This window comes from Mixophyes fleayi, chromosome 4 (genome assembly GCF_038048845.1).
Source record: "Mixophyes fleayi isolate aMixFle1 chromosome 4, aMixFle1.hap1, whole genome shotgun sequence".
In the NCBI taxonomy this organism is placed as follows: Eukaryota; Metazoa; Chordata; class Amphibia; order Anura; family Limnodynastidae; genus Mixophyes; species Mixophyes fleayi.
The window spans coordinates 94723441-94851975 of NC_134405.1; the positions used below are offsets into that span (position 1 = coordinate 94723441).

General features: G+C 39.1%; 1 protein-coding gene across 1 annotated transcript; it reads left to right on the top strand.

Annotated features, from left to right (window-relative positions):
• The first annotated feature begins 35709 nt into the window (after nt 1-35709).
• Nucleotides 35710-120130, top strand: ACAN (aggrecan). The gene is made up of 19 exons (XM_075207762.1): nt 35710-36052; nt 70078-70154; nt 71316-71699; nt 77082-77256; nt 78212-78339; nt 79114-79407; nt 79870-80232; nt 81098-81272; nt 82716-82843; nt 85480-85773; nt 86692-86898; nt 88576-90924; nt 92517-92630; nt 98514-98627; nt 103177-103335; nt 106606-106688; nt 111439-111583; nt 115993-116175; nt 118228-120130. The coding sequence occupies exons 2-19, from the start codon at nt 70085-70087 to the stop codon at nt 118311-118313; spliced, it is 5451 nt and encodes a 1816-aa protein (XP_075063863.1). The 5' UTR covers nt 35710-36052; nt 70078-70084; the 3' UTR covers nt 118314-120130.
• Nucleotides 120131-128535: the final 8405 nt, after the last annotated feature.

Genomic DNA, 128535 nt, shown 5'->3' on the forward strand with positions numbered 1-128535 from the left:
CTGCAATCATTTGGGTTGTATGATATGCTGATTATTCTGGATGTAATATACTGGTCATGTGACCTGCAATCATTTGGGTTGTATGATATGCTGATTATTCTGGATGTAATATACTGGTCATGTGACCTGCAATCATTTGGGTTGTACGATATGCTGATTATTCTGGATGTAATATACTGGTCATGTGACCTGCAATCATTTGGGTTGTACGATGTGCTGATTATTCTGGATGTAATATACTGGTCATGTGACCTGCAATCATTTGGGTTGTATGATATGCTGATTATTCTGGATGTAATATACTGGTCATGTGACCTGCAATCATTTGGGTTGTATGATATGCTGATTATTCTGGATGTAATATACTGGTCATGTGACCTGCAATCATTTGGGTTGTACGATGTGCTGATTATTCTGGATGTAATATACTGGTCATGTGACCTGCAATCATTTGGGTTGTACGATGTGCTGATTATTCTGGATGTAATATACTGGTCATGTGACCTGCAATCATTTGGGTTGTACGATGTGCTGATTATTCTGGATGTAATATACTGGTCATGTGACCTGCAATCATTTGGGTTGTATGATATGCTGATTATTCTGGATGTAATATACTGGTCATGTTGGTCATTTATACAGGAAAGACTATTTTGACCAATGTAATTAAAATGTTCAAACACACAAAATCATTCATGAAATGTAGATATTCCCTGTGGCCTTTTTCGCATGATGAGATTAAGATATAATAGAAATTAAGTTGAACCAAGCTGTATTTTAGGAGGATAATGGTAAAGGTAAAAGGTGAAATGAATGAACGTGGTGGTATGATAGACTTGGAAGTGACTATGAATAAGGCCGAAAAAAATTAGGTGCATTTGTGCAAATAGATATGTATTGTACCCCCGCATATTTTGCAGTTTTTAAATAAACTTCATTAATTTTGATAGTATTTTTTTTAGTTAGTGTCTTTTAATACATTATTTTTATTGCAAACTCTCATACTCAAACAAAACATTTTTAAAGACAAAATTATTTGTCAGCAGATATTTTTAAAGGCAATTACTGAAATAATACTTGTAGTAATAAGTGTTCATATGCCACATTTTAGAATTTATTACAGCCACCTGACTTGGATGTGCATCAGTATTTTTTGCTTAAGATACACATTTCTGTACTGGGCACCAAAAATAACAATAGATGTGTGTACTTAATTTAATTTGTATTTTGTATGTTATTGTATTTCATTTCATATTAAAAATTCAACTTTTGCGTTACTATTCTCTCTTGTTTAGGTGACACTTCATTACATTATTATATTGTGTTAAAATAAGGTAAAGCAACTTTAGCATTTACTATTAACACTAATAATGCGTTACTATTATCGCATTATCCAGTAAGTATACACACTTGTTATAGCTGACGTAAGCCTGGCGGAAATACTATTGTTTAAGAGCTGGACGCATTTTGAGATGAGTAGACTCAACATATACACGCAGTGGCGGATCCGGGGGGGAAGGGGCGATCGGGACAACCCCCATCCCCCTCCAACAGCAAAAGAATACCTTTAAATCACCAAGACTCCAATCAAAGGGGGCAGGCCAATCAGGACCAGTGGGCGGGACCAACCAGGACCAGATTAAAGGAGGAGTGTGGCTATGCTAAATCACCACCCTAAAGATAAAGTCATGGGGCATGAGTCATTAAGTAGAGCAAAGCATAAAAACGGAGTAACTTTGCACCTGGGCAAAACCATGTTGCATTGGAGGGGGAGGTAAATTTAAAATGTGGGGACATATTTATAGTTGGGGAAGGGCATGTGCTAGATCAACTTTAAATTTCAGTGTAAAAATAAAGCTATCAAGTATTTGTGAGCTAGATGAAAAAACAGCCAGATTTTTCCTTATGTGTAAATCAATAAACTAATTTGCACCACTTGCATTATAACATGGTTTGTCCTGTAGAACATTTACTCCTTTTTTTGCCTTGCTTTATTTAATAACTCAGGCCCTAGGTCTGTCCCTGTAGACACAGAAATACTCTTTTTGATGTGTGCTTTTTCCTACATACAAGGGGGTCTTGAATGTACTGTTTTCATCATTGTAGCCAGCTACCAGCTTCACAGTGTCTACTACATGCGGAGTAAGGGCGTTACAGGTGGGCTGTGTGTGGTGGTCTCACTGTCCTTTGAGTGTACAGTCATAGCCAAAAGTATTGAGAATGACACAAATATTTTTTTACACAAAGTCTGCTGCCTCAGTTTTTATGATGGCAATTTGCATACACTCCAGAATGTCATGAAGAGTGATCAGATGAATTGCAATTAATTTCAAAGTGCCTCTTTGCCATGACAATGAACTTTATCCCACAAACAACATTTCAACTGCATTTCAGCCCTACCACGAAAGGACCAGCTGACATCAGGTCAGTGATTCCCTCGTTAACACAGGTGAGAGTGTTGACTAGGAAAAGGCTGGAGATCACTCTTTCATGCTGATTGAGTTAGAATAACAGACTGGAAGCTTTAAAATGAGGGTGGTGACTGAAATCATTGTTCTTCCTCTGTTAACCATGGTTAGCTGCAAGGAAACACGTGCAGTCATCATTGCTTTGTACAAAAAGGACTTCACAGGCAGGGATATTGCTGCTAGTAAGATTGTACCTAAATCAACCATTTATTTGATCATCAAGAACTTCAAGGAGAGAGGTTCAAAAGTTGTGAAAAAGGCTTCAGGGCACCCAAGAACGTCCAGCACCAGGACTGTTTCTTAAAGTTGTTTCAGCTGCGGGATTGGTGCACAACCCAGGCAGAGCTTGCTCAGGAATGGCAGCAGGAAAAGACTTTTGGAGGATGGCCTGGTGTCAAGAAGGCCAGTAAAGAAGCCACTTCTCTCCAGGAAAAACATCAGGGACAGACTGATATTCTGCAAAAGCTACTGGGATTGTACTGCTGAGGACTGGGGTAAAGTCATTTTCTCTGATTGTTTCAGATTTCTGATTTTCTTTCAAATTGTTTGGGGCATCTGGAAAAACGCTAGTCCAGAGAAGGAAAGGTGAGCACTACCATCAGTCCTGTGTCATGCCAACAATAAAGCATCCAGAGACCATTCATGTGTGGGGTTGCGTCTCAGCCAAGGGAGTGGGCTCATTCACAATATTGCCTAAGAACACAGCCATGAATAAAGAATGATATCAAAACATCCTCCAAGAGCAACTTATCCCAACCATCCAAGAACAGTTTGGTGACAAACAATGCCTTTTCCAACATGATGGAGCACCTTGCCATAAGGCAAAAGTGATAACTAAGTGGGTCAGGGATCAAAACATCGAAATTTTGGGTCCATGGCCAGGAAACTCCCCAGACCTTAATCCCATTGAGAACTTGTGGTCCATCCTCAAGAGGCAGGTGGACAAACAAGAAACCACAAATTCTGACAAACTCCAAGCATTGATTAGACAAGAATGGGTTGGCCATCAGTCAGTATGTGGCCTAGAAGTTTATTGATAACATGTCAGGGTGAATTGCAGAGGTCTTCAAAAAGAAGTGTCAACACTGCAAATATTGACTATTTCCATAAACTTAATGTAATTGTCAATAAAAGCCTTTGACACTTATAGAATGCTTGTCATTTTACTTCAGTATACCATAGCAACATCTGACAAAAAGGTCTAAAAACACTGTGAAAACCAATACTTGTGTCATTCTTAAAATTTTTGGTCATGACTGTATAAGTAATCTAGAGCTGGTTACCTGGGTCTGTCTGGATAGTGTAGAGCAGAGTTGCAAATAAGATTAGTTGCAAGAAAGGAGATACCTTGGGGGCCTCTGAAAGAGTGACAGTGTTAAGTACAGTGCTGATAGGCTTAATGGATAGTTTGAGTAACGTGTAGGTAAGAGCAATGGGAGGGGAGAGTGAAGGTAGAAATACAGTAGAGAGTTTTGCATAAGATATAGAGCTCATGAGAGGAAGGGTAAATTGAAGGTTTAGGGGGATTAGAAAGTTTTGGGAGATATAATAGTGGAATAGATGAGTTGGAAATATGAGATAGAGTGAATATTAGAGGCATGCAAGTGGAAATATGAGACTGAGAAAGGTATGTGAACAATTTGTAGTGTAAATGTATGTGGAATAAACAAAGGTGGGTCATGAATGATGAGATATAGTGGACATTAAAAATAACTAATGGTGGTGTGCAGGTAGGAGCTAAAGATAAGGGTTAAGAGTTGGTGGGTAGGTCGTGGTGGATAGCTATGTTAAGGTGCAGTTACTAGATGGAGATAGTGAAGGATAGTGAGTGAATGAATGATGGGGTGATAAGTGTTAGAGTAGATATAATGTAATAGAGATTGGAAATGAAAGATATTGGGTAATAGTAGTGGAAAGTGTCAGAGTTCTAATATGGAATGAAAGATAAAAATATGGAATAGAATAAATAGAATCAAATGTATTATGATGTGGAATATTGAAGAATAAAATCAGTAATCAAAAAGTCAGACAGTGGTGGAAGAAGAAATGATAATATATAATGTTAAGTGAATAAAACTATCAATGTTAAAATGACAGCTTGTAATGTAAAAAAATAATAAGCCCATTAATAAAGAAAGAAATACATAAGTATCTTTTTTCCATTTGTTAGAAAATCACCATTATAGCACCTGGCTGCTATTCTCCCACTAGCAAAAGTAGGGAGTGGGATGTTAAGGACAATGTACTCGCTCTAACAAACGGAAGAAAGTTAATTTAGAATAACCCAGGACTATGGATCCAGGAGTCTTCAAAGTGGTATAGTATGATCGTATGACACTTTTGCCTGTATTATATGGCATTAACTTTATTGCCTATAAGAATGGAATATATCTAAGTCTGTAAGCTTGCTTAATAGAATGTCTGGTTGAGGTGGATTCTTATACACTCTCACTTTGAAAGTTTTTTCTTAACCCTCGTTTGCGGTATTACCAATGCGGAGACTTAAGTATCTGGATCAAATTAGCTCTTGAGACAAGCTTTATACAGTATTATTATCCGAATGCACTTTTGTGGCTAAAGAATCTCCTCATTTATATATGTATTTGGAGGAAAAGATCCCACACTACCTACTCTAAGGGCCTGATTCATTAAGAAAATTTAAGTAAAAGTAAGCGAGTAAGGCAAAACCATGTTGCATTGGAGAAGGATGTAGCTATAAAATGTGATGACAGATTTATAGTAGGGGTAGGGCATGTCCTAGATTAAATTTCAGTGTACAAATAAGCTATCAAGTATTTGTGTGCTACATAAAAACAGCCAGTATTTATCTTATGTGAAAAGTAATAAACTAATTTGCACTCCTTGCATTGTAACATGATTTTGTCCAGAAAACTTGAGTAAGAAAATTTACTCAATTTTTTGCTTAACTTTCCTTAATGAATCATGCCCTAAATGCATCTCATACTGGATAAATGGATATATACTTATTTGCAATTTCCATCAATAAAGGAAATAATATTCTTATTTATAATATTATATTTATATTATGTTTTTAAAATTGATATGTCACTTGTAAAAATAGATTTAAAAAGCACAGTGACACTTTGCTTTTTAGTTACAATATGTTGTATTGATGCAATCCAGTTCTCAGAAGTGCCATTAGAGCTTGCGCTTTATATTTATTTTTAGTATTTATTATCATTTTTATGATTTTTGCTTCAGGGCCCAATAATTTTAGGTAGCTCTGACTGTAAATAGATGTATAAGTATAATTTGTTGTCCAATGAAATATGACTTCCAAAGGTTATCAACATCATACTTGCCACCTTTTATATCCTCCCTCTTGGAGATCCCAGAGAAAAGGTCAAGGGACAACTGGCCACGATTCATGGCATTGCACAGAGGGTGCAAATCCATGATACAGGGAATCATGTCATCAAGTCCCACCTCCCCTGTTATTCCAGGAGTTTGGGACTCCCTAAAGTTTAGGAGTCTACTAAACTTTCCAGTAGAGTGGAGAAGTATGAACAATTCTAATAGATATATTTACAATATGGGAGGAAACAGACAAATGTAGGACAAAACACACTTTGCTAAAACATTTCCCATTATTATTGTTTTATTATTATTTATTGCAACTCCAGAAATTTCTGAATGTGAACGTAGAAATACCAAATATTCTCCTTCCCCCCTGCATCTGTGCAGGGGGGAGAATGAGCGCTCTTAGCTGCTCCCAGTCCCCGGACAGTGTGTGACATCACACTATACGACAGCATGCAGAGCAAGCCGAGGAGCTCTAAATTTTGAACCCCAGGCTGGTTAGTAAGGGACTCGATCCCCTAGGGAGATGGGGTCCGCTTTTTAACAGTTTGGGCATGCTAGTGCTCATAGTACTGCAAAAGAATTCATTCAAGCCTGTCAAATTTTTGCTCAAAATAAAAAGCCTTAGGGGCCTCCCATTGGACCTCTCATGTCGCTTCCCATTCCAATAAACTATGGTCATCCATTTCTATGGACTTTATAGTAGAGTTAATTCCCTCCAAAGGGTTACCACAATATGGATGGTCGTGGACCACTTCAGCAAGAAGGGCCATTTTATATCGCTACCTGGTCTACCCTTAGCTAATTAGTTGGCCTCCTTATTTATCCAGCACATCTTCAGATTACATGGGATTCCCAGCATTCTATCTGACCAGGGCTGACAGTACATAGCAATGTTCTGCTCATCATCTGTCACATAGCATACATCACTGGTTCTCAAACTTTCTCAGTTCGAGACACCTTTAGAGTCTCCATAATTTTTTCAAGGCACCCCTAAAAAAAAATTGCAGAGCAGTCCCCTTTTATAAATTGTAGGTTCAAAATAATGTAATAAGTATTTGTGTCAGGACAGACACAATTATTAATTTGTTTGGGAAAATAATACATATAAATCCAAGGAAAAAGAAAAGTTTTATATATATTTTTTTCAATTATATTTCTGTCAAAGAACAATTAAGATCAAGCAAAATAAAACAACAATATGTACAAAAATCATCACACTGCTCCCCTCCATCATACTAGCTCCCCTCCTTCATCACACTGTGTCCTGCTTCATCAAACTGTGTCTTGCTTCATCATCACACTGTGCCCCTTTCATCATCATACTGTGCCCCTTTCATCATCACACTGTGCCCCTTCACAATCACACTGTGCTCCTTCATTATCACTTTTGTCCCTTCTTCGTCAGACTGTGCACCTTCACAACAACACTGTGCCCCTTCATTGACACATATATAACATATATATATATATATATATATATATATATATATATACACACGCACACACATACATATACATACATATGTGCATATACATATATATATATATATATATATATATATATAAAATAGGGCCCTGCCAAATGTCCAAACACAAACCAGAGACGGACACAAAAAATAAATGAAGCACTGACCACGGAAAACAATAAAACTTCTTACAATTATTTATAAAAAATTGCCTAATAATAAAAAATTGTAAAAGTATAAATAAAATGGAGACCAAATGAATGAATATATCACTCACAATTGTTTCTGATTATCCACTAGAGTAAAAAAGACTGGAAGCAGAATGGTTCTCTTAAAAACTGCTCAGAAATTTATTATATCACTATATATTTTTTTATTGTTTTTTCAGTGAGCAAGTGAAATACATATGTATGTTACCTGGTGGCTGCTGATATTCACTCAACACTGCTTCATCCCTAAACACTATCCGCACCCTTCTGGCAAATGCCAGAAGTGCCAGATGGCCAGTCCGGCCCTGCTGGCCACATCCCTTCTGGTGGTGGGCCACAACACTTTTGAGGTGGTGTGCACACACTATTTCTGGGACCTTCCATTGTATTCCCGCAGTGGGCCCTTCATGCCCCAATCTGACACTGTGAGTCTCCACTGTTTTAAAAGAATCTACACATATCCACGTCGCTGTGATGATGTAATCGTGGGGAGAATGGCTGCATAATATGTAGACAGCTAGAGAATCCAAAATAGGATTGCACCAACCCAATAACATTGGACATATCAGCTCACGCAAAATTATGTAATTATGTAATTGTGCACACACCATTGTGCAGTGCTTGTCCAATGATATAACTGCATACATGTGAACACACAGTGCTGGGATTACATTTAAAAGTTCAAGCCAGGCTCTCTCTCATCAACATTTATTTATATAGCACCAGCAAATTCCATAGCGCTTTCTCATTATATTGCAATAAGTGACTCCCTTGGCTCTCTCTCTCCCACTAGACTAGCCCTCTGAGCTGTCTGCATTCACTACACACAAAAATACCATACAAAAACATGCAAAGAGGGGACATACAAAGAGAAGCACAGAGAGATATCTAGGAAAAAACAGTAATTAAAATAGGAAAATAATCCAGGAAAAGCAAACTAGGAAAAGCTGACTATATTCAAAGAGGAAAAGTAAATCTTATGTTGCTTTTCAAAAGCAAGTACCATAATTGGATTGAAACATAGAAAAAGATCAGCCCACACATACATATATAAAACACAAACAAGTCCAGTGTCGGAACGGGCATGAAGGGTCCACCAGGGAAACCAAAGTTAGGGGCCCAAATAATAGCAAGTGCCACCGTTTAAAGGGTTCAACCATCCCATAGTATGTAACGTTTAACAACTGCACTTAGGGAATGGTGTTCAACATACATTACAGACAGCTATAGATAAAGGGCCTGATTCATTATGGAAAAGAAAGCAAAAAAGGAGTAACTTTGCACCTTGGCAAAACCATGTTGTATTGGAGGGGGATGTCAATTTAAAATGTGGGGACAGATTTATAGCTGGGGTAGGGCATGTCCTAGATCAACTTTTAATTTCAGCGTAAAAATAAAGCTATCAAGTATTTGAGTGCTAGATGAAAGAGCAGCCAGTGTTTAACTTATGTGCACAATAATAAACTAATTTGCACCCCTTGTATTGTAACATGGTTTGTCCAGGAGTAAATTTACTCCTGTTTCTTTACTTTGCTCTCCTTAATGACTCAGGCCCAAAGTGTTTTAATAATATAATTTTAATTTTTTTAATTTTCTCACTGATTTATATAAACTGGACATAGAATTGCTGTAAAAAAATGGATGAACGTTTCCACCACAGTAATCCTGTATCCAGTATATGTAAATAAGTAAAAAAAAATTCCAGTTATGGTAGCCAAAGCTCAAATGTCCAAGTCGGTCAGTCCGAGACGGAACAGGTAACAAAAGGGAACAGTGGTAAACTAAGAGGTATCTTCAGTGTTGGACTGTATTATATTATATGTGTAGTGTGTGTAAGATTTTATATGTACTGTCTATATGTTCTTGTGATCAAAACATTGTCTTGTATATCTGCAATGTTGGATTATTTATAATAAGTATAGGTATACAGTAGATTACAGTACTAATATAGTGAATTTGAGTGTGGTTACCTGCAAGGATTTTGTCTATTATGTGGTATAAAGGACTGAAGTGGGTGTGTAAATAGCAGATGGAATAGTGTGGTAAGGATGTAAGTAATTAATAAGACAATTTAGAAAGAGAATAACAAATAATGAGGTATTTAATGCCTCTTTTATATTACGATTTTATATTCTTTACCCTGCTATATCGATGCTATGTGATATGACCTTAGCGTGTAGCTATATTAACCAGCAGGCAGAGAGTATGAGGGGCCCAAAGGTAATTTCCTTTGCTATACTTGAACTCTGCATTAATCTGTGTGTGTTATACTAGATCAGTGTTTGAACCAAGTATTAAGGAGCAGTTTGTATATATAATTTAGATAACATCTGACACTGTTTAGTAACGCCGTGTGGTCAAACTGTCTAGTTAACGTCTAGGGAAAATTAGAGAAATGCCTTTTTGAGGAAGTAGTTCAAGGTTAAATTCAGCAGAAAATCCTGACAAGTTTGAATTTAAAAATAACCTTATCTGCGGCTAACTGTATTACTGGATGAGATAAACTATTTTCTTACATGTTACAGTTATTTCGCAGCTGACAAACGGCTTATACATTAATTTACATACACTATCCATGGCCTAAATCAATTAGGAGCTGGCTATGATATTAGCCCCTTGCTCCAGAACCCCACTATTTTTTGGTACTACTATAGCATTGCACCAAATCTCCAGCAAAGGTCCTCAGTCCAGAACAGCCATTTTGTACTGAGGAATAAATATACAATTTCATTGATTAACTATAGAATACATAGACAAATGACACATTTAATTTGCAAAAATATGCCGTGGCATATAATAAGGTGCTTGGCCACTATGGAAACCATTTATGAGATAATGGCTCACGATGGTATTGTGCGTGCCAAATGTCACTTCAAAGTCCTGCCTAACAGATCTTTAGTTTCAACCAGTAATTAATTTGAACTTTTCTACTTTCCATGTAAAATAATGCCCATTCATGTTTTGCATACTCACAAGAGTAACGACTGTGTTTTAGGTATAATATTTGTACATTTCAATGTGCTTGTTACATTGATGTTTGTACACATACAAAGATGCCTGTGTCCAAATCAAGTATTTGTGTAAAGGAAAATAATCTCTGCAGACACATGCTAACCCCTAAACACATCCATAAATGTGCACTGTTTTCCCCCCACCCAACGCTAATTTAAATATTGTTTTCTTCAATGCAAAATTTATTTTTTAAATGTGAAAGTGAGACAAGGTGCATGATTGCACCTACCCCTCATAGAGTAATTAACAATCCAATCTATCCCGCTCCTTTCATCAAACGAAGCAAAATTTGAACCTCCTATTCACCACAATCTTGGCCTGTTATGTCATGTGCGGACCCATTCAATGGCCACTTTCACCCAAAAATAGGAACATGACAGAAAATGCCATTGCCCTAGAGAGTCACATTTTTGCAATTCAGACTTACAGAATAAGTTCCTGCTATTCCAAACTGTCGGTGTTGGTTATACTTTTGCTGACCTGAGAACTAATAATGTTGTTAAATGTTTGGCTGCTATAATTTAGTTAGTGCTGTAAGATATATATTTTTTTCTTGGACTAAAATATGTAATGTTGCATGAAGTACTTATTTATCCATTTGAAGTGAGGAATATTTCTAGATTTAATGTGTTTAGTGGAATAGGTGTGTTTTCTAGTTTATATATAACATTATTTTGCAAATATATACTTTAACGGCAAGTATGTCGAACACAAGGCTTCTGAACATACAGTATTTGTCTGTTTTGGCATATTTTTTACTTTATCTGACAATGCACTATTGTGCATGTATGAATCTATTACTTAATTTTATTATGTAGATGCCAACAGACTCAGTATTACTATGGTATCGACACTCACCTGAGAAATAGAGATCAGAAAGTAAGAAGACATCATGTCATCACTATGTGCATCAATCAGAGAACTGAGTCATATATGCAAAATCAAGGGCAGGATGAGACAGAGCTGCTGCCTGAATTTTCAGGTATCGATGGGCTGGCTAGACTATATGCAGTCTGGCACTTTCTAAACCATATGACTCGCCAAAGCACAGAAAGATAGGGCCATAACTAGGGGTGTGCGATAGGGATGACCGGCCAAGGTGAAACGCTAAAGGGGGGCACAGTTTATTTTAGGTTCATTTGGATAAAATTGAGGACTAGGAGGCCTGCATTCTTCTTTCGCGCCCCAGGTGCTAACATTTTAAGTTACAGACGTGCATAAAGATGAAAAACAAGCTTTAAAAATGTATAATTATTGATCTACTGATGCCCCATAACTAGAGATGAGCGCACTCGGATTTCTGAAATCCGTGCCCACCCGAACGTTGCCGATCCGAGTCGGATCCGAGACAGATCCGGGTATTGGCGCCAAATTCAAATCTGAAACTGAGGCTCTGACTCATAATCCCGTTGTCGGATCTCGCGATACTCGGATCCTATAAATTCCCCGCTAGTCGCCGCCATCTTCACTCGGGCATTGATCAGGGTAGAGGGAGGGTGTGTTAGGTGGTCCTCTGTCCTGGTAGATCTCGTGCTGTGCTGTTTAGTTCTGTGCTGTGCTGTTTAGTTCTGTGCTGTGCTGTGCTGTGCTGTGTTCTGCAGTATCAGTCCAGTGGTGCTGTGTGCTGTGCTCTGTCCTTCTGAGGTCAGTGGTGCTGCTGGGTCCTGTGCTGTGTCCTGTTCAGTCCAGTGGTGCTGTGTCCTGTGCTCTGTGCTTCTAAGGGCATAGTTATTTCCCCAATATTCCCAAGTGTTTAAAAAAATAAAAAAAAGTTATTTTAAAAAATACAAAAAACTAATTTAATTTTTTTTTAATTACAACAAAATTTGCACAACCAATCCTGCAGTATAAGACCATTGGTACTGCAATATTACCAAGTTCACACATTCAGCAGTAAAAGTCCAGTGGTACTGCAATATTACAAAGTTCACACATTCTGCAGTATCAGTCCAGTGGTGCTGTGTCCTGTGCTCTGTCCTGCTGAGTTCAGTAGTGCTGCTGGGTCCTGTGCTGTGTCCTGTTCAGTCCAGTGGTGCTGTGTCCTGTGCTCTGTGCTTCTAAGGGCATAGTTATTTCCCCAATATTCCCAAGTGTTTAAAAAAATAAAAAAAAGTTATTTTAAAAAATACAAAAAACTAATTTAATTTTTTTTTAATTACAACAAAATTTGCACAACCAATCCTGCAGTATAAGACCATTGGTACTGCAATATTACCAAGTTCACACATTCAGCAGTAAAAGTCCAGTGGTACTGCAATATTACAAAGTTCACACATTCTGCAGTATCAGTCCAGTGGTGCTGTGTCCTGTGCTCTGTCCTGCTGAGTTCCGTAGTGCTGCTGGGTCCTGTGCTGTGTCCTGTTCAGTCCAGTGGTGCTGTGTCCTGTGCACTGTGCTTCTAAGGGCATAGTTATTTCCCCATTATTCCCAAGTTTTTAAAAATTAAAAAAAAAATTATAAAAAATATTAAAATAAAAAATTTTTAAAAAAATAATTATAACCAAATTTGCAAAACCAATCCAGCAGTATAAGTCCATTGGTACTGCAATATTACCAAGTTCACACATTCTGCAGTATCTTGTGCTACATATAATGGAGACCAAAAATTTGGAGGATAAAGTAGGGAAAGATCAAGACCCACTTCCTCCTAATGCTGAAGCTGCTGCCACTAGACATAGACGATGAAATGCCATCAACGTCGTCTTCCAAGCCCGATGCCCAATCTCGTAGTACCGGGCATGTAAAATCCAAAAAGCCCAAGTTAAGAAAAATTAGCAAAAAGAGAAACTTAAAATCATCTGAGGAGAAACGTAAAGTTGCCAATATGCCATTTACGACACGGAGTGGCAAGGAACGGCTTAGGCCCTGGCCCGTGTTCATGACTAGTGGTTCAGCTTCACCCACGGATCTTATCCCTCCTCCTCCCCCCCCCCTCCAAAAAAATGAAGAGAGTTATGCTGTCAGCAACAAAACAGCAAACAACTCTGCCTTCTAAAGAGAAATTATCACAAATCCTCAAGGCGAGTCCAAGGGTGTTGGTGGTTGTCAAGCCTGACCTTCCCATCACTGTACGGGTAGAGGTGGCTCGGGAGGAGCCTATTGATGATGTAGCTGGCGCTGTGGAGGAACTTGATGATGAGGATGGTGATGTGGTTATTGTAAATGAGGCACCAGGAGGGGAAACAGCTGATGTCCGTGGGATGAAAAAGCCCATCGTCATGCCTGGTCAGAAGACCAAAAAATGCACCTCTTCGGTCTGGAGTTATTTTTATCCAAATCCAGACAACCAATGTATGGCCATATGTAGCTTATGTAAAGCTCAAATAAGCAGGGGTAAGGATCTTGCCCACCTAGGAACATCCTCCCTTATACGTCACCTGAATAACCTTCATAGTTCAGTGGTTAGTTCAGGAACTGGGGCTAGGACCCTCATCGGTACAGGGACACCTAAATCCCGTGGTCCAGTTGGATACACACCAGCAACACCCTCCTCGTCAACTTCCTCCACAATCTCCATCAGATTCAGTCCTGCAGCCCAAGTCAGCAGCCAGACTGAGTCCTACTCAATACGGGATTCATCCGAGGAATCCTGCAGCGGTACGCCTACTACTGCCACTGCTGCTGTTGCTGCTGTTAGTCGGTCATCTTCCCAGAGGGGAAGTCGTAAGACCGCTAAGTCTTTCACAAAACAATTGACCGTCCAACAGTCGTTTGCCATGACCACCAAATACGATAGTAGCCACCCTATTGCAAAGCGTATAACTGCGGCTGTAACTGCAATGTTGGTGTTAGACGTGCGCCCGGTGTCCGCCATCAGTGGAGTGGGATTTAGAGGGTTGATGGAGGTAATGTGTCCCCGGTACCAAATCCCGTCGAGATTCCACTTCACTAGGCAGACAATACCAAAAATGTACAGAGAAGTACGATCAAGTCTCCTCAGTGCTCTAAAAAATGCGGTTGTACCCACTGTGCACTTAACCACGGACATGTGGACAAGTGGTTCTGGGCAAACGAAGGACTATATGACTGTGACAGCCCACTGGGTAGATGCATCCCCTTCCGCAGCAACAGCAACAGCTGCATCAGTAGCAGCATCTACAAAATGGCTGCTCGTGCAAAGGCAGAAAACATTGTGCATTACAGGCTTTAATAAGAGGCACAACGCTGACAACATATTAGAGAAACTGAGGGAAATTATCTCCCAGTGACTTACCCCACTTAGACTCTCATGGGGATTTGTGGTGTCAGACAATGCCAGTAACATTGTGCGGGCATTAAATATGGGCAATTTCCAGCACGTCCCATGTTTTGCCCACACCATTAATTTGGTGGTGCAGCATTACCTCAAGAGTGATAGGGGTGTGCAGGAGATGCTTGTGGTGGCGCGCAAAATTGCTGGACACTTTCGGCATTCAGCCAGTGCCTACCGCAGACTAGAGGCACATCAAAAAAGCATGAACCTGCCCTGCCATCACCTCAAACAAGAGGTTGTGACACGCTGGAACTCCACCCTCTATATGCTGCAGAGGATGGAGGAGCAGCAAAAGGCCATTCAGGCCTACACGGCCACCTACGACATAGGCAAAGGAGTGGGGATGCGCCTCAGTCAAGCGCAGTAGAGACTGATTTCCGTGTTGTGCAAGGTTCTGCAGCCATTTGAACTTGCCACACGAGAAGTCAGTTCCGACACTGCCAGCTTGAGTCAGGTCATTCCCCTGATCAGGCTGTTGCAGAAGCAGCTGGAGAAAGTGAGGGAGGAGCTGGTAAGTCATTGCGATTACACCAAGCATGTAGCTCTTGTGGATGTAGCCCTTCGTACGCTTTGCCAGGATCAGAGGTTGGTCACTCTTTTAAAGTCAGAGGAATACATTCTGGCCACCGTGCTCGATCCTCGGTTTAAAGCGTATGTTGTGTCTCTGTTTCCGGCGGACACAAGTCTACAGCGGTGCAAAGACCTGCTGGTCAGGAGATTGTCCTCTGAAGAGGACCGTGACATGCCAACAGCTCCACCCTCATTTTCTTCCACATCTATGGCTGCGAGGAAAAAGCTCAGTTTTCCCAAAAGAGGCGCTGGCGGGGATGCTGATAACATCTGGTCCGGACTGAAGGACCTGCCAACCATTGCAGACATGTCTACTGTCGCTGCATTGGATGCTGTCACAATTTAAAAAATGGTGGAGGATTATTTTGCTGACACCATCCAAATAGACATGTCAGACAGTCCATATTGTTACTGGCAGGAAAAAAAGGCAGTTTGGAAGCCCCTGTACAAACTGGCTCTATTTTACCTGAGTTGTCCCCCCTCCAGTGTGTACTCGGAAAGAGTTTTTAGTGCAGCGGGGAACCTGGTCAGTGAGCGGCGAAGGAGGTTGCTTCCTCATAACGTTGAAAAAATGATGTTTATAAAAATGAATAATCAATTCCTCAATGAAGTACAGCACTGCCCTCCAGATAGTACAGAGGGACCTGTGGTTGTGGAGTCCAGCGGGGACGAATTGATAATGTGTGATGAGGAGGAAGTACACACTGTAGGGGGAGAGGAATCAGAGGTTGAGGATGAGGACGACATCTTGCCTCAGTAGAGCCTGTTTAGTCTGTACAGGGAGAGATGAATAGCTTTTTTGGTGTGGGGGCCCAAACAAACCAATCATTTCAGCCAAAGTTGTTTGGTAGGCCCTGTCGCTGAAATGATTGGTTTGTTAAAGTGTGCATGTCCTATTTCAACAACATAAGGGTGGGTGTGAGGGCCCAAGGACAATTCCATCTTGGAACTTTTTTTTTTGCATTATATGACCAATCAACAGTCGTTTGCCATGTTCAAAAAGTAAAACCAAATTTAAACAAATTCAAGAAATTAAACCAAAAGTAAAAGGCCCTGTCATAATTTAAAACAAGAGGTATTGACGTGCTCTAAAACTACTGTATTGTTGTTTATATTTTATAAACACTACACTTGAAAGCTTGAGTCTTTCAATGAAAAAGTAACTGTCCATTACACGAATATTTGCAACAGGGACAATTTTAGGGTTAAGAAAGTCAACTAATAACACTTCGACGCTGTCTGTCTTTATAAACACTACACTTGGAAGTTGGAGGAGGTATTGTGGCCCCGGCACCAAATTTACTACCGGGGCCACTCCACTGTGCAGTCCATATTTAGGTGTATCAGATATTAAACAACAGTGACAGTTGATGCCCAATTTTTTAATTATATTGTTGGCGCTGTAAAAAATTGTGTTCCGGGCACACTACGCAGTCCATACCCTTTTTTGGTGAAATTCTGACCCGTGGAGGGTTTTTTAATTATATTGTGGCCTCGGTACCAAATTGTGTACCGGGGCCACCACACTACGCAGTCAAGATAGATAGATGCGTATCATAGATAAAGTACATTCAGTGGTGTGGGGCAAATTGAAAAATATTCAAAATGCACTGACATTATCAAAAACAAGAGGTTTTCACACGCTGAAACTCCAACATGTATATGATGGAGAGGATGGAGGAGCAGCCGTATGTGCAGTATAATGCAGACCTGTTGAAGGTTTTTTTATATATTTTATTGTGGTGCCCAGTGCCCACTACTCTACGCAGTCCAGATACTATTTTTGGGTGTAATTCTGACCTGTTGAAGGTTTTCTATATATTCTATTGTGGTGGCCAGTGGCCAGTCCTCTACGCAGTCGAGATACTATTTTTGGGTGTAATTCAGACATGTTGAAGGTTTTCTTATTATATATATTGTGGTGACCCACTCCTCTACGCAGTCCAGGTACATTATTGGTGCGAGTCATACAAGTTGATGGTTTTCTTATTATATATATTGTGGTGACCCACTCCTCTACGCAGTCCAGGTACATTATTGGTGCGAATCATACAAGTTCAGGGTTTTTAATTTATATTGTGGTGACCCACTCCTCTACGCAGTCCAGGTACATTATTGGTGCGAATCATACAAGTTCAGGGTTTTTAATTTATATTGTGGTGACCCACTCCTCTACGCAGTCCAGGTACATTATTGGTGCGAATCATACAAGTTCAGGGTTTTTAATTTATATTGTGGTGACCCACTCCTCTACGCAGTCCAGGTACATTATTGGTGCGAATCATACAAGTTGATGGTTTTCTTATTATATATATTGTGGTGACCCACTCCTCTACGCAGTCCAGGTACATTATTGGTGCGAATCATACAAGTTGATGGTTTTCTTATTATATATATTGTGGTGACCCACTCCTCTACGCAGTCCAGGTACATTATTGGTGCGAATCATACAAGTTCAGGGTTTTTAATTTATATTGTGGTGACCCACTCCTCTACGCAGTCCAGGTACATGTTTTGGTGCGATTAAGACCAGTTGATGGTTTTCTTATTATATTGTGGGGACCACTCCACTACGCAGTCCAGAAAGATAGCTCGTTGCAACGTTTTGGACTAAGAACTATATTGTGAGGTGTTCAGAATACACGGTAAATTAGTGGAAATGCTTGTTATTGAATGTTATTGAGGTCAATAATAGCGTAGGAGTGAAAATAAGCCCAAAAAATTGTTTTTTTAGCTTTTTATGCTTTTTTCAAAAAAAATCCGAATCCAAAACCTTAAATCCGAACCAAAACCTTTCGGCAGGTGTTTTGCGAAACAAATCCAAACCCAAAACATCGAGAAAATCCGGATCCAAAACACAAAACACGAGACCTCAAAAGTCGCCCGTGCACATCCCTACCCATAACACCCTCTTCCTTTGAACTCGACTCCCATCTTCTGGGGACTTTTTATTCCCAATTATATAAACTTTGAGAAAATGTATAAATAAATATATTATATTAGAAATCACTTAGGAGAGAGGAATTCCCTGAGAATGTAAAGGTACAAAGCTGTCAAATCTAAGGTCACTTTCCATATCTTTATAATTAACAGTAGATGCTTAATAGTCATAAAATAGCTAAGTATTAAATAGTGAAGCAATACCATGAATCCCTGTATGTGAATATAATTTGAACTGTGAAAAATATGGGTGCACAGTACATCTTTAACAGACACAAATGTGCCTGTTAAAGTCTACTTAGAACAGCGATGCAATCTGGCACATGTCGAAGTGAGGAGGATGCTGTAATGTACCTATTGGAGCCATGTAGCAGCTGGTAGTGTTATTTACATATTTCAGACACACTGAAGTCGCTGAAGTTGATATAGGAATCCAGGAGTGAGGACAAGTAACCCATAGAGATAAGACTAACTGAGGTTCAATAGGGAACAGGCAGAAGAGCAGTCAAGATCCGATACCAAGAAATCCATACAATCAGTAATAGGTTCGGGTATGGCAGTAGGGATCAGGCAAGTAAATCAAAGAAGAACATGCCAGGGAGTCAGATAACTGAGATCACCAAGGACAGATATTGCTCATGAATGGAGTGCAGCCCAATGATGAGTGTAAACGTGAGCCAACACATTAGACTTGCTCAAAATTATACGATATATGATGCAACTCCATGGTGATGTACAATTTTCTTATAATTTACAATACAGGGAACATTTTTCATATACAGTTGTCAAAGTGGGCGGGGCGGCTATATGGTGGTATTATTATTATTATTATTAATTTTTATTTATAGGGCGCCACTAGGTATCCGTAGCGCCGTACAGGGACAGACAGAAACACGATACAGGGTGAGACAGCACAGTACAGTTAACAGAAATCACAGTAACTCAGAAGCTCAATGAACAGCTAGATTAGAGGTGAGAGCCCCCAGCGGCGTAGAGACAGGGGCCGGAGGACCTCACGGAGGAGACAAGGAGCTGGAGAGCAGAGTTAAGGTGGTGGAGAACAGAAGGAGAGGAGGCCCTGCTCGGAGGAGCGTACAATCTAAGGGGAGGGTAGGACGGACAGAGACACAATGGTAGGAGGAGGGAATGGGGAGAACGGAGGCAGAGACGGAAAGGGGGGGAGAGAAGAATGAAAAGGAGGGAAGTAGGAGGGGGACAGGAGAGGGAGGGGGGTAGGGGGAGACTGGGAGGAGGTCAATGGGTGGGGGACTGAAGGGCTTTAAGGAAGAGGTGGGTTTTAAAGGCCCGTTTGAAGCTGGACAAGTTGGGGGAAGTTCTGATGGAGCGGGGGAGCTGGTTCCAGTGGAGGGGGGCAGCGCGGGAGAAATCTTGGATGCGAGCATGGGAGGAGGTAACCAGGGGGGAAGAGAGGCGGCGGTCGTTAGCCGAACGAAGAGGGCGGGATGGAGCGTGAATGGAGATAAGGTTGGAGATGTAGGGAGCAGTGGAGTTGGAGAGGGCCTTGAAAGTAAGAGTGAGGAGCTTGAACACGATTCTGTAGGGGATGGGGAGCCAGTGGAGAGATTGGTAGAGGGGGGAGACAGAAGAGGAGCGGCGAGAAAGGAAAATGAGCCAAGCGGCTGCGTTGAGTACGGAGCAAAGGGGAGCGAGATGAGAGCGGGGGAGGCCAGTAAGGAGGAAGTTACAGTAGTCCAAGCGGGAGATAATAAGAGAGTGGACAAGGGCTTTAGTGGCATCTTGGGAGAGGAAGGGCCGAATGCGTGCGATGTTGCGCAGCTGGAAGCAGCAGGATTTGGCGAGAGAGAGGATGTGAGGGACAAAGGAGAGAGAGGAGTCCAGGGTGACGCCGAGGCAGCGAAGTTGAGAAACAGGGGAAATAGAGGAGTTGAGAGCGGTGATAGAAAGGTCGGAAGGGCAGGGGGAGTGAGTGGGGGGAAAGACAATAAGTTTGGTTTTTGTGAGATTGAGTTTGAGGAATCTAGAGGACATCCAGGAGGAGATGGCGGAGAGGCAGGCGGACACCCTGGTGGTATGCCATTGTTTTTCCTCCTTTTAAATCTTCAACCCACCTTGATCCCTCCATCATGGGACCAATGGGCGGGGAATTCAAATTCTACTTCAGCGCAGCTCTGACACACTATCTGTGTCAGAGCAACATGTATCCTGCTTCTGGCTTCCTCTCCTGTGTTCCTGTCTCCTGTGTATTCCCCTGCGTTCTCTAGACTCCTGTGTACCGACCCGGCTGTGTTCCTGACTACTCTCTGGTCTCATCCCTGGCACTGCGTATTGGACTGATTCCTGTGTACCGACCCAGCTGTGTTCCTGGCTACTCTCCTCCAACTTCACTGTACTAGCAATGCTTGGAGCTATTGGAGTCTTGGTTTTGCTTGTTTTATTTCTGTACTGTTTTACCCTGTATGACACTGTTTGTAGTCTGTACGGTGCTGCAGAAATCTTGTGGCACCATATAAATAAAGGATTATTTCTCCTACTGCTTTGATTGTAAAACTATAAAATCCCATTCACTTACACTTTCCATACCGCCACTTCTAAATTTCCACTTCGACCATTGCCATATACCATACAGTATATAGCACAATGCAGTATATTAAAAGTAGAAGAGCTGTATAGGTCTATGTCTATAGACATGTTAAACCCATTACGATGCAATTGTGCACTGAGGAATTTACCCCAAATACACACATCATCGACCTCTTCATACCTTAACTACCAAAAGGGAAAGAAGTTGGGTTAATAAATTAAGTTAGAATGTTTGAAAGGTAAGATGGCTATTTAAAGCTCATCAAATATAGGGAGCTTCTTTCTACTTTAAGTAACATTTCCATTTCACCATAGTGGAAGAAACTTTCAATTTGTGTCATGGAAATATTTCTTGCTACAAAGAGCTATTTTTTTCAGTTATGAAGAAACCACTTTATTTTCATGAACAAGTACAGTAAAAAGTTAATGCATTTGTTTTGCTAACAAGTTAGTTTTAGAGTTCCCGTAACAACTCTGTTTAATATTACAAGTGATACATAAGAGCACTAAACGAATATTCCATCTCCTTCAGTAAATGGTGTCAGAAAGGTAAATACAGAAAAGCCAATGTAGTATCATGGCTGTGTCCAAGGCTAACAGTGAGCTGTTTGTTTTGTAACTGGCTCAAAAAATGGGATTCTGGGAGAAATGAAAATATGAGTACACCGTACACTTTCATTTCCTAACCTTACCCAAAAAGTTCTATGTATTTGTGAAAGATTGTTGTGAGTTGTGCAAAGTATTTGTACTATTGTAACATATTTTCAGAAGTCTGGAGCAGCACTTGTGATGTGCTTTTATTACAAGTGTTTAAAAACAGGTTTACGTACATTCTTGTACAGTGTTCTTAACATAGGTATTTATTTTGCTTTACTTATATTTTGAAAATACAGTATATATGTACATGAATTTCTGTTGGAAAAAAAATGCATTATTTACAATGTGTCAATTATTTATATTCCCCTTGGAAGTCTGAACTTGAATGCACGCACACAAAATTTTGCTAACATTGTGTGTTGCAGCCAGTGCTGTAGTTTACACCTAATAATTTAGATCTTGTTTGGTTTTGGTAAACGGTACCTTAAATACACCTTTCTAAGTAACCCTTGGTTACTATGACTAGACCTGTTTGATGAATCTTGCAATATGCCAAGTACATCCAGGAAACACATTAATTATATATTTTTGACAGAACAAGATTTATTTTAATATTTAATGTTATTATTTTTTTTGCTGTGCGGAGAATTGTTTAGACACAGTTTCCCTACTCATTTGACAATTACAATCTATGTTTTGATGCCTGTAACAAAGGGATGCACAGGGATTTGTTTGAGGTTATAAAAAGCCTACACAGGAATTGGAACCAGGATCTGAAACAAGTGTCTCAAGTTGCTGTTATATAGGCGGCTCCCCTAACCTCTGAGCTACTACTCAAACTTTTATAGGCATACTGTGACTACACATAGTTATTTTGATGCAATCTTAGATAATTCATCATTATTGTTGATAATTAGAATGAAGACAAACCTGATGACTATAGAACAGGCAACACTGTTATTTGGAAGTTGGGATGATCATCTCAGTACATAAGAAAATCTCATTCCATGGACTAGTGATTTATAAAACAGCCTGGACACTTTCACAAAAAATAATTAACATAATAATGGTGCTCTATGGTACCTTATAAATAAACGATGATGATGATAAAACTTAGGTTTCAGACCACACATCTGCTATGATGCTTAATTTTATTTGATATTATATTTATGTGTAGTCATGTATTTGTTTTGTTATATTCATGTATCTGTGAACCAACTCTGTGGTGCCTTATAAATAAATAATGCTGATGATGATGATAATCACCTTCTACATCGCTTATTCTTGTGCAGTGTTGGATAACCTGTGCCACTCCAGGTGTTGTGAAACTACAAGTCCCAGCATGCTTTGCCAATATATAGCAGCTTATTGCTGGAAGGGTATGTTGGGATTTGTAGTTTCACAACACCTGGAGTGTCACAGGTTAGCCAAAACTGGTCTAGTGTAACAAGAGTTTATAAAAGTATTTTCATTTGTACTCAACCCATAACCATTAAAAATAATGGACACATCAGATGGTTTCACTATGATTTGTTCTCTCACAGGGCCTGATTCATTAAGGAAAGTTTAGCAAAAGTAAGCAAGTAAGGCAAAACCATGTTGCACTAGAGGGGGAGGTAAATGTAAAATGTGATGACACATTTATAGTTGGGGTAGGACATGTCCTAGATCAACTTAAATTTCAGTGTACAAATAAGCTATTAAGTATTTGTATGCTGAAAAAAACAGCCAGTATTTATCTTGTGTGCAAAATAATAAACTCATTTGCACCCCTTGCATTGCAATATGGTTTTGTCCAGAAAACTTGAGTAAGAAAACTTACTCAATTTTTTGCTTAACTTTCCTTATTTAATCAGGCCCACAGTCAGGATATAGCTACAATACAGCAGAGCAAGGGGCAATGTCAGTCACTGAGAACACTATAATGCCAAAACAATATACAAATGCACAGCCTCTTTCCACTGGCTGAACAAGTCTTTTGTATCTTCAATATTTTGTAGATTATTTCCTGGCCAACATATGGTTGTAAATGTTCCCCTGACACCATGGCGCAACAGTCCCAGTTAGTAAAATTAACTTGATCACCATTAGTGACAAGGAGTTAACCGCCTATAAATAGAAAATATTTCTTTCCCATCAAATAAAGAATTAAGCCCTCTGGTTTTATTTGAATTGCTGATCCATACGTGGTCTGCTGGTGATAAATTTTAGCCATTCTCCTACTCCAAAGATGGCCCACTTTGAAAAAAAAAGGTAGATTGACATCAGTATGACATAAGGCATGGTATTAGACTAAATTTACATTGAGCATTAGTTGGTATCAGTTGTGAGTCACATTTTGGATTAATCATGCTATCCTTCAAAGAAACGTTTTATGACTTGACAAAGGTCATTGGTTAGTCCAAGAAAGTGTTGACTGAATTCCCTAAAGGCCTTTTGTGAAAGTTAAATAATCTAAAAATTCTCAAACCTTAGTTTAGACATTGAGAATTTGATGGGCATGTTGATAAAACCTTCAAAGAGTCTGAGAATATCAAGGTAAATTATCATTTAGGGAGTTGGTTATATCTAAACCAACAGCTTAAGCTAGGTGCCGATTCATGCGTACACACTGTACACGTTTTATACGATTTCCATCCGATCTGTGATATTCGTCTGTCATAACCATCAGTTCAAATGATTGTGGCTCCGTGTATGCCATCCCTGCAGCAAATTAATTTAAATAAAGAGCTGAACCTCAGTGCACACAACACCCACAAACATACATCCAGAAACAGGAAATACCATCATTGCCATTCATTCCATTGTTCAGTTTTGTGTATATTGTATGTTCGGCAACTCTGTTCCCAACTGTACACTTGTTACGAGTTATTTAAACATATTATTCACCCCTTCAAATAATGAAAAGCTTGTGCTTTGTTGCTTCTCACCTCGGCAAAAACGCTGCAAATACTGAACCGGAGGATAAGACAGAATCAGACTTGTTGGACCAAGGAGTGGTTCCAGAGGAGAGACTTCTTTTCCCATATACCACTGCTACAGGAGATATGGGACAACAATCCTAATGACTTCAGGAATTACCTGTGAATGAATTGTCGCACATTCCAGGTACTGCTCTAGCTTGTCACCACACTCATCCAGAAGGAAGACACCCTTTTAAGGAGACACATATCTGCAAAGCAGAGATTGGTTGCTACCCTACAATTTTTGGCCCCAAGAAGGACACTGGCTGATCTCACCACAAGATCTGGGTTTGATCATACCTGAGACCTGTGAGGCTATCATACAAGTTCTGCAGGCACCATATATGAAGGTTACTGAAAGAAAGAGAAGAAGACTTTAAGCAACAAGGGGGTCCTCCTGGCCAAGAAGAAATTAAAACTGCAAGCAACAAGGGGGGCTTTTTGCCCAAGAAGAAGCAGGGACTTTTGGATACAAATAATTTTTGGACTTTCCAAGCCGGACTTTGGGAATTCCAAATTGATTTGGGACTTGTTCAAGCCGGACTATTGGATACAAATTTTTTGGGGACTTGGTTGATAGCCATTTTAGGATTAAAAGCTGCTGACAACAAATGAAAACATCAGTGGTGAGCATATGGGCATTTATTATTTTTAATAAAAATATGTGGTATAAATGAGGGTGTTTACTGTCTTTATTATGGGTTTATTATTTTAATTAAATGTTGTGGTTTTAATGAGGGTGTGGTGGTTTATTTAACATATTCTTTTGGGGAACTACAGGTCCCAGCCAGCCGTGGGTGTTAGGGCATGTTGGCACTTGTGGTTCTCAAGTGCCAACATGCCCTGGCTGCCATGGGTATGCTGAAGCTAGTAGTTATACAAGTATCAGCATGCCCACACTGTTTATGGCACCCTGGCTGGCTGCGACTTGCAGTTCCACAAAACCCGTTTATTTTTTTTACACTTTTAACGCCATTTATTACCCTACACCCACCGCCCAGGGGTGTAGGAAGAGCCCTAGTGCTTTTAGGACTAGGTTGGTGTCCCTAGAGGGGGGGCCCGCTTGTTTTTTTTTGGTGGACCCCACTCCCTAGGGAATCCAGCCCAGCGCTGAACAGTCTGGGGTTGGTTTGTCATTATGGCAGAGTGACCCCTGCTGTGTGTCCCCCTGCTATAGTGCCACCAACCCCAGCTGGTTTGCCTAGTGCTGGTTCAGTGAAAATCAGGGGGACCCTACGCAAATTTTTTGCCTGACTTTCACAGAACCAGCAGTAGTCTGGCAGCACTAGGGTTAATAGTGAATAGTGGGGGTACCCCACGCTTTTTTTAAAAAATGTTGATCTATTTTTAACTGTTTTGACAGCTGCCGGGACCTCAGGCAGCATGACAGAACAGTGTAACAGTGATGTGTTTACAGAACACGCTGCTAGGATGCAGCGTGTTTTATCTAGCGTCTTTGAAAGCAAACTCTCCTGAGTTTGCTTAATCACAGCTTCATACATTTGAGACTTGTATAGCTGGAATGGCAAACAGTCGGGAGTTTGATCTCTATCAATTTTGGAAATAGCACTTTTGACAGAAACACATCTCTGGCGATTTTACATGAAATCTCAGGTGCATACATCTGCGAGTTTCAACTCTCCCGAGAAAATCGCTGATTTTGCAAAGTCTCACCTTGATACATTTACCCCCAAGTGTTCTATCTATAACAAACCCTTTTAATCTCTCTCAAAAGAAGTGAAAATCTTTCATACATGCATCCTGGAGGTGCACCACACTCAACATCTGCCCAATACCAAATGAAAGCCAGAATCCTGGACACTCATTCTCGATCATTAAGGTGCAGACTTATTGCATGTCAGGCTGAACGAGAAACAGTAAAGTATGGGAAATATCACATCCTTTCTTTAATGGACAATTCAGCATAAGCAATGCAACACATTTCATATTTATGCAACCAAACCCAAGGATGTGCCTTGTAGTGAAAAGAGATGACTTCTAACTGTAACTTGGTACCACTTTAGACATTTTACAGTGACAGTACAGGGGTACAAAGGGGAATAAGGATAAGCCAGTTTTAGTATGCTGAAAATGGTTTGGTAAGGAAATGGTTTAATTGGAATAATTATAGCCTTTACATCCTCTCAAAAGTTGACAATTACTCTAATGCAATATCTATAACAATGGCAATATATTTAGAGATGCTCACTGACCCCCGTGTTTTGGTTTTGGTTTTGGTTTTGGATCTGGATTGCCGTTGTGTTTTGGTTTTGGTTTTGGTTTTGCCAAACCGCCCTTGCGTGTTTTGGTTTTGGTTTTGTTTGGTTTTGTTTTGCAATTTTGTTTAAAAATCAATGTTTTTGGGCATAAAATAACCTAATTTAGTGCTCCATCTGTTTCTTGGATAAGTAAGGTAATTCTAAAGCTAATAAATTAGGAAGAAAACAGTTTAATCCCTGGTAGGCCGTCCTTAATTCTGCACACAAACCTGATTGTCTTCCTCTTCATCTTAGCCTATTGGCAATGCAGCCATCGTCTTTGGGTGTATATTACACCTTACACTTATAGTTAAATATATAAAGAAATGGACAAAGGCCCCCCTCCACTTGTAAAAAATACTAAAAAATTCAGCCGTTATAGACTGTACAATATAAATTGAAATGGACAATGGAAGTTTGGAGTTTCAGTCTCTATAGCCCCCCCCCCCTCCATTTGTAGTTGAATAGAAAAAAAGCAGCCTGCATAGACTGTAAAATTAGAATATAAAAAGAAATGGACCAAGGTAATTTGTTGGCTGTCTATAACCCCCCTCCTGCCCTCCACTTGTAGTTGAATAGAAAAAAAGCAGCCTGCATAGACTGTAGAATTCGATTATAAGAATAAATGGACAAAGGCAGTTTGGTATCTGTCTGCATCAGACCCCCTCTCCACTAGGAGTAAAATAGAAAACTATTCAGCTGTTATAGAGTCTAGAATATAAATAGAAATTGAGAAAGGCAATTTGGTATCTCTCTGCATCATAATCATCAACATCATCATTAATGCCCTCGTCACCTACACAAATCTCCCCCTCATCCTCTTCTTCTTCCAAAGTGGCATCCTCAATTGGTGCATCACCGGCTACACTCGGGCTGTTAAGGCACACATCAGCAGAACTCACGATTAGACATACCACTGGTGGATGGACTCTCCACAGGGATTGGTTTTATTTCTGATTCAGAGCATACATTATCCTCTAATGCCTAACTGTTTTCTTGCAGCTCGGCTTTCACGCGTAACAGTAGTTGTGCACCACTTTTACACTCCAAATTACTTGGTCTTGCTTGGTCACGCGTGACCGTACAAGAAGAAGGCTCATTAACATTTTTTGATCTGCCACTAATAGAGAAAGGTGAAGGCCTCATTCTTTCATTGCCACTGCGTGTGTAGAATGGCATGTTGGCAATTTTTTTTTTATCAACACTTAACTTTTCCTCAGTCACACTTCTTTTTCGCTTCAACACGGTTAAGTTTTTTTGGGTGTGTGTTTTTTTCCCTGATTTAAAAAGACTATGCACTTTTACATCGCCTTTCCCAGATGATGTACTGGAAACACTACCATCAGGACTGGTGACAGAACCTAGTTGCTGATTCTGCTCATATGTGGACTGCTTTGAATCCATTTTAATGAGCCCAAAGCACTTGTAGAGCAAAATATTGTCTTATATAGATACTGCTGACAAATATGACTTTTTTTGACAGTCAGAAAAATTTGTGTAAAACACTTGGGAATGTGGGACACCCCAAAAGCACTTGTAGTGCTAAATATTGTTTTAGATACTGCTGACAAATATGACTTTTGACAGCCAGAAAAATTACTGAAAAACACTGGGGAATATGGGAGACCCCAAAAGCACTTGTAGTGCAAAATATTTTTTTAGATACTGCTGACAAATATGACTTTTGACAGCCAGAAAAATTACTGTAAAACACTGGGGAATATGGGAGACCCCAAAAGCACTTGTAGTGCAAAATATTGTTTTAGATACTGCTGACAAATATGACTTTTGACAGCCAGAAAAATTACTGAAAAACAATGGGGAATAAGGGACACCCCAAAAGCACTTGGAGTGCCAGAAATTGAAAAAAAAAAACCCTCCTCTATGCTCCTCTTACTGCTGTAACAATTGGTATTAAGATTAGAATTGTATAGAATAGAAACAATAATGTGTCCAATTATTGCTCTGTCCCTGTGCTGATATAGCCTGTGACCTAACCCTGCTCTCTCCCTCTGTCAATTGGCGATGGATTGCTGTGGAGGCTGGTATTTATGCTTTTCAAATCTCGCGAGAACCGAGCTCAGAAATACGAATACGTCATGATGACATTTTGCCTCGATTTCGATTCTGAATGGGTGGGAGAGTACCGAGCTTGCTCGGCTCGGTACTCGGATAGGCGACATTCTGATGGATTCGAATCTCGGGGAACTGAGCCCGCCCATCTCTAAATATATTGCACATGGATTATCTATTTATCAGCTGAATTTATGTATATAAAGTTATGTATGTATGTATGTAACTTATGTAAATTATCACAAACCTGGAGCCCTAAGTCAAGTTATTTGCTTTAATACACAAACTGTCATGACTGGGCATGGTTTGCAGGATCCTCCTTTATCTGTCTTGATTAATTCATTCACTGTCCATGGTGCTGACATAATTACACATGTATAGTATATACCACCACAATTAAAAAATGAATACAAACATATGTTCTAATCTCTTTTTACCCATATCCCTACCTATTTAGATCTTCTTCTGAACTATTTAAATGTTTATGTTTTACTTTCCTGTGTTGAATTATGTTTTTTATTTGTTGTACCCTGAAAAAAATATATATATAAAAAATTGAGGTTAAAAAGCCATCTGTTTGTGCCAGACTTGCAGCAGATTCCAGGTGAATCAGCTACCACCGTACCCTAGCCACACTAGCAAAGTTTATAGTAATGTCAGATTAAAACATAGTCCACAGGTCCCTAATTGCTATGTCTTTCAGAATAAAAACATATATTGTACTATGTCATACTGCGGAAACACAGAGCTCCTTGTTCAAAGGTAAACATTATTTCAAAGGCATAACCCCCTTGTAAGATCTTACAGTTTTTGCCATGTGCAAAGCAGCGATTGCTACTTAGCAGAATTAAACAAGTTAATTATGAGGTCTGGTGGGACTATGAGAAAATTACACATTTTGAAAGAATTTATGGGGGTGGAAATATTGCATAGAGAGTTGAATTAATCCTTATGGCCAACTGCAAGCAGGAGAGGCTCACTGTCAAAGAGAATGTCATATCTGGTGTATATGTTACTCAAGCAAAAATAGAAAATAGCGTATGGCTGTAAGACAAGATGGAGAGGTATGCTGTAGTTGGACAGATAGATAAGGAGAGGGTTATAATATATATATATATATATATATATATATATATATATATATTTTGATTTATCATTTCATCATCATCATTATCATCATTTATTTATATAGCACCACTAATTCGGCAGCGCTGTACAGAGAACTCATTCACATCAGTCCCTGCCCCGTTGGAGCTTACAGTCTAAATTCCCTAATATAGGATATATATATATATATATATATATATATATATATATATATATATATATATAATTTATATCTATATTAAGTAAAATATACAAATCATATAATAGCCAAGAGGCAAGGGCCAATGAAAGGAATGGACGTGGTCACATTGATGACAGCACATATCCAATTACTCCAAAAGAGATGGACAACCGGGTTCACCCATTATGCTAAAGGCAAGATTTTTTTACTTGAAACACTGCACTACATGTAGCATTCCTAAAAGTAGAATAGAGATGTGTTTTGCAAGAATTAATTAATTTCTCACTAATCCTTTTCAAGAGAGGAGATGATTTATACCTCTATGACCAGACTCATTTTAATAATTGTTAAATATACTCAGTTCAGTACCATGAAATATATTTTATTTTTATTTTACAGGCATTAGATAGTTTTTTTTACCCGAGTCCAAGAAAATGATTTATTAAACCAGGGGAGATATTGAGTCATTAGAGATTTAAATATATCTTCCCCCAATTATAATTACTAACACATCCAACGCAAACTGGGTATGATAGTGATTGTAATGTTAGTATTAGATTCATGTTAGATTGGCTCTCATAGTAATGCCTTACCTGAGATAACTAACCCAGCTATCCCAAGCAATCGCAAGGCTTGTTGGCCAGGAAAATACCTATTTGTGCCAGATATGACCTTTTTAAATGTGTCATAATGTATGAAGGGGTTAACGGTTCTTACAAGAGCAAGTTCAGTTATCGTTAATGTTATCCAATAATCATTATTATAATCAGTGTTGAGTTAAAGGGCAAATTCAACTCTACGCAGCTTGTCGTCAGTCATTGTCGTAATGTCCGTCTGCGTGTAGTTCCAGTGCAATACAGTAATGAAATCTTCTCTTATGTTTGCTCGCACCTCATTGAGGTGCGGGCAAAAATATACAAAGATTTAAAAATTTCAAGGTTGCCTCGGAGTGTCTCCACGGACTGGCATGGAGGCACATCGCGCAGAATTGAATCTGCCCCTTATATAGTCATATGTTATGTTCTCTAGTATATAAAATACATTTATAATTTTGCATAACATTAACATTTTAGCATAGCTGTAAAGACCCATACAGAAAATTACTCTTAGTATCCATCAACTAGTGAGTCATTTGTTGCTTAAGCATGTTTTAGACAGTAGCTTTTAAAATGCATAGATGTGAGTATGAAAGCAAATGCATTCCCAATGGTCTAAAAACAGCATATGGGACATTGTTTAACCATTACTTTGTGTCTTGTATAGGATTTCAAAATCAAAATATGTCTACAATGGCTCTTTGAGTAAAGTTTATAGTTAAGAACAAGTTAAAGGTCTTATTGAAAAGAACAATCCATCTTGATCCTAAGTTATAGAACTGACCACAAACTTTCCAGGCTCTGCATATCACATAGTCCCTAAAAATGACAACACATTAAATAACATCAAGCATTTTGAGGGACCCCAAATATCCCGATTTTCTCACAACAGTCCCAGCATTTCTGACTTGAAATCCTTAAAACTTAGTGCTTGTAATCCAAGAACACAGATTCCTACAACCATATTAAAATAATAATTTATAAAAAGCTCCTATGAATGTATCCCAGTATTCGTCACCCGGAAGGAAGGCATGTCTGGTCATGTGACTGTCACAGGTACTCCAGCAAATAGTAATACCAGCTTATAGTGGGGACTTAGTTAAGTACACAAACCGCAGCAGTGATGTCCAGTGCTAAAACAGATCTATTTGTAACTTCACATATCTTGTAAATACAATTAAATTAGAAGACCACCCCAACTTATTATTTCTCCTATGTGTCAATATTAAATTATGTCCTGCATCTTTTTTCCCTTGCAGTTGTATCCCTCTAATATACTGAGGGTGTCTGGGGTGCACACGATGGCTGACAGTTTCCACCATATGAACTGACAACTCTTCATTGCCTTCAGACATAACGGAGCTGTTTTATTTGACTGTCCCCTTACTTGATGGATACTTGCGTCAAGATTCCAGCTGAGTAGAGAAACTCCAGGAGGCTCTGGAACAAAGCACTATGGGACAAGTAGTCCTCTGAGCAAGAGCAGCCTACAAATCCCACTGATGGAAGCAATTTGAAATACATGTTTCCTAGCCTCAGATTAAATAAATATATCGACAACCTTGTCATATTGGGGATACAGGCACCAAAGAAAGTTAGTTTAAACTCCCTAATGTATGAAATGAATACAGTACACAGACATGTAACAGGCATTCTTACTGGAGTAGTCAGAAAGTTAATTAGTATCATAACTGTAATGCCAGAAGCGTTGTTTCAGTTACCCCCAAGAGGATGAATTTGGCAAATACACTGACTTTACTTGTACTGAGTCTGGAAAGATTGTTCACAGAGACAAATTTTGATTTACATGGATTGTTTTGAAAATGTTCCATTTTGCATGCTATTATTTTACATATACCACAAATTTTTTTTGCAATGGATTTTACAGTACATCCACAAACCCACATGTCTTCTGCACATCAAAACTTAGTGAAATTTACACTAAGTACATGCACATTTATATTTAGTTTCAGACCATAGCCTGCTTCCAGCATAGAACATATATATATATATATACACTATCCCATAGACTGCAAGCTTGCGAGCAGGGCCCTCTTACCTCTCTGTCTGTCTTACCCAGTTTGTTTATTGCTGTGCTTGTTCCCATTTGTAAAGCTGTACAGAATATGTTGGCGCTATATAAATTAATGTTGACGATGATGATGATATATTTCTATAAAGATTCACTTAGTTCCGTTATACCATATATCATATACTTGTTTACTGAAACGTCTTCACAATAACTTTACTCTACTCTGCTTTCATGATATACTTTACTGTGATTTTCATGTATTTGTCAGAATGTAATAGCATATCTTCAAATATTTAGGTACTTGTTACTCATACAGACACCAATTCCACTTAAACCGCAATAGCAACTGCAGTTGTCTTCTCGTCCTGTGCTGCCTTCTGTCTGGTACCTCCCGACTCTACTAACCCTCGTCTCCTCTTGAGCCCAGCCTCCACCCCCGAGAGCGCCATCTATTTAATACACTGCAAACAAGGTGGGCAGCATCGGGACGAAGGTCTAGAATGAAATAAATAGGCAGATTCCTGGTAGAGAAAACGGACCCCAGACTGCAGCACCAGGGAGGAATAAATCATCATCATCATCATCATTTATTTATATAGCGCCACTAATTCCGCAGCGCTGTACAGAGAACTCACTCACATCAGTCCCTGCCCCATTGGGGCTTACAGTTTAAGTTCCATAATACGCAAACACACACAGACACACAGACTAGGGTCTATTTTTTGTTAGTAGCCAATTAACCTACCAGTATGTTTTTGGAGTGTGGGAGGAAACCGGAGAACCCGGAGGAAACCCACACAAACACGGGGACATACAAATTCCACACAGATAAGGGCATGGTCGGGAATTGAACTCATGACCCCAGTGCGGTAAGGCAGAAGTGCTAACCACTTAGCCACCGTGCTGCCCTGGAAACACAACAGAAGCTGCTACGGGCTGAGGTGCACAACTTGTCCAGCCCATCTGTGCACTGCTCATTCTCTTTGTAAAGTGGCGCCCATATAATTAACAAGTAGCAATGCATTGGCTTCACTTGTTAATGTTTAACATGAAGTCAAGGGATTTCTGAAAAGCCATTATATCACTATGTTCTCATGGGATATTTGCAATGATATTATCCCATGAAATGATTGTTAACATGTCATTTTTATTGATTTGGATTTCTTGGTTAATACATTGTAGCTTAATACAAATATTATATTACATTATACATTATATTTATCATTTGATGCATAATCCTTGTTATATTTTGTACATCATTTTAAAGGACCCTAAATTAACAATGCAGATAGCATAACGATTTGGTGTCATGAGTTCAATTCCCGACCATGACCTTATCTGTGAGGAGTTTGTATGTTCTCCCTGTGTTTGCGTGGGTTTCCTCCAGGTGCTCCGGTTTCCTCCCAAACTCCAAAAACATACTGGTAGGTTAATTGGCTGCTAACAAGTTGACCCTATTCTGTCTGTCTCAGTCTGTCTGTGTGTATGTTAGGGAATTTAGACTGTAAGCCCCAATGGGGCAGGGACTGATGTGAGTGAGTTCTCTGTACAGCGCTGCGGAATTAGTGGTGCTATATAAATAAATGGTAATAATATTAATAATGGTTGCTAATAATGTATGAATAAATTGTGTTTTATTGGGTGATACTTCTAACTCACCTAATTAATGTTCTTTCTTATGATTGTATTGTACTTCTCCAGTGTGGAAGATCAATTTGTAGTTTTGTATTCAAATGTACTTTTTTATTGTATAGCAATTAGTTTCCAGCACCTGGATAATTAAGTGTTGGGGTTTTGTAACAGGGCAGACTTCTTTCAGTTGTCACTTACAGCTACACAGGGGCATAGCAAATAATTAATGCCAGTATTCCCTGTTTATTGTTTTTGTGAAAAATAGACAAAATCTCAAGAGTCAATTGAGATTTGTCAAGTAGGGCTGTAATACAAATTGCAATCGGAAACAAAGAATGTATTTAATGTAGGATGTGAACATCAAGAAACATAACACCATATTATGTTAACAAAGCATATGAAAGAAACAATTGCAACACTTAAAGATCTAAAGTATCAACATATACATTATAAATGCTATTTAGCAATATAATGATTTATTTCACTTTTCCCCTGCCCCACAGCATTCTTGCAGAGAAATGTATAAAGTAGCTGCTAAAAAAAAGATCTGAGATGAAAATCTCTCTGAGATATCACGTAATTAATTTAACTATATATTACAAGATTACTATATAACAATGTGAAGAGTGCTATATAAAACGTTTAAATATGGCATAGAAGCATACACGCTAATGCTTCATATAGAGACTGAACAGATCACCTTTACTTCAAAGGGATTAAAATGAGGCAAATTGAATTTAGAATCAGCTTTCCAGCTGCTGTTCGATCTACAAGTAGCTGTGGCTGGCACTTGTAGTTCCACAGAAGCGGGAGAGATATGCGTTGCTTAAACTTGATTTATCCTATGAGTAGGGAGAGAAAACTAGGCCTTAAGGCTTCTTTTTCTAATTGCAGTGTAAGCAGGGCCATCTTTTCCATTGGGCACGATGGGCAGCTGCCCGGGGGCCCCATGAGCAAGGGGGCCCCATAGGCACGGCTCTTAATGAGAAAAAATAATCCTGCAAAAGAAAAAAACCTGCAAAAAAAACCTACAAGGGTCACTGAGCAAGTACATCTATCTATCTCTATCTCTATATATCTATATCTACATCTGTATCTGTATACATCTATATATCTATATCTATATCTATATCTAGGGACCCCGGTGCACTGCTTTGCCCGGGGGCCCATAATGTTCTTAAGATGGCCCTGAGTGTAAGATTATGGTTTATTATAGCTTCCTCAATTCCAGTTGCAGTATGTGTCCACTTATGGCTGCAAACCTTTTATATGTAACCTTCCTCATGATGGGACACCCCAGGAGGCAGGAGTTCGCCCCCACTGTCTTAAAACCCTCCTACTTCTTTTTCACCCCACGGTTTCAGTCTTTTACCCCTGGACTTTTGCCTACCCTTGCAGGAGGGTCCAGCACACTTAGTAATCAGCAGGCATTTCCAGGAGTTATCAAAAAGGGGGGGGTGAAAGTTGACAGGAGGAGTCTGGAAGTCAGTGCCTGCTAAACTTAGTCTGATTGTGAAAAAAAATTCTTTCCTTCACACTCACTTACAATACACTACAGCCTTGCTGCTTCTCCTGCTGCTGCCGCAACTGCCTGCAAGGGACCTGACACAGTATTCCATAAAGGAGGATTTTTGCATTCTAAAGGTGGAAGGCTGGGGAACATTTGGAGCTGCTGAAGAAGACATCATAAAACAGACTGTCAACAATTTCTCCTTCTGTCAAACAACAAGAGACCAACAATATCTGACAAAAGTTTTCTACCAGGTGTATGGGACATAGATATTTCAAATACTGCACTGAACTTTTAAAGGTAACATCAACTCTTTATCACCCCATAGGCTTTTGAATTGAAATGTATGTGAGTACTATAGATAATGTGTGTGTGTGTGTGTGTGTGTGTATATATATATATATATATATATATATATATATATATATATATATATATTTGCACACACAATTTTTCTGTTGCAAAAATGCTACTGATGGCAAGTGTGTGGCAAAGTAGTGTTGCAGTGAATGTTCCTATAATAAATTATTACGACTATATTATAGTTCAGTAAAAATTGATGTCTGAGAAAATGTGTAATACTCTTTGTGATAGATATTTCAATGTATTAGATGCAGAGATTGATTATTTCTGATGCATGAATATAATTTGCTGACAGTTGCAAAGTTATGTCATACTAATGCTGATCACATACATAGTGACACAAAGGTACTTACTGCATGTGTCAGTTAGGGTGGAAGCTCCACTGAACCATCTGATTTAAGATGTGCTGTATTCACCACCAAAATCCACAAGTGGAGCTGTTGGACTACATCCCTCTACCACCTCCTGTCACTGACAACTTATATCATGGCTCACTATAGATTAGGATCGCATAATATTAAAATGTGAGTTATTGTTATGACCTAAATAAATGGTAGCATCCAGGAATTAACGGGAGCGATACATAAAGGGATACATCAAAATGTATCGTTATCTCGTTCTAATGACAACTTCCTGAAGAGATGCTTCATTTTTGTTAATACAAACCTATAACATCTGCCTATCTTATTATAACATCGAGTGAGACTATTACTTATAATGATTCAAAACTAACCAAATGACAATATTGAAAACAGTACTGATGTATATATCATTATACAAATAAAAAAATGAGACCTACACTGTACTGTATAGTGTATAGTCTGGTACTAGTATAAAGCTCAGACCGTTAACCCAAAAACTGTGCTGAATGTCTAGGTAACAGCACAGTTGGCAAGTTCCAGGATGTTAGGCAATGAATTTGAAAAATTTTCAGGGGGGGGATAATTATATATATATATATATATATATATATATATATATATATATATATTTATTATATCAGATGTAGATATATATTTTCGAGCAGTTGCTTTATATTTTGTCATAAGTGATTAATATAAAAAGGTGTAAGGGTGTGGCAAGGAAAAGTGAAGACTTAACTGTTGGCTGTATTGAAATAAATCTGTATTCAAGGTGGAAAGAGGAGAGGGAATGTACAGGAAAACTGGTAACATACTTAGGACGGGGCTGTCTGTCAAAATTTCCATTTCTGCCCTTAAACCACTCTATTAAGGTTTCCTGTAATACAAAGCATTCCAGCTAAGGCTGAATCAGTAAAGCAGTGACTGCCCAAAGTGGGCATTTAATATGGAAAATCATGATGTTGGGTTATTTTAAGGTTATATGAAAATAGAGCAGGTCAACCTGAAAATAAATATTGAGGAATTACCTTACTGTGTAACTTGTCTAGACAAATAAATATTTGTCATGACGTTACTGAGGAGACACAGGTAAGGATTGTGTAAAAATAAACACATCGTTCTTAGTGTACAATTAGCATAGTTTTCACCATCCAACCTGAATTAGGACAAACTGAAATCACATAGATGTGCACACAGACACACAATGTTTATACAACCATGATAGATCACAACAAATCTGAGTTCTCATTGTAATGTTTTAATCAATCCAACTTTTTTAATTGTTTTTAATTTCTCTTGTAATCTTCCAATATTACAATGTTGTGCTCATTAGCGCCACCTGTAGGTTATTGAAAGTCACAATATAAAAATATGTGCCCAATGCTACAATGCCACTATAAGTATATATATATATATATATATATATATATATATATATGTATATATATATATATATATTTACCATCGCACAGACACAGGGGCGCATAGTATACAGTAGTTATCTATTAGTCAAATCAGGCACATGCCTAAGGCACCGCTGTTCAGGGGAGGCATAGAATTACATAAAAAGTTATTTTTCCAATGCTTGGTCTTTATCAGTAACATATTTTTCTCAATAGATTAATGAAGATGAGGTTGTTTGATAGAGGAAGCATAAGAAGTGATGTGAAACATTTTTAAAAGTGTTCAGCAAAATATTTGCTTCATTTCCCATTTGGCCGTGAAATTTTGCACATTTCACTGGTGGAATTTGGTCTTGGGTATGCCAAATTAAGGCTACCAAACAGTCTTTAAAACTGTTTAATGCAAATCTACAAACACAGTGTGGAATGTTATTCCGCCAAATAATGAAACAAAAGTGAAACTTAAAGATTGTGCACCTCTGCAAATGGCCTGTTTTGTCACATAACTTGAATTGCGTGAAAACATTTAAAATTTCATCACTGTGCATAGGTTTGCCGGTACACAATTACTAATGTGGATTGTACTCCATCACAATTTCTAGGGCAGTGCTCACTCTAAATGATCTATCTATCTATCTATCTATCTATCTATCTATCTATCTATCTATCTATCTATCTATCTACCAATTTATCTATCCATAGTTGCCTATATTAATATACATTTACAGACAAGTAAAAGTTCACAGACAACCAAGGAGCTTCTATGGGGGGAATAGGTACATTCCATACCAAAGTAAAACGACAAAAAATGACTGTAACCTATACACACTCAACATAGATGTAAGCCTCTGTCATGGATTAACAGACATAGACACTCAGGAATAGCAACTCCTTCGATAAGGTAGATGCTCATACACCCTGATAGCAACAATACCATGGATACACAGAGATACACTTACATGGATATATCATTATACATAGACGCACTTTATTGTATTCACAGTCTTAAATAGGGTTGTCATATACTTTTGCATTTTAGGTATTGTTCATTATATTTGAGGTTTTCACCTGGACTGCTATTCAAGTTAAATGAATACAAAAACACTGGAGAATGGAAAACAAATTCAACAACAACAAAAAATATATACTGCAATGTGCCTGTACTTTAATGTCAGGGTGGGATCAGTGCCACAGGGATCGCCGTGTTTTATTTTTCACTCGTCATTCAATCAATTTTCAAAAAACAGTCGCTGTAAAAATACCCAGACTTACATTAGAGAAAAGAGGACCTTGTTGGTCAGAACTAGCATTTATGGCACTGTGTCACTTACTACTACTATTAGTTAATAATGTTATACGTAAATATCATAGCTGGAAATATCTGCATTATAATAACATCTACTTTTTAGAATATCAGATGACATTCTCTACATCTGGAGCACAATCATTGAAAAGTAACATGTTAAAAGAAAGGTATTATAAAAACCTTCACATGTTTTTATTTAAATTCAGTTCTTCACCTTTTTTGCTTCTATTACGTTTTGCTATGTTAAGAGAGGGTTTTTTTGGTGTGTTTTTTCTTTTTGGTTACCACAAGATGACGCCAGGCTCACTCCCTAGTTCTCCTCCCCCATCCTCCTCCCTACTAAACAAACCAGTCTCTGTGTCTCCGATCTGTCCAACTTCTCACCAGCAACAAAAGCAGTGTTCATCTAGCCTCTCAGACCACATAGAGTGTGCCAGCGCCTTGCTACCGAGGGTCCGCTGAAGCCAAGAAAAGTAAAGCTTGTTTAAATGTGAGAAAGAGAGAGAGAGAGAGGGAGACAGGGACAGAGAAAATCACAAGCAGAAATGTGACCGTTATAAGGGGGGGAGAAAATGGGTACATTGGAGCAATGGAAACCTTACAAGTTTACTTTTGAGTAATCACTGACTACTTGTGCAAGGCAGAACAGCCAGTCTGTGTATGAATCGGACACTGAGTGTATGAGTCCCTCTCTTTGCTCAGTCACTTTCAATGGGCCTACAGTAATACCTGAGTAAGAAGGTTTTTTTTCTCCAACTTATGAATACATGTATTTCATGACAAATCGTGTAGATACACATCAATTTAAATGATACAGAACATTTTTTCTTTTCACTTCATTTTCAGGCATATACATTCTAATTAAAAAAAATTCAATCCCTGTATATTAACAATGTTAAAAAAAATACTATTTTAAACAGCCTACAATTTTAGTTAAATTTGTTAATTTTCCTTGCACATAATCTATATTAATATAGTCAATTTTATTCAGTTTTACGGGAAAATTGAGATGACAATGTTTGCAGTAGTTTGATGATAGGAACAGAGCTTTATGTACCTAATAGGCAAACTGGGCACTAGTATTATGTTAATTTTATTTAATGTGTTTCTTTTCTTTTCTTTTAATATTTTTTATGCTTTTCTTTACCAGTCTCCATTCTTCCCAGTAAGAATAATGGAGGATGTAGTTTTGGAACGAGTGGTGTTAATATGTGGGGTACACAATTTCTAATTAAGAAATATTCCCTCACTATTCCTAGAGACAATTCTAGCTACAGCCCTGGATACAATCCAGCAATATCATGGCCGGGAGGGATTGTAATCACCAATCTGGAAGCCCTAGTGAGGTGTAAAATTGCAACAAGAAAGGTTAAAAGTGGAGCTATAAAGTTAAAGTTGTGTAACTTTTGAAATAAGATTTAAAAATAAACATAGTACATTCTTTTACAGCACTTTAGATAATACTAGCTCTATATACAGTACAAGAAAAATAATCATTTCATAATGAAAATGTATGACAGTAACATTTTCCAAAACTTATGTCAAGTCTAGCAAAATCAAATTACATAGGGTGTTATGGATTTTTTTTATCTATTAATAGTAGTAGTAGTAGTAGTAGTAGTAACAGTTCCCCTATAATAAAACATATATTCTTGAAACCATTCTACTAAACCAAACTCCTATGAGCTGAGTGATTAATACTCACAGCATTCTGGAACAAAATATTAGTCAGCCTCACAATTCCAAAGTGTTCTGGAAATGGCAAGAAAACTGCCTGGGTGGAAAATTCTGCTTATTACATATGTTTAATAAAGATCAAATATGTTTTTCCTTTATTATTCATAGAAAACTGAATTTCACTACAAATAAAGCGTATGTAGCAATTATACTATAGTACCCCACAACTTGTGTCAACAAAGATGACATTTGATATACAGTGCTCTACCTATATATTTGCATAGAATTTTAAACCACTAACATGTTTGGTAACGCTGTATATCATGAAGTCAAAAAAGGTTTTAATCAATTATATGAGAGTTCTATGTTCAACCACATACTCACTGTTTGTGCTTGTTACAGTATGAAACCTGAGTAATGTAGATGTTAGCAGTCCCATTACACACAGCAGAAACAAATATACATAATTCTATTCTATCCCTAAATTCAGTTATTAGTAATCATATGAGTTCTGATTTCTGCAATATTGTTCTTCAAAGTGAATATACTGCATTGAGAACAGTACCGTAAGAAGCGAAAGGAGTTGAATAGTGCGAGAAAGGAGAATGTGACCTATATCTTTCAGCAATAGTTACTGCCCTGACTAAAGTTTAGGAGCAAGTGGATATATGGGTATCATTTCGAAATTCATGGAGAGGTCGAACAGGCCTCAGCCTAGAACAACAGATTTGCAGTGAAGGCAGAAAGTCTGGTGTCTACCACATATTACCACATGTTTTGTCTTGTGTATTCCTACCAGTACAAACATGTTATTAATTACAGGTTGAATATATTTATATTTTTCATATATATGTGATTCATGAGGTTTTGCCTCATAGTGTGCTGCAATACTGAAGGGAGGTAGTTAAAATGGGTCCAGGGGGAGTAAAAAAAAGGTACATCAGGGTCTGATGGACCTCCTACCTAAGGGGAGAATATCCAGGACACCTAAGGAGAAGATATCCGGGACACCTAAGGGGAGGATATCCGGGACACCTAAGGGGAGGATATACAGGACACCTAAGGGGAGGATATCCGGGACACCTAAGGGGAGGATATCCGGGACATCTAAGGGGAGGATATCCAGGACACCTAAGGGGAGGATATCCAGGACACCTAAGGGGAGGATATCCAGGACACCTAAGGGGAGGATATCCAGGACACCTAAGGGGAGGATATACAGGACACTTAAGGGGAGGATATACAGTACACCTAAGGGGAGGATATCCAGGACACCTAAGGGGAGGATATCCAGGACACCTAAGGGGAGGATATACAGTACACCTAAGGGGAGGATATCCAGGACACCTAAGGGGAGGATATACAGTACACCTAAGGGGAGGATATCCAGGACACCTAAGGGGAGGATATCCGGGACACCTAAGGGGAGGATATCCGGGACACCTAAGGGGAGGATATCCAGAACACCTAAGGGGAGGAAATCCAGGACACCTAAGGGGAGGAAATCCGGGACAGTGTTGTCTGACTTCTGTCTATTACAATTGCATTGTGCGCTTTCCCCTGGCTATCTGCCTGGCCAATTATTTCAACTTAGGTACCCGGGATGGTCGGCCACAGGATAACCTACTGTCTAATCTTGCTGCTAATATCTTAGGCTGCAATGGTCCACCATCTTCAAGAGAAGAGTTATGAGCTGTGACACCTCCTGGCTGAAATATGGAACTGTAGTTTATGTTTAATAAAGCAGATCTGGATCGATCAATTACAAAAGTTGAAATCTCAGTTTATTTTCGTCATGCTGCTGGCACATATTTCATACCTACCCCTATCAATGTCATCTATCTCTAGTAGTATTTTATCTGGGGACCTAATTAATTTTCACTAATTTTGAACCCCACCCATGGCCGCTCCGTTCGCTTCACATAACCTACGAAACAGAAATTGAAACAACAATATTTACAAACAAAGGGTTATTTAGACACTGCAGAATGGGTGGATGTGCAATGTATTAAGAATCCCAGGTACACCGCAGATTTAGTTTCGTTCTAGTGTACATATCTGGACTGCCCAGACATTTCAGCTGCCTACTTTCTGTTCTTAAGATATGCCTCAACAAACTCTGGTCCTGATTTATGTTCAGACGCAACCTGTGCACAACTTGCATTTTAAAAAATAGCGCGAACCTTGAGTGTAGTTCTGACCGAGTTTAAATACAACTGTATTTCAATATACGTTTTCATTTGAACCTGGATGTTAGCACGCTCTCCCTACACAGTAATTGCCTAATGTAGACAGAAAGAAGAAACTGCAGTATACACACAAGCATCTGGTCACATCAGAAAAAAAACTAATTACAAAATAATTACTCCCGGAAGAGTAGGAAAACCTCCCGGATTCGCCGAAATTCACGGCATTGAATGGAGGGATGGGGCTTGATTGCATCATTAAGCCCCGCCCCCGCTAGTCAATGCTGTGAATTTTGGCATTTTATAGTGGGGGCCCCCTCCTACCCCCTGTCACATGACTTCTCCCCCGGAATCTCCTGGGTTTTGAAAGTTGTCATGTATGCATATTTCGCTAGCTATATGGCACAAGCCCAGTCTACCCAGCCTAACCAGCCCCCAGTGGGAATGGCCCTGTTGCTGTGACCAGTAGTGTTGGTCTTAAAGTGGACTTGCCTATGGAGTTGCCCATTGTGTGAGATAAATCAATATTCATGAGACTGTTTGTCATACATCAATTCACTGGGAACTGGTGATATCACTGAGGAGCTTAATGAGGTACAGCCATTTTCTGGGCCGAACCAATATTCCAATGTGGCCTAACAGTTCACTAGCTGCCAGTGAGATCACTTTGCTTTCTAATATATTAGTAGACTCCATCAATATTTTCACTCCTCAGTAATATTGGTTCAGTTCATAAAGTGGCAGCCTGCCAGGCAATACGAATATTTGAACTGATTGGATGCGCTAGAAATATTAAGTTAATTCCTTCCTATTGCAGACCAAATACATAGGATACAAAGGACAGGAATGATTGCACTACAGAATATTCCAATTTTAAATAGTGAATGTTCTGTATGTTTTATTTTGGCAGCAGGTCTGAACTAAAATGCTTTCATTTATAGTGAAGGCTCTGTATTTACGCTTAGTCTCAAATTAATGCAGGAGGGGAAGTGTTGGAATGCCCGTATTGCAATGGAAAGACCAATGTCTGAATGAATAAAGAAACTCTGTGGAAAAGGGATAAATGACCAGATATACTGAGAGGAAAGTTTTTAGGTTTAACCCTCCCCACGCCACTTCCATCACCAATATTTTAAAGAGAAGAAAATGTGTGTGCATATTTCTTAGCAAAAAAAAGACAAACTTTTAAATCTTTTGTACTATACTTCACAATAGCATACACATAATGTTGGATACAAATTGAGTGTGACAATATTGGCTTTATAATTATAACAGCAACCTTGGCAATGCCCCAGGACAGTTCTTTCTCTTTATCTGTTATTCATAGTAGGAAAGTTTAAAAATGTGACTTATGTGGTCAGCTTTGCAACACATACAGAATGATGACATGATTTAGCTTGCGTGGTAGTATGAATTATGTGTGTCTGAGAAATGCTTAGTACATTGATTGGTTGATTTGAGGGAACAATTTAGGCATATAGAGATACATCTACTACATTCACTGTGTTAAGCCGCTACTCCAGCGAAATTCCATGTAATCCTGGCGCAAATGCTAGTTTTGTATAGCTGGATGCATCCGACTGATAATATGGACCAGAGGGAGAACTAGCGAGCAGTGGCCCCCAGTGCAGGGAGGCGGGTAGGAGGGAACCGGGGCCCCCGACCCTCTGCATCTGCCATGCAATGGGCCCAATTATCTCCAAGGGCCCCGGTGCACTGCACCTGCCGCACCAATGGTAGTTCCGCCAATGATATGGACATAAATGCACCCTTTCTTGTATACTTTCAGGGAGCAAATACGTCCACCATTACATGAGACCCTATATGTTTATTCATCATGGAGTTCCTTAGTTGTCTTTGCTGGCCCCTCCCCCTGCTGTAATATAACAGAATTAGTATGGTGTAGCAGAGAGACTGTCATAGAGATGTAATACACGTGGCCACACCCCCAGGATACGGCATGGAGATCTCCCCTCCCGGACGGGAGATCTCCAAAGTAGACAAGTATGATTTTGCAGTCCCCATAGAATTCTATGGGTATTGCAGCCGATAACCCACGAAAAGTAGGTTAACACAGGAGAATTCTCTGATTTCTCTTGCGTTAACCCCATCATAATTTGTGCGATGGCAATTGTCTGCAGAAAACAGCTGTTTTCTCCGGTATTATGGCTGGTCATAAATAATCATTCTGAAAACAGTCACGTCCTTAGCGTGTTATTTTCTAATAAGCAAACTGACCCTGAGATGTTTACAGTATGAATTATTTAATGACAATATCACATCTATCTTAAATGATATATGTTTTCCTCAATCTGTGATCCTAATAGCAGAATTTATAGTATGTTTCAACTAAATTTATTGAACATGTCTCAAAGGTAAATTAAACAGCATTCTCTCACTGGGTGGCATTTCTCATAGGTTAAGTTTTTTCATTTTAGTGGAGGTGAGCATATAAACAATAAATATAATGTTTATAGATTTCTGCATTTTAATGTTCAGAATCTAAGCATTATCTTTGTATCATACTTGCCGACTTTCTTAAGTCAGCATCCGGGATCTGCCTGGGGGAGGCGGGTGTTTCGGAGGCGGGGCTATGCAAAGCACTCCCCTTTGGTCCCACCCCTGTGACGTAATGACGCAAACATGTAATTTAACAGCGGGGGCGGGGCCAAATGCCACGATTCCCAGAGAATTGCGGCATTTTCGATCTAATTCTGCCCACTTCACTAGGAATTGGGCAGATGCCATACTATTCCGGGAGTCCGGGAGACCTACCCGGAATCCGACATTCCTGAAGAGTTGGCAAGTATGCTTTGTATGTTACTCATCTTATAAAATGAATAAGTCACACAGAGAATTTGAATGGAATGAACTAACCCTAGTCATATACTACAGAAAGAACTTGACATGATGTCACTGTTCTGTTATTCTGTTTAATGTAAACCACATTTACATTTCACTGAAATGAGATACGTTCACTTAATTTTAAGTGATGAATGCCGTGGTGCTGGGGAAGTAGTTAGAGGTAATCTGCCACACACTGTGGGTAATGTAAATTTCCATTAACATTCTGGATTTCCTAGTACATTTCCCCATGTCATCATCACTTCTTTAGTGTCCTAATATTAATTAAACACACATTACAGGGAAAGCAATGAAAGAAAACATCACATTACTTAATGTTACACAAAATGTGCAAAAGTAGTGTGTGTGTGTATGTATATATATTTAGATATATTTACCAACCCCATTACTGGGGCTTTATCTACATGAGCCCCCTTTTTTTGAAGTCACAAAGGGGGTCATGTAGAGTTCAAATCAACTAAACCTTAAAATGTAGTTGTAGATTTCCTCCTGTACTTTACTCTGTATTCCAAGACACAGTATTGTAACAGACATGTGACTTGGAATAGTATGCAAAATGCATGCAATCATGATTAGTAGGAATCTTACACTGGGGGAAAGCAGTCACAATAGATACATCTCATTGAGGCATACCTGAGACTACTTCCCCCCCAGCATAGTGAGTAAGGAGCGTTAACACACCCTTACTGCACTCTGCCTACACCTGCCCTCCCACTACCTCCCCCGGTCTGCCTCTCTAAGTGACATGAGACACATGGGGAAGATATGTCTGAAAGCTGACTGAGGCATAGGTTTTGTGAAGAGCGTTTTTTGACTTAGGAGAGATATTTTTATCCGATTCTACATGACTGCCAAAGTGACAGGCACTGTAGACTGGAGTGATCAGTCATACCACATCCATGAAGATTGATTGATGGTTAAAGTAGACTGGGGAGATAAGTAATATCACAGCTATGAAGTTAGAGTGAGTAGTACTGTAGACTGGGATGATCAGTCATATCACAGATGTGAAGATAGAAAAGGGTACTGCAGACTAGGAAGATCAGTCATATCACAGCTATGAAGTTAGAGTGATGGTCACTGTAGACTGGGAAGATCAGTTATATCACAGATATGAAGTTAGAGAGATGATTACTGTAGACTGGGGTGAACAGCCATACCACATCCATCAAGATATAGGGCTTGATTCATCTTCGGACATAAATTGTCAGCACACTTTTTCCATATAAATAAATGTGTTGTAGCTTTGACAGTCTGAGATATCTGTGCACTGCAGAGTATGTATTAAAGTGCCAACTAGGAAAGGCTTTAACGCATGTAATGCAGAACAATACCTATATTTTACTAGAATGACAACCCAACCAAAAATCTCTTGGGAAATATTCACTTCTCTTTATGGATGCACTGAGCTTGTTTTCTGATTGATGTAAAAGTTTGGCCAGTCAGCTGTATACTAAAACAAAATAATCAATATTGGATGGTGCTGTGATGTTATAGTGAGTAAGAAGTAAGGCTCCCTGGTAAGATCTTAGTAACTCAAAGGCAGAACAACTATATCAGAAACAGATGTTGATAGCAAGATGGGAGAGCAAAGAGATCATTTAGGCTGTACACAATGTTATAGACACTGCATGTGTGAAGACTTTGTAAAATAATAGTCTGTTGAATGATGGAGAAAGGCCTAGTGGTATCTGGAGTGGTTGAAGGATGAAGAAAGGCCTAGTGGTATCTGGAGTGGTTGAAGGATGGAGAAAGGCCTAGTGGTATCTGGAGTGGTTGAAGGATGGAGAAAGGCCTAGTGGTATCTGGACTAGTTGAAGGATGGAGAAGGGCCTAGTGGTATCTGGAGTAGTTGAAGGATGGACAAAAGCCTAGTGGTATCTGGAGTAGTTGAAGGATGGAGAAAGGCCTAGTGGTATCTGGAGTAGTTGGAGGATGGAGAAAGGCCTAGTGGTATCTGGAGTAGTTGATGGATGGATAAAGGCCTAGTGATATCTGGAGTAGTTGACGGATGGAGAAAGGTCTAGTGGTATCTGGAGTAGTTGAAGGAGGGAGAAAGACCTAGTGGTATCTGGAGTAGTTGAAGGATGGAGAAAGGCCTAGTGGTATCTGGAGTAGTTGAAGGAGGGAGAAATGCCTAGTGGTATCCGGAGTAGTTGAAGGATGGAGAAAGGCCTAGTGGTATCTGGAGTAGTTGATGGATGGATAAAGGCCTAGTGGTATCTGGAGTAGTTGGAGGATGGAGAAAGGCCTAGTGGTATCTGGAGTAGTTGATGGATGGAGAAAGGCCTTGTGGTATCTGGAGTAGTTGAAGGATGGAGAAAGGCCTAGTGGTATCTGGAGTAGTTGATGGATGGATAAAGGCCTAGTGGTATCTGGAGTAGTTGACGGATGGAGAAAGGTCTAGTGGTATCTGGAGTAGTTGAAGGAGGGAGAAAGGCCTAGTGGTATCTGGAGTAGTTGAAGGATGGAGAAAGGCCTAGTGGTATCTGGAGTAGTTGAAGGAGGGAGAAATGCCTAGTGGTATCCGGAGTAGTTGAAGGATGGAGAAAGGCCTAGTGGTATCTGGAGTGGTTGAAGGATGGAGAAAGGCCTAGTGGTATCTGGAGTGGTTGAAGGATGGAGAAAGGCCTAGTGGTATCTGGACTAGTTGAAGGATGGAGAAGGGCCTAGTGGTATCTGGAGTAGTTGAAGGAGGGAGAAATGCCTAGTGGTATCCGGAGTAGTTGAAGGATGGAGAAAGGCCTAGTGGTATCTGGAGTAGTTGATGGATGGATAAAGGCCTAGTGGTATCTGGAGTAGTTGACGGATGGAGAAAGGTCTAGTGGTATCTGGAGTAGTTGAAGGAGGGAGAAAGGCCTAGTGGTATCTGGAGTAGTTGAAGGATGGAGAAAGGCCTAGTGGTATCTGGAGTAGTTGAAGGAGGGAGAAATGCCTAGTGGTATCCGGAGTAGTTGAAGGATGGAGAAAGGCCTAGTGGTATCTGGAGTGGTTGAAGGATGGAGAAAGGCCTAGTGGTATCTGGAGTGGTTGAAGGATGGAGAAAGGCCTAGTGGTATCTGGACTAGTTGAAGGATGGAGAAGGGCCTAGTGGTATCTGGAGTAGTTGAAGGAGGGAGAAATGCCTAGTGGTATTCAGAGTAGTTGAAGGATGGAGAAAGGCCTAGTGGTATCTGGAGTAGTTGGAGGATGGAGAAAGGCCTAGTGGTATCTGGAGTAGTTGATGGATGGATAAAGGCCTAGTGGTATCTGGAGTAGTTGACGGATGGAGAAAGGTCTAGTGGTATCTGGAGTAGTTGAAGGAGGGAGAAAGGCCTAGTGGTATCTGGAGTAGTTGAAGGATGGAGAAAGGCCTAGTGGTATCTGGAGTAGTTGAAGGAGGGAGAAATGCCTAGTGGTATCCGGAGTAGTTGAAGGATGGAGAAAGGCCTAGTGGTATCTGGAGTAGTTGATGGATGGATAAAGGTCTAGTGGTATCTGGAGTAGTTGGAGGATGGAGAAAGGCCTAGTGGTATCTGGAGTAGTTGATGGATGGATAACGGCCTAGTGGTATCTGGAGTAGTTGGAGGATGGAGAAAGGCCTTGTGGTATCTGGAGTAGTTGAAGGATGGAGAAAGGCCTAGTGGTATCTGGAGTAGTTAAAGGATGGAGAAAGGCCTAGTGGTATCTGGAGTAGTTGAAGGATGGAGAAAGGTCTAGTGGTGTCTGGAGTAGTTGAAGGATGGAGAAAGACCTAGTGGTATCTGCAGTAGTTGAAGGAGGGAGAAAGGCCTAGTGGTATCTGGAGTAGTTAAAGGAGGGAGAAAGGCCTAGTGGTATCTGGAGTAGTTGAAGGATGGAGAAAGGCCTAGTGTTATCTGGAGTAGTTGAAGGATGGAGAAAGGCCTAGTGGTATCTGGAGTAGTTGAAGGATGGAGAAAGGCCTAGTGGTATCTGGAGTAGTTGAAGGAGGGAGAAAGGCCTAGTGGTATCTGGAGTAGTTGATGGATGGATAAAGGCCTAGTGGTATCTGGAGTAGTTGACGGATGGAGAAAGGTCTAGTGGTATCTGGAGTAGTTGAAGGAGGGAGAAAGGCCTAGTGGTATCTGGAGTAGTTGAAGGATGGAGAAAGGCCTAGTGGTATCTGGAGTAGTTGAAGGAGGGAGAAATGCCTAGTGGTATCCGGAGTAGTTGAAGGATGGAGAAAGGCCTAGTGGTATCTGGAGTGGTTGAAGGATGGAGAAAGGCCTAGTGGTATCTGGAGTGGTTGAAGGATGGAGAAAGGCCTAGTGGTATCTGGACTAGTTGAAGGATGGAGAAGGGCCTAGTGGTATCTGGAGTAGTTGAAGGAGGGAGAAATGCCTAGTGGTATTCAGAGTAGTTGAAGGATGGAGAAAGGCCTAGTGGTATCTGGAGTAGTTGGAGGATGGAGAAAGGCCTAGTGGTATCTGGAGTAGTTGATGGATGGATAAAGGCCTAGTGGTATCTGGAGTAGTTGACGGATGGAGAAAGGTCTAGTGGTATCTGGAGTAGTTGAAGGAGGGAGAAAGGCCTAGTGGTATCTGGAGTAGTTGAAGGATGGAGAAAGGCCTAGTGGTATCTGGAGTAGTTGAAGGAGGGAGAAATGCCTAGTGGTATCCGGAGTAGTTGAAGGATGGAGAAAGGCCTAGTGGTATCTGGAGTAGTTGATGGATGGATAAAGGTCTAGTGGTATCTGGAGTAGTTGGAGGATGGAGAAAGGCCTAGTGGTATCTGGAGTAGTTGATGGATGGATAACGGCCTAGTGGTATCTGGAGTAGTTGGAGGATGGAGAAAGGCCTTGTGGTATCTGGAGTAGTTGAAGGATGGAGAAAGGCCTAGTGGTATCTGGAGTAGTTGAAGGATGGAGAAAGGCCTAGTGGTATCTGGAGTAGTTGAAGGATGGAGAAAGGTCTAGTGGTGTCTGGAGTAGTTGAAGGATGGAGAAAGACCTAGTGGTATCTGCAGTAGTTGAAGGAGGGAGAAAGGCCTAGTGGTATCTGGAGTAGTTAAAGGAGGGAGAAAGGCCTAGTGGTATCTGGAGTAGTTGAAGGATGGAGAAAGGCCTAGTGTTATCTGGAGTAGTTGAAGGATGGAGAAAGGCCTAGTGGTATCTGGAGTAGTTGAAGGATGGAGAAAGGCCTAGTGGTATCTGGAGTAGTTGAAGGAGGGAGAAAGGCCTAGTGGTATCTGGAGTAGTTGAAGGAGGGAGAAAGGCTTAGTGGTATCTGGAGTAGTGGCCATTAGCAGCAGGCAGGTGATTTCTTGCACTGCTTTAGATGAAAAATACATTTTATGTATCAGTGTAAGATTTCTTAGAGAACACCAGTCAAATTATAATTTTGTTTTAAGAACCAACCATCTAATAAACTGATGGGGTTCTATGCCTGGCCACAGTCATTTAGACACACATTCAGCCCAGTGCGTGACCATATATTTTGGCTGACATGGCCCATCTATGACTTATACACTGGGGGTACTTTACTCATGTCTGGCTTCATTGGATAGACCCTTCTGACTGGAACATGCCCAAAATACCAGAGGTCACCGAGCTAGCCATTTGATGTTTGAATGTCCATTAATGCAGATCTTTTGAAGGAATGTTGTACAGTCAGTCTTTGAACTTTCAAACCCAGGCCCGTTTTGTCATGTTAAAAGTGTTTCTGCTGCAATTTCTTATTTTTCACTCTAGAAGCTAGATTGCTCTAAAAAATCATTCTGTAAAATAATGTTTTAAGTTTTAATATGTTATTTTAGCTAGGAACATTCCCTTCAAGGTGATTTACAGTTGTTTTCAAAACTTTGGGCAGCCCAGGTCAGATCAAGCAAGAGTAAAAAAGACTCTTAGCTGCCTACAAGCTTTGATTTCTGCCAATGTAGCTGATAGTAATTACTGACTGACAGGGTGCCCCAACTTTTGCACAGTTACTGTTCTATTTTATTTTTTTTTCAAATATGTTAAATTCATCAAATACATTATGAGTGCATTAAAATGTACCCTGAAAAGGTTGTGTTAACTTCTTTCCTCTTAGAGTTGCAGTGAAACTTACAGTTTTGCCATAGGTGCTGAGAATTTTGCATACCACTATATTAATCACATATACCTAGACATATTCATTAACCGTGTCACTTCAGTGTATCTTACATAACACCGCTGTTGTATTATTGATTACTTGTTTCCCTTCACCTTACATTGCTGGACTGTTACTCTGCGTACTCTACAGTATATCACTCTTTTTACCATACTAGGGGCTATGGTTAGTAGATATACGTCATGGCCCTGTTTATGTTTGTTATTCCATTTTTTCTTTTTGTCTTCATTTGTGTGTGTATGTGTGTTTTAAATCTGTGCCATGGTCTACATTTTATAGTACATTCCCAGGACACTTTAAAATGTTACATTTGCTGCTAAAATATTACTGCCCCTTTTACTAATTGAACACCATCTTCAACTTACTTTTGGTGAGGACGTTTTTGGGGAATTGGCTCAGTTTTAACAATTTGTTCATGCTGTATATATGAACGTGTCTTTGCACTGTATTATTTATTAATAAAGGGTAGTAATAAATCATAAAAATAATAACACAATTATGTGGTTTTGGTCCAAAAAAATCGATGTGTGCACACAGGGCCTGATGCTGAGCTGGATGCATGTTGGGGCGTAATTTACACTACGAAAATAGGTGTAGGTCATACCTTCCAACTCTCCCGGAATGTACGGGAGACTCCCGAAATTCGGGTCGGTCTCACAGACTCCCGGGAGAGCAGGCAAGTCTCCCGCATCCCGCAACTGCCTAGCCTAAATGACGCAATTCGCTGTGAATCGCGTCATTTTGGCCCCGCCCCCACGACAAAACAAAATTTGTGTTGCAGAGGGCAGGGTCAAAATGTCGCGTTTGGTCACACCCCGCCTCCTCCTGCCCTCCCGGACTACATTTGCCGAAAGTAGGCAAGTATGGTGTAGGTCCAACTCAGCATCAGGCCCATAATGTGTAAAAATGAGCACATTGGCTTTGCTCCATGTACCCAGTAATTAGATTTGGCATTGTTACATTTCTAGCCAATGTTATCAGCAAGGTTTCCCCTTTGATTGTGAATATATTTTTTTTAATGGACTCTCAGCATGTGTTTTACTAGCACGCACTATAGAACGTAGTATATTTGGTATACACAGGCAATGCAATCAGGTCTCCAAATGCTCAGCTTTACTTCTAAACTTCCATTGTATATTTATGAGGTTCGGAGATAATTGGAGAAGTCTGGGGCCTATTGGAATGATTAATTGCAGCTATTAATGTAAGTTCGACATCACACAGGGTCTAGCACTGAAATTAAGTTTTATAAAATGCAGGTTTTCTGTACAGAAGTTATAAGTCAATTATTGTATGTTATGAGATCCTCTAATCTCAAGGTTCACTGAGATGCCATAATTTGCTGCATGAAGTATTCTCCTTAATAAACTCAGGAATCAGGAATCATGTCTTCTTATATTACCTACACAGTCTTGCAATGTATGAAAAGTTCAAACATTGATTTTCTTATAGGAGCTAAGCTCATAAACTTATCCAATGCAAAGCTCTATAGTGTCTAAATTGTTTCCATTAATTTTTATACAAGTAATTTGAAGATTATTACTGACCTCTGTAAAGAGGATAACTGTATTTCAACTACCCTTTCACAGATCTATTTTAATATAATTTGCATCTTGTCTCATATTTAGAAATCACATACATTACGTTTTATCATGATGATTATTTTTTAATTTAAGCATTACAGTGTAGATATGTATGTGCTCACATGAAACTCCCAGACATGTACCCAATGCATTTGGTTTTGCACTTGTGTGCCTGGATGGTCTGGCTTGTCTATTTCAATGTGCACGTCTAACTTTCATTCTCAGGAGATGTCTCCACAAACTAGATCTGCGAAGGGGTGGAAAAGTGCAAACCCCGACCACTTTAGTACAACCTTTTTAAATATAATAAACATTTATGTTTTGGTTAACCTAAGTTATGGCTTACATTAATCATGAGAGTTAGGGGTCATTGGTGCTGTGTTTATGACTTGTGTCACTTTTGTGTGTGTCCAGCGTTTTATTGCATTGCTTGGAGCCCACCTAGAAATACTCTTCTTCACCAAAGTGAAACATTGAGAAAAAAAGCAGCAGGGGCGCACGCAGGGGGGTTTCTGGTTCTCCAGAAACCCCTCCCCTCCGCGAAGAACGGGGGCTAAACAGTGCCCCTACATAGCGGCACTTTACTGTACAGCACTGCCGCGGACGCTTCATTGACAGAGCCGCGGCGGCTGTACAATAGAGAGCTGCTGAAATGGAGCTGCTGCGCATGCACGACCGCATGCGCAGCAGCTCTCTATATTTTTTTTCCCCCCCTTAAAAATCCTGCGTGTGCCCCTAAGCAGGTCCTATTCAAAGTATAGGACAAGACGCAAAAGCTGGCTACTTTCAATTGGTCCAAAATTCAAGTCCTTTCATAGACTGGGAATGGATGTTTGTTCCTCTGTACAGCAAGGAACACCCCTAATATAAGCCCTCTCCACTCCTTTATCTAATTTCAATCCTTTTGTTCCACAAGAGGAAATCTGGTTTTTACACTGCCCTGCAAATTGAGGACTACCTCTGAAATCTATGACTCCACCCTGTTTCACCCCTCTGTCTACATAAACCTCTGCTCCTCCACAAACTTATGTTGTTCCCGGAAAACCAGTTGAACGTTCACAAATCAAGGTCCACAGACAAGCGTTCTCTGAAAACCCTCCTCTTCAGACAAGCTTATAATATTCCTCAACCACCCTCTTAACCTCAGTACATTACCCTATTACCACCTGTTATACAACTACCCCTTGATCACCATTGTTGTGTGACAGAATCATTTAGCTTATGAGTCACTTTTACCAAATGTAGTCTTAACCTCATGTGTCAAACTCCCATTGTCCAATAGATTGTAAGCTTGAGAGCAGGGCCTTCTCACCTCTTTATCTGTTTTACCCAATTTGTTTATTAGTTTACTATGTTTGTCCCCAATTGTAAAGCGCTACGGAATATGTTGGCGCTATATAAATAAATGATGATGATGATGATGATGATATTATTATTATTATTATTATTTTTATTTATTTGTTAGGCGCCACAAGGTATCCAAAGCGCCCCACACAGTACTAACAGTAGACTATACAGGGTGAAACCATACAGAACAATGAACAAAAAGTACCTATACTTCAGAAACTCCGGCCATTCATATGCAGTAAAGACGGAGCGGAACAACAGGTATGGAGACAGGAGGGGAGGGGGCCCTGCTCATTCGAGCTTACATCCTAAGGGAGGGTAAACAGACCAGGCACAAGAGGAGCCAGTTGAGGCAAGAGGAGAGAAGGGAGGATGAGCAAAGGGAGGAGATGGGGGTTAAGTAGATGGTTGGTAGGCTTTGAGGAAGAGGTGAGTTTTGAGTGCACGCTTGAAGGAGCACAGAGTAGGAGAGAGACGGATGGAACGAGGGAGGTCATTTGAGAGAAGGGGGGCTGCACGGGAACAGTCTTAGATTCTGGAGTGGGAAGAGGTGATAAGGGTGGAGGAGAGGCAGCGGTCATTGGCCGAGCACAGGGAGCGGGCAGCAGTGTGAATGGAGAGGAGGTTAGAGGTATAAGGGGCAGTAGAGTTGGAGAAAGCCTTGTAAGTGGTGGTGAGGAGTTTGAAAAGGATTCTGTAGGGGAAGGGGAGCCAGTGTAAGGCAAGGCAGAGAGGGGAGGCAGAGGAGGAGCGGCGTGAGAGGAAGATGAGTCTTGCGGCCGCATTGAGTATAGAGCGGAGGGGGGAAAGATGGGAGTGGGGGAGGCCAGTGAGGAGGAGTTTACAATAATCAAGGCGGGAGATGATGAGTGCGTGGATGATAGTTTTGGTGGCATCCTGAGAGAGAAAAGGACGGATGCGGGCAATGTTGCGTAGTTGAAAGCGACAGGCTTGGGCAAGGGAATGAATGTGGGGGGCAAAAGAGAGAGAGGAGTCGAGGGTGACAACCAGGCAGCGAAGTTGGGTGACAGAGGAATGGTGGTGTTGTTGACGACAATAGAGAGGTCATCGTGGGATGGGAGTATGGGCGGAGGAAAGACAATGAGTTCAGTTTTAGAGATATTGATTTTGAGAAAGCGCTCGGACATCCAGGAGGAGATGGCGGAGAGGCAGTCGGATACCCAAGCGAGGAGGGTGGAGGAAAGATCAGGAGAGGAGATATAGAGTTGAATGTCGTCAGCATAAAGGTGATACTGAAGACCGAAGGAGGAGATGAGAGCACCAAGGGTGGAAGTGTAGAGCAAAAAGAGTAGAGGGCCAAGAACAGAGCCCTGCGGGACTCCTACGATGAGAGTGTAGGGGGAGGAGGAAGAACCAGACGTGGATACAGAGAAGGAGCGATTAGCGAGGTATGAGGCAAACCAGGCATGGACAGAACCAGAGAGGCCGAGAGAGAGAAGAGTTTGCAGCAGGAGGGGGTGGTCAACGGTTTCAAAGGCTGCAGAGAGGTCAAGGAGGATGAGTACGGAGAAGTGACCCTTGGATTTGGCTGATAGGAGATCATTAGCAACCTTGGCCAGGGCAGTTTCAGTAGAATGGAGGGGGCGATAGCCAGATTGGAGAGGGTCATGGAGGGAATTGTCTGCGAGGTGCCTGGTTAGGCGGCTACAGACAATCCGCTCAAGTAATTTGGAGGCATAGGGAAGAAGAGAGATGGGGTGATAATTAGCAAGAGAGGTGGGGTCAAGATTGGGTTTTTTGAGGATAGGAGAGATAAGAGCGTGTTTAAAAGAGAAGGGTACAACACCAGAGGAGAGTGATAGGTTGAAAAGGTGTGCTAGGTAAGAGCAGGCCATTGGAGAGAGAGAGCAAAGGAGGTGGGAGGGGATGGGATCGAGAGGGCAGGTAGAGGGTGGAGAGGAAAGAATAAGGGAGCGAACTTCTTCACCGGTTGTAGGGCTGAAGGAGCACCAGAGTTGGTTGATGGGGGGAGGTGAAGCGATGAGGGTAGCGGGAGAAGGGAAGGAGGAGATGTTCAGTCTGATGGCCTCAATTTTGGAAGAGGAGAAAGTGGCAAAGTCAGAAGCGGAGAGGGAAGGCTGGACAGAGTGGGAGGGGGGGGAGAGGAGGGAGCTGAAGGTGGCAAAGAGGCGGCCGGGATTGGAGGACTGAGAAGAAATGAGGGACTTAAAGAAGGATTGTTTAGAGAGGGAGAGGGCAGAGGAGAAAGAAGAGAGTATGAATTTAAAGTGGGGGAAGTCAGCCAGGGAGTGAGATTTCCTCCAGAGGCGTTCAGCAGTGCGAGAGCATCTTTGGAGGAAGCGGGTGAATTTTGAGTGCCAGGGTTGGGAAATAATGCGGCTTTGGCGGATAGAAGAGGCCGGGGCAACAGCGTCCAGGGCAGTGGTGAAGGAGTGATTGTAGAGAGAGGAGGCCTGGTCGGGACAGGCCAGGGAGGGAAGGGGTGAAAGGAGAGTTTCGAGAGAGGAGGAGAAGGAGGTGAGGTCAATAGCATCCAGGTTACGTCTAGTGAGAGTGGCTTTGGGCGAGGCAGGAGCAAGGGAGGAGGACAGAGTGAAGGAGAGAAGGTGGTGGTCAGATAGTGGGAAGGAAGAGTTGGAGAAGTCAGAGAGATCACAGAGATGAGAGAAGACAAGGTCAAGGGAGTGACCAAGACAGTGGGTGGGGGAAGAGGTCCACTGAGTAAAGCCTAGGGAGGAGAAAAGGGCGAGAAGTTTAATGGTGGCGGGGTCAGAACAGTTGTCAATAGGGATATTAAAGTTGCCAAGTATGATGGAGGGAAGGTCAGAGGAAAGGTAGTGGGGGAGCCAGGCAGCGAAGTTGTCAAGGAAAAGGGAGGAGGGACCTGGGAGACGGTAGATGACGGAGACACGGAGGTGGATGGGGGAGAAGAGACGGAAGGAGTGTACTTCAAAGGAGGAGAAGGAGAGGGAAGGTAAAGTAGGAATGAAACGAAAAGTGCAGTTAGGGGATAGGAGGAGGCCCACTCCGCCTCCTGGACGCTCGTCTGGTCTGGTGGAGTGGGTAAAAGAGAGGCCCCGGTAGGAGAGAGCGGCGGGTGAAACAGTATCAGAAGACGTAAGCCAGGTTTCAGTGATGGCAAGAAGATTAAGAGAGTTGGAGATGAAGAGGTCATGGATGGAGGAAAGTTTGTTGCAGATGGACCTGGAGTTCCAGAGAGCACAAGAGAAAGGGAGGGAGGGAAGAGGGGAGATGCGGATGAGATTATCAGGGTTGATGGAGCGAGGGGGAGGGGGAGGGTGAGGGGTGAGGCAGTGAGAGTTGGATGAGAAAAAGGGGCTAGGGGAGAGGATGGGTATAGGAAATGAGCGGGGCGGCATGGTGAGAGACAGGGGGGACTGGGAATGAGAGAAGGGGCAAGAAGAGGGTAAGGGCAATTAGCGCCGAGGTAAAGGCAGCAACGGGGGCCAGAAGTGGGCCAGAGTGCAAAACTGTTTATGACTTTGCAGCAGGCCTACAATGTTTTTTATTTGGGGTTGAACTATTACCTAGATATAAAACTCAAGTCATGTTTCAGAATATCAAACTAGTATTTGGTTACCTATGTAGGAAGGCAACCACAAGCCTGGCCTTGTCCAAGAGGGTTACTATACTTGGCTTAAGCTAGCCAACTACTTCTATTCTATTGGCACAATAGGATAGGATAGCTTAGCCTTGCCTTTTGAATATAAGGATTATCATGATAGCATAACAAGGCTTTGAATTTTGAGTGGACAGGGCAATTTACATTATGCTTGTGTATAGCACAATCTGAAAATTGTTGCAACTTCTAATTGGAACCGGACTTTCTTCTGGAGCTCACCACCCATGTCCCCAACAAGTTGGGTCCTTCCACACTGTTAGAGCATTCTGAGTGCCATGTATGACAAGAAGCCCAGGGCTCCATCATTCCTTTGTGCAATACATAAAAGTATTAGACATAATCCTTCTAGCAGGCGCGTGAGGATTATTTTGCACCCCTTTAATAAACATATCTGATGACATGACATTCTCTACTTTCAGTTGAGTAATGCCCTAATATTATATATATATATATATATATAAATGCAGACCTGATTACCTGAGTTGCAGAAACATAGTACATAACAGAGAGTAGCCACACAGAAAATTTCTTTTAAAGTGTACACATAGGTAGTGGCAATTTCTGAAAACCGTGTTACTCATCTCTCCTCCTATTGAATTGTATCTGCTCATGAAGCAGATATGTGTGTGTTCACCTACACTGTGTACCTGTAATATCCATGGTTGAATTCCCAAGTGCAATGGCTTTTGACCTATTGTGTGAAATATTGTAGCAGTTGACTACTGTCCTCTCTGTGGTACTTCCTCATCTATCCTTTCTGCCTTCCTGACATACACTGACATGATGACCTCTCAGTTGCATTTCCTCTTTTATAATATCCTGTTTCTCTCAATTCTTTCCTTATATATTGAACTCAGCCACATGTTGTATATTAATATGCAAGGTTTATTCACTATGGTCTTTCAAGATGCATGGTCTATTTATTTGTATATTAATGCTGATCCCACACTTTGTGATCCAGTCATTGGACCCATTAAGCTTAAGGTGGAATTCAGCTATGAAAATTAAACAACTTTTTCAAAAACTTTACATGTGAAGTCTACACATACCTATGAAGGTATTAAATGGACATGTTAAACTAACTTTAAGCTGTTTAATGAACTCTCTGAAAGTGTAATGGGCGATGCCCCTTAGATTTTGAGAGCACATAAATTGTATATTACGCTAATCGAGAAATAACAAAGCTGACAAGTATGTGGAACAGGCTATATATGAAAATGCGAGCACTTGGCAATATGCAGCGAGTAACTTCTGTTTGGCAACAGCTATTCTAACATGTACAGAAATATAATACAATACAGTTTGCCCTCCTTCACAACACAGAATGCCTGTCAGTGAACTTTATGGCAACATGTATAATGTGCTCAGCGAAGTGCCGAACCACCAAAACTAATATCCTGCAGTGTAGTTAGTAAAGATGACGCATTTATCTTTGAGATCAATGGACTCTATGGTGACAGCCGATCTAGCAGCATTTACTGTGCAGGTGGATACAGATAACTTTTTTCCTTTTCTCTATTTTAATGATGGCCAAGACAGCCGCAATTCCACGATCATATTGTTACTTTACCCCTATTGTTCATACTTTATACAACTTAATAATGCAAATATGTATAATTACAGATTATTGGGCACTGGTTGCCTGTTTTCTACAGAATCCAATATAAAATACTTTTACTAACCTACAAGGCCATCAACAAAGCTGCACCAACTTACATCTCCTCTCTTGTCTCAAAATATCTCCCAACTCGGCAACTCCATTCTGCACAAGATCTGCGTCTCTCATCCACTCTCATGATATCCTCCCATTCCCGGTTACAGGACTTTTTTCGGGCTGCACCCACTCTATGGAATTCTCTCCCTCACACAATAAGACTCTCCTCTGGTCTACAAACTTTCAAACGTTCTCTGAAAACCCACCTCTTCAGACAAGCTTATAATATTCCTCAACTACCCTCTTAACCTCATTACATTATCCTATTACCATCCGTTACACAATTTCACACAAGACAACTACCCCATGACCAACATTGTTGTGTGACAGGATCATTTAGCTCCCATTGTCCCATAGATTGTAAACTTGCGATCAGGGCCTTCTCACCTCTTTGACTGTTTTATCCAGTTTGGTTATTAGTTTACTGTGTTTGTACCCAATTGTAAAGCGCTACGGAATATGTTGGCGCTATATAAATAAATGATGATGATGAAGTCCATAGACTGTGAAAAATGGTGTAGACCCAGAGGAGAAGTGGTACTGATTATTGTGGGGGAATTTTGCCCAGAGTAAAAGTTATTTTCAGTTGTCTTGTGAAGATGAGACAAACGAGCGAAGAAAAGTCCTGATTCACCCTTTCAGTTTGACTGTTTGTTGGGGATGATAGCCAGACAAAAACGTAAGCTTCACTTGGAGAGCCTAACACAAAGATCACCAGAACTTGGTCAAGAACTGGACCCCATGATTAGAGATTATCTCTGAAGGCAAGCCATTAAGTCTGAAAATCTTCCGAATAAACAATTGAGCGGAGGGTAGTCCAGTGAGTGGAATAAAATGGGCCATCTAAAAGGATATTTTTCATATAACAACTATAACCAAGAAACAAACTGTATTGTAGACAGTTTCATAAAAATGCATTTTTAAAATTGGTTTCTTCAAATCTGCATCCCCCCAATCTGCTATCCTAGACAATAGCCTTGGTTTCCCACTCTATAGCAGACTTTTGAAACCTCTCCTCTGGGAGATCCAAGAGGAGAGGTCATGTGACAGGGGGTATGAAGGGTGTGGCTTAATTATTCAAAATTGCATCATTAAGCCCTGCCTCCATCAACTCCAGGAGAATGCCTACTCTTCAGGGAGTCCGGGAGGACTCCCTAAATTTCGTGAGCCTCACGGAAATTCCTGGAGAGTAGGCAAGTATGGGAGATCCCCTAGATCAGTGATGGGAAAACCTAATACATTTTGGGGGCCCCCTAACCTACAAAGGGGCTGTAAATTACCCTTTATTTCTATAATAAATTAAAAGAATACATTTAGGGGCCTTTTAATGAAGCTCTAAACCATCCGACACTGTACCAATTTTTCCGCATGACTTAGGTATTTTTAAGTAAAATGTTCATTAAGAAAAGCCTAATGCATGACAGATGATAATTTATGAGGCAAAAACCCCGATCATTATTAAATAGACCCCTTAATGAAATAAAGAGATGCATATCTGTAATAACGTGTAAAGCTGGGTACATGTTATACATGCTATAACAAACTAATCTAACAATAAAGCAGGAAGGATCTGGGAGAAGGTACAGAGTTCCACATGGCCTAGGGTTGGCTGTTGCCCATTACTGCCATTATTAGGTATATGAGATCTGCTTCTGTTATTAAGAGAGCTCTACATTGAGCAGAGGCGAAGGGTTAAGGGCTCAAGTCTAAATTTGAAGAATTCATCAATACTGAAATGTATTAAATGCTGATATTATTCAAATAATTTGATTATATGTATTTTTATCCTATAAATTACAGTCTGTGCAGGTAAGAATCATTGTCCCACCAGTATACATGTACATGTCTCCATGGAAACACGTAATTTCCAGTATCCATGGAAATACGACAGTCACAGTACATTTGTGTTCTTACAAGCAATTTCTCTGTTAGTCCAAAGAATCTTTTATGTCAGGGTCCTTGCAACATAACGGAAATTCATGGACACACATTGTAATACAAAAATACAAATATGTTTTTATTATTTCGAAATGCTCTCCTAAAAGTCAACAGAAAAGTGGAATTGAAAGAGCCTAGTGGTAATCATTGATTTAGGCAATGTTGCCACGTCTCATCCTGAGCGAAATTCAAAAGGCTGCATTGTACGAGGACTCCAGCTAAACTCATTCTGGCGTTCAGGACGCCAAGATCAAATGTACACAGTGCTTCTCTTTCAATGATTTGGTTTGGAATACACAGAGCACAATTTTCTTTGCTTTACAGCTGAAAAAATATCAAATACATATTCTGTCCCCATATTTCCATATAAAAGTTTCTGCTTGATGTCTGATTGAATAAATCAGTTTTACCGACTTTTTAGGTTTTGATTCTAAGGGTCAGATTGTAGATGGTACTTTTAATACTGCCACTTACAAGCAGTCCCAAAGTACTCATGGGGCAAACAAGAAAAGTTATGAGACCTTGCTGCAGTTTTCTAGACTACAAGTTGCACTACTGGCGAAAATGATCTCTCTGCCATACACCGCTACACTGTGTTGCTTCATTTAGTGAGGTTAATTCGTGGACAACTTTAGAGGCACAATTGCACATATAGGGCCCGATTCATCAAGGCACGTATCTGACGATTTTAAACGTATTGTACGCAAAATCACTCTGCTGTAACTGGGAGATATGTCTGTGTATGCAGACCTGCCTGTGGCGTCTTTAAACACAAAGCACACTTACCACAGCCTACGATTTCAGGGAAGTGAGATGGGCGGGGAAGGGACATTTTGTTATAGTGAATTTACAGGAGGGGTGTGCCAAACTCAAGTGCACACAGCCACGTCCGAATCCAGCCCTGAAAGTTACTTTTTTTCTGCCGTATCTTTTGCTCCAGCTACAGGGCTAGTCTAAGTCCTGATCACTAGTGATGACAGCGTTGTATGCATACTATAATATGTGTCTGCAATCAGGACCAGCTGTAATGTATTTTATGTTCAGTTGACATTAAGATCATCCTAATAAATGTATTTCATGGAGAGAAAAAAAACAAAAAAAAAACTTTTTTTTAATGTTTTATCATTAATGCCTTTATTATTTACAGGTGACATTAATTCAAGATATATTTTATTTTCCTGTGCGTTTTTATTTTGCGAATTTATAATCCAGGAATTAGGTTTACCATGCTGCATCCTGTATAGTATAGACCTGCCCCCGATTTCAAAAGCATACGTATCTGAGAACCGTACCTTGCTGAATGCGGGAGTACGCAAAGCCTAAATACGCATGTATAATACGAAACGCGGGTAGCAGAATACGTACCTTGCTGAATCAGACCCGTACTGTATACTATGTATGTGCATACATAGGTGTAACCTTCTTCCTTAATAAATTACAATTTTACAGAACTAGGCATTCACAGGGTCACACCTTCCATAGCCAAATTCATGGTCTATGTGTAAATACACATTGTGCAGTATTACTACAAATTGGACTGACACAGTCATTATTAAAGTATTTTACAATTGCCCATCGGTGCTCTTTGAACTTTCGCAGTGTATTATATGCAGCTGAGAAGCACCCACCCAGAATGCACCAGCCAGGTTTGACTTATTGGAAAGTTTTGGATAGATGACAATTCTGTTTGTCTAATTCAGTAGCCCCATTTTTTATTTAACTTCAGCCACTGAGCCAGATACAATTCAATAATTATTTAAATGGATTTTTTTGCATAATTAAGAACTGAAACTTAGAACTAAACCTTATCTAAAGTACAAGGTGTCCCAATATAAAAACACTCATTTAAAAACAGACAAAGCAAACACTATGTTTACCATGAACCTACTCATCATTTTAAGAACACCATTAATCATATACGTCGGATTAGTTTTGTACGTTTTATTTCGAACTAATGTTATGTTAATTTGAGTTATGTTTAACATACTGAAGTACCTCTTGAGTCTCTCTGAGGTACCCCTTGGGGTAAACGTATCAGAGCTTAAGCTATAGATAGTAATATAATTAGCTTAACCTAACAAACATAACGGTAGGCAGAACTAATTAAATGATAACAGCAATAAAAAAATAGCTAGATCTGAAAATTTGGTGGCAATAGAGCCCTGGTCCATAGTAGCAATAGGGAAAATTTTCTATCTCCACTTATTTCAGCAATAGCCTCCTATTGCCAACACTCATTCAGTAGTAAAGTATTAGTACTTAGTTGATACTCAGCTGCCCAACGATACTGTCCGGAAACAGTAAGTCTCCCTTGGGCCAGTTTCCAGGGATATATGTATGTGTAACCTGGCTAGACTTTTGGCTTTCAGTTTCATTTGTTAAAAATGTTTAAAAAAAAATATTAAACATATATAAAAATATATTATTTTGATAATATTCACAGTTAAAAAAAAAAATCTTTATTTGAATATTATAGCATTATTTTATTGAATATTTCCAGAGTTAGCAATGGCAGAAAAAGGACTGTGATGGTACAGGTCCTGCTGTGGTCCTTGTTAAATAGACATGGGGGATGGTTATCATTGGAGAAAGCTGGCAGTGCTATCACCTCTTGACAGATAGGGAGCTGCACTAGCTCCAGCCACTATGGGTGTTTCATTTCCCCTGGTGCTAGTGCTAACTCTAGGGTGTCCTCCCCTTGGTGGCTGGGGACCATTGGTTGCCTGAGAAGAGGGTGCCTAGAATTCTGGCCCAGGGTACCATTATGTGATGACCTTGTTGGCCAGATGACAAAGTGGATGATGTCATATTTTTATACGCTCATTGTTTACCCCAGACCTCTTGTTCTGTCTTACCACTCAGTAACTACTCCACCTGGTGACCTTTAAGAATAAATCTGTCTAACATATAACCAATAGTATAAATAGACATGGAATATAATAACGTATGTTAACAAATGCACAAATTACAATAAACTGTAATGCAGCAAGATGAGGACAGTTCAGTATGCAGAAAGAGGCGATAGAACGCAAGTGTCCTCGTGTTTCATTCACAGGAGTCTAAACTCGCACAACGTGGTTTTTACATCCTCCCTTTGAAATTTGGTGCTAGTTTGAGGCTTGAACCAAAATAGAACTAAATTAAAATACTTGCCCCTGACTGGTAGCAAGCACCATGGGAGAAAAATATAGCTACATATCATACATTAGTGAAATGTAACATTTTGATTAATGGGTAGAATTTTTCTCGCTGCTTCTAAAAAAAATAAAGTATTTATGACAATAAAGATATTTGTAATGCTTATCCTTTGAGATTTTAAGATTAGAAGTAATTTAGGTATGAAATGTCTATAAAATTAGTTTGTTACACATGTGCTATCACTTTAAAGTAAGATACATTATGGTGGTCACTACAAAAATAATTCAGCAAGTTGAAATTTCCAAATTTAACTTAAACATTATCTAATTTTTGTACATTTAATAAAAAGTAAAATGCCTTAAATTTGATTTTGTTGTCCTATACTTTTACCCTCCAATTTAACTATATATAAATATATATATATATATATATATATATATATATATATATATATATATATATATATATATAAAGGAATAAAGGAAACACGGCACCACATAGTGTATTACCACAATAAAATAATGTAATAAGAGAGAGTAAAGTGGATGAGTCAGATATATACTCAAAGATTATAACTTCTCTCCGATAGGGCTAATGAAACCGAAAGGGTGATTAGATATATACAAAAGTGACAGCACACTGTGTTCAATGCCACCAATGTAATCGCCAATAAACATATATCTGCGTACCAGATGATAGAACCAGAAGATGTATGAATCAGTTCAATGGAAAACTCCAAATCTGAGCAGCTGTTACCAGTAACGTCACTCATCCAAGTGTATAATTCTGTTAGGACTGGAACCTCAGCATCATAGGAGCAATACAAAAAACTCATATAGTGTAATATTGTAAAACTCAGATTTTACTAATAAAATGGTAAGTATCACACTAGTTCAGACTTCATCAGGAGTAAAAATAGTACTATTTTTTCCTCCTGATGAAGTCTGAACATCTAACCAGACGAAACGCGTTGAGGAGTATCTAAGGACCTTTCCATCATCTGTTTGGATATCGTGGTACTAGTGTGGTGGGAGCGCTGCAGAGATCTACATATGAGCTGATTGATATCTATGCATACATCTCTGAATACATCCCAGATGAGTACCTAAAGATACCAATATATGTGTGTTACCTTGTGTTTTTATGTAAGTGTGATACTTACCATTTTATTAGTAAAATCTGAGTTTTACAATATTACACTATATGAGTTTTTTATATTGCTCCTATGATGCTGAGGTTCCAGTCCTAACGGAATTATACACTTGGATGAGTGACGTTACTGGTAACAGCTGCTCAGATTTGGAGTTTTCCATTGAACTGATTCATACATCTTCTGGTTCTATCATCTGGTACGCAGATATATGTTTATTGGTGATTACATTGGTGGCATTGAACACAGTGTGCTGTCACTTTTGTATATATCTAATCACCCTTTCAGTTTCATTAGCCTTATCGGAGAGAAGTTATAATCTTTGAGTATATATCTGACTCATCCACTTTACTCTCTCTTATTACATTATTTTATTGTGGTAATACACTATGTGGCGCCGTGTTTCCTTTACTCCTTTATAGATTTTCCAGACTCACCAACTGTATTGGAACTGGCTGCCTCCTGTACATTGGACTTTGGGTGTAATTATCCCGCCTAGTGACTGTACACTGAATAGGGTTACGCGCCCCCTTTTATGTGGTATCTGTTATCTGCACTAACATATATATATATATATATATATATATATATATATATATATATATATATATATATATGGAGGTCAGGATCAGACTGCAAGGACCTTTTTGCCATTTTTTGCATGTATATTGGGACTGTTTGTGTTTACAATATTTCTTGAGATCCACAATATAAAACGCAGTAAAAATCTCAGTTAGCACTTGGAACAAGTTCCGTAGAGTCGTACCCTAAGTAGAAATCAACACCTGAAAATGCCTGTGTCGTGGGATATACAAAACCCTAAACTAGTCTAGAGAAACAATGCATTTTTTGATGACATGCACACAACACAATTCATTTGCACACTTTTATATTACTGTAAATATGTTAAATAATAGTCCTAGCTACATTTATAATTACTTTATGTGTACTTATTCCTGTTTTTTGGCCAAGTTAATTGTCTATTGGGATATTTGGGTTACAAGATGCACAGTTTGCATATGAACAATGAGCAGGTGAAAAATAGTGTTTTTGGAATTTGCAAGAGATATGTGGTTACCCGAAATGTCTTGCATTACTTGAGATGCTCAGGGTATTATTTAGACAAGTACCAACAGTAAACAGTAAAAACATGTAAACAGCTATTTTGAATTTGGCACAAGACAAGGGGGAGTTTCTCTATCTAGCATCACTCTAGAGTGGATGGGAAGGAGGAACAGTGCACTAAAGCATGAAGGTCTGAAGGACTGGTTTGAAGTATCTTTGGTGATGGAAATTAAAACATGGAGGTGGCCCAGTGATTTTACAGCTCTTTGTGCTTTTTGACCCATATAAGTAGTCTGTTAGTTACTGGCTGCAACCTGTGGGGTGTGTAATTTGCTATTTATGAGGTGAAGGGCAGTACTCACCACATGTTACCTTCTAGTGAAGCTGAAGTTGAGAGTGTTCACTGTGGGGTCTATTAACAAGAGAAAACCCCTGTCTTGCTCCAGTGATATTTTCTTGTTAAATCATGGAGATAGGAAGTATATCTATTGATTCAATAGGTGGATATAGAACACCTACCCCAATGCCACATATTAGAGAATAGACCTGTGTATGGTACTTCTATTCTCCATATGTGGAAAAATAAGTTGTGATTTAGAGCTTTTGACACCAGTGAGTGTAGAATTGACAGATATTGCTTTGAAAATTGGTTTTATATGCAGATGCTCTGTACATGTGCAGTGCTATAGCATTTACCACTCTCACTAGCAAAAAGTATATGCAAATACAAAGTTTTCTATTCTACTTTTTTTCTTCAGAAAAAACTTGTCACTCTGTGTTTTATATAATAATACATTGAAACATTGTGTTATAGCATCTGCAGCTGCAGACGTTAGTTTTCACACCAGTAGGTTCATTAAGAACTTCTTACTCTCACTAGCTCTCTCTCTCTGCTTGGGGCTGTCTCTTCTTTTCTTCTTTGTCAGTGATCTTGTTAGATATCAGTGATATGAGCATTTCGTAGTCCATGAATATTCCTGCATACAGTACTCACATCATCATCTTCCAAGGCACTATGGTGCAGGAATGAGCGTGGTAGAAAATACCAGGGAACTGGGTAAGGGATCCTAACATTGAAACAAAATTATCTAGACTTATTTTACAGATCACAATTATGTATGCTATCTATAACTAAATCTAAGTTTGACAGGGTGGAGCTTCCTTAGTTTGTTTCATTGTGAACAGAGAGAGGTGTGGGCAATTTGATTGGTTGCAGCTTCCAAGGTCACATAAATGCTGTGTACAGGTGGCATTGTCAGTGATGTCATATCAAGACTAACAGGCATGCTATTTTTGAGCTTTTTGTCCAACAGGAGCATCATTTTTAAATCCCCGAAAAATGGACGCACACAACATTTCATTTAGGTTTTCAATGACACAAAAGAGTATTTGTGTGTCCACAGTTTGCACTTTCGTAAAATACCTTTATGAAGGTTTTAGGGGTATATCATCAACACTTTTTAACATAGCTGCATTGGACAGTCAGGCCAAGACTGAGACATAGAACTGTGTGTGCTTTAATGTCAGGGTACTGAATAACTAGTAAATGGCAGCAAATGTAAATACATGGAAATGTACATATAAGTGCAGGACTGACGGAGGTGACTTCATAGCCCAGCGCCACTCTCCCAGACCATTGAAGAGCTGAAGCCGACACTGTCAATCATTCAATGTTTTAGTCGCCCCATAACCATTGGCATCCTTGGTGACCACCTTGGTGTGCCTAATGGTAGTGCTGGCCCAATGTATGTAAAAAGGGCAATGAAAATAAATGTGGCTAATGTATAATAGCAGGTTCTATTCTGTTCAGAATATTGCTTATATTACATTTATGGCATAGACTCATATACATACTTCTACATTATTTTTATTTAGTACATACAATTCCAGGGAGTATTGAAAGAAAATAAAATGCTTTATTTATTTAAATAAAGCATTTTTTTATTTTCAATCATAAATTTTATTTTTTAAATATATTTTTTACATATTTGTTTTCTTTTTCTTTTCATTTTTTGCTTAACTAGTAGAACTGGAAGCCCAAGCCAGGGCTTCCAATTCCACTGCACAGGAGAGAACCGGCAAACTAAGACACACAGGCGCAGGTGACTAATCAGACATTGTAGTAAAGTTGATTGCTGATTGGTTGCTACGATTTACTTCTTATCTGCATTTTTGCCCTATGTTGCTCAATGCTATGTAACCCTTTGAAAAAGGCAACTTACCTCAACTATTCATCCAATTTTCAGAAAACGTTGACACTTTAAATATGTTAAAATAATATTTGAAAAAAGGTCTATTTTATTTTCCCATCTCCCTATCCTTATCTATAACTGCGTTATGATGACACATTAATTCACTTGAGATGTCTAGTAGATGGTAGCACCAGCTACACCTATGGCAGATACCCCATTGATTCTGAATGTATCAGCCCTACCCCCTGACTTATTTCTGTCCTATGCTTATTTACTCCAAGGGAATATTTATTATCTGATGATGCTTGTTTTTCTTTGACAGGTAAACTATGACCACTTTATTATTAGTGTTCGTGTGTTTGCGAGTCATCGCTGCAGCAAAATCAGTGGAAGTCTCAGGTGAGCTGTTCTATCTACCTATCACATTTCTCCTTTATTACATTACTTTATGTATTTGGTGACCTCTAAATGAAACTGCTATAAATGATGTTCTATACAAATCTTACAGCCATTTTTAGAAAATTAGTGGATTAAGAGTTAAATTATTACAAATACTAGATAAAAGTAGCATGGGCATTGATTTGTGTGAATATATATCTGAAAGGGTATATAGTTGTGATTATTTATGTGTGTTTTAAGTCAGGAGGATGTGTATCTGTGTTAGTGCAGTGTGTGTGTTTTAGTGCATATTATAGAAGAGTGTGGCTTGTTCTGAGAAAGGGTATCAGAATCTGCATGGGGACTCTGTGTGAGCAATAACTCAACCCATATCCCTAGTAACTCCACTGGAAGACATATAGTAGCTTTTATATATTAAGCAAACAATGAACATCCCCTTTAGACCTTCACATGTATGGGAATCCTACTACAAGCACTTGGGTATCATGGTACAATAGAGGTGTGCATTATCATAGCAACCTTCTCTCTCCCAGATATATTCTTTCCTTACGCTGTCTCATTTTGGGGTCTAAAAAGTCAGCTTGAATGGACAAATGTCTCCAATGTCATTCTAAATTGTATACCTAACCTCTAAACTCAATACAATAGTGTTTACCCTACATACTTATGAGAGTTTTAATACTGTGTTTTGTTTCTAACTGTATATAATAAGGGGTTTTTTTATGCTAATTTATAGCTATACGTCTGCTAAGGTGCACACACCTGCTGATCTTAAAGGTTGCACATTGGCCATTTCAAATGTTGATTTTGTGTGCTTTGTGCTATATGAAGATAACCACAAGTTATTATATAGGGAGGCGAAACGGTAACTGACACAAACAGAACTAAGTTTGTACAAGATATACAGAATGTATAATTCGAAAATGTAATCTTATATAGTAATAATAGTAGAACATTTATCCTGGAGTCTTTGTCAATGCAGAAGGATATATTGATTGTCTTTTTATAATAGACCAGTGATACGTTCTTTCTTTACTAATTGAAATTATTTTGTAATCTGTGAAAAATACCAAAATATGATCAATAGATAAAAGTTATAGACAAAATTGTCAGCTATGTGTGCCCTGTATAATTGTGCTCTCACTTTAATTGAATTTGCAGACACGGCTAACACACTGAGTGTTAGTATACCAAAGGAGGCTCCACTGAACGTCCAGATTGGACAAACAATTATCATCCCGTGTTACTTCTTGAATGCTTTGGAACATGTGACTGTGGTTCCCTCAACAGCACCCTTAACACCCAGAATCAAGTGGAGCAGACACAACAAGGGACGTGAGACCGTCCTGCTAGTAGCTACTGATGGCAAAATCCGCCTGAACGATGCCTACAAACAGCGCATTTCTTTACCAAACTATCCTTTCATCCCTACTGATGTCAGTTTGGAAATTGTCAACCTATTATCCAGTGATTCGGGGATCTATCGCTGTGAAGTCATGCATGGAATTGAGGACAGCCAAGACACAGTACAGGTCAATGTGAAAGGTAGAGGAAATTGACTCTTTCCTCTTTATCTATTTAAAGTGAACCCATCACCTGCACACAGAGGAGGCAGATAGTTTTGTGATGCTCCAGCATTCACGAGAATGAAGCAGTTCAGTAAGGACCAGGGACATAGTGCAGGTTGAAAATGCCTCATGCCTCAGTGATATAACAATTTCCTGGTGAATTGGTTGAGAATTGGCCACAAAATGACCACCTGTAATGTGTGATGAGTCCACTTTAAAAAACAAGAGAAATGATAAATCATAAACCCATTATCTAGGAGGTGTTGCATTCTGGCCTTTGTGTCTTTACTGCATCAAATTGATGTGTCATTCAGAACTTGCTTGTTCAAATTTGCCTTTTTAGTGGTGCAACTACTTGAAGGTCATTAAAGGTTGTATAAATGTAATTTTCTATTCTATACATGTTATAATGACTACCAGATACCAGATTGATGTGAAGGATTCTAAACTGTAGATTCCAAATACAAGTTATGTATGTCTTGAGCATAAGATGTGTTATTCCTAAACTTGGAGAAAAAGTGCAGACAATCTTCTTATCATGAAGTATGTTTAACACTTTGAACTCTCTTGTTGATTATTATTTGCCATAGTGCTGACATGGTTCTGTGTGCTGCGCACAGCAAGGATGACATACACAGGTTCTGCTCTACAATCTTTTGTTACAAAGCTTGCAATTCCTAACCACCTTTAAAATAATAAGCTTTCTTCTCTGGTCTCATACTAAAGCCTTGTACACACTGACGTTGAAAAACAACACCTGATAAAGTGTAGACCCAACCTTGGATTTCACTTTTGGGGCAAGATTTACTAAATTGCAGGTTTGAAAAAGTGTAGATGTTGCCTATAGCAACCAACCAGATTGTAGTTATCATTTGTTTAGTACATTCTACAAAAATGACAGCTAGAATCTGAGGCAACATCTCTACTTTTTCAAACCCGCAGTTTAGTAAATATACCCCTTGGTCTTTTGTCCATATTTAAACAGAGCATTCAAATCGTGTTTGCTTGCAGTATTCTTTGAGTCCCGTCGTCAGTGAGACCTTACTAGGTTTTGTTGGTGTGTGTGTGCCATAGAAGCAGTGAGCGCTAAATATTGTAGATATAAAACCACAGATTGTGTAATTGTGTCTGCATTAATACATATTCTTTTTTGTTTAGTTCACCCTTTAGTATTGTAAAAAAAATGGGTGGCCATAATTTAATGTATTGAGAAATCTATTGAAAACCTACCACCTAAGCAAGATATAGTATTCAGCGGCTACATGATGAACAGATATAAAATATATTCATATATGACTAGTTAACTGATACTTCTCTTAGCAAATAGATACATAAAATGTAATATATATATATATATATATATATATATATATATATATATATATCATTTTAACTTTTTTTTCTTTACAGTTTATTGTTGAATTTTCTTTGCTCTCAGCATATATAGAAGTAGAAGGCTGACACTAGGGGGTGGCAAACGCAAGTAATTTTCCAAAGGAGATATGGGTGTTTTCCAAACCCTATGGGCTAGGTTTGACTAATGTGGGAGTGGTTTTACTCAGCCAATTAGTTATTTATTTTTGTTTATTATTTAATGTCATTTATATAGTCTCTACATATTATGCAGCACTTACAGAGAACATTTAATCATGCACATCAGTCACTGCCCCAGTGGAGCTTACAATCTATATTAACTAACAATACACACTAGGGTTCATTTTGTCAGCAGCCAATTAACCTCTCAGTATGTCTTTGGAGTGTGGGAGGAAACTGGAGCACTTGGATGAAACACACCCAAACACGGGGAGATCATACAAACTCCACACAGATAGTGCTCTGGTTGGTATCAAACCCTCAACACTGTGAAGCAGCAATGCTAACCATTGTGCCCCCCTGTAGCCCCAAGAAATCTATGTAAAATTGTTATTTATAAGATCCATAATCAGTCATAATACACCCCCAGTATTCGATGCAGAGCCTATTGACCCCAAAACAATGCAGATAATTTAGTGACTTCTATATAATAGAGATAACATTCTAGTGCAAACAAAGAAAATATAGTCCGTCGCTCTGAAAGAACAATATATAAATCACTATGTGTCAGCATATACATAAGTAGGAGAATTCTGTGCACAACAAAGCTATATTGGGTTAAGCTCACCTGCCAACATCAGGGCATCTCCTGTAGGTGAGTCCTAGCCAGTGGAGCAACATGTGTACCTAGAGTGTCACATTCAAAACCTTCCTGAGTCTCCATTTGCAAAGTATGCAGCAACCTATGAGGGTTAGGGTGTGATTCCCAAAAATGAATGAGACTCTGTGAAACCAAGCTGCGCACCTCAATTAAATGTAATGTGTAAAAGAGAATAAAATCATTTGAGAGAGTGCAGCCAGGACAATGAAGAACACTTTGTATGTGCAAACAAAATAAAATATAGTCCGGTGCTCTGAAACAAACAGAGCTGTAAATAGGCTATAGTAAGTGTCCTTTGCATAGGAAGACGGAGAGGACAGGGCTGTGTTTACTGGAGTATGGTCTGCTACTGGGCAAGCACAGAGTGATTTTGCATACAATACGCTCAAAATTGGCAGATACGTGCCTTGATGATCAGGGGCGCACGCAGGATTTTTAAGGGGGGTTTCCCCCCCAAAAAAATATAGAGAGAGCTCCATTTCGGCGGCACTGCACTGAACAGCAGCAGCGGCGCTGTCAAAGAAGCTGCAATACAGCACCGCCGTGGACGCTTCTTTGACAGCTCTGCGGCTGCTGTATAGTACAGTGCCGCTATGTAGGGACACTGTTCTTCGCGGAGGGGAGGGGTTTCTGGAGAACCAGAAACCCCCCCCTGTGTGCGCCCCTGATGATACAGGCCCAATGTGCCAGCATATACATAAGTAGGAGAATTTTGTGCACAATGTAGTGATTGTTTTTTTCAGAGCGCCAGACTATATTTTCTTTAATGTGCATATACCCAATGGTCATAATTGTCCTGGCTGCATTCTCTCAAACAACATTCTAGTGACCTATTTACAATACAGTAGTATGCTATTCACCTTGAGGGATTCCTAATGTCAAATTTACAGAATACAGAAAACATTGTGGAGATTGCTATACAATACAAAAAGACATGTAGTGATTTACACAATGCAGAAAGCATTTTGTGCCCACTATACAATATAGAGAGCATATTATTGATTGATATACAATGCAGAGAGCATTATGGTAACAGATAAAGCAACCTAGTGACTAATATGCACTACAGACAGCATTCTAGTGAGTGAAGTACAATACAGAGAACAAGATAGTGACAGATAACACATACAGAATTTTAGTAATCGCTTTTCACTATGAGAGAATTCTAGCGATAGATGTACAATACAGAAATCATCCTAGTGACCAATATCTGTGCTGGGCACATTGCAGACCCCAGATCTCATGTGGTGACACAATGCAGGCTCAAAAAGATTATTTACTCGATCTGGTGTCTGCCATGTCTCTCTGTGCACTTTAGAGCAATCTTAACTGTATTTGGAAGTCATCATACCCTGTAGACAGCTCACAGCACTCTGGTTGGTGGATAATGCCAGCCATTCACAAATAAGTGTGCTGGCACCTCCCGACACTTCTGAGACTTATATTGGTGAATATCTATCAATCAGAGTGTTGGCACATGAGAGCATACTTGCCAACTCTCCCGGAATGTCCGGGAAACTCCCGAAAACCAGCTTGATCTCCCGGACTCACGGGAGAGCAGGCAATCCTCCCAATTCCCGCCTGCCTCTGCAAATTAAGCGGAGAGGGTGGGGCTTAGTGGTGCCGTGTATGTGTCCATGTGCCCCCCCCTATTTTTCTGGCCAAAAAAGTAATGACACATTTGGGGGCGGGGCTAACAACGCGGTTCTTCGAGCTCCACACCCACCCATACACCCACCTGCCTCCCGGACCTCCCGGGACACAAGTTGCCAATGTTGGCAACTATGCATGAGAGGGGTTACTGCTGGTGATAATAGCCCACCGTGCTGCTGCAGATCAAACCCTGTTAATCAAATATACCTGTTTTCTTAACTCTGTCTCAGGATTGCTACAATCAATTATTTTTTTGCAGGCAATAAGATTTTAATATTATTGGACTATTGCCCAGCCTTCAGAACATATAATATAAAGTTCTATTATATCTACCACTCCGCCGTAAAGTTATATTATATCTACCTCAATTTCTACATAACCTCCAACTATTATGTATATAATATACTTGCCTTGTTTTTTATATAGAAAACATTTGTTTATTTTTTTAAAAACTTATTTTTTTTTGTTTAAATACTGAAACTGGAAGCTCTACCTCCTACCATGTTAGAGCTCACCCTTTCCTTTGTAAAAAAAAAATGTAGCTTTTCTCATAAAATACTGCTCAACTTCGACTAAGTTATGGCTTTTATTAATTATGAAAGTGAAGAAGATATTGTTACCCTTTTTTAGTGTTTGTGAAGCTTCTTTTTGAAATGGTTAAAGTGCACCTAGAAATGTGCTTCTCCGCTGAAGTGCAACTGAAGTGAATTCCCCCCCCCCCCCCTGTGCGCCCTTCACAAAGCGAGGAGCCCCTTCCCCCAAATGCATCCTCCACAACCCTTTATCTCATTGCAAAATGAAATCTAATTCATTTTGTACAGTTCTGTAAAGCCAGGCGTATGAATCCACCCAGCTCCTCGCATCAGCTGCAGCGAACTTCTGATTCTCCGTACAACCCGTGTGCTTAAACAGAAACCTGGCGCAATTGTGCCTATCAAGGTGCACAGCGCCACCAAAGAGGATCTTCTGCTGCTCATTGGCCATTTTGCACTTAGTTAATGCGGCCCAGTGATAAGATGTATGATCAGTCACAACATGAAGAGGCTCGTGGCCTCAAAGACAACATCACCCACCACTGAGCAATGCGTTAAACCATGTCCAGCTTCCCTGTTACTATGGAGAACATTTGTAAGATCTCCACTTCATACGGTATTCCTGCAGACAAAATAAAGAATGATGTCTAGAGAATACTATATCTTGCATCAATGGTGCTAACTTGAGAAACAAAATATTCTTACGGTATTTGCATTATATGATTTATGTCTAATTATAATATTGCAAGATCAATGAAACCTTTTGATAATTTTACCTCTACTAAGCTACACGGCAATACTTTCCCTTTACAAAGCAGTTTTTAAATAGCCTGGTCATTGTACATATTTTACTGAATGAACAAGCCATACAAACCAATGATACTCTCACAGAAACAAAACTGCAGAAAGTGAAACCTGTATAACCATGAGCAACTCATCAGATAAACATCTTCTTTACTTCTACAATGATTTATTTTAGGGATCGTTTTCCACTACAGAGCAATCTCCACCAGATACACCTTGGATTTTGAGAATGCCAAAAAAGCTTGCATCCAGAACAGTGCCACCATTGCTTCCCCGGAACAGCTTCAGTCTGCCTATGATGATGGGTATCACCAATGTGATGCCGGTTGGCTTTCCGATCAGACTGTACGGTAAGATGTTATCATTGTAATCTAAGGAAACTCCTCAGTAATGTCATTTTCCTTGACTTTTAGACATTTGTCCATGGAACACTTTCACTCAGTTCTGTATCACTGGTAGCACTGGTACCCCGTGGGCTTGTAGAACAATGCCCCAGTCCAACCTTTGGGTTTCAAAGTCAGGCCCAGATTTTATTTTTTGAACCTATATTATACGTGCCACTCTATTCCCCCAGCGGACCACTATTATAATAGTCCCCAATAGTTATAACTTTACATCCTATCTAGGTAGAATAATTAAATCTAAATACGTTAGTTCTATTTCAGTTTATATTTAAATATGACATGTGAACAGTGAATTAGTAATAGAATTGTTTTAAATCACATGGCAGTATTCCACCCCTGCTGTCCTAGGCCAGTCCACAAATCCAGAACTGTTCAAAATAGTAACTTGATTCCACTTTTCATGTAAACATTGTTAAAGTAAACAGTGGGAAGGAGGATACCTACATGTAGATCAATGCTCTCTGGTAAGGGGCATGGGTAATTATAGTAAAATGTACATGGAAAATTTTCCAGAGTAGAACAGGGACAGATAAAGTACAGAGTGCCCAGTCCCAGGTCTATCCTACGCTTTGGTGAATAGTCCATGTGCACTGAAATTGTGTCTCTCTATAGACTAATCTCTGTAAAAGTTACTTAGGAAGATGGATGAGTGACCTTCTTGTTGTTCCTTCAGCAACATAATTCTCTCTGCAGACTGACCAGAGCAGATGCAGTAATCACAGCAACCATAACTGGCATGCTATGCTGTGCAGTATAAGCTTATTGTCTTACTGTATATCATAAGCCTCACCACTCAATTACTTATAAGCCATACAAAGTTGTCTGTTAAACATTGTATAAAATGATTATATTATTATACCATATCAAGTATATTTATATTTTTCCCCATATCTCACTACAGTTATCCAATCCATAACCCCCGTGAACCATGCTATGGTGACAAGGACATATTCCCTGGAGTTAGGACATATGGTATCCGAGACACTGATGAAACTTATGATGTATATTGTTATGCTGAAGATATGGAAGGTATCTATCTATCTATCTATCTATCTATATCATACCTATCTATTTATTTATCTACATCATATCTTTCTATCTATTTATCTATCTATCTATCTATCTATCTATCTATCTATCTATCTATCTATCATCTACCTATCTCATATCTTTCTATCTATCTATCTATCTATCTATCTATATCATACCTATCTATTTATTTATCTACATCAGTGATGGGCAAACTACGGCCCGCGGGCCAGATCCGGCCCACTTAGAGGTTCTATCCGGCCCGCCAATATTTTAAAAAATTTCATTAAAATATGCATAAAATTATTAAAATATAATTATTTGTTTTTATATTTAAATAAAGAAATAGATATGAGGAACTTATAGAAATGCAGTCACAGCTTCATTCATCACATTAGTTTTATAAAAATTTGTATTATATATTTCGATATTTGAGTTTTTTAATAAATTATATTGGTCCACCTAAAGTTTTTCTTTTTTATTTGGCCCGCTCCTGAAAAAGTTTGCCCATCACTGATCTACATCATATCTTTCTATCTATCTATCTATCTATCTATCTATCTATCTATCTATCTATCTATCTATTTATCTATCTATCTATATCACACCTATCTATTTATTTATTTATCTACAGCACATCTTTCTATCTATCTATCTATCTATCTATCTATCTATCTATCTATCTATCTATCTATATATCTTCCATCTATCTCATATATATCTATCTTCTATCTAAATTAGTAAACTAATCAAGATAATTATGTGGTTTCCTAGGTGAAGTGTTTTATGCAATAACTCCTGAAAAATTCACTTTCCAAGAGGCAGAAAAGCAATGTCAAAACCTTGGAGCCAGATTGGCCACCACAGGACAGCTCTATTTGGCTTGGCAGACTGGCATGGATGTGTGCAGTGCTGGTTGGCTGGCAGATCGCAGTGTTAGGTACCCAATATCCTTTGCACGCCCAAACTGTGGTGGAAACTTAGTTGGAGTCAGAACAGTTTATCTTCACGCCAACCAGACTGGTTATCCCGATCCACTATCTCGTTATGACGCAATCTGCTATAGAGGTTAGTCTTTATGTTTCATAGTGATGGGCAAAACAATATGGAATATGGATTTAGTACAGATCTGCACTATTGAGCAACGTTAATCAATAACCCTCACTGTTCTAAGTCTTCAAAAAATTGAAATTCCAAAGCAGAGCTTGTTTCTTAGCTTGTGTGACATCGTAATCTATAACCCTGTGTATGAATCCACTAATTTTTTTAGCCTATTCAGAGCATTTCTGTTGTCTTTTAGACTTCCAAGTCAATCTCATAAGTTCTAGCTTCACCCTGCTGTAAGATAGAGAAGCACCCCCTCCTAAGCAATAGCTGCTTTCTGTAAATGATAGATTAGATGGGCATGGAAAGTGTTTAGCTAATTGTTTTAGATTTATTATTTAGCTCACTTGTACACAGAAATTTAAATATATTAATGTTAAAAAAGATGCTTTATTTTATCTTTCAACTATGTTGCTCCTGGAACAGATGATGCTGAAAACATTACTATTCAAACTGTGAGAGATCCTGGTGTGAAGATCATCTTTCAGCAGAATGCTACTGAAGAGGAAGTCCGTGGCAGTATTGCTACTCTAGAAGGGATAGACTTCACCCTCACACCTTCCGAAGATGGCTTTACTGCAACTCCAGAATTCCTAGTAACATCTATAAGCCCAGAGCTGCTGCCAACGGAATTATTAGAAAACATAACAGATGATGGTTTTCAGCTATGGCTGGAAAATATCACAGTTGTTCCCTCCATTGAAGCCACTGGCACAGCAGAAGAGGAAATATTACCAGTTACAGTTGCTATTGATGCCGTTCAGCCAGAAAAAGCCATATCTGAGACAGGTGAGCACTAAGATGGTCATTTGTTTTCATTAACTTATAAATAAACTTCAGTTAAACACAGGGGCGGATCTAGGAAATTGTTATACCGGGGGCGATTTAGGGGGGGGGCATTTAGGCCCCACCCCCTTTCTAACTTCTGCGGCTGCACAGTATGTGCAGGTCCGTTCGGCAGTGACAGGCAGGGACAGTGTGCTGCCCGCCCGCTCTGATTGTGTTTTAAACACAATCAGAGCGGGCGGGCAGCACATTGTCCCTGCCTGTCACTGCTGAGCGGACCTGCACACACTGTGCAGCCGCCGGCAGCAAGCCCCTGCCAAGGGGGGGGCGATTGCCCCGATCGCCCCCCCCCCCCCTGGATTCGCCACTGGTTAAACATAGAATTCCAAGGACAATCATTATTGTGTCTGCTAGAAATTGTTTGCTCATTTGCTTATTACTCCTAAATTCAGATTCTCAATGCCCAAACATTAGTAGGATAACTGGGCGTCTTAGGCATAGTTTTGGTTGGCAAACAGAAGGAAGGGGGCGGCCTTAATGACAGGAGTATACATCTAGGTCACATGGAAGTGTTCAATTGCTCATTTGAAAATAATGGAAGTCTTACACAAAGATATATCTAGCAATCAAAGGGCTAAGGTTCACTAGTACACATATCTATTCGGAGGCCTTTTCAATATATATTGCAAATTATCATAAATAATCCTTCTCTTATTGTTTAAGAAATGATCAAAGAATATTGCTGTATAAAGCAGAGCAATGTTTAATTTATCATGGGGGTTAAGTAGATTGGAAAAAAATAAATCTTTAGAATGTGTATGTGTGATTGAAGTTCCAGCTGTTAATCAATTCCATATTGTCCTGCCAGGTGTTGTTTTCCATTACCGAGCTGGATCCAGTCGATACTCCCTCAATTTCACCCAGGCAAAGCAAGCATGTCTGGACAACCATGCCATCATTGTCACCCCTGCTCAGCTCCAGACCGCCTATGAAGCTGGATTCGATCAGTGTGATGCTGGATGGGTATCAGATCAAACTGTCAGGTATAATCACAACTCTTAAGTAAATAGAGGATTCTAACTACTATAGTATAATTCTGTCTGCCGAGGGTTTATTATATCAAATCAATAGGTTGTGTAAATACTTATTTGAAGAGAAGTATAAATCCATTTTTATGGGTCAGAAAACAACAACACAATTACAGGCATGCGACAAACCATCATTGACCTATTCCCTAACAACAATATTTTTACTTTATAAGAAAATTTCCTGTGCTAAGCTGTGAACCACGATCAAGAGAGGAGTACTCTCCATAAGGAAAGAAATTCAGAAAAGAGAAAAGTTACTGAAATTTTAATAGATGCTTGGTAGATGTTCACAGTGGCGCAAAAAATATTGTCAGAATTTAAACACAACACACCTGTATTGTGAGAAATAAACAGTAATAGGCAAAATAGGTAGACTCATTTTGCCACTTGATCTTTATTAGCAATACTCACTCTGGGCCTGATTCATTAAGGAGCGTAATTGGCGATTCCTTGCCTATATTGCGCATAATTACTCTGCGCATTCCCAGAACCAGTCATACACCACAGAACGCAACAACTTCCAATTCATCTTCGAGCGCACAGGACACTAACTACAGCTTACGATTTTAGAGGGGGAACGGGATTGGGAAGGGGCTTATGCCCATAGTCAATGTACAGTAAGGGTGTTCAAAGCTCGAACACACACAGCAGTGTCTGATTCAAATCTGGGCATCTGAAAGGTATGTGTTTGCCACAGCCGTATCTCTTGCTCCAGCTACAGGTCTAGTCTAAGTGCTGATTACTAGTGATGGAAGCTGAGTATGAATGCTATAACATGTGTTTGCAATCAGGAGCAACTGTAAAAAAAATGTATGTACAGTAGACATTAATTATAATCTAATCCTAATAAATGTTTTATCCTGAGGAAAAAACAAATGACATTAATTGAATACAGTTTTTTTTCTGTGCATTCGTATGTGAGTTTATATTCCTCATATGTATTGGACATATCCTGCAGTGTTCTGTCTAGCAGAGCAGAGGAGACGTACCCCAATATTCATCACCAAACTTATCTTCACATCCGCTCCTTGTTGAATGCGGACGTGCATATGCCTGAATTACATGCGTTTTAAAAGAAAAAAACACAAATTAGATTTCTTTTGCATGATTTAATGTGTCAGCCACTCCATGGGTTTAGTATTTAGAGATAATGTTTGCGTAGGCATTTTAAATATATCCTAAATGCTATCTCATGAGCAATACCAGTCCCAGGAAGTGTGTGTTTGTTATGAGTCATGAGAAGGGACCACAGATGTGCTTCTAGAGATCATTCATAATCACAGTGGGACAGAAAGAACATGATAAAAACTCACTTCATGTGAATGCCAATTCCCTATCCTTCTATGGTCGCTCTAGTACTAGAGAGTTACACATTCAGACTTTATTTGTTTTGTGCAGATACCCAATTGTCACCCCACGAGAGAACTGCAATGGGGACAAGAATGGCTTCCCAGGGGTTAGAAATTATGGAGTGGTGAACCCAGAGGAAGAGTATGATGTATACTGTTATATAGATAAGCTCCGAGGTACGTGACCCAACTCCTGGAAATCACAGTGAAACAGTAGGCACTGCTCTTCCTATAACTACGTTTTTCCTTAATGCCAATATACAGGTTGCTATGTGTTGTATTATAATGTGCATTGATGTAAACTATACCACCATATTATCTATACATGCAGCACAAATGTGTATAATTGCTGTTACTCTTTTAATAAATAAATCCCTGACAGAAGCTGGTGTGTATTATATATATATATATATATATATATATATATATATATATATTTGAATCTTTGTTTCTGGCTGCACTTTTGATGCCCTCCTTCTCTGCCCTACCAATAACTTTGTGGCCCCAATGTCCACAATTTTTCATATATATAAAAGTAGTAAATGCTCACTACCAGTAATTTAAAATGATCAGTGATTATTTACACTGGCCGGCATTTATAAAAAAAAAGGTAGTAAAATGATGAGACGTGGAGCAAGGAGCCCCTGCAGTTTTGCCGCTCTAGGTACAAGCCTAGATTGTAGTTACATAACTGTGGGCCTAGTCCCTAGAGTTGAACGCTTTATGATTTCTTTGGTGTACAACATTATTACTTTTTTTTTCTACTAACTAAATAATGGCAAAATGCATGTGTCAGGAAAACCACTCTAACATTGTAATAAAATATGAATATTTTTTCATTCTCAACTCTTAAAGCAAGACAGATGCCATCTCCTGAGGTTGACAGTGGCACTTAGTAACACAGCAGCCAGCATGCAATAAGAAAGACCAACAGTCTGGTACAACTAGTTCTCAGCTTTCTCCTCCATCCACTCCAGGGATCCTTAAACTAGCTCTTACTTGATCCAAACCATTTGGATAGCTGTCTTTAAAGAAACCTGTGACACACATTTACTATTTTACCAGTACTTCTCTCACACTAGGAACAATAATTTTAGAATTATGCTCACAAACTATAATGCATAAAATCTGAGTTACAGTTAGCCTCATATTTTGCCCTTGTTCCTGTAATTGAAATAATTTAATAAAGACTAGGGGCCTGAGTCATTAAGGTGAACAAAGTAAAAAAAAAAGGAGTAAGTTTGCACCTTGGTAAAACCAGGTTGCATTGGAGGTAAATTTAAAATGTGGGGACAGCTTTATATTTGGGGTAGGGCAAAGTATAAAAATAAAGTTATCAAGTATTTGTGTGCTACATGAAAAAACAGGAAGTATATTCCTTACATGCAGAATAAAAAGCTAATTTGCACCCCTTGCATTGTAACGTGGTTTGTCCAGAATCAAACTTACTCCTTTTTTTGCTTTGCTCTCCTTAATGACTCAGGCCCAAGGAGTTTTAAACATGTTTATGTGTTTTATTCACAGTTCTTTCTTTAAATGATTATTATGCTATAATTTTAACATATAACATAATGTTGCTGTGTTATGCATCTCAGGACATAAACACAGGACATGAATCTGCACATTCATACTCCCTGCACCACTGTTACAAAAGTAAATATATTTCACGCAAGGTTTTAGCGTTCATGAAACAGGTACCTAGGAAGAAAAGACTTCCTTTGTGTATAACCCCATTTGGAAATGGTTTTAGAGTCATTATCAGGAACACTGCAGTCTTTGTTCTTTGATTTATGGGTGGCAATTAAATATGTTTAGCAATTTAGATTTCTGCCTTTGCTGAATATAGACATCAAATTACTTATTTTGTTTTGTTAACAAAACACTGATTTGACTTCATTTCACTTTAGAAGCCTGTTTAAATAAAAAAAAAATAGTTTTTATATAAGCAAATTAAGTGGATATGTGAATATTATAAGCAAAATCGGGGACTGTTTATTCAATATGCTGACTATGCTGCAGCCCTGGGCCAGGGCTTTGGGCTAGCAAGACTTTTGGGGGTTCAAAATTGACGGGAAGCGGTATTGACTGAAATTTATTTTAAAATATAAGAGAATAGTTGTTCTCTAAAGTAAAAGGACAGCATTTTAAATTATAGAGGAGTCTTTACCTTTAGACTGTCATAGAAGGTGAGGGGGCGTTATGAGGGTATTATCCTAGGGCCGTCTGAACCCTTAAGCAGGTCTTGAGTAAAATATCACTTTATACATATTAATTGTCTTCATTTTGTGATGAAATATAGCACCAAAATTATAACTAAAATTGTTGACTATTGATAATTCAAATGCACTTGTATAACTGCAAATAAAGAGTCAGGGCAGATTTATCAAAGAGCTATTGGCGACGAAATGGGTATTTTTACTACTCCGCTGATAACATTGTTGCTATAATTGAACACGTGCCCAGAATATGCCTGTACCAAACAGAACATTTACCCACCACTGCAGTTGTGTGGAGGTCAATAGAAGTATAGGGAAGTGAGAGACAGATTTACAGGAGTGCAGGTAAGAGAGTGTTGTATCTAGTAGGTATTAGGAAGATCATAATGGCAGATATGTACATGCGCTATTTGAGCCTCACCATCATGATTCATTCTGCGTAAGTTAACGTTGACCTGATAGTTAACTTTGATCAATGATAGTTTTGCCTTCAAATTATTTTATCCATTATTCATTACATTAACAAATCCTATGAAATGAAGATCCTAATGGCTGCACCGACTCATTGCTCTGTATTCTTTATTTATGTATGTATAGGGGAGGTGTTTTTTGCAACTCAGCCAGATCAGTTCACTTTCCAAGAGGCAGTGGAGTTTTGTGAGAGCAAGAACGCCACATTATCTTCCACTGGACAACTTTATGCTGCCTGGAAGCTGGGACTAGATAAGTGCCGAGCAGGCTGGTTATCAGACGGTAGTATCCGTTATCCTATTGTGACAACACGTCGAGTTTGTGGGGGAGACAAACCTGGAGTGAGGACAGTCTATGTCCATCCCAACCAAACTGGATTCCCTGATCCCTTGTCAAAACACCACGCCTTTTGTTTCAGAGGTAATTGCTTTATATTGGCATTCAGGATATGTGAAACGATATGTGAAAAACATGCTATACTTACTAAAGATTTGCCATCCTTAAATATATTAAATGTGCTTATTTTTTCTATTGGAATGCAACCTAAACATGCATTGTTGTACTTACTATCAGTAGCAGATCTGCAGCCTTTGTATATATTTGTTTGCTATGTGTTTTGAAAACATTAGTTTCATAAAATAATACCTAAAATAGTCTGCAAAAATACAAAGATGGTTTCCAACCAGAGCTTGGTTAAGCATAACGCTCAGTACACCTGTGCTTGAGGGAGGCTCTTACCCTGCATAGAGCGAATGCCAATCTTTTATTTATTTTTTTATCATAGAACAATTCACTGACCTGCTCTGTAGTTGGATACCAAGGCTATGAGAACGTCCTATGTAAAAGGGGTATGGTTATGGGATGGGGGAGAGCCTGCAACAGTAAAGGTTGTATACCTATTATTGTTATTGTCTTTGCACCTCTTTCAGTTGCCCCAACGCTAATGGGCACAGGTTTCAGCCTATGCTGAATATACACCTTGAACCCCAGTAGCTTTGTTGAGAGTTGCAGTGTTATTTGTTTACTGTGTTGTGCTGTTATACCATGCCTTGTTGTTTTCCCTCTGTACGGTGCTGCAAACCTCATGTGACGACCTATAAATAAAGTATAATGATGATAATAATAATAATAATAATAATAATAAATACCTGAAAGCTTCAGTGATGTAAATTCATCTGTATTTTTAGCTTATCCTTGTAATATTGCAAGATCACAACTAAGTACAGGAACTCATGCTGTTCCCTTTAAATTTAGATAATAAAGTCTAAAGAAATATTATAGTTATTACATATGTTTTAATGTAGGCAAAAAAATGTATTAACCATTTTTAAATTGTAGCTGCCCCATTCGTAGAGGAGGAAGTCCAAGGCACTCCATCAATTGAAGAAGAAATTATTGTAACTCAGGTACTTCCTCATTTAGAGGGGTTACCTTCTGGGGAAGAGACTACTGTGGAAATGGTGATAGCCACTGAATTTGACAACGAGACAGACTTCTGGCTGACAAATGTCACTGTCCCTCCAACTGTTGAATTATTAGAGACAGGTACGAAACAGGTATCTAAAGTCATCATGGAATGCTTCTTTGTGCTCCAATAATTTCTGAACCATTAATTTTAATTAAAACTCATAGATAAAAACATTTTATTCTTTTTTTTTCTAGTTATATGCTCATAAAACACACATTTTTTCCTAATTATAATGAATATTACATTTGCAGTCTCATGACGCCTATAAAGCACATACCATACATATGTATAAGTTTTATTACTGTATTTGTTCATATAATCTTAATAATCATGAATGGAAATGGATGTTACACTGACATATCAGAAATATCTGTTCAATTTACATTATTGAATTTAAATCACTGTGTCAGTGGTGGATTAAGATGATCTGGGCCATGTGCTGTACATGCAATATGAGTCTACTACATGTCAACCATACATTATGTTGGGAGTCATGCATGGCATGTAGTCGAGACTTATGTGGTCCTGCCGAGACACACCTCTGTACTGATCCTGCAGGGGCGCACCCAGGGGGGGTTTCCTAGTCCCCAGAAACCCCTGTCCTACCTGGGGTGCCGTATGCTTATAGTGGCTGGCCCATCTCCTGGGACCAGCCACTACTGCTTGTAATCCTCTCCCAGTCAGTCCCCTGCAGTGTGAGCACAGCTCTCTGCCGGCAGATTGACCCCGCCCCTTCCTCCCACACAGCCAGCATGGGTGTTATGCAGGAGGCAGCAGAAGGGGTGTAGGGGTGTGTGTGTGTGTGTGTATATGTACATGTCTGTGTGTTAGATCCAGTGTGTTTATGTGTGTATGTGACAGCTTACATATCTGTGTGTTTGATCCTGTGTGTTTATGTATGTGTGTGTTTATGTATGTGTGTGTATGTGACAGCTTACATGTTTGATTGTGTGTGTCTGTGCTTGTCTGTGTATGGGACAGTTTACGTATCTGTGTGTTTGTAGCCACGCCCCTACACATACTGGACACGCCCACTTGCATCGTGGCGTGGAAACCCCCCTCCTTGAATCCTGCGTTTGCCCCTGTCTTGAGTCACTTTATGCACCCCTTCTTCATCTTGCTACACATTATGCCCCCCTACCCTCCCTCTCCTTCCTATTGTCACACATGCCCACCTCCCTTCTTCCCATTGTCACATATGACCCCTAGCTGTCCATCCCAGATTTATGTAACAATGGGGTAAGCGTTAGCATTTATGGGACCTATGATTTCCAGTATCTGTCTTTGTCAAGTATGTTTCCCCACCATTCTCCCATCATTCTCCCCAACACTCCCTCGTCAACCACCACAAGAAGGACTCTGCTTTTCTTCTCACACAGCTGAAGTTCCATGTGGGAAATAACTCTATACAGAGACCTGAAGACTCCCACTGATAATTTGACTGCACTTATTATAAACCGGTCACATTATTGAGCTCCAGCATCAATCAATATATAGTTCACATGTCTAAATGAATGAATAAATTGTTAGATGTGTCCTAACACACTTGTCAAGATTTACTGATTTAAATAATAGTGAAATGGAATGCTGGTAAATCAGAAATCAATGACATAAATATTGCATTGTATTGCAAATCTCAATGTACTTGTACTTTTTCATTATTGCTCAGCTGTGTTAAGTTTTAATTACACATCACAATTTCAAATATATATTCCGTATATCTTTAATAATATTTATTTTTTCTTTATCTAAAGTGAGGCCTTCAGCGATTCCTCCTTTGAGTTCACTTCCAGAAGACATAAGTGGAGATGTATCTGTAGGAGTCAGCAGCGCTAGTGGCATTCCATCTGGAGAAGTATCTGGAGAACTCAGTGGAGATATCTCTGGAATTTGTGAAACAAGCGGCGAACCATCTGGTGCAGAAACAAGTGGGTTGCCATCAGGAGTTGAAATTAGTGGAGAACCATCAGGAAGTGGATTGCCATCTGGTTTAGATATATCTGGAGAAACAAGTGTGAGTGGACTTCCATCTGGAGAGGGTTCAGCAGAATTACCATCAGGTGAAGTTGAAATTAGTGGTTTGCCTTCTGGGTTACCTTCTGGAGATGAAATTATATCTGGATCAGCTTCTGGAGTCCAGGATTTTAGTGGATTGTCATCTGTAACATACTTTAGTGGGGAGACATCTGGAGTTGAGTTTGTAAGTGGTCTGCCCTCTGGTATTGAAGATTTCAGTGAACTAGTTTCTGGCAGTGGAGATGTCATTGAACTGCCATCCGGTATTGAATATGTCAGTGGACTTCCTTCAGGTAGTGGAGATGTCAGTGGACTGCCTTCTGGTAGTGGAGATGTCAGTGGTCTGCCTTTTGGTAGTGGAGATGTCAGTGGACTGCCTTCTGGTAGTGGAGATGTCAGTGGACTGCCTTCTGGTTTTCCAACAATCATACATGTGGAAACAACTTGGATTGAAAGTGTAACAAAAACTCCGGAAACTGAAGCTGAAGGGAAAGGATTAACTGAGTTTAGTGCATCAGGGGATCTATCTGGTTTATCATCCAGTGATTTCAGTGGCATAACTTTAGAACTAGAACAAAGTGGATTAGATATTAGTGGCCAACCCTCTGGATTTTTTGATGTAAGTGGAGATATCTCAGGTGTTGATGTTAGTGGCTTTCCATCTGGAATTCTGGAGCATAGTGGAGAACTGTCAGGGTTTCCAGATCTAAGTGGGGATATTTCTGGTATTAGTGGAGAACAATCTGGAATAATTGATATTAGTGGTGAAGAATCTGGAGTAACTGATGTCAGTGGAGATTTTTCTGGAGTAAGGGAATTTAGTGGTGAAATATCTGGATTATTAGACATTAGTGGTGATTTGTCTGGCATAAGTGGTGAATCTTCAGGTGTAGTGGATATAAGTGGTGCATATTCTGGAACAATTGACATTAGTGGAGAGTCATCTGGTATAATAGACCTAAGTGGAGAACCTTCTGGAGTTTTTGATATAAGTGGACAACCATCTGGAACAATTGATATCAGTGGTGTGAGTTCTGGTATTTTTGATGAAAGTGGTGAAGCATCTGGTGTTACTCTCATATATGACAGCTCAAAAGAACTTATCAGACCTTCTGAAAAGGAAGAGGAAGGAAAAGGGTCTGTAGAAACAAGCGGTATTTTTTCAGGAGATTTCTCTGGTGAAGTATCTGGTATTTCCGGTGTTAGTGGTGAACCTTCAGGTTTTATAGATATCAGTGGCTTTGTCTCTGGAGACATTTCTAGTGGAGAAGTAGACATCAGTGGACTGTCAAGTGGTGTTATTGACCTAAGTGGAGAAACATCTGCAATTGAATTTGTGAGTGGTTTGCCTTCTGGCATTGATGATATAAGTGGACTCACCTCTGGCATCCCTACAATATCTCATTTAGATATCCCTCTAATAGAGGTCCCAACAACAGGACCTGTTACAGAAGAGGCAGGTCAGGGGCCATCAGGCATATTTGAGATTAGTGGAATTCCTTCAGGTGAAGCTTCTGCAGAATCATCTGGAATTATTGACTTAAGTGGTGTGCCATCTGCCACAGAAGAAAGTGGAGATATTTCAGGCATCTTTACTTCAGGGATCCCTGACATTAAACTTATTACTGATGATTTAATTGAAGCTGTGACCAAACCAACAGTTTCACAAGAGTTAGGTGGTGTAACCTATCCATATATTATTGAAACCTCTGCATCTGGGGATATTAGTGGCGAGGCACCTCTCACTGTTCCGGAAATAAGTGGAGATCCATCAGGAGTACCGTTAACTAGTGGTGATCCTGACAGATCTGTTGATGGAAGTACAGAATCTAGTGTTGACATATCTGGGCATCAAACTGTTTCTACCCAAGATTTTTCAGGTGAAACATCTGTACCTGACATCATTATTAGCACATCAAAACCAGACTCTGAATTAACACTTGTCTCAAAGGAACCTGAGGAGGCAAAACAAGATACAGAGCTATCTACTTCTGCATCAGGAGACATTACAGATGATGCCATCCCAACATCACCACCATTAGTAGAAGTTACACCTCAAGTTCTTCCTGATGTAACGGATATTGAAGGTATTATTGCACGCTCTTCCTCTATTATACGTATACTGTTATTTTTTTTAAATGTTATTATACTCATGGTGTTATAGTCATGGAAGTAAAAATTCATCACACTATTGCAATGCCATCAAACATTCTTTACAGTTATCACCAAATGTGATTCCATCTAAAGGAGTGGTTTGCAACCTTGGCCTTAAATGACATACTAGTTGGTTTTTGTTATAACTGCTCATATTACAGGACTGACTTACAAAATTTGCATAATATCATTTACTCAAAATGTGATTGTAAGTTTATGCATATACTAATGTCTGGTAGTGATGTTAATCATTATTTTTGTCCTTTTTATCTGATTCTGTAGTGGTAAATGATGCGTTTTGTAACCATTTAAAACAAAAAGGCTGCAGGTCTAGTGTGACTCTATCAGAGATGAATCTAACGTGGTTGCAGGGAGTGCAGGTGCTACAGGTCTTGTCTCCCCTCTCATGCAGCAGCAGTGAGGCTGCATTCAATTTCTCACCTTGGCTGGCTTACTGGAGCTCCTTACGGAAGCTCCTGCTCAGCTCATGGCTGCTTTCGTAGTAACTAAATGAAAGCCTGTGTAGGCTGTTTCCTATTAGTTATTATAACAGCAGCCACAGATTGGTCAGTAGAGGAAGCTTCAGTAAGTCTGGGAAGATGAGAAATTGTCTGGTCCTTTTAATTTTTGGTTGTGTGCAAAACTCCCAAAATTATATCCAGGCAAAATTGAGATAAAATATGACCAGCCACCGATCTGTGCAAACCGCACTCCCAATTCAACCAGACAAGCCCCACCATTCCCATAGGTCACACCCTTTTTGGACATTGGGACAGTTGGAAGGTATGGCTATGATGCCCATAATTGTTTCGTTTTGGTGCTGACTCCGAAACATGATATACAGTATTGAATATGTTATTGTTATTATGATAATGATCCCCTCAATATATGGGGTAGAATGCTAGTGCGTAATATAGCAGCATTTTATAAATAAAGGATAATAATATTAATGATAATATAATCAATTTCATGCATTCATCATGTGTTTGGAACACTTATGACATGTAGGAAAAATAGAACAGGTGTCACACATTGCATTCAGTTTACGCTGCTTTACTGTGGGTTGTGAAAAGCTTGCCTATTTTTATGCATTTTACTAGTGCATTTTAATAACCATACATAAAATGCAATGTTATCCAGATCCACTAAGATGTGTACAATTGTAACACCTGTGTATACACGTACCCCAGCAGTATTCCTATTACTGAACCCAAGATGATATCACTAACAGTGGCGGAACTACCATTGGTGGGGGTCACCGGGGCCCATGGAGATAATGGGTGCCCGCTACTTGGGATACTAGTGAGCTGTGGGCCCCAGTTCCCTCCTCTCCACCCCCTGCATCGGGGCCCACAGTTCGCTTGTTCCACCTCTGACTGTACCTCTACTGTATACTGTAGAATACTGTTTCAATTTTCGTCAACATTGCTTGGTCAACAGTATGCAATTTCCTACTGATTTTACATGTCATTTTATCTATAAAAGTTGGGTGATAAACTGACAGGTTTTTTTTTGATGACTGCAGGAATTTTTGGCTCATGTGCTGATATCCAATGTGGGTCTGGAACATGTTTAGAAAAAGAAGGGAGAGTTCACTGTTTGTGCCCACCAGGATATGGAGGAGACCACTGTGAATTAGGTAAATTATATCATTTTATTATTTTATGGACACATGTAATGCTAGATCCAGTGAATATATATAGTTTGGGTGTGATATTTTTCACCAGCCCGAGTCTAAGGATCACCAAGATAGGTCATACTCCATAGCTTGTCCGGGGCTCCATTGTTTTCTGATCTGAACCGTAAATTCCAAATATGTCCCTAGCAATTTCAACTAGCTAGGGGAATTATTTGTTGATGAGGATCTATATAATACATTCCAAAGGAAAGACATCTATTTGTAATAGAATTGAAGCATTAAGAGAGAGTACCACTAGTTATTAAAACAGGCCAACGATCAAATTAGGCCCATAATAATTTTGCAAGACCTAGCCAAGCACTAGCCCCTCTTAGAGGCATTTAGATCATCCCAATTTTAGCCAAAGCCCTTCACTTTGTCGAATACTCCAATCATTTCTTTCCTTTTAATACTGCGAGTTATATTAAGGACAATAAGAAGTAACATTATTGCTATGGTCAGAGGGTTATCAATAAAATACAATTGGCACATAGATCAAAATGGGCACCCTAAAATACATATTATTTGAAAGGTGTATAAATATATAAGTAGTAATGAAAAAAAATAGAACAAGTCACCAGTGCAATTAAAACTAAATGGGAAAAAAAAATCCCTTTATATATAATGCCAGTGTGTGGATACAGCTGAAGTCAAAGGCAAATATACATAAATAAAACAAAGATTACAGTGCAGTATTTCTTGTACAAGATAATACAGGGTATTAATATAAAAGTTCCACTCACAAAAATAAGATCATCTACAGGGGGAGAGCTTGGTAGAGTTACAGTCACAGTTTTTACTGGCATGACTCAGTCTCTCTGATCCCACAATCTCATCATAGACATTTGCACGACACAGTTCATTAGCCAGAGATGTGAAGCAAAGTGCTAAGAAAACTGTCTCTTCCATTATTAATATTATTATTATTATTATTATTATTATTATCACATTAGTTCCTGTCCCATTGGAGCATACAATCAAAATAAACCCTGACACTGATCCACCCAAACCACCACCCGATCTGCCCAGAAACGCCCACTTTTGGGTGAAACTCTGCCCATTTTCATGCAATCATTGCCCCTTTTGAGATCTGCAAATTTGCAAATTGGGACTTTTCTGCCAAAATCGTGACACTCCAAAGGTATCGTACTATATACGGTAAAAGCAAAACAGTCCAACAATAATGGAAATACAAAGCTCTGATTGTAGTATCTTTTACAAGGGTAAATTATTTTCTCAGTTCAAATAAGTGATCAGTAGCATGGGATGGCTGTTTTGACAAGCAAAGGAATGCAACAAGGGAAATGTCATTCTGCATTATATGTAAACTTTGTAGGGTTAGTTCCATTTTAACCACTTTAGATAAAATGGGTAAGTATTAGCTGTTTGGAAACAGTTGGGAAGGTGGATTGGTTTAGGCAGTGCTTTTTTTGTAACTCACCTCTTTCTGCCCCCTCATTTTTGTGTAGCCCCCTCTTTCTGCACCCCTTGTTTTTCTGTAGGACCCTTTCTGCCCCCCCCTGTTTTTCTGTAGTCCTCTCTTTCGCGCCCTCCTTTTTTGTAGCCCTCTCTTTCTGCCCCCTCATTTTTCTGTAGCCCTCTCTTTCTGCCCTCTCATTTTTTGTAGCCCTCTCATTTTTCTGTAGCCCTCTCTTTCTGCCCCCTCATTTTTCTGTAGCCCTCTCTTTCTGCCCCCTCATTTTTCTGTAGCCCTCTCTTTCTGCCCCCTCGTTGTTCTGTAGCCCTCTCTTTCTGCCCCCTCATTTTTCTGTAGCCCTCTCTTTCTGCGCCCCCCTCCCCCGCTTTCTGTAGTCTGTACTTACCTTCTATGCTTCTTCTCTCCTTTCTCTGCTTGATCGCGGCTCCTCTCACTGGCAGCTTTGCTGCTGGAGCCGGAAGCAGGACACACGCTAAGATGTGGTGCTGCACTGTAGCAGCACCGCAGAGAAAAAAATCAAATAAAATGTTAAAAAGTTAATTAAACTTTGAAAACCCATGGAAAAAAGGTGCCGGAACGCCGTTCTGAGCGTTCTATGACAAAAAAAAGCCCTGGGTTTAGGTTGTATATTTTTTAGGGAGTGACAGGTATAATAATAAATCAAATAAAATAAATTTAAAGACTTTCATCCCATTAAAATTCCATTGAGAAAGTAGAACAAATATAAAATGGAAAAACACATTTACTAATTGTTGCCTATGTATATATAATGGACGCAATGTGTTTTTAGGATTGAGACATTGACCCCTATAAAAGCAAATACGTAAAGTTACTATTAAGCTATTATAGCGGTAATAAATTTGCATTATATTATTTTGAGGAAAAAACGCCCCCTCTTTAGTATTTTGGAACAGGATACAGATATGCATTTATACATGCGTTACACTTTTCTTTTTGTGATGCTCTGTAAGATGAAAATGTTGCAGATTGTATTCACTGAAACACAAGGAGATACACCGCCCTACAAACCTGCATCTAAACAGCTGTCAGTATAATCTGATAGGGTCCATAGTGATGACCCTATCACATTATAGGGTCTATTTATGATGCTTGTTTTGTGTATCCATACCTCTCAAGTTTTCACAAAGCAAAACTGGGACACACAAACCCTGCGCTCAAAACACATCTATATCTGCCAAGCCATGTCCAGTTCCACCTAAATCACACCCACATTGTTTTGATGCGACACCCCTTCCTGGGTCTGCAAATCGGAACTCTCTCACCAAAAGTGACTGTTGTGTGTATCTCTAACACAGACGTGGAACAAACACCTGGTAGACAGTCCAGGGGTAACGTTAGAATGACGTGTCCTAAGCACTGCAGGTTGGCATCACTCAAGACAGCTCCAAACTGCAGGAAGAACATTTCCATGTGGGTGTGGCCTACATCATTAATAAGTGCGATGGACAGACTGGGACAGATGGTATTATTTGCCTTTAGCATCTTGTCCTTACAGTCCATGCCTGTGGCCAGGAGCTCTCCAGTGATAGCCACATATTAAAGAAGAGTCAGAATGAACCAGTTAATATAAGAAAACTATATTTTTACTAATTAAATATATTACAATATTCAATTAAATGTAATTTTACACTTAAAAATGTATGTTGATGGTAGTTCTGCTTTAATTTTTTCAACATATTATTTAGTTGTGTAATAGTGTTGTTGTTATTTGTTAAGTAAAGTATACACAACTGTATGAAGTAATGGGTCATTTATCATAATCAGTGTAATATGGGCACAATAGCTCTTATTCCAGCCATGTCATGTTAACTTGCAACAAATTAGAATTTAGTTGCATTTCCATGGCAACTGTGCTGTAATGAAGAAATGTGTACAGTGCCCAGCATTAACATCCATTGAACCTAAGGGATTGAGCTAACATTTGGGGTGTTTATTGACACTGTGATGTGTTGTTCTCCTCATTTTGTTTTTCTCCAGGAATTATGTGAGAGAGATCGCAACTGGCCTGCTATGTGCAAAAGAGGAAGCTTAAAAAGTCCTAATCTCCTGCCTATTAAACTGCCACCGCCCACTGCTGCCCGCCTTGCTTTAGCTAAATGCCTAATACTTAAAACTTAATTGTTGCTAATTAAAAAATAAAAAAGGAGAACAAGTTGCTTGGTCAGCTGGTGTGCATTCAGAACTGGTTCACATTGCTGCTGCTTGCTGACATCCAGCATGCTGGGCTCTAAGACATTAACCCTTTGCCATGGAGCCACAGAAAGTCTACAGTTCATTCACACCGAGTCAAAGGTTACATACATTTTACTTGTTTCAAATGCAGGGTAGACTTGTCACCTACACGAAAGGCATCCCTTTCTTAATATGGGTATTTTCACTTAGTAAACAAATGGTAAATGGGTCCATTTATCAATAACCATTCAGTATTGTTGAAAAGAATGCTACTTACACTCCCATGATACATTTTGTTCTGAAAGACATACATATCCAATGTCAGGGAAGTATGTCCATCATCACTTACACTATATGCTTAAACCAACACAATTTGAAACCATCTCAGATTGTGTTTGTGCAGTCTGCATTGCACTCTGGTTAATGATAAATGACCCTAGACCCCGTTTTTTAAAAAAAAATAAAAAAAAAAATCAAACAGTACAATCAGTAAATCATTAGCTTGATGGGACATTTTTCCAATTACAACAGTATAAATTCTATAAGTAGATGATGGCATAGTCACATTAACTTCATCAGATTTTTTTAAGTGATTGATGTCTTTTCAACTTACATGTTTGACTTTTAACAAGCACAGTCTTATTAAATAACATTACTATTGTTATTATTGTTAATGACATTGATACCATACATTAAACTGTTCAGTCACCAGAAAACACGAGGCACATTAAAAAACGATCATAGGTTTCATGCATACTACTTATTGTTATAGTTGCATATAAAACATATATAAGCTTTCAAATGGCCATTTATATAAAACTATAGAAGGCCAGGCTATACATTTTTCATAGCTATTATTCTATGTTGAATGTAACACCCTTTTTTAGAGACCAGTGAAATCCACAAATGTAGCGTTCATTAAACTTCAATTCCATTTTGTATAAGCATTTATAATCAAATGTACAGTATTTTTTTAATACATAAATACACTTTACGTTGTATGAGATACCCTGGCCAAACTATAAACTTCCAGCTAGTTTTATAATTGCCAGAAATGGCGTTACGGAATGTACAATTATTTGTAGTATTGCATACTAAAGGTTCAGCGTATAAAAGTGCCTGTAACAGTGACAATTACTTATGGTTATTATAGGTTACATTATGGCCATTGTAGTTGGGATAAGTGGTTGGAACACATAACATTTAGGTCACAAGTGTATATTAGTAACATTGGATGTGCACTGCTAGTCTTATACTGTGTAGACACAGCCTCATTTATGACATGCAAAACGCCTGAAATGTTGAGTATAATCTTTCTTTGTGGCGCGGTGCGGCTCGATTCGCACACCTGCACCTTGATGGGTTTGTGGAACAAGAGGCAGGCAGAAGAGCGGAACATTACAGCGGCCAATAGGTGGAGCGAGAATGTCTCTCGAAAAGGACAGTTTTAGCAGACCAGTGTTCCCAGTTGTGTGGAGCAGTGCAAAAATTAGATTTTATTTTGCAGAGTGAGAGTATTATAATTAGATAAACGGCTGGAGATGCACAGATTTAGGGCTAGTCCCTGCTTTGTGGGAGCCATTTTTATGCCAACAGAATTTTGTACCAGCTCGGAGCGAGCTAGTGGAGATCAGGTTTTGTCCTATGCTTTAAATTGGATGCAAATTGCACCTTCCAGCTACACCTTGGAGAAGTTCACCTCTGAGTTTGCCTTCAAACAACCAAGAGTGCCACATGTAAAATAGACAGTCCTGGTGTCTTCTCACTCTTGATTCATTTAAGACAGAAATTTGGCTAAACCAGGCAGTATTTTAGGAGAAAATAGAAAAGTTTAATGGAAGGAAAGCAGTGGATCTGATATAGTAGGACATTGGACTTTGATATGATGTTTACACATTTGAACCATGCATCTCTTCAGATTGTTTACCACTCTGCACACTGAGGCACGTATCTGGGTTGTAGAGGCATTTTCCTAGAACAGATAGTAAGCGCGCTTCTTGAAGGCTCCTCTAGGCGTTTTGCGGTGCGCATCCAGTGCACTTCATAAATGAGGTCTTCAGTGTTTTCACATGCATCCACTGAAGTAGGTATATGCATATGTGCACTAGAAGCAGCATCTGAACAGCACAGCATAAGCAACCAGATAAGCTCTCCTTTTTTGGTCAAGGCAGCAGTCCTAGGAGTCCTAATGGCAGAACCTTGATTTTTTACAGACATTGATGATTGCCTCCCAAGCCCTTGTGTGAATGGAGCTACCTGCGTTGATGGCATCGACTCATTCAAATGCTTATGCCTTCCCAGCTACGGAGGGGACCTATGTCAGATCGGTACGACCAATAAGGCTTGAGCTAATTTTACTAACAACTGCATTCCAATAGAACCTCCCTCCTTCAAACGCAAAGGGTTCTGCTTGTTTCTTAGTGTGCTCATTCCTAATACAGGCCTACCTGTGCGAGAAGAGTGAATAATCTGATATTTGTTTCATCCAATGTCTCTTTCTTTTCTCTTCTAATAATATGATTTATTTCACATTACAGGACCCGGGATCTCCTTCAGACTCAACATTACTTTCATACTTCTTCTCTTGAAAGGTTTTCTAACTAACTGCAGGTTCCTTTTCCAAAAAATGTGATTGTACCAGTGTCAATCGTCATAAATGGGTAGCAAAAAAAGATTACGAATATTGGGTTCATTTACAAACCGTAAGCATTTCTCCAAGTGCAGTTGGTCCAATTTAATTCATGGCACAATAATAGGTACACAGCAAAATTTAGCATTTTCATGATCCATTTGACCAGATGTTACATTTGTCTGATATTTGTCAGTGATTGAAATAAAATATTATATTGGTGTTTTGGGCTGTATGAGCCAAGTCCGAGCAAACGGTGTCCTATCCACAGTAAAGGACAAGTACCGGCTATAGTGGCCTCCCTGGGGTCAGCACGGTGGCTAAGTGGTTAGCACTTCTGCCTCACAGCACTGGGGTCATGAGTTCATTTACTGACCATGGCTTTATCTGTGTGGAGTTTGCATGTTCTCCCCGTGTTTGCGTGGGTTTCCTCCGGGTGCTCCGGTTTCCTCCCACACTCCAAAAACATACTGGTAGGTTAATTGGCTGCTAACAAATTGACCCTAGTCTGTGTGTCTGTGTCTAAATAAAGAATAATGAGTCCCCTGTGGCTGATAAATATCCAGAAGGATCAGAGTCTTTGTAAATCCTTACAGGAGGATCAGATAACTGACATACAGCATTGGTTTACCACACTTGACACAACCCAGCTCAACTCTTGAAAGGACTCAGACTACATCCCTGACGAGGGTAAGTCCTTTATTATTCTACCACGGACCGTTATTGTCGCACTATACCTACCCGCTCCACTGGAATATCTCTGGATGCCGAGGGAGACAGATTGTCAGTTATCGGATCCTCCTGTAAGGATTTAAAAAGACTCTGATCCTTCTGGATATTTACCAGTGAGTAGCTGGGTGTATATGTGGTCACCTATTTGGTTTGGTTTGCTGTGGTCCATTATTCCTATGCTCTTGAGGAATATTGTGTCTGTATATATACTTTTAACCCAATAGCATTTTTCCTGCTATATTTTCTGGATCCTATTCCATAGAATAAAATTATTGAAATAATTTACATACATTTGTCACTATTTCATTGAGGTCTCCTGGTACCTTATCCAAGGGCACATTTGTTTTGTTTAGTCGTCCGCTCTCTGCCATTATTCCTTCATTCTGATACCCTGAGCGGTACTGACAGCATCATTTAATTGTGCGCCACAGGAGACTCATTATTCTTTATTTAGTCACCTGGTAGGGTTGGGACTACCCTATATTTATGTCCCTCGGGCAGCAATACTGACTCATACACTGTAAGGGAGCGCATTAGCCAACCTCCCCTTTATTTTTTGTGTGTCTGTGTCTGTCTGTGTCTGTCTGTTAGGGAATTTAGACTGTAAGCCCCAATGGGGCAAGGACTGATGTGAGTGAGTTCTCTGTACAGCGCTGCGGAATTAGTGGCGCTGTATAAATAAATGGTAATAATAATAATAATAAACAGGCATTGCAGACCCACCTAAATCTAGCCTACCTCCAAATATAATATCTTTTCAGAATATTCCAAACAACAAAATAAAATAATAAGTGAATACAATAAAGGCACAAGCTATCACAAAGCATAGGAAAACGGCTTTAGTGCAATGTGCACTCATTTATAAAACCATCCGTAAAAGTCCCTATTTGCATGTTAGAAGTATGCTGAGAAACCAAGCAGGCAAGATAAGAGCAATACGTTGTACAACCAGCAAACATAAAGCAAAAAGTAGATTGTTCACTTCAAATGATTACATTTACACAAATTATTTTTAATTAATAAACAGATTCACATAGCCTTTTTAATTTTATTGAGACGACGAATACTATATCTGCCTTTTCTTAGTTAGACAATATACTTGACATAAAATTGCAATTTTTTTTTGTACACTGCAGAAAGGTCAAAGCTATTTTGCTGTAATGGAAAATCTATTCATTTTCTCATCTACTGTAGGCACTTGTCTGTTTAGAGGCCATAATACAACCAGAGGCCAAAATTATTAAATTACTTTATGTTTCCATTTAAATAGCCTATGTTTGAAGCACAAGAGTGACTGTTGCTGAAAATGTTTCTTTTCATTGTTAGATTAATTGTAGCATGCTTACATTATAATTAGCAGTGTTTGAAACATTTGAACATGTCTTGTTTTATTGCTAGTTTTAAAAGACAGATAACATAAACAAATTATGTTTAATCCTCAATATTCTTATTTTGCCAAACAACCTCTTTAACTCTTTCTAATCCTGTGAAATGCTGGGTTGTAGACATACAAGGTCTCTCATTTATGAAACACAAAATCATCCTTGGAGATGCCATGAGCCTTGAATTGTATAAGTGCGCCTAGATTTCTGCTAAAGCGCAGTGGTTGACAAAGGTCAGACAATTGCATTTGCAGAGCAAGATAAGTTTGCATTAGCCAATGCAAGGATTTGTGCAAATTAAGGTAGTTCCTTTGCAAAGTACAGGGTAGATGCACTTAGTTATATGCAAAACTGAGATATCAATCTGCAGACCTAGATTATTGTAATTAGATAAAGGGGTGGAGTAGTGTTACCTGCTGTATGGAGGGGCACACGGCCACTTCTCCTCGAAGGATGTGAACTGGCGGAGATCACATGTACACTGCATGGGGCACATCTTGCACATTCCAGTTGCACTGAGACCCGCACTTCTAGACGCAGTTTGCTAAATGTAAAAGAAAACATCAAACACACAAAAGTGCTACAAATAGTAAAGGCTGTACAGATGTCTCCTTACCCTCATGCTATATAGCCATAAATGAAGCTAAACAAAGGAGGAAACTGGAGTGCTTCATAAAAAATAGAGGTGGGTCTGAACTGGCAGGAGATTGGACTTTTAATGTGACAATTACACTTTTGCACAGTGCTTCCGTCTCTTCTACTTTGCCAGAGAGTTTCCCGTAAGAGGAGAGTACGCCATGCTGTGCATAGGGCAGACTATCTAGAAAGTGTTTAAAGCTTTGCATTGAGTTTGCATCAAAAATGAGATCCACAGAAATCTGTTATCCGAACCTAGATGCTGCTCTCTGTTAGTTATCGGTTGATTGGGCTCATGAAATCAGCACCCTATAATAGGTATTAGTTTTTGTTTTAATGATCATTAGCCATTTGAGACAGATTCTGACTCTTTTGTTGGTCGTCTAAAAACCATTTAACTTATTCTGGTACAGAATTACTATTTCTGATAATCTTGCTGTGCACAAAAGTTTAAAAACTTGACTCAAAAGAAGCTAGTGACATAAAACAGTGCTTGGACATATAAAAGGCACGCATAGGAAAAAGAAATTGATTAATACATTTCAAAGAAATTATTGTTTATTCATAATCTGTCCATGCCATGGCCTTATCTGTGTGGAGTTTGTATGTTCTCCCCGTGTTTGCGTGGGTTTCCTCCGAGTGCTCTGGTTTTCTCCCACACTCCAAAGACATACTGGTAGGTTAATTGGCTGCTAACAAATTAACCCTAGTCTGTGTGTCTGTCTGTTTGTGTGTGTGTGTGTGTGTGTGTGAATGTTAGGGAATTTAGATTGTAAGCCCCAATGGGGCAGGGACTGATGTGAGTGAGTTCTCTGTACAGCGCTATTAGTGGCGCTATATAAATAAATGTTGATGATGATGATAAGAAATTATTGTTTTTTCATAATCTTTCATGGTTCATACAGATTGTGGCCAATATTATTTATTCAACCACTTGTCCACCTAAAATCTAGTTGAGCACTATCAAATTATTTCCATATTGCTCAAGGCTTATGAATCTCCAGAGGTGACACAAGGCAGTAAATGGCATCTGTAGTTTCCCTGACAAATGCAGACAGAAGACATTCTAAAACACCCATATACAGCCTAAGAGTGTGATACTAAACTTGACAATGTATAACCATAAAAGTTTGGGAGGATATTAGTTATTTTCATGAAGAGTGGGACTGGTATAATGGAAAGTCCTAAGCACGTAGGCTGCTCAAAGAGTTGATTGACTTACCTGTGTTTCTCCAAAGGAACCTGCAGTTGAAATATCTTTCCTTTTGCTTCCGTAAGTCATGAATTCCTGTATGTCTGAGTGATTGTCTTTCCTTTTCAAGTATTTCAGGCAACAGAAACACAATAATAACATTATCTCTGTTTCCCCTCATGTCATTGTCTTTTTGGATTCTACAGGTTCTGAACTCTGGTCATGAATGCTGAATGAAGCCTCAAGGTGGACATACATATCCCACCTATGGATGTTCCCCTCACTCTTTCTTTTGTATCTCCTAGATCTTGAAGTGTGTGACGAAGAGTGGACCAAATTCCAAGGACATTGCTACAAACACTTTGCAGAAAGAGAAACCTGGGTGGACGCAGAAAATCAGTGCCGAAGCCATCAGTCACATTTATCTAGCATCCTGTCACCAGAAGAACAAGAATTTGTTAATGGTGAGCAGTCATTGTGATTGGCAACAAACTTATTTTAAATGTATTTTTTCCATCATTGCACATTCGTTAGTTTGGGAAACTTTATATACAAATATTTGTCTTCCATTCCTGTCTCATGCTTAATATTGTATCAAGAACGTGGATGTTGATATTTATGTTTAGGAATGTAAACTAAATTGCATCTATGGGATATTAATTTATAGGTATCTTTGGGATATTAATTTATGGGTATCTATGGGATATTAATCAACCATGATCATCTGGCTTTTGTGAAGGAGGAAATGTATATTAAAAGGCTAATGCCACAATTTGTACATTTTTACTGTTATTCCCTAAACTTTAACAATTTTTTTTATAATTTGAAGTACCAATAGGTGTCATGGAAAACAAGCAAAACATACATACTACTAAGTTATACAATAGTCAGTGCCTCTTACTCCCGATCACCCCTGAGCCCCAAGAGCATTATAAAGATGGAGCACAGTTTTTTTTTGATTGGGGTGATCTGATCGTCAAGCACGATCCTACAACTTGCATCACTTGCGTTGTTTAACAGAAAGAATTGCTCTCCAGCTGTTCCTAGTCTCAGCTTGAATCTCTAGTTGTACTAAAAGTTTAATATCCCCTCATGTTAAGTGAATGACACATCAAAGGGGATAGCTGCCAGAGTATAGCAATTTACATTGGCTGTTTCAATTACCTACCATCAGTGTAAGAGGGCAAATAGAGCTGATTTTTGAATTTTACTGTTTGACCATGACAGCTAGAGGAAGCCTGGAGATTGTTTAGGCAGTTATATGTGCACATTGGTACATGCCACTTGAAAGTAAAGTAAGTGGGGCTGAATTAGAAGAGACAGTAGTTAGAATTTAAGGTTTAATATAGTAATATTTTACAAATAGTGGAGTTCTTTCAACATTTGGTTGGAGAAGTAGGAGGGGTAAATAACACTAATGTGTTAACTATATCACACCATTATAGAGAGCTTTGTGATCACAGTGGACCTTCTGTAATGGAGTTTCACATAAAGTACACCTAGAAGTTGGGCTTACTTTGTACTGGAGTACATAGAAACACCTTTGTCCACATAAAGTACACCTAGAAGCTGGGCTTACTTTGTACTGGAGTACATAGAAGCACCTTTGTCCACATAGTACATCTAGAAGCAGGGCTTACTTTGTACTGGAGTACATAGAAGCACCTTTGTCCACATAGTACATCTAGAAGCTGGGCTTACTTTGTAATCGAGTACATAGAAACACCTTTGGTCACATAAAGTACACCAAGAAACTGGGCTTACTTTTTACTGGAGTACATAGAAGCACATTTGTCCACATAGTACATCTAGAAGCAGGGCTTACTTTCTACTGGAGTGCATAGAAACACCTTTGTCCACATAGAGTACACCTAGAAGCTGGGCTTACTTTGTACTGGAGTACATAGAAACACCTTTGTCCACATAAAGTACACCTAGAAGCAGGGCTTACTTAGTACTGGAGTGCATAGAAACACCTTTGTCCACAGAGAGTACACCTAGAAGCTGGGCTTACTTTGTACTGGAGTACATAGAAACACCTTTGTCCACATAAAGTACACCTAGAAGTTGGGCTTACTTTGTACTTGAGTACATAGAAACACCTTTGTCCACATAAAGTACACCTAGAAGCTGGGCTTACTTTGTACTGGAGTACATAGAAACACCTTTGTCCACATAAAGTACACCTAGAAGCTGGGCTTACTTTGTACTGGAGTACATAGAAACACCTTTGTCCACATAAAGTACACCTAGAAGTTGGGCTTACTTTGTACTGGAGTACATAGAAACACCTTTGTCCACATAATATACACCTAGAAGCTGGGCTTACTTTGTGCTGGAGTACATAGAAACACCTTTGTCCACATAAAGTACACCTAGAAACTGGGCTTACTTTGTACTGGAGTACATAGAAGCACCTTTGTCCACATAGTACATCTAGAAGCAGGGCTTACTTTGTACTGGAGTACATAGAAACACCTTTGTCCACATAAAGTACACCTAGATGCTGGGCTTACTTTGTACTGGAGTACATAGAAACACCTTTGTCCACATAAAGTACACCTAGAAACTGGGCTTACTTTTTACTGGAGTACATAGAAGCACCTTTGTCCACATAGTACATCTAGAAGCAGGGCTTACTTTGTACTGGAGTGCATAGAAACACCTTTGTCCACATAAAGTACACCTAGAAGCTGGGCTTACTTTGTACTGGAGCACATAGAAACACCTTTGTCCACATAAAGTACCCCTAGAAGTTGGGCTTACTTTGTACTGGAGTACATAGAAACACCTTTGTCCACATAATATACACCTAGAAGCAGGGCTTACTTTGTGCTGGAGTACATGGAAACACCTTTGTCCACATAAAGTACACCTAGAAACTGGGCTTACTTTGTACTGGAGTACATAGAAACACCTTTGTCCACATAATATACACCTAGAAGCTGGGCTTACTTTGTACTGGAGTACATAGAAACACCTTTGTCCACATAAAGTACACCTAGAAGCTGGGCTTACTTTGTACTGGAGTACATAGAAACACCTTTGTCCACATAAAGTACACCTAGAAGCTGGGCTTACTTTGTACTGGAGTACATAGAAACACCTTTGTCCACATAAAGTACACCTAGAAGTTGGGCTTACTTTGTACTGGAGTACATAGAAACACCTTTGTCCACATAATATACACCTAGAAGCAGGGCTTACTTTGTGCTGGAGTACATAGAAACACCTTTGTCCACATAAAGTACACCTAGAAACTGGGCTTACTTTGTACTGGAGTACATAGAAACACCTTTGTCCACATAAAGTACACCTAGATGCTGGGCTTACTTTGTACTGGAGTACATAGAAACACCTTTGTCTACATAAAGTACACCTAGAAACTGGGCTTACTTTTTACTGGAGTACATAGAAGCACCTTTGTCCACATAGTACATCTAGAAGCAGGGCTTACTTTGTACTGGAGTGCATAGAAACACCTTTGTCCACATAGAGTACATCTAGAAGCTGGGCTTACTTTGTACTGGAGTACATAGAAACACCTTTGTCCACATAATATACACCTAGAAGCAGGGCTTACTTTGTGCTGGAGTACATAGAAAAACCTTTGTCCACATAGTACATCTAGAAGCTGGGCTTACTTCATACTGGAGTTCACTGAAACGATTTTGGCCACATAAGCTTTAAAGTTTAAAGATCATTGTAAACTGATCTTATTTATTGAATAACAGGCAATGCACAAGACTATCAGTGGACTGGACTCAATGATAAAACTCTGGAGAATGACTTCCGATGGTCTGATGGCAATCCTCTTGTAAGTGTTATTAAACATATTTTTAAACATAGTTATTACACTTGCATTTGCATGTATATGAAATTATGAATGTCAGAACTAAAAACTCCCCACAAAAACAAATGGATTAAATAAAACAAAATCAATAAAAGCAGCACAAAAACTCAATCATTATTGATTGATATTAAACATTATCACACACGTTAAACATTAACCTATGAACAAAAATAAACAAGTGGGTCATGTGAACTTAACTTTGTACAGAAGGTGTATTTTACAACAATAGTTTTTAAAATCTGAACCTAATCTCATTACTCTGTGCTGTTGTTAATGTTTAGATGCTCACTTTGGCCACGTGTTAGCCTTCAAACTTGCCCTTTCATAAACACCCAAGAGTTGGCTGAGCTGAAAACCTACAATAATAAAACAAGACTGGGTATTAACAGACAGATAAAGTAGTTATAGTGTACTGCTCACCAGCTTACAAAGTACAGGAAAATAGTTAAGTACTACAAAGTGCATATTGATCCAGAGAGACTGCAATGGGAAGAAGTGCTAAGTGAAGCTATATGACCCAGACACATAGAGTGTTTTTGGTTAGAAGTTTATTTGAGTATAGAAGGAGAATAAATTTAAGCTTGAGCGAACTGTGTAGAGGGTGGAAATTGGGTAGAATAGGTTAGGCAGGTTAAGAAGGTGATTCTGAAAGAGTTATAAAAAATGTAGATGATGAGAGTATGAATTAAAGTTTTTGTAGTGTCTTATGTGAGATATGTGTATATACTGGAAATGTTTCTTAATTATATATAACAGGATTTGGATAGAGATGTAGGGAACAGGGGACAGTTCTGAGTCAAGGATGACAACTAATAAGCAAGCTTGAGGGGTTAGATTTATTGTTGTGCTGTCAACCAAAAGAGATATATAGGTTGACGGTTTCTGTTGACTAGTGGTAATATCAATAACTCACTGTTGAAAGATTGAGTTTGAGGTAGTGAGAGGAAATAGCAGAAAGACATTCAGTCACACAGGCCAACACAGATGTTGAGAGATCCGGGGAGGATAGATAAATTTGGGTATCATCTGCATAGAGATCATACTGAAATCCAAAGGAGCTTAATGGTTTTAGAAGAGAAATGGTATAGATAGAGAAGATAAGAGTTTTCCAACAAAAGTCTTAGGGCTAGATTTACTAAGCTGCGGGTTTGAAAAAGTGGGGATGTTGCCTATAGCAACCAATCAGATTCTAGCTTTCATTTATTTAGTACCTTCTACAAAATGACAGCTAGAATCTGATTGGTTGCTATAGGCAACATCCCCACTTTTTCAAACCCGCAGCTTAGTAAATCTAGCCCTTAGAGTCAGAAAAGAGCAGAGGTCCTTGGAACAAGCCTTGTGGTACTCCAACTGATAGAGAAATCGGAAAAGAGGTGGACCCAGAGAAACGAACAATGAAAGAGCTATTTGATAAGTTGAATGAGAACCAGGATAGACCAGTGTCCTGAGGGACTTGGGAATGTAGTGCTTGTATGAGAAGGGAGTGGGCAACAGTGTCATAGGCAGCAGAGAGGTCCAGGAGACAGTGGAGGTTAGGTTGCAATAGGTACTCACACAATAGCAATAAGTACTCAGCACAACTCAAACATGCCTATAAAAGGAGAATAAGATAGGAGGGTAGGGGAGATCACCAACACCTGCTTGACGACTGTGCAACTGTAGAGTAAAACTGTGTAAGAATCATACAGAACGACACATAAAACTTTATGTAAGATTATGAAATTATTTCTAGGAGAGAAACCTTTAAAAAGTATAAGTTATTCAGTGGAATCCTTTTATTTTAGCAAATAGTGTGTCTTTTTTTATTATTATTTTTGTAACTAGCCTTTATAGGGCGACATAGTACTAAAAAAGGACTGGACATAACTCTTTGCTACAGTATTACTGGTTGCTATCTGTTTTTTTGTCACTGTCACAAGAAAAAGAAAAAGTGCTGTTAAAATGTTCAATAAGTAACTTTTTAAATTCACATTTTGTAATTCCTTGTTAGTAAATAATAGTATAGTATCGCCTCTTTTTTTCAAAATGTACCCGATGTCATGGCCATGTCTAGTGATGTTCGATCTAGTGCTTTTCTCTTACCGACAACAGAGGTTTTAAGACTCACTGCTATACCTTAAATCTTTGCTAGAAAGGGTCTATTATCAAGTGGAGAAAAGCCCTATCCCCGATAAAAATGGGTGTTTCATGGTGGTTAGCGCTGGTGATAGCACTGGTTTCTCACAGCAAGGGGAAGCTTGTTTAACAACGAACGCGGCTGTACATGTACCGACACAATCCTTCTACTGCTCATTGTCATATCAGTATGGTGATTGCAGAAGAAAATCAATGAAAACATGCTTTACTATTTTAATAAGCATTTCTTTCAATTGGCATTAGTTTTTAAAATATTTTTCATTATTTTAGTAGCTTTTTATCTACTTTTAAGCATTTTATTATTTTTTAATATTTCCCTCCTTATTAAAACTGTAAGTCCAGACCTGGGCATTCAGTTCTACTGGGCATACACATATCAGCTGGTCAGGTCACACATGCTAATGTCCCCCGTGACTTGCCCAGCAAAGCAGTAAGTTAAGCCTTACTACATCTAGCACTCAATGCGGAAAACCATTTCCCTACTGTTCAAATGGTAAACGTACAATGAGTAGGCACAGAAGTGACATTGTACAGTATAAAAAACAGATATAGCATGAAATGATCAATAAGGTTTATATGAACCAGGCTCTTATACGCTTTCATGATATGTCGAGTAATAAGACAGTTAAGTTACAATCACCTTGTGAAATAAGAGAGTGCATACATTTAAGACCCAACTTATGTCAGGTACAATATTAATACAGGGGCAATAGGTCAAACTGCTTTTTAAGGTTCCAAAACAATTTTTTTCATGACTGCATTCTCTTCCTATCAGTCACTAATAGTAATGCATTAGTTCATAACCTGCTACAGAACTGTAGTTTTATTTGGAATCTTCACAACAAAACCTATTCCTCTTACTTACCAAATATATACACAAGGCAAGAATGGGCTGGAAGGCATATGGGTCATTTTATGTGACATACAGCTGTACCTATTTGGGGTAGAAAATCACTGGGGAAAAGCAGCAAAGCCTAATGAATTATAGCAAAACAATAGGATATCTTCCCCAGAGCAGCATATGACTCTGGAAGAGGACAAACAGCATCACGACATCCGAGTGGGCTGCGTCTCTGTAGATGAAGGACTACGTTAGTTTGGTTTATTAACAGCTCTTAACCTACAACAGAAAGATGCACTCTAGTATCAGCTATGTTTTATTTCATCGATCACCAGTGTTTTTTAATCATTGCCTACCAACAGATAACACTTCCTCTAGTCTTGACCGCCCTGCTCTCTTACCACTCCTGTAGGGTGACTATTCTTTGATGAGTGGGGGCCACAGAGCATTGTTCTCCCCACTAAAGGGTTCATGTTATTAAACATTCTCAGACTGGATAGAAGTCAGGCTTTGACCTACTTTTGGTGGGTCGCCTTTTGCACCCACCAGGCACACTTTATACTGGGAAGGATGTTTCTGGGCATATGCTGGCCAGTGTAATAGAAATATTCAAAGTGGATACATACAATAAAAATAGTTCTAATATATCTTCAGTCCTATGAGTCATTGAAGTCATAAACCAAACAGCATTATAGAAAAAAAGCTGAAAAGTTGAAATTAAAGGAAGGGCCTAAAGTAGTTGTATGATAGACATTTTTCATGTTTCCACCATGCGCTTTTCCAGCTAAAGTCACGCGGACAAAGAGGGTATTGTGGGCATACTCTAGACAAATAGAATGTTTTGCAAACTGTGCATATTGTGTAGTTTGTAAATTACCTTCTCTCACTGGTCAGTTCATTTAAGAAAATACAAAATGTGTCAGAAATCCATTCACTGACCTATAAAAACTAACGTGTTCACACTTGGGACATCACAAAGCTGCCGGCCAACACTTCTACACTTCCATAAATGAAACTGCTGCTACTGAAATAAATCAAAAAGGTCAGATTGTAGTTTCTGCATCTCTCTTTTTCTAGAGAAATGCATTATAGAAGCTCTGCCTGATGTCATGTTTTATACATGTCTGCTTCTATCACATGTATGTGGATATATATGAATATTTCAGGAAATATGTTTATTAATACACAGGATGCAAAAAGTTCTCCACCTAAAACTAGGTGATCTATCAGCTGAGGACAGTACATGGTGAAATAGAGGCGCTAACTCATTCTGCCCTTTGGTTGTTTGAAACTCTGACATCTGACTTGTCACTGCAGTTTACTGCATGAAGCCAGCATAGTGCCAATTGCGGTGTGATATCCTGTCCCACTGTGCAGCACTTGGACTGCTCTTGATTGTCAAATTATAGTATGAATTACAGATTGCAGTGAGAAAACAGTCTCAAAAAGTGTTCACAGGTGCTGGCTGTTTAATAGATCATAGGAGCAGCAGGGGTGAGTACTTCTATTCCCCTATATACTTTTCTTTCAGGTAGAGAACCTTCTTAATGTCCTATAGTGGGTTTTCTTGATCTTTAAACAATACAGTTTGGAAGACTACAATACAATAAACAGTTGAGATGAACCATTATTTCTATCTGCACATTTCTTTGAACACAAAAGCGTTCATGTATATAAAGTACTAATGTATAGTTTTCCTCCAGTACACTGTAATGTTATTATGTTTTTGGCTACTAGCAATATGAGAACTGGAGGCCCAACCAGCCAGATAACTTTTTCGCCACGGGAGAAGATTGCGTGGTGATGATCTGGCATGAGAAGGGAGAATGGAATGATGTGCCCTGCAATTACCACCTGCCATTCACATGCAAGAAGGGAACAGGTAATATACTAACTTTAGACCAGACTAATGTACAAATACGATTTAACTCTTTCTTTACACAGTGCAGACTTTTAATTAGAGATTATAGTTTAAATTCTAAATTTAAAATGCCAGTTTCTGGAACAGAATGATGAAGGGGTGGAAAGAAATGGGTAGGGTCTCAAGCTGCAAGGGAACAGTCAAACAGGTTTGGCGGTATTATACACTCAAGGTACGTCATGATTAGATAAGTTACCCTAGGTCATGTAATCAGGTGCTTTCCATGGCTTGGGTCCAGCAGGCTTTTGTGTCCAGTGCCCAAGTATTCTGCATCTAATTTAGGCTTCTAGATTATTGTACATCAGGCACTGCCATCAATATTGGTATTAGTGGGGTCCTATTGGAGGGACGCTCACTGGACTGAATCACTGCAACACAGGGAATTCCAGGGACCGGGTGTCCAAAGGTAGATATCTCTTTAATGAGCAGAAAGAAGACAAAACTGAAAAGAATCATAGAGATGTATCAGAGCACATTCTAGATGGCTAATGACATTGTTACTAAGTTAGGACAGTTGGAAATTAGTGGGAAGTGCTCCTAGCCATTATCTCCCACTCACACTTGTGTCCACAGAAAAGCAATGTAAATAACTATAAGAAACTAATGAAATATCTGCTACATGAATGAGGCACAGCATTAACTTCCTGAGATGGTTACTGTGGACCTACAGGTCAAACAAGATGATAACAGTCTATGTGGTGCATTCAAGGAAGGAGAGCCCTAGATCCAGGGAAAAAATCAGTTTTTGACAGATTTGGGGGCTTTCCCTTTTTGCCAAAGCCCTCAGGCCAAAGCATGGGGAATCCTATGTACCAGGGACAGCAGCCGTCCCTCTATCAATATTGCCATCTCAGGATGGTGATAGCAGGGTGATGCTTAAAGAAAGGCTTTATTTATTTAAATACAAACTTTCTTTAATACAGAATGGTCCGGTCCAATTAAATAAATAAATATAAATAAATTAATTATATATATATATATATATATATATATATATATATATATATTAAACATTATTATTTTTTATATAAAATCAGGAACTGGAAGCCCACCGCTGGACTTTCAGTTCCAGTGCGCATGCGCGAGCTAGCCAGTCGGCTCATGCATGCACAGATGGACCCACGACTGACTGGTGAAGCGGTAAGAGTTCCCTCACCTCTGCCAGACAGTATCTTTCATATTGTCAGTCATTCATAAATAGAGCCCTATATTAGCTATAATTCTGATTTAATGAGAGTTGCTGGGCCAAAGGGACATAAGACATTGCATTGTTCCCTAAACACAAAAGCAGTAACTGTAGCGTGAAGGGAGATCTACATATTTTCACTGGCGTAGATGACCCACAGTATGTACATAGAGTTTGTACATACTGGATTTAATTGTTTGCTATAGATAGGTTAGGTAATTATAAAACAGAAGGTGGCAGCTGATGGGTAAAAGCAAGGTCATACAAAACAATGCTAAAGAATACAATTTTTTTTCCTGAGGATTAGTGTAGGAGTGGGGAAAAAACATGGTTTGGAAAACAACATTTTAAGAGACATTAAAAAAATAGCTTTCTGATATTTACAGCTATGTCTAACCTTTGCTATGTTGCAAGAGTGATTTCTTTCGCCCATTTCCCATCATTAGCGTTGTTTCTACTACCTCTGAGAAAGAGGAAAGTCTTGTGCCATTTTCAAAAGAAACAACTTGTTTTGTTCACGGAAAATCCTCTTCAATATTGTTGCTAAGCACCCAAAATTCAGCAAAGCCAGGCACAGTTAATACTATGCTACATCTTGGCAAAAGATAATAAGGAGACATTGAATAGTTATTTACAAAATGTAATTAAGGTTGCTATTATTTATAGTGCACTACAAGTTCAGTGACAGCCTGAGAATTGGCGATTTTATTTTACAAGGACGGACCGCCAACAGAAGGTAGTTGGAGTGTTGATGAGCTTAGCAACAGCCTCACCAAATTGATGAGAATTATACCAAGCAAGAGCTAGTGGCCCTTTAATTGAACCACATTTTACTGTTCTAAAAAAATATTTGAGCAAGTAAAAAATTACGCTTTATATAAATAGAATTTACTTAAATTATATATATATATATATATATATATATATATATATATATATATATATGTATATATATATATATATATATATATAAAAGCAACAAGTGGAAAGTAAGGTCACTATAGAAGAACAAATATAACTGCTTTTTAGTTTTGTTTGAAGATTGGTGTGGAAGTGAGGAGGATCATGTGTTTCACACAGTACTTTAGGTGACATTAACATATTACTATGTTGAATTGTTTTTCCTTTGCATGTGGGTGCAATATTAAGAATATGACTGTACTTAGCCCCTATTTCATCATTATCATTTATTTATATAGTTCCAGCAAATTCTATAGCGCTTTACAACTGGGAACAAACAACTTTGCAAATTGCCCTCTTCATTGGCAAAAGCAGCATTTCCACACCAAGAGAGTGGGCATGAACATTATGCAAGAGTGTGGCTATAATTTTAGACAGTGCTAGGTTGATAACTTTCTATTCCCTTCAAATACATGGGCAATGTTGTGTGCACTGCTGTCAGATGCACGCACTTCCCCCTTCACGAGCAGAGTAGTGTGAAGCGTGACATAGCCGCCAATTGGACCAAAGTCCTGAATAAGTGAGACAGTCACCCAAATTCAAGAATCAGGACAGTTGGCAGACTGTCCTTCTCTCTCTTACTTTCACTGCAAACTAGCGGCTTGTGTGTAAAACTGAGTTGCTTCTTGTATGGATCCTGGAATGTTGGGTCCCCATTTGGAAAAAAAAGCATAGGTACATGAAATATGAAATGCAGTAATGAGTGAACACTCTAGCCCCCCCCCCTAACCAGTCCTGAGGTTAAATCAATAGCACTCATGTTTAATATTTATGCCTCCTTACCTTCAATAAGCACCATCTTTAAATTAGTAGCGCTCACATTTAATAACTAGACCTATAACCCTCCCAGCCAGCCCCAACATTAGCTAATTAAAAGTCAAGTTTAATAAATTAACCTATATTCCCCCACACAACCCCGACATTAAATAATTAGGATCCACATTTAATAAACAGACCTCCTTCTCCCTAAACTCAGCACCACATTCAATTAATAGCCCTACACACCCCTGCATCAAATAGATAATACCATAAACCAACCTTACATAGACACTACCATTGGCCCACTTTTAAGTTAAATAGCCCCAACCAATGAATAAATATCCCTCGCACACTAATAATTAGCACGCACAATCCTGTCCCTAAGTGCACACCTTCGGTTTGACCTATGTTACATTTTAGCTGAGTAACCTGGGATATACAGAGGCTACTGTACTGGAGAAGAGTAATTATAAATCATCTGCATTATACTCTTTGACTGCTACCTCCACAAATAGCATATCAGGACACCACGGACATGATGTATCTAGTTGCTAAATAGCCATTCTTGCATAGTAATACAGAATTCCTCTGCTAAAACTAAAGCCACTGAAGACAAGAGTCTTTAGGGCACACATACATTGTATAAATATATATTTTGCCTATTTACATAAATGCCACACAAACATATTACACAAAAAATGATAATCTGAGCTGATGAATGGGCTCCTGTGTGGTTGTTTCTAGTAGCCCCACTGCCATCTAGGATTCATATCTAGAGGTTACATATGAAGGGCCTTCTGCTCCAATGGTGGTGGGAAATTGATTTTGCCCATTTATTAAAACAACCCTGCACTAGATACCTTCTAAAAAAACAGTTATTATCACTGTACTATAGGACTTATGTGAGCGTTACTAATACAGCACTTTGCTATATTGATAACAACTCTATCATGTGTGCAATACATGTTTTAATATTTAATATCATGTAAACACCTAGCAAGCACACACCAATATGTGCGTATAGATATTGTTATATAACATCTACATAACATGACAAATAGTCTCTGTGAATTGGTGGCGTTATACAAAACAAATGATGATGATGATGATGATGATGTAGGTTTTATTTGATACAAACATAATTATTCATTGTTTCTGTGCGGAAGGATTAAATCACCACCACGTATGGTTGTTTTGTATTAGTTACAACCCTTATTGTTGCTGAAACACAGAATTTCACACCAGTTATTCAGACTGTAACTCTACAGCCGCTTGTAAACACTTTTGTCGGTGTAAGCTATCTCCTGTTTTGTTAGATGATAAGATTGAGGGTTTCCATGTGCTTTCCTGACAAATATTGTAGTTTCTGCAGCGATCACTAACAATAAAGGTCTGTGTTCATTATAAGTAACCCAATCCTTCTATCTCTGATTATGACATTGGTGTATGTATTCTTCCCTTCTAGTGGCGTGTAGTGATCCTCCTGTGGTTGAGAATGCATTTACATTAGGGAGAAAGAAAGACCGGTATGAAATCAGCTCATTAGTCCGATACCAGTGTAACCAAGGCTTCCTACAACGCCATGTTCCAATAATTCGGTGTCTACCAATTGGGCAATGGGAAGAGCCAAGAATACAGTGCATAGACAGTAAGTATTTCTTATTGGTAGAGTGTATTACTAATGCACTTTATCTATTTCTTTCTATCTTTCCATCTTTGTCTGTTTATCTGGATATATCTATATATTTGTCCATCCACATCTATTGCAGCTCAATTGTTAAGCACAGTGTTGTCCATACAGTTAATTAATGTTGTAATCAACTGCTAATTCTCATTTCTGGCACACGTCTTAATCGTTCGTTGACTGTTCCAGCTAATTGTAGGTTGTATAAAATCATGCCAACTTATTTATATAATGACCTTTCTAGTTTGTATGCTAAATACACTTTACCTATAGCTCATATGCTTATAGGATCACAAATCAAACACAAAGAAAATACCTATAAATGTGTTTATGTATGATAACACAGTAAAAAAAATTACAGAAATACTTGTATTTTGTATTAGGAAAATCATCATTACCATCAACATTTATTTATATAGCGCCAGCAAATTACGTAGCACTTTACAATTAGGAAAACCCCTAATGTTGATATGCGCATTATTAGTATGGTAAAAGAAAAGCTAATTAGTTAGGACTCATAAACACATGCAAGTTACATTCATTTTACTAGTGTTTATAGCGCAATAAAAACACATCTACATGGGCATGAGGCAAAAAGCCATTGAGATATATTTACTAAACTGCGGGTTTGAAAAAGTGGAGATGTTGCCTTTAGCAACCAATCAGATTTTAGCTGTCATTTTGTAGAATGTACTAAATAAATGATAACTATAATCTGATTGGTTTCTATAGGCAACATCTCCACTTTTTCAAACCCGCAGTTTAGTAAATATACCCCATTGGCTCTAGTGCCACCATACACACTGGGTTTGTTCCTAACATTGCATTATGTTCTAGTTTTTGGAAGACATCTTGTTCTATTTTGTGCTTTTACTAGAGGTAAACACATCAGTTATAACTACTATGGTCTTTAATGCTAGTACAAAGGGGTGTAATGTACATTCTTAATACCATTAAAAACACAGAAAAACACTGGTGGGTATGAACCTACTCTGTCAGAGTGAGACAGAGTTATGTAACTTTATGCCGTTATGCAGTAATTACCAAATGATTTCTGACTTTATAATGCGCAACTGTATTCAGGTTGTAAACTACTTAATTCTATAACAACAACTCCTATAACGTTTGGAGTCATCATCAATCAATTACCATAGCAGGTACTGTGCCCGGTACTAAAGATTGATGCTAATTGCTGCAGCCTATACTGTACAAAGCATAAGGGATACAGCAAGTAGTAATACAGACGAGTGTTGCGGCACAACAGGTCAAGTTGCAGAAGTCCATCGATAAAATCTTCGAGTTCCGTTACTCCATTCCACGGACTGCCGTTCCACACTGTATTTGTACATTAAAATTTTGTAGAATTTATAGTCAATTAATAGACCTGGGAAAAACATGGGTAAAATCATTCTTCTGTGTGATATGGTTGGGGTAGGAGTAGTAACACATAAGGCTGAAGCCTGACGGTGAAATTGAAATTTTGCAACCAAATGCAGAATGAGACTAATATTTTTCAAATCAGTTTTGAGAATACCATTCTTCTTCAAGTGGGGAGACAACAATAGAAAACGAGACACCTGGGGTAAATTTATCCAGCTGCGGGTTTGAAAGAGTGGAGATGTTGCCTATAGCAACTAATCAGATTCTAGTTATCATTTTCAAGTACTAAATAAATGATAACTAGAATCTGATTAGTTGCTATAGGCAACATCTCCACTTTTTCAAACCTGCAGTTCAGTAAATATACCCTCTGCAGGCTATAAGAAGCTTCTACTTTAAATGAAGCAAATTGCAACATAATAATATTTAATTCTTATTCTTATTCTTATTCTTATTCTTATTATTATTATAATTTTTTTGAGTGAAATTACAATTAATTTTAAACAAATTCAAAATATATTTTGCTAATGCTCCTGGGTTTTATTTTAGTATGAGAAATTTTAATTCTGAAAAAAATGAAACCTACTCATGAGTCTTTTTCTGTTTCCTTTTTCTCTTTTATTTAATTCCCTACAGCTTCCACTTACAGACACAAGAGAAGCTCCAGACGTCGATCGAAATCCATTGGCAGAAATGCACAGAAATTAGCCCAAGAAAAATAAACACAAAAGACCAAAACATTATTGTAAAGAACATTTATATTAACAATGTCAATTTATTTTTGTTTTGTCATGTAAGGAGTTTATATTGAAGAAAACCCAGGCTGTATATAAAAAAAAGCACCAAAGCAAATTAGGTTTCAGCATTTTTACTAATGGTCAAAGAAGTGCCTTTGTCAGGGATCATGTTGTGCCTTTGTTAGTGGAGGGTGGAAGTTTATTAGAAATAGGAAGGCTCCGTGAAGCCATAAAGACTATTTTTCCCCATTGTTTTATTAATTATAGTGTGACAATAATGTGATATTTTTATTATTTAAACTCCAGGCTGGCCGAATTTAATTAAGATATATAAATATAGTAAAGATTACAAACACATTGCACATCAAGGACCTTGAATTAAAAAAAAAAAATTGTGAACAATTACTGAATGTATCTCAAATGTGAGAGGACAAAGGGGTGGGTGGGTGAGAGATTGAGAAGTGAGACTGTCCACATCTGTGCTGTTCAATTCGAATATAAACAGATCTAAAAGCACTTCTCGCATTTTGTTTTGTACACATGCTTTAAATGTATAGTCATCCAAAAGTAACTGAAGAGAAATCCTTAGTAAGAGTGTTTGTCGGAGATTTGTAAGATCAATAAAGTTGTTCTTAAGATAAGACCTTACTCAACTTTCAGACATGTTCTACCATAGACGATACACTCATGGCCCTACGCTGCTCGTCTAAAAGGTTCTCACTTCATATGTTTTAGTATGCTCTGGAATATTTGCACACATGTTGTATACTAATACTGCACTTAAGTATCAATGCACTTCACTATTCTTAAGCAAAAAGCATCATTGCAGATTTAATCCATTGTTTTGTTTTTTTTTCAAATTTAATTACTGGTTACACTCTGCAAAACCTTGGGGATTCTTACGATTTTTCTAAGACGTATAGAAATGTCATTTGGACAAGTCAATGCAAGTGTGAAACTTCCCTTTAATAATCCGTTTTTTATCATCGATAGCCTTCAACAGACGAATGAGTCTCTTAACCATGTAGTCTTATTTTGGAAAGCCAGCAAGATAATGGTTGCATAAGACTTGGGAAACCCTGTCCTGTGTAAACCTATTGGACCACTGGGACACCCTGTGGATTTGTGATTGCAACCACACTTGACAGACATGTTTTCTGTGTCTTACAAATTATCCATAGCCTTGTAAAAGACATAACGTAAACTACAGCATAAATTAAGCCAACAGTTTTTCTTTCAATTTAGCAGAATGAAATCTGCAGTGGGGCTTTCAATGGCTAAAGCTCTAACAGGGTCAGGACTATTATTTAAACGTGGACAGGTTTTCCGTACAGCATAACACAATCCACCACCACTCTGCTTCCCCTGCACCTACAGCAACACCTGTGTCTCTTTGATAGAACCTTAGTGCCTCCCCATATAGCAGGACTGAGACAGTTTGCTTCCATTCCCTCCATCTGCTCCCCGGGGACCGTGCAGGGCATGACGTTTCCGTGCACCTATTTATATTTTAAAAAAAAATTATAATGTTATTAAAAAAAAAAAAAACAATTGGAGTAATCATTTGTTCTATTTTTTATTTAAATTAAGTTGCAATACTCTCCTAGAATTCTGGAGGAGCCTCTGTGTGTAATGTCATGTCCAACATTTTCTATATTTTTTTTGTAAAAAGCAAAACAAATATTTTATAAAACATGTGCATAGAGAGAAGACAGAGTAAAAAAAAATGTTTTAACATCAGAAAAAAAAAACATTGTGAAAATGTGTATAATAAAATGCAAAACCTGTTGTATTTTATTTTACTGGATTTGCAGTGATATATTTTTGACCGGTGTGTGAGTGTTTGGTGCCAGCCAAAAGTGTGTGAGTACTGTGTGTATATTGATGAATGAGTTACGAACTTTGGTACAAGCGTCTACTGTTTTCCCCGTGCCCAAATGTTTTCCAGCAAAAGGTGTTACTTGTCCTTTTACGGCCATCTGTAACTCAGAGGGAAGGTGTTTGTTTCTCAAATATATTCTATTTAAATTTGGCTTATAATCAGCTAGGTGAAGAATTTGGAGCCATATTGGATATAAAGAAGTCTTTTAATGAATACATTTACAGAGGTGTGTAAAAGGAACTTTTAAAATTAATTTTCTCATTTGATAATATGATTCGCAAATTATTGTTATTAGCTTTTCAGCTGCCTTCTTGCTGAATAAATAAACAAATATTGTATTAAAGTTGATTATAATTTATTTGTGTGCTGGAGATTATACAGCCACAAGTGTCAAGTGAGTTTGGACTCTCACTACAAAAGAACATGGTAGGCAGCTGCAACTATTAGACTTCTTTTACTATGTTAAATCAATGTTAACCCTTAGTACTGCAGAGAAGTTAATACATGGAAATGCTAATTAGTAAATGTAAGTCAGCAGAAAAATGAGATGCAGAATTTGTAAATGATCTTCTTACTGATGGAGAGAGATACATTTTTTTAAAAAAAATTAGACATCTTATTTTCAATACAGCAATCCCATGAGATTCTTTCACTGAAAGCCCATGGATTTAGGAGAGGTTACCTACTATTGTTCAGCAGGACCATATAACCAGTACAGTTCATAATAAAACTGTCAATTAGGTATAAAAAGAAAAAAGTCTTTGCACTGTAATCTGTACCATGTAAGACCTATGAAATAAAGCACTGAGCCAAACAAATAACATGGGAATTTTCCATTTTGTTTTAGTTACAAGCTTAATACCGATGGGAACACTGACAGTGGATCTTCTTCATATTCCTTTAGTGGTTCACATATGTATGATGATTAACTCGGATGCTGTGGTTTATGTAAAGGTTTATCCATTGTGTGATTTAGCAGAGTAGGCCTCCGTAATAGCTTATGTCTGCTCCTAGGTGGTCAGACCATGTGCAACTGAAACTTGGTGGAGTAAGAGAGTCTTAGGGGGGAATTCAATTAGACGATCATTTTTCCTTGTACTTCTATGGGGTGCAAGGAAAAATCAGCAGAGAATTCTGTAAAAATCTCATGCCTGCGATGTTCCTCAGAACATCGCTAAATGAATTCTCCCCTTAGCGTGTGACCAGGCTCAAAATGTACTGTATATAGACATGTGTAGGTAGGTGTTGCATGCTCAAGGGGCCCATTTCTCGATCACTGTCCTGGGTCCAAGAATGACTTAGCATGCTATCATGGTGATAAAATATTAAGAGTTACTCCGCCATAGTTTGAGTTGCCATAGACTGGCCACCACCCAGTTATAGCTATAGCACAATCATCCACAGTTGATGAGGGTCTCCCTTGGGAGTGATCAGTCTCATTTGTGTCTTCAGATGATGCATGTTACACGCTTCTGGCATCTAATTGGCCAGTGTTGGGGTCAAGTGGAAACTGTTGTCAGGCACCATAATGTCATGTGATATTTGACATTGAACACCAGCAGAAAGTAATAGAAGGAAGTGTCAATGGATGAAGAACACTGTGCGGTATAGAAGGAGGAAGTGGTGGTGGCAATGATGTGTGAAGAACATTGTGTGGAATACAAGAAGGAGCTGGTGGTGGCTGTGATGTGTGAATAACACTGTACGGTATAGAAGGAGGAGGTGGTGACAATGATGTGTGAAGAACACTGTGGGGAACAAGGAGGAGGTGGTGGTGCAATGATGGGTGAAGAACAATGAGCTGTATAGAAGGAGGAGGTGGTGGTAGCAATTATGTGTGAAGAACACTGTGGGGAACAATGAGGAGATGGTGGTGCAATGATGGGTGAAGAACAATGAGCTGTACAGAAGGAGGAGGTAGTGGTGACAACGATGGGTGAAGAACACTGCAGTATAGAAGAAGAAATTGGTGGTGCAATGATGGGTGAAGAACACTGTGCAGTATAGAAGGAAGAGGTGCTGGTGCAATGATGGGGGAAGAACACTGTGTGGAATAGACGGAGAAGGTGGTGATGCAATGATGGGTGAAGAACACTGGGCGGTATAGAAGGAAGAGTTGGTGGTGGCAGTGATGGGTGAAGAACACTGTGTTGAACAGAATGAAGAGGTGGTGGTGCAATGATGCGTTAAGAACACTGTGTGGTATAGAATGAAGAGGTGGTGGTGCAATGATGCGTGAAGAACACTGTGTGGAATAGAAAGAGGAGGTGGTGGTGCAATGATGGGTGAAGAACACTATGTGGAATAAAAGGAGGAGGTGGTGGTGCAATGATGGGTGAAGAGCACTGTGTGGAATATAAATAGGAGATGGTGGTGCAATGATGGGTGAAGAACACTGTATGGAAAAGAAGGAGGAGGAGGTGGTGGTGCAATGATGGGTGAAGAACACTGTGGAACAGAAGAAGGAGGTGGTGGTGCAATGATGCGTGAAGAACACTGTGTGGAATAGAAAGAGGAGGTGGTGGTGCAATGATGGGTGAAGAACACTGTGCAGTATAGATAGAGGAGGAGGTGGTGGCAATGATGGAGCTGTAATCTCTGTCACACATTACCCTACTGGGCATTAATACTGATATTCTATTCACTACTGGGCATTAATCTTGGTATATGATAATAGAATTGACAATATTACTGCCATGCTACTTTCTATTGGGCATTAATTCTGAATATTGCATACTACTGAGATTTATTACTGGTATACTACACTACTGGATGTTATTTCTGGCATAGTATAGACTGCTGAACAATCGACTGGCATATCACATTCTACTAGTCATCGTTATTGGCATATTATAATCTACTGACTTTTATTACTGCCATATTACTCTATACTGGGCATATCTTTTGGCATATTACATCCTAATGGACATCATTGCTGGTGAATTAAACACTATTAGGCATTATCCCTGGCGTATTACATCACTCTGGGCAATTTTACTGGGCATATTACATCTTGCTGAGCATTCTCATTGCTATTTTGCATCTTGCTATGCAATACTGCTGGTGCAATACATACAACTGGGCATTATTGCCACACATTACATCTTGGTGGGCATTATCCCTGGCATATTACAGCTAACTACAGACATAATACATTCTACTAGCAATGGTTGCATCTTATGTTCAACTAGTGTAATACTGCCATCTTACATGTTACTGTGCATTAAAACTGGAATATTAGTTCTTGCTGACCATTACCACTGACATAACACAGCTTGCTGGTTATTTTCACTTGTGTGTAACATTTTGCTTTTGCAATACCATTAGAAAAAGCGGGCATTATTATGGATTATCTTGAGGTGGATTTTGTTAGGCTGTATTAACATGTTAGACATACCTGTGCTGCTGTGATAGTATGATCACCAATTGTCCCAAAGGCCTGCTCTTCTCTTTGCTTTATTAGTAGAACTTTCCAAACCCCCAAGCATTGTTGTCCATGCTTTTCCCTAGAGAACTCTACTCAGTTTTTAAAGCGGCCCATATTAAGCAGACAGAAGAACAGAGTGTGACCTGTAGAGGCTTCAGGGGACCTGCAGGAGTACAGGGTCACCAAAGCACAGATAATCTAACTGCATTTTATTGAAGGTTATTAACCTGGACACAAAACTAAATGTATTGACTTTTAAATTACATTTTAAGTTTTGTGTGGAGTTCCTTAAACAGGAACTATCATCTAATTGTATTTTGTCCTCATACAACTAGGAGAAATGTGGTGTCTGAGACCCCTAGAAACCTTAAGTGACCTTAAAATGTTGCTACATAAGGCAGAGATTAAACTGGGGCCCTTTGTATCCCTTAAACAAAGCAACGTAATATTCTCTTTTAGTGCTGCAAGAGATACATCTTTCAGACCAATGCCAGCTGTGCTGCCTTTGTTATACAACGTAATATGTGTGGCTAGTGCAGCCTGACCCAGCGTATCCTCCGCTCTGTCAGTTCTTGTGATCATATCTTCGGTATTAAAGCTATCACAAAAAGTAAAACAATTAATAAAGTAAGTAATAATGTAAGTGGTAGCAAAAGAAAAAAAAAATGTAAATCTATTTAATGCAATTTGATGAGCCCCCAAATCCCAAATGCTTCTAAATGAAAAAGGCATCTCTTTCTGCCGCATTCCCAAAATAGGTATATTCAAGGTATTTTGCATTGATGTTCATTTACAGCTCCTGTGTATTTCATCTGATAAGAGAATTTTTATTATTTTATTCTAAGGAAAACAATATTGTTGTCAGCACAACTCTGCCTATTTTCACAGAGCTCACTGTTAGCCAAAGCTCCATTGTGAAACTGTTATACATAGATAGAAAACCGTAAGAACTGTATCCATCCTCGTGCATGGGTTTCCTATTCCCTGTGAATGAGCAGATGCCAAGGGTGTCTGTTTCTTTTTCTGTATATAATAGTGTCTGCATAAGTAAGCGTGGAAGAACATTCAAGTCTACATATTTGCCAACATCAGAATATCTAGGGGCACTTTTTGGTGCATTTGAGCGCATTACTCGAAGGGTGCTCTACAAAGTTAGCATAGAGCATAGAGCAGTGTTTTCCAAATCCAGTCCTCAGGGACCCCTAACAGTGCAGGTTTTCAATATCTCTTTGCTGGAGGACAGGTGTATTCATTACTGACTGACACATTGTAACAGATCCACAGGTAGTCCTAATTATTTCACTTGTCACCTGGAAAACCTGCACTGTTAGGGGCCCCTGAGGACTGGGTTTGAGAAACACTGCTCTACAATTTCGATTTAAATAATTCAATTGAATCAATTAATTTCATTTATTAATAACTTATAAGAATGTAGAATAATGAATAGTGATAACAAAGATTGTGAGAAATTCAGCCAAAATACACAATAATTAGAATTCTAGTTTGAAGTTTGATCAGTATTATAAAATAGTCATCATTGGAAGCAAAACTTTCCATTGACAAATCTTTTATTATAATGTAATCTTTATAATTTGTAATCTTTATTTCCCCTGAAACTGAGGGGCAGCTGGCAACTAGAGAATGGTGTGATCTGTCCTTATGTATCTATATGTGCATAATTCAGGGAATTCATATCAATGTTGCAAACTGCAATTATTTTTAAAACTGCAAGTTAAAAAGTTAGTTCCTGCATACGGATTTTGTGTATCCAGTATTTGTGCATACAATGGTGCAGCCGTTCTTTTTAAATGTAAAGCAACATGTCAAATGTGGTATACCTCCCAATAGTCGGGATCTTGGAGGGATATCCCAATTCGCGGACCTCAAAGGGAGCGTGGCTTTAAAGAAAAGTGGGTGGAGTTGTAAACAAATATATCCATTTGTGGGCGGAACTTGGTCAGAATGGGGGCAGGGTTAATTTTGTTCCGCGTTCAGGATTCTAAATGTTGGGAGGAATGATGTGGTAAGACTTTGCTAGTAAGACTGCAGTAAGACTTTTAGCTAAAGGTCGAGTCCACCAGAGGCTTAAAGAAAAGACAATCAATAAGGGAACAGATAATAACTCTATAATAAAGACTTCTGTTTGCCAGTAAAATCAGTTATTTTGCTAGTGTACATCATTGGAAAAATATTAAAATATTCGGTGACATTTTTACAGTTGCTGCTGATTGCAAACACATGTTCTGGCGTGCATACAGGACCGTCATCACTATCACTCGGCACTTACACCCAACCTGTAGCTGGTGCAAATGGTACAACTGAAAAACACACACTTTCGAGAGCTTGAATTGGATGCTATTACCCTCCCCGTTACGCGCATGGAATTGTTGGCTGTCGGTAGTGTTATTTACATGCGAACATGAATTGTGTTCTTCGGAACATGTATTTGTTTCGCTCATGCGCAGTGTGAAAAAATACAAAATATGGCACATATGGGCATTTGTGTTCCTTACTGAATCAGGCCCAGTAAGCACATTTACCTGGGCATATAATGTCCTTATCATCATCATTATCACCATTTATTTATATAGCGCCACTATTGTGCAGCGCTGTACAGTGAACTCACTCACATCAGTCCCTGCCCCATTGGAGCTTACAGTCTAAATCCCCTAACATACACACACAGACAGAGACACAGACTAAGGTAAATTTGTTAGCAGCCAATAAACCTACCAGTATGTTTTTTAAGTGTGGGAGGAAACCAGAGCACCTGGAGGAAACCCACGCAATCACGGGGAGAACATACAAATTTCTCACAGATAAGATCATAGTCGGGAATTGAACTCATGACCCCAGTGCTGTAAGGCATAAGTGCTAACCACTTAGCCACCGTGCCCCCATATGTTCTTATGTCTGTGAATGCAAGTCCTACTGGTTAAGAGATAACTACAGCTTTGCGTTAGACATGTTTGCCGCAGTCCACAGAAGTTGCTGTTAGTTGATTGTCTCTATCTGCATCCAGCAATAAATTTGTATGTATTACATGTTATATTTCCCATCAAATATGAATATAGGTTATGGCAGGTATTAGCAACTTAGCACCCTCATAAAGAATAGATTCCTCCAGCAGAGTGTCAGGAACCATTTATTGGTATTTTCTGTATCAATGTACTTTTGCTTTCCATAACTGCATCTCATCGTCAGACATTATAAAATAATATTTATACCTTTTACTTAAGTCAAAGTTGCACAACACTGGTCTTCTAAAGTGCATTATTGTGGTAGATCCATGTCTGAAGACAGCTGGGATATTATCATTATATCATATATCTGGACACAGACATATGAGTTAGTTACCTTTGCAGATTAGCTTCCTACTCTTTAATAATTGCCCCACAATCAATCCTGTCCCTTCTCTGGGACTGACACAGTTACCCGACCAAGATGTTGCAGAGCAGGAAGAACAAAGAACTGTTAGAACTGAAGAAGAAAGTTGGGTAGATGGGACAAGTGGTCTGCGGTGAAGGTGATACTTGATTGAACGGATCCAAGGCCATCCTGTCTGGTGCCTCGTTTAGTAAATATCTCACCTCCTACTTGACTGAAACCCTAAGTTAGTTCCAGTTCATCAGCATCATACCAAAATGATACACTGGGGTTATAGCTATTAGAGAGGGGCAGTTTCTCAAAATGGGCAAACACTTTTCTAGCAAGTATATATTGAAAATGTTTATTTTTAATGGTCTTTGAGAACCAGGTTGATGAAAAACTGACCTATCATATTAGTCGGTGTCTCAGAGAGGGACCATCCAGAACTAAATGTAGTAATATAGTTAAGTAGACATTCATAACATCCTAATAAATGTATTTTTTGGGGATTTGTATTATTATTATTTTTATTATTTAATGTTTGTCATTAGTTACTATATTATTAACAGATGACATTAATTTAATAGTTTTATTTTGCTGTGCATGTTTTTGTGACTTTACATTCCACATATGTATTGGATGTATCCTGCATAATATTATGTGTTATAGCAGAGAGGACCTAGACCTGTTTTCATCAACAGACGGATCTTTACATCTGCCCCTTGCTGAATATGGGAGTGCGTATGCCCGATTTATGTCCGTCTTTAAAATAACGCAGAATGCGTTAGGTTTGTGCGCCTTAATGAATCAGGCCCGTAATCTCCTCCCACAGTTTCCTGTGAATCTAACTGTGGTTTGATAAGTCTCCCAAAATGCAATTGCTTGTGTGCGTTACAGATTGACAAAGGGTTTTGTGTGAGATCATGGGTTGTTGCATATGACATGATTGGTGTTGTAGCTGGTCTGGAAACATCTGAAAAAATGACAGAAAGCAGGCAGAGGGAAAGTTGATTTGCTCATAACCTGCATAAAGGGATTGCAGACACACTCCACTGTGATGGACACAACTAGACACAGGGAGCCTGATTTATTGAGGAAAGTTAAGCAAAAAATTGAGTAAGTTTTCTTACTCAAGTTTTCTGGACAAAACCATGTTGCAAATGCAAGGGGTGCAATTGAGTTTATTGTTTTGCACATAAGGAAAATACTGTCTGTTTTTTTCATGTAGCACACAAATACTTGATAGCTTATTTGTACACTAACATTTAAAGTCGAACTAGGACATGCCCTACCCCAAATATAAATCTGCCATCATATTTAAAACGTCCCCCCCCCCCCCTCCAATGCAATATGGTTTGGCCTTACTTACTTGCTTTTGCTTAACTTTCCTTAATGAATCATGCCCAGGATTAATGATCATATTGCTTAAGCACAGTTCTGAAAATGCTATGATTCTTTCTAAAAGGGCACTATTGAGTCTAATGTCAGAATATGGACATTGTTAGCCTAAAGTGATGTACACAAATTAT

What these genes read in the sequence shown, in the direction of transcription:
- ACAN (XM_075207762.1), top strand. Translation starts at nt 70,085, where the DNA reads ATGACCACTTTATTATTAGTGTTCGTGTGTTTGCGAGTCATCGCTGCA. An exon ending in TGACGCAATCTGCTATAGAG is followed by an intron (nt 79,408 to 79,869) that starts GTTAGTCTTTAT and finishes CTCCTGGAACAG; the next exon opens with ATGATGCTGAAAACATTACT. An exon ending in AAGAATACAGTGCATAGACA is followed by an intron (nt 116,176 to 118,227) that starts GTAAGTATTTCT and finishes AATTCCCTACAG; the next exon opens with CTTCCACTTACAGACACAAG.